The sequence below is a fragment of the Nycticebus coucang genome, chromosome 1 (assembly GCF_027406575.1).
Source record: "Nycticebus coucang isolate mNycCou1 chromosome 1, mNycCou1.pri, whole genome shotgun sequence".
In the NCBI taxonomy this organism is placed as follows: Eukaryota; Metazoa; Chordata; class Mammalia; order Primates; family Lorisidae; genus Nycticebus; species Nycticebus coucang.
In genome coordinates, this window is record NC_069780.1 from 121369547 (window position 1) to 121513725 (window position 144179).

The 144179-nt window shown below is 37.6% G+C and overlaps 1 pseudogene; it reads right to left on the reverse strand.

Annotated features, from left to right (window-relative positions):
- Positions 1-17566: 17566 nt before the first annotated feature.
- LOC128589154 (bifunctional phosphoribosylaminoimidazole carboxylase/phosphoribosylaminoimidazole succinocarboxamide synthetase-like) lies at positions 17567-18883 on the reverse strand (annotated as a pseudogene).
- Between the last annotated feature and the right edge of the window lie 125296 nt (positions 18884-144179).

Sequence of the window (144179 nt, forward strand, 5' to 3'; positions counted from 1 at the left end):
TGAACGTAATTGTCAGACCTTGTATGTCCTTTGATTTTAACCCTGAGTCGTATCAGACACCATTGGTGAATTTGGGGCACAAGACTGACACACAAAAACGAGCATGTTTTTCTTCCTTCTTTGTGATGCTCGTTTCAAAATTAGACGTCAGAGCTGTGGCTATTCTACAAATTTGTCAAGACCAGATCTCGTGTTGTACACATATTTAGGCAAAAGTCAAACAGCGGTATCATCCAGGATTTTCTCAACTTTCTTATATCCATAAATAACCTCAAAGAGGTATGTTTAGAATACCTCCTTAGAATTTGCAAAATTTCAGATGCGTCACCAATTTCCAGGCAAATCAGAAGATAGTGGAATTATCACTGAAAGAAGATCTTACAAGTCCACATAAATGGGCAGAAAAGAAGCAGAGAAACTTGAATCCTGATGTGCTAAAATACACCTAAATCACACTTATAGGACAATGTCCTTTGAGGGAAACATCCTCCAAATGTGTAAGAATGGCCACTGTGCAACTGTTTCTCAGATATGAGTACTGTATAATTACAACTAATTTAACTGAAATTTGGCCACACATCCTTCTTCCATTACCACCCACTACAGCCCCCACACGTCTGTGGTCATTTTTATGATCACCCTTTTCCAGCAAATTGTTAGGGAACAGACATCTGGAAATAAACCTATGTCAGCTTAGCATGTTCTTTTAGTTCTATAAACCATCCTGTCTCTCTCCAGAAATCATGATCCCAGTCCAATTCCTGGATTGTTTGAAGGAAAACAACATTAATAATAGGAACTTCCAGGTTCAAAGGCAACAGTAAATTCACTGTGGATTTATAGTGAATAAAGACTTTTAAGAGATATAGTCTTAGTGAGCAATATTTAGTATTAATGTACATTGATAATAAATAAAAGTCATAACATTCCTTTTCAGCTCTGTAGAAAGAGAGCAATGAACCTCTCAATCTTTTAAAAATGAAATTTAAATATACACAATATGTGTTTATTGATTTAATTTAAGCATAATTCTAGCACTCCAAATCACTCATCATTGACATTTTGGTATATTTCCTTTGTGTTCAGTCTTTTTGTCTTGACTTTTCTTTTTGACGATATTGACAACATCCTATGTACAATTTATATATGCTTATAACTTTCCCTTGCTGTTATACTTAACATAATGTCAAAACATTCTCTTTGCTTTATGAACTCATCAAAATATAGTTTTAGAGTAATATTTCTAAAATATTGCATGATCATGAACCCCACTGCTAAAATCCTTCACTAGCTCCCTGTCACGTCCTGTCCCTCATAATCTTTAGGGAAGGATTTTGGGATAGGTCATGTTTTGTCCCTAAGTGGTGTTTTTGTTTTGTTTTGTTTTTTGGCTTTTTCTCTAATTTGCCAATCATACCTTACCCATCAGCAATTAGGGATTAATTACTGTTTTTTAGTCAATGACATTATCTCATTTTTTTGAATAATTTTACTCTTCTTAATGCTTTTACTATCATCACTTGGTACATTACTAACATTCATCTTTAAAGCCCAAAGTTTTTAAGTTTGCTTTTCTGGGCAGGTGTTCTTGACACACCTTCCCCAAATCCCACCTGTTGCATTATTTGGGTCTTTCTCCTCTGAGACCCACAGCACTGTTTAGTCATAACAAAACCCAGTTTCTTTCTCTGCACCTATGTGCAGAGGCTATGTGAGGAGACAGTGTCTTTTTCATATTGTATTAACATTTCTTAGCATAATTCCTGACACATAGGAGGTATTAGTTTAAAACATGTTGAACAAATTAATAAAAGCCCATAAATAAATTCTCTTCTTTTATGTATCTCGTTACCAAAGGCTTATCTTCACTAATTTAAAAAACTTATCTTCTAAATTCTAAGCTCTTCTTATCCACTGCCAATTTACAATTTACTCATTAACTTGATCATTTTGGGTTGTAGGACTTAAGAGTCTTTTGTCTCTATTTCAAATGCTAAATTCTATTATTAAAGGAAAAACTTGTTAAGAACAACTATGAATCTGAAAATTTTAAGGATGTAAGATTGCACGTATGACAAACATTCATACGTGAATGATGGTATCCATCTCTAACGTCAATACAGCCACAGACTGGGTGGGAGTTGTGTAGTTGTCTAGTTTTGTTTCTACCAGATGAGGATTTTTGTTAATATTTAACTGCATTCTGTTATGAATATTGTAATTATCCTGCTCTGAAACCTTTGTTTTATGGTAACTTTTCTTTTGCTCTTAATGAATCAGGAGAAGATAGACTTTACATGGATGTGTGTTTAGCTTTAGATTCATGAGCTTGGGAAAGTTGTTTAACCTGAGATTCAACTCTATCATCTGTAAAATGGACAGATTAATAATATCTGAGCCATAGACTTTGAGAATTAAGTATGTAACTTCACAGAAGAACTCTGTTGAGTATTGGGCTTGCAGTGATTCATGTTTTGTGACTGGGTCTGTGTGTCTGACCAGTTGTTTGAGTCTAACCTTTACCAGCTAAACTCCTTCATCTTGTCATCTGAAGAAAGCCAAATTCTTTTTTTTTGGAAGATATCAAACCATCTTTACTCAGAGATGACAAGACTGGTAACAGAAATTCTAAAAGAATCTACAAAGTAGTAGAAATAAGGGAGTGTAGCAAGATGGCTGAATATAAGGTCAGTATGTAAAATCAACAGTGTCAATACACTTGCAACAAACGAAAATATGAAAAATTTTAAATGCCATTCGTCATCACGTTAAAAAACAACAAATGCCCAATAACAAATCTAATAAAAGATGTACGTGACTTCTCCAATGTAATCTACAAAATATTGCAAGGAGAAATCAAAGATCACTTAAATGGCAGGTGGAAATGATTCTCGTGGATTGAAAGGCTCAATATATATCTATACATACAACACAAGCCTAATAAAAATCCCAGTACGTTTTTGAAACCGACAAGCTAATTCTAAAATTCGTCTGGAAACAAAAAAGGATTTAGAACAGCCAAGGCAATCTTGAATAACAGAACTACAGGACTACACTAATCGAGGCAGAGTGGTACTGCTATAAGGTTAGACAAACCACTCCTTCCCACTCCGCCCCCCATCCTCCACTCCCATCCCTGGAATTTGCTGGAAGCTTCCCTTATCTGATCTGTATAGGTCAGAAGGTGCTGGGGGGAGAATCTGACCAAATAAGTTGGGAAACAAAGCAACACTGAAACATTAAGCAGCCTTCCTTCCCTCAGTGCCTTCGATTGGAAATAGCTTTTCTTTTCTGTCTGGGAAAGTGAATAGGAAGAGAACCTGGGATGTGTCCTTCTGCAGAACCCAACAGTACAACAGCAGCGGGCACCTCCACCCGGAACCGGAAGGTTTCTTCCTCTCTGACCTCTGTGAAGACAGAACGACTTCCGGTGACTTCGGGAAACCATCACCGGAATCAACCAGCCATTCGGGACTCGGCTCCAACTGTGCAGTTTCACTTCTTCGTCCTCAAGGATCCTTCACGAATCAGCGTGGCGAAGGGGAGTGAACCAGAGTGGAATTGGTGGGGACTGAGGAAAATACAGCACAAGAGAAGACACGGAAACAAAGGATGGGACCCGGAGGAGTAACTGAGCTGGTGGCTACAGCCAGCCCATATTCTTTTTTTAAATAATTATTCCAATTTTCTTCTAATTCCTGTTTTCCCAAATCTATGATCTAGGTGAATTCATCCTGTTTCATGATCCACACAAAAAATCCTTTCTTTCTTCCTAATCAGATATCTGAGGGCTCTTAGAATTATGGCCAACTGGTTGTCATTAGTCTAAATTGAAGGCAGGAGAGAGGCTCTTTCTTACTCTTTTTTTAATAAATTAAATCATAGCTGTGTACATTAATGCAATCATGAGGCACCATACACTGGTTTTATATTCCATATGACACATTTTCATCACACTGGTTAACATAGCCTTCCTGGCATTTTCTTAGTTATTGTGTTAAGACATTTACATTCTACATTTACTAAGTTTCACACATACCCTTGTAAGTCCCACCAATCGCTTACTTTTAAACAGTTAAGTAGTTACCTATACATACATGGAGGGATGGCTACTTATACACTTTCACCAACACTTAAATATTGCCCATTAACTTACAAATACTTTTCATAAACATCAATTTTCCATTTGTAACACATGTTAGAAAAAATTTCAGGAGCATTCTTTATGCGTGAATTCTTCTATGTATTTTGGTAGATTTTCATTTCAATAGTCTTAAATTTACTAGAAAAATAAGTATTTTCTAAGATATTTGAACATTTAAAATGTGTAAAGTCTGTATTTATGTGCTTAAAATAATGCAAACATAACTAAGGATTTTTTGTTTTCAAATTGCTTAAGTCTAGTAAAAATATAGACATGTGAATATCTAACTATATCATAACATCACTTTAATCTTTTTAAGACTTCTAAATAGGATCAATAAGACTATAACTTTATTTCGATTTTTATATTTGTCAAAGGTCAAAATATTGAAACCTTTATTTTGAAATGTAAACCACTTTAACAAAATAAACCTTGCTATGAGGTAGTGGAAAGGCAGAGTGCAGCTGCTATTTATAAAAATTATAGGGATATTTGTTGAAATCTACCAGATTTATTAGGTTGAATGTGGGTAAGAGCTTCATTTTTTTTTTTTTTTTTTGTAGCGACAGGGTCTCACTTTATCACCCTCAGTCGAGTGCTGTGCTGTCACAGCTCACAGCAACCTCCAACTCCTGGGCTTAGGCGATTCTCTTACCTCAGCCTCCAGAGTAGCTGGGACTACAGGTGCCTGTCACAATGCCTGGCTATTTTTTTGCTGCAGTTCGGGTGGGACTGGGTTTGAACCTGCCACCCTCGGTATATAGGGCCAGTGTCCTACTCACTGAGCCACAGGTGCCGCCCTAAGAGCTTCATTTTTAAAAAGTCTGCTTATCTGGCTTGGCGCCTGTGGCTCAAGTGGCTAAGGCGCAAGCCATATACACCTCAGTTTGTGGGTGGGCCCTGTAGTCCCAGCTACTTGAGAAGCGGTGGCAGGAGAATCACTTCAGCCCAGGAGTTGGAGGTTGCTGTGAGCTGTGATGCTACAGCACTCTACCCAGGACCACAGCTTGAGGCTCTGTCTCAAAAACAAACAAACAAACAAAAAAAGTCTGCTTTTCTGGGTAGTAGCACATACTAATATTGTGGGTAATTTACAGCCTCCCATAGTTTTTTTTTTTTTGTAGAGACAGAGTCTTACTTTACTACCCTCAGTAGAGTGCTGTGTGGCGTCACACGGCTCACAGCAACCTCCAGCTCTTGGGTTTATGTGATTCTCTTGCCTCAGCCTCCCGAGCAGCTGGGACTACAGGCGCCTGCCACAAAGCCCGGCTATTTTTTTGTTGTTGCAGTTTGGCAGGGGCTGATCACATTAAAAATTTCTAATCAAGGCGGGGCCTGTGGCTCAGTGAGTAAGTAGGGCGCTGGCCCCATATACCGAGGGTGGCGGGTTTGAACCCAGCTGCGGCCAAAACTGCAAAACAACAGAAGGCCGGGTGTTGTGGTGGGCGCCTGTAGTACCAGCTACTTAGGAGGCTGAGGCAAAAGAATCGGCTAAGCCTAAGAGCTGGAGGTTGCTGTGAGCTGTGATGTGAAGGGCAACAGAGTGAGACCCTGTCTCTTAAAAAAGAAAAAGAAAAAATTCTAATCCAATATACCCCAAACCTTGGGTCCCAGAAGACTTTAATCTCTAGAGCTTGGTAGGAATTCTTTCTAGACTCTTCGCTTATTCCCTCCTCACTTGGCCAGGAAAGCGTGGGCTGTGCAGTGGCAGGAAAGATGAGGTTTCTGGATAGAGAAATGGATGCTGACAGGAGAGCTGAGAAGTCCATTGACATATGAAGGTGTCTGGGGTTGGTTGATCTGGGACTCATGAGAAAGTTTTTATCCTCTCTCCTAACCTCCTTTAATGTTTCCCCTTCTCTACTCTAATGAAGACTCAAACGCCAACAGCTTGAGCACAAGTGAGATCCCGTTTCTACTAAAACTAGAAAAATTATCCGGGTGTTGTAGTGGGTCCCTATAGTCCAGCCTACTCAAGAAGCTGAGACCGGAAGGTCGCTTGAGCCCAGGGGTTTGAGGTTGCTGTGAGCTAAGTTGATGACACCACGTGCTCTAGCCTGGGGCTACCGACTGAGACTCTGCCTAAAAAAATAAAAAAACAAAACCCCAACAATTCTTTTCCTAGAATAAATACAAGCCCTTTCCCTCCCCTCATTGCCCCCAGGACCATGGGAGAAACTATAGCGTCAATGTGATTGAGAAGGAACTGGAAAAGAAGCATTAAAAATTATGGACATGGTAATAAATCTCTCAATAAAAGGTATTCTTGATATTCACTGACAACTGAATGGAACCAGGCTTTGGTTTTTGCCTAGAGTCAACTTTTATGCCTAATATTCTCTTGCAGAATTTTAGTTGCTAAAATTTTCCTATGAGGACATCCTAAAATATGCATCTTGATATTCTAAGAATAAGGGAACATTGCAACATATAGATCCAATCAAGTTCCTGTACTTCTTTTTTCCATCCTCTTATTCCTCACACAAGGAAATACCTGGAATGTGTTTCAGTTTGGGGCCTGCAGTCAGAAGAGCATGATTATGAGTATGGGTTTGGATGTGCCAGACTCCTTACCGGTAACATAGCCTTAAGCAACCTTTTGAAAGCCTATCACAAGAGAAGTTTTTAATGCATGTATTCATATATTATCTCAACCACATCCTCTTCCTTTACTGTCTTGCTATCTTTTCGGCTTCTTTCCCTTTCTTCATCACCATTACTGATGCTGCAGGCACCCAGACTTTGTGGCATGAAGTAGGAAGCTGGGTGTGGAGTATTCCAGACAGCAGGGTCTACAACCAGGGACTCCTCCCCCATACCAGGACTGCCTTGTATGACCATATAACAGCCATTAGGGACGGACTAATAAGAGAAATTGCAGCCATATTTTTTTCATTGTAAGCTTTTAATGAACTTCCACTCCAAGTGGACAATTTACCAGAGTGGTTTGTAGTAAAGAATATGAGAGAACTCTTCAATACATTCCCTTTTATGAAACTCACTGACTATTGAATTTGTCTAAACTTGGAACTTCTCTGTTATAAACTGAGCTTGACAAATAGTCACATGTGCATTTTTGTTTTAAATGTTTATTAAGACCTTATATGATAGAGTCTCCTATTTTCAAGTGTTACAATGCAGCAATCTCTTTTGAGACAAGAAAAGAAATATTTAAATTAAATTTTAAAATTAAAATTTATGTGAACTGATAGGTTATAACTTGGAATTAAATGGTAATTTGGACAGAGCAAGAATTGTTGGGTAAATTTGCTATTTTATTATGTAAGTAATTAATCCTTTCTAAATAAATCAGTACAATATAGGAAAGGGTTTGAAAAAGACCCTTTGAAAAAGACTAAATGTCCTGAGCACAATTTGTGTATTTTTTTCTGGCCTTTGTTTTGACATATATTTATAAAACTTGGATTATATTGACTATTTAAAAACTTTTCTCTTTTAACTTATTATTCATTTTTGTTTAAAAACAATATTCTTAATGATGGCTTAATAGCAAATGTACAATAATTTATCGATTTCTGTAAGTAGAGGCATTTATCTTCTTGTCAGATGGACATTACCTTTATTTCTAGTCCTTTACTATCATAAATAAAGTGATATTTAACATCCTTGTACCTAATTATTTATCTTTATTGGGGGGTTGTCTTTTTTAATTTTTATTTATTTTTTAAATTTAGTTATTATTAAATCATAGCTGTGTACATTAGTGCAATCATGGGGCAACATACACTGGTTTTATATTCCATTTGACATATTTTCATCACACTGGTTAACATAGCCTTCCTGGCATTTTCCTAGTTACTGTGTTAAGACTTTGATATTCTACATTTAGTAAGTTTCACATGTACCCTTGTAAGACGCACCATAGTAGGTGTGGTCCCACCAATTACCCTCGGGGGGTGTGTGTGTGTGTGTGTCTTTGATGAAAAGAATGGTTTTTAAAGATAATTTTTATTGTATTAATTAATGTATATAATTGTATTAATTAAAAGATAATTTTTATTGTATTCACTAATTTTTTTTAGAATTCAAGGAGAAAAATGTATAGTTTGAAATAAAGGGGAAAAGAACCTGCTTTAGAAGATATGGCCAGTAACACAGCTACAGCCTCAGAAAATTAACTAAACTGAAGCAAAGATTTAGCTGAGAAAAAAGCAGAAAGAATATAGCTGAGTGTTGTGGTGGGCACCTGCAGTCCCAGCTAGTTGGGAGGTTGAGGCAAGAGAATCCCTTAAGCCCAAGAGTTTGAGGTTGCTGTGAGCTGTGACACCATGGCACTCCACCGAGGGTGACATAGTGAGACTCTATCTAAAAAAAAAAAAAAGGCTGTAGAAAGAAGTAACAGTTTATTATTTGAAGTAAGGAAAAGACCTAGAAGCAGGAATCAATATGTCTTTAAGATTCTAAATTAGTTCAAAAATAATCATGCCACAAATTTCTCCTAGAAGAGATAAGAAACTGTTTATATCACATAACATATTAAATTTTAAGAAATAATTAGACATTCAGTTACGTATATTTATATGAGTGATGCTGAATTCTGGGAAGAGTTAAGAAAAAATTAAATTAAGACTATCATTTTGCTGATGGTGATTCAAATAATGAGACTGATGGAATCATTTAGCACACATCCATATGGCACCTACTGTATAGAAGGTGATGTGCTGAGCTTTCAGAAGAACATGAAAACTTGCCCTCAAGGGAAATTTATGAGACAGTGGGTAAATGTAAATATTTGTACCAGAAAAATGATTACATTTAAACTACACGTTGACATGCTTGGATTTCAGTCACAGCTAGAAAGCAAAACCTGTGAGAATAGGAAATCTATGGCCAGTCACCTCTTGTAATAATTAAGGAACCAGAGTGACCACGAGGTGGTGCTCTTCAACAAGAAATCAGACATCATTTCCCTGTTTCTTCTGGCTTGCTCGTTCTGTTGACAGGCGCACGGAAACCGTTAAATCTTAAGGAAACAAACACTGGCAATTTAGAGGGGAAAATTACTCACTGCTCCATCTACCTCATTTCCTTAGGCCATTTGAATTTTTTAAAAATATTGCCAATAAATGAATCTATGGTTTTTTAGATTTGGAGCAAGGGAGATTTGGAGACTTGAAGACATTCAGACAGGACACTTCCTGCCTTGGATCAGTGCCTGGGTGAGGCTGTGCGCAGGCTGGAAGGCAGAACGCAGGGAACAAGAGAACAGAGGACCTTCTATTTTCTCCAGTTAACATTCATCAGTTTCTGCAGCAGGCAAGGCACTGCCATGTGTTTGGCAGACAATGGTTTGGGACTAAGCAGCGTGGAATCTTTTCTCAGGCAAGCACTGGGTGATTATATTCATGTAAAAGCAAGGGTTTAAAAAATAGAAAATGAAGCAGTAACACTAAAAAAAGTTCTCTACTTTAGTAGCTAATACTCATTTATTTTGAGCCATTTGAAAATAAACATCAGATGTGCTATATATGTATTAAAATATACATATTTAGAAACAAGCTTTTTGGCACATCCTCCTCATCCTCCCATTAGGGAGCCTCCTCTCCTCCTCCGAAGTTATCAAGCTTTTGTCTGATTCAAAATATGCAAATATCGAAGATGGCAGCCGAGTAACAGCTTCCTTGCATCTGGGCACTGTGAGTCTGGGGATATAGGACTCCAGGCATCTCTGGCTGGTGGGATCTGCCTATCATCACCCCTGAAGGGATACAGGGAGTCAGCGAGAGACTTCTGGACCCCAAGAGGAGGACTAAAACAGTGGAAAACTGGCAAGTGGTCGCGTGTGTTCAATCCGTCTAAACCCGCCCGCAACTTCCACAGGCACGAGAACTTAAAGAGCAAGAGGAAGTGAAAGGAAAATTAGGGCAAGGAAACAGATAAAAGAAATCACTCATGAGGAAGAATCAGCAGAAAACTCCAGGCAACATGAAGAACCAGTCCAGAACAACCCCGCCAAGGGACCATGAGGTAGCTACTGCAGAGGATTCCACCTATACAGAAATGTTAGGAATGACAGAAAGGGAATTTAGAATACACATGTTGAAAACAATGAAAGAAATGATGGAAATAATGAAGGAAACTGCTAATAAAGCGGAAAATAACCAAAAGGAAATCCAAAAACAGAATCAAATAAGAGATGAACGATATGAAGAATATAAAAAGGATATAGCAGAGCTGAAGGAAATGAAACAGTCAATCAGGGAACTTAAAGATGCAATGGAAAGTATCAGCAAACAGGTTAGACCATGCAGAAGAAAGAATTTCAGAGGTAGAAGACAAAGTTCTTGAGATAACTCAGATAGTAAAAGAGGCAGAAAAGAAGAGAGAGAAAGCAGAACGTTCACTGTCAGAATTATGGGACTTTATGAAGCGTTCCAACATACGAGTTATAGGAATTCCAGAAGGGGAAGAAGAATGCCCCAGAGGAATGGAAGCCATACTAGAGAATATTATAAAAGAAAATTTCCCAAATATCACCAAAGATTCTGACACACTGCTTTCAGAGGGATATCGGACCCCAGGTCGCCTCAACTCTAACCGAGCTTCTCCAAGACACATTGTGATGAACCTATCCAAAGTCAAGACAAAAGAAAAGATTCTGCAAGCTGCCAGGAGTAAGTGCCAGTTGACCTACAGGGGCAAATCCATCAGATTGACCGCAGACTTCTCTAATGAAACTTTCCAAGCAAGAAGACAATGGTCATCTACCTTTAATCTACTTAAACAGAACAATTTTCAGCCCAGAATACTGTACCCTGCTAAGCTAAGCTTCAAAATTGACGGAGAAATCAAATCATTTATGGATATACAAACATTGAGGAAATTCGCCACAACAAGACCAGCTCTACAGGAAATACTTCAACCTGTTCTGCACACTGACCACCACAATGGATCAGCAGCAAAGTAAGAACTCAGAAATTAAAGGACAGAACCAAACCTCCACACCGATGCAAAGGATAAAACTAAGCAATGAACTCTCACAAAATAAGATGAATAGAATACTACCACACTTATCAATGATCTCAATAAATGTTAATGGCTTGAATTCCCCACTGAAGAGACATAGATTGGCTGACTGGATTAAAAAACACAAGCCATCCATTTGCTGTCTGCAAGAAACACACCTGGCTTCAAAAGACAAATTAAAGCTCCGAGTCAAGGGTTGGAAGACAATTTTTCAGGCAAATGGCATTCAGAAGAAAAGAGGAGTTGCAATCTTATTTTCAGATACATGTGGATTTAAAGCAACTAAAGTCAAAAAAGACAAAGATGGTCACTTTATATTGGTCAAGGGAAAAATACAACAAGAAGACATTTCAATTCTAAATATCTATGCATCCAATTTAAATGCTCCCAGATTCTTGAAACAGACCTTACTCAGTCTGAGCAATATGATATCTGATAATACCATAATAACAGGGGACCTTAACACTCCTCTTACAGAGCTGGACAGATCCTCTAAACAGAAATTAAACAAGGATGTAAGAGACTTAAATGAGACCCTAGAACAACTGTGCTTGATAGACGCATATAGAACACTCCATCCCAAAGATAAAGAATATACATTCTTCTCATCACCCCATGGAACATTCTCCAAAATTGATCATATCCTGGGACACAAAACAAATATCAACAGAATCAAAAGAATTGAAATTTTACCTTGTATCTTCTCAGACCATAAGGCACTAAAGGTGGAACTCAACTCTAACAAAAATGCTTGACCCCATCCAAAGGCATGGAAACTAAACAATCTTCTGTTGAATAACAGATGGGTGAAGGAAGAAATAAAACAGGAAATCATTAACTTCCTTGAGCATAACAACAATGAAGACACAAGCTACCAAAACCTGTGGGATACTGCAAAAGCAGTTTTGAGAGGAAAATTCTTCTCTTTAGATGCCTACATTCGAAAAACAGAAAGAGAGCACAAAAACAATCTCACAAGAGATCTTATGGAATTGGAAAAAGAAGAACAATCTAAGCCTAAACTCAGTAGAAGAAAAGAAATATCCAAAATCAAATCAGAGATCAATGAAATTGAAAACAAAAGAATCATTCAGAAAATTAATGAAAAAAGGAGTTGGTTTTTTGATTAATAAATAAAATAGATAAACCATTGGCCAGACTAACGAGGAATAGAAAAGTAAAATCTCTAGTAACCTCAATCAGAAATGATAAAGGGGAAATAACAACTGATCCCACAGAGATACAAGAGATCATCTCTGAATACTACCAGAAACTCTATGCCCAGAAATTTGACAATGTGAAAGAAATGGATCAATATTTGGAATCACACCCTCTCCCTAGACTCAGCCAGGAAGAAATAGAGCTCCTGAACAGACCAATTTCAAGCACTGAGATCAAAGAAACAATAAAAAAGCTTCCAACCAAAAAATGCCCTGGTCCAGATGGCTTCACTCCAGAATTCTATCAAACCTTCAAGGAAGAGCTTATTCCTGTACTGCAGAAATTATTCCAAAAAATTGAGGAAGAAGGAATCTTCCCCAACACATTCTATGAAGCAAACATCACCCTGATACCAAAACCAGGAAAAGACCCAAACAAAAAGGAGAATTTCAGACCAATCTCACTCATGAACATAGACGCAAAAATTCTCAACAAAATCCTAGCCAATAGATTACAGCTTATCATCAAAAAAGTCATTCATCATGATCAAGTAGGCTTCATCCCAGGGATGCAAGGCTGGTTTAACATACGCAAGTCTATAAATGTTATCCACCATATTAACAGAGGCAAAAATAAAGATCACATGATCCTCTCAATAGATGCAGAAAAAGCATTTGATAAAATCCAGCATCCTTTTCTAATTAGAGCACTGAAGAGTATAGGCATAGGTGGCACATTTCTAAAACTGATTGAAGCTATCTATGACAAACCTACAGCCAATATTTTACTGAATGGAGTAAAACTGAAAGCTTTTCCTCTTAGAACTGGAACCAGACAAGGTTGTCCTCTGTCACCTTTACTATTCAACGTAGTGCTGGAAGTTCTAGCCAATACAATTAGGCAAGACAAGGAAATAGAGGGAATCCAAATGGGAGCAGAGGAGGTCAAACTCTCCCTCTTTGCTGACGACATGATCTTATACTTAGAGAACCCCAAAGACTCAACCACAAGACTCCTAGAAGTCATCAAAAAATACAGTAATGTTTCAGGATATAAAATCAATGTCCACAAGTCAGTAGCCTTTGTGTATACCAATAACAGTCAAGATGAGAAGCTAATTTTGGACACAACTCCCTTCACCATAGTCTCAAAGAAAATGAAATACCTAGGAATATACCTAACGAAGGGGGTGAAGAACCTCTAGAAAGAAAACTATGAAATCCTCAGAAAGGAAATAGCAGAGGATATTAACAAATGGAAGAACATACCATGCTCATGGATGGGAAGAATCAACATTGTTAAAATGTCTATACTTCCCAAAGCAATCTAGCTATTCAATGCCATTCCTATCAAAATACCAACATCGTACTTTCAAGATTTGGAAAAAATGATTCTGCGTTTTGTATGGAACCAGAAAAAAACCCGTATAGCTAAGGCAGTTCTCTGTAACAAAAATAAAGCTGGGGGCATCAGCATACCAGATTTTAGTCTGTACTACAAAGCCATATTGGTCAAGACAGCATGGTACTGGCACAAAAGCAGAGACATAGAAGACACTTGGAATCGAATTGAACACCAAGAAATGAAACTAACATTTTACAACCACCTAATCTTTGATAAACCAAACAAGAACATACCTTGGGGGAAAGACTCCCTATTCAATAAACGGTGTTGGGGGAACTGGATGTCTACATGTAAAAGACTGAAACTGGACCCACACCTTTCCCCACTCACAAAAATTGATTCTAGATGGATAAAGGACTTAAACTTAAGGCATGAAACAATAAAAATCCTCCATGAAAGCATAGGAAAAACACTGGAGGATATTGGCCTGGGGAAAGACTTCATGAAGAAGACTGCCATGGCAATTGCAACAACAACAAAAATAAACAAATGGGACTTCATTAAACTGAAAAGCTTCTGTACAGCTAAGGAGACAATAACCAAAGCAAAGAGACAACCTACACAATGGGAAAGGATATTTGCATATTTTCAATCAGACAAAAGCTTGATAACTAGGATCTATAGAGAACTCAAATTAATCCACATGAAAAAAGCCAACAATCCCACATATCAATGGGCAAGAGACATGAATAGAACTTTCTCTAAAGACGACAGACGAATGGCTAACAAACACATGAAAAAATGTTCATCATCTCTATATATGAGAAATGCAAATCAAAACAACCCTGAGATATCATCTAACCCCAGTGAGAATGGCCCACATCACAAAATCTCAAAACTGCAGATGCTGGCGTGGATGTGGAGAGAAGGGAACACTTTTATACTGCTGGTGGGACTGCAAACTAGTACAACCTTTCTGGAAGGAAGTATGGAGAAACCTCAAAGCACTCAAGCTAGACCTCCCATTTGATCCTGCAATCCCATTACTGGGCATCTTCCCAGAAGGAAAGAAATACTTTTATCGTAAGGACACTTGTACTAGACTGTTTATTGCAGCTCACTTTACAATCGCCAAAACGTGGAAACAGCCTAAATGCCCACCAACCCAGGAATGGATTAACAAGCTGTGGTATATGTATACCATGGAATACTATTCAGCCATTAAAAAAAAATGGAGACTTTACATCCTTCGTATTAACCTGGATGGACGTGGAAGACATTATTCTTAGTAAAGCATCACAAGAATGGAGAAGCATGAATCCTATGTACTCAATTTTGATATGAGGACAATTAATGACAATTTTTGGTTATGGGGGGGAAACAGAAAGAGGGAAGGAGGGAGGTGGGTGGGGCCTTGGTGTGTGTCACACTTTATGGGGGCAAGACATGATTGCAAGAGGGACTTTACCTAACAATTGCAATCAGTGTAACCTGGCTTATTGTACCCTCAATGAATCCCCAACAATAAAAAAAAAAAAAAAGAAACAAGCTTTTCTTTTTTTAAACAAACTTGCTTATAAATGATATTAACTATGTCCTTCATGAGACTTATGAGACTGAGTATGGGCTAAACTGGTATTTAAGTTCCACTCTTTCCCTCCTGGATAATTCTTTTCAAAAGACGTGCAGTGTTTAGAGTTAAACCAATTTGGTCTTTTAAAAGGAGATTATATATGGAAATGGGGGCTGGGGAAGAAAGAAAAGCTCCACAAAATGTTTCTTATCTCAATTAAAAAGTTCATGATGGCATTTGGGGTTTTCAAAACTTTTAGGAAATACTTAATAGAAGGAAAGAGGCCAATAAAAGTAGTTGAAAATAGGCTTGGTGCCTGTAGAACAGTGGTTACAGCGCCAGCCACATACACCAAAGTTGGCAGGTTTGAACCTGACTTGGGCCAGGTGAACAACAGTGACAACTGCAACAACAACAAAAATATCTGGCGTTGTGGTGGGTGCCTGTGTTCCCAGCTACTTGGGAGGCTGAGGCACGAGAAACGCTTAAGCCCAAGCATTTGAGGTTGCTGTGAGCTGTGACACTACAGCACTCTACCAGGGTGATAGAGTGAGACTCTGTCTCAAAAAAAGTAGTTGGAAATGAAAGTGTCGAGAGGCAAAAACAAGTCAAAATAAGAAAAACGTAGTTTAGGCTCAGGGCATGTGTGGGTGATGAATTTTGTGAAGTTTAGTAACTTTTGAATTCTAGAGGAAAGCTGCTATTTGGATATAATGGAAAAATATAATTTCCTCAGTATTAGGCACGTCTGCGTCCTCTCAGTCCCCATCCTCAGACCTGTCCTGGCTGCTGAGTATGCTTAGTGCCGGGGGAGTATTGCTTTTTCTTCTCCAGACCTCAGAAAGGAGAACTAATGAGAATCTGAAAAATGTACAGAGAGTCAAGAAAGATGAAAAATAAACAGCGAGGAGTCAGAATCAAAGATTCTGCTACTCTCTGGTCAGCTCACCCAGAGGCAGAGCATTTTCTCGCTTCTGGTACCTTCTCGAGCTGCAAACTCATCTTGCACGTTCTTTCATGGTCAATGGCTAGTGAAGTGACACTTTCCCTTGACCACTGTTTTTTCCTGTCTCTGTCATCTGGTTTCCCCGTTCATTATGCTGCAATAGGTCATCATGTGTCTCCAAATCTCGTTTGGTCCAATGATAATTTTTTTTCAGCTGTCTTATTTGGCACCTGACTCAATTATTCATTAAACTTTGGCTTCCTTTGGTTTCTATAGGAAGTTCTTCCCTCTCTCCTGAGTTCTTACCCGAGTATTCTTCTCCATCTCCTCTTCAATTCCTGCTACTTGAATGTCCGCATCTCTAGAGTTTAATTCAGGCCATTTTAACCTCCCACTTTTCTAGGATGAGCTGCTGCTTCTTGCTTGTCTTCTAATTCTTTACTGATAAATCTCACGTCCATACTCAGCATAAGCCTTTCCCAGAGTTGCAGACCTTGATATCCAATTGTCTAGATGATTGATGAGTATCTTCATAAAAATGTCTGCCGTTTCTTCAAACTCGGTAGGGAACAAACTAGTCAGCAGTGTGGGTGCCCCTTCCAGTGAAGGAGGCGACTGGCATCCCTGTAGACCTTCAGACACAGTACACAAGCCAAGGCCACCTGACTCCTGCCTCAACCAGGTCACTTATCACTGGTCTTTACCTTACAGAAGCTTATTCTGCTGATTCAATTCACACTTTCTCCTACACTAACTTTATCGTAAAGTCTCCCAAATTGAAAGCAGCTGCTTTCTCTCCCTCTCTCACTCCCTTCTCATAAAAACTGCTTTATTGAGGTATAATTGAACATAACAAAGTACATATTTAATGTTTAAAACTTGATGAGTTTCGACATATGCATAGTTGTGAAAAAATCACCACAATCAAGGTAATAAACATATCCATAACCTCCAAAAGTTTCCTTGTGCATCTTTTTTTGTTGTAAAAACACTGGACATGAGACCTACACTCTTCAATTTTTAAGTGTACACAGTATCAGTAACCATGGGCACTACATTTTGCAATGTATTCCTAGAACTACTTAATGTTGTATAATTAAAACTTTATACGTCATTGAAAAACATACCCTTCTCCCTACCCCCAGCCCTTTGTAGCTACGATTCTATTTTCTGCTTCTGTGAGTTTGACTATATTAGGTAACTCATATAAGTGGAATCTTAAAATATTTGGGGGTTCTGTCACTTAGCACAGCAGTTCTCAACCTGTGGTTCATGACCCCTTTGTAATAATGAAAATACATCCTGCATATCAGATAGTTACATTACAATTCATAACAGTAGCAAAATTGCAGTTATGTAGTAGCAACGAAAATAATTGTTTCCCATTAATCTACAGAAGCATTTATTTATGAATACATTTTGTTTTCTGATTAAAAATCATCTTTTCATTTTTTCTAAAGCTAAACTAGAAATATGTAGTTTTCCCCTAAAAAATGCAATGCCATCTTTTCTTATAAATCCTGTTCCCTGACTTTTCTTGTCAGCTAGCTTCAAGGAAATCCATGCGTTCAAGATGCTTGCTCGCAGCTTGCACCCTACCAAGTGGTTGTTTAATCCAAATATCTGAGCAGCAAACTGAACTGATCCCTCTGGAGAAAGTATGGTTGAACAGGCCAGACCACTGGGTAGTGGAAAAGAAGACCACACACCCTGAGCTCCCCAGTCCACAGTGAGGGGAGGACAGGTGATAACTGGATATGCAGTGTTCGCAGACAGCACTGGTCCCAAACCGTTGCTTCTGCCTGCCACTGCCACAAATACAGTAGGAATTCCATCCCCTTCGTATTCAGATTTAATCCTCAGAGTTTCATGTGGCCCTTTATGGGCAGATGTTATCCGAAGTTCACACGGAATGCCGAAACTTCCACAGGCCTTCTTGATTTTCTCACAGTGACCGAGATCAGATGTAGAGCCCATCAATACTACAACCCTGCGCTGACTTTCTGGTGTCAAAAGCAGCTCTACTCTTTCTGCAATCCATTCAAAGTTTTTCTTCACCATTTGGAGCCCTTCAGGAGTTACTTCTTTGAGGTCCTGGTAACACTGTTTGTCTTTCTGTTGGCGTTGATCTCCTGATGGCCAGAGTCTCCAGAAATCATTATCAATAACATCAGCAAGAACAATTTCTTTGGTGGTTACATCAACACCAAATTCAATCTTCATATCAACCAGTGTACAGCTCTGGGGCGACCAGGATTTCTCCAGTATTTCGAAGATAGCCTGTGTAGCGTGACTCATGATGTCCACTTCAGTCTGGCCTGTGACAAGTCCAGCAAAGCAAAACTTAGCAGCAATTAGCTAGTCTTCAGACCACAGGGGGTCATTATTGGCATCATCCTTGAACCAGTTGCTATTCTTCTGCAAAACCATTCAGTTGGAGTCATTTCACACTGGGGCGCAATGAAAGCTATCTCCCCATATTTCTTGGAGAAAGCAGTTTTGATACCTGCCTCTTGCAACAACTGAAAAATACAACAGGTAATTTTATTTGAAATTGCAGCTTTTCCTTCCAGGTGATTCTTTCTAGTGCATTGCCTGCTGTAATCTGGTCCTTGGACTACAGGAGGACTTTTTCTGGACTGTCCAACAATTCATAGACTTCTTTTGTTTTACCCTCATACAGCTTTTTACCAATGTTCAATACCTGAGCTGTCACCATTAGTCTGACTGGGCTTGAAAATAATTTTATGGTTGGGGGTCACCACAACAAGAGGAACCATATTTAACGGTTGCGGCATTAGGAAGGTTGAGAACCACTGACTTAACATAATGTCCTCTAAGTTAATCCATATTGTTTCAAAGGCAGAATTTTCTCCTGTTTTGAGGTTGAATAATATTCCAGTATGTGAATAGACCTCATTTTCTTTATCTTTTCATCTCTTGGTGGACATTTGGGGTGTTTTCATATTTTGGGTACTGAGGATAGTGCTATAAGTAAGGGTACAGATATCACCTCAAGACTCTGATTTCAATTACTTTGGCTATATATCCATAAGTTGGATTGTTGGATCATATTATGATTCTACTTTTAATTTTTTAAGGAACCTCCATATTGTCTTCCATAATGGCTGTGCCATTCTCCATTCTGGCCAGTGTACAGTGTTCCAATTTCTTCACATTTTTACCAACATACCATCCTGAATATGCAGGAAAATTACAATAGGCCTACAAAATTTCAAGTGATATATAACATACATCAGTTACATAGTGTAACAAAATTACCACCCATACAAATGTCTCTATGCCAAATATAGATCTCAATTCTTATTCATAAGTATTAGACTTCTTAATTTTCCATTAAAGAAAGTTTGTTCTGCTTGTATATCAGATTGTCAACAAGTTGATAAGTCAGTAATAATTAAAAAATTTCAGCATCGTGGGTGGCGCCTGTGGCTCAGTCGGTAGGGCACCGGCTCCATGTGCCAAGGGTGGTGGGTTCAAGCCTGGCCCCAGCTGAACTGCAACCAAAAAATAGCTGGGCATTGTGGCGGGCTCCTGTAGTCCCAGCTACTCGGGAGGCTGAGGCAAGATAATTGCTTAAGCCCAGGAGTTGGAGGTTCTGTGAGCTGTGTGATGCCATGGCACTCTACCGAGGGCCATAAAGTGAGACTCTGTCTCTACAAAAAAAAAAAAAAATTTCAGCATCCTGGTTAGCCTCTTATTTCTCCAGTCCAAATTTCAAGTAACTCTTAGGTCCAGGTGTAATGGGCACAGCATGGTGTGGAAAGAGTTGGACAGCCCAACTTTCCCATTTCTTGGCCATGTGACCTTGAAATAAATTAACCTCTATCAGTCTATATTTCCTCATCTACAAAAGAAAGAAGAAAGCATGAAATGAAGTTACATGTGTAAAGTGTTGAGCCCAGTATCACATCATAAAAGGCATTCAGTAGATGTGAAGTATTTTCTTGTTGCTTGAACTTAGAGTTGGAAGCTGAAAGAAAGAAGAAACAGTAGGTTAATTCCCTGATACCTCCAACACCACCTGCCTGTCCTGCATAGAGACAGTCCAAGGCAAACAGCAAAGGATGGGAGAGATAGAGCTGGGAGTAGGAGAGGCAGTGACCATAGTTGCAATTTCTCATATAAAAGAAAACACTCAAGCTTCTCCAGGGAAAACCTGGATTTGTCAGAGGAAATTGCCTGTGTTGATTTTACCTAAGAGAGAACCCTGCTGAGAAGTGAACCCAAACTTAATTTTGCCATTCTATCCAATGTCAATAGTTCTAGGACTTCTAATCATTTATATCTTTAACCTTCTGATACCTAGAATCAAAATAGGTGAATCGTAGTAATAAATTCAGAGTGTGAATGAATTCTAAATCTGTTTTTGCATAGCTTCATTGACTTCCATTAAAATTTCTTTAAAATGATAAATGTAGATGGCTAAAAGAGATTATTTTTATTTAACTATATCAATTCTCTTACTGGAGGAAGGAGAAAAATGAGGCAGTTAGAGAACACTTTGTCATTTTTGATAATTAGGATATGAGATAGATTTTGGCATCAGAAAGGACAAAAGGGTGGCATTCCACTTTCCTTGTGTAAAATAAATCAGTTTGCTAATTAGGAGACAGATTCTGTTGCTGAACAGTGGAAGAAAACATTTCCTCTAAAGAAATGGGATTTCCTATAACTCTAGTAAGTACTTGAGTAGCCACTTTATGCAATTCTTTAAATTTTGAAGATAAATCCTGGTAATGCTTTAAAATATTTAAGCAAGTATCACATTTTATGGCAATGGTCATGGGGGGCAGAAGCAATAAAAAATTACATAATTTGCTAAGTCTCAGTTTTGAATAGAAAAAGAAACAAGGCAGCAAGATGTGTCACTTTATGTAACCCAATTCAGTCATTGTCAAACACATCTTGAGGTCCCTGTCAATTTTTATAACAAAACCTGTTCTCTCAGTCAATATTTTCTTACTTCTTCAACTTATCAAACATCTTCTGACTTTTATCACTTTATAACATTTTGAAGACTCCCTTTTTCTTTTGAACAAGATGTCACTGATGATTTGTTGGCAGAAGTTCTTACCCTCTAAAATATGTGCTTCAGTCTGAAATGCCTTTACCCTAGTTCTGCGCTAACCAATACCCAGTGCTCTTTGAAAATACTGATTATAAATGTCATTAGCATTAGTGACTCATCTTCAGTTTCTAATGCTTAAGGGATGGATCATTAACTTATTTTAAAAATTTCCCCAAAAGGTTGGTTCTGCCTACTTGTCCTTCATTTAATTACCACTTGCAAAAGGGAAGGAACAGAAACTCTACTAAATGACATCTTAGTTCAGAAAAAAGAATCAGGTTGCCAGCAGAGCATATTTAAAAGAATGATTAATCTTTCTGAATTTGATAGTCAAAACATTTTGACACTAACTGGCAGTTTTAATGATCACTATAATTTAACTGATAGGCTCATTAGTAAAATTCCAGGACTACTTTATAACATTTAACACTGTGATCACTACCATTAAGGTTACAGAGAACAAAGAAGCAATTCCTTAGGACCTGTATAACATGCTCTCAGTAATCTGAGCAGGAAACTGTACCTAATGATTTCCAGCAAACAAGCAACCAGAAAGTTATCTTCTTTGGTAGCAGTAACCCATGATCTTGTCTTACAGGTGAAATGTCATATAGCTTTTCCAAATGATACACTTATCAAGAGTTTACTCTATAAATTTTAGTTTCTTGGAAAGCAAATAAAAGATATAAGAATTATTAAATCAATAAAACTCCAGGCAACAAACACAATAGGTTCTGTATGTTTGTTCTGAAGTTGAATTTGTATATAAGTTGGAGCAGGTATATTTACTTATTACTTGTAATAGCCTCTATTTATTTGTAAGTGTGAGCCATATGCCAGTTAAATGTTTGTAACTTGGAAACTATCTGTAAACTTTTAGAGTCCATTAAAATCGGGACCCTATAATGTTGGTTTTGGTACAATAGTATAGAATAGTGTGGTCAATCATTTGGGGAGTAAAGATCAAGAAGCTTCTGTGAGATGGAAGTTTCAACTGTGAGTCTTGGCGACTTGGTTGGTTATGATTGAGTTCATCTCTCTCAAGTGAAAAACTAGGTCATAACACAAAATAACATGTAATAAAGTCAACCAGTACTACTTCAGTGATTCTCTGATGATGTTAGACGCCTTTCAGACTGTCAGTTGACCATTAAGAATTTAGTCACTATTACTGTATCAGTGTTGGAGTACAGTTCATGTAATCATCAGGGCCTGATGAAGGCTGCATTAGCCAATATAGCTAGCAAGTCATTTGAGCAGAAGCAGCCCCTCTGCCTGGACATGGGAGAACTGACAAATGATGTAGAAGCAGATGGGAATAACAATAATAGCAAACATTTGCTGAGTGATGTCAGTATACTAATTGCCTTATATATAACATCTTGGAGAAGGCCTAAAATACAATGATTCAAAAACAAAGGGCTGATACATCGGTCCGTATCCACTTTCCCTCCTGTTACAACAGAATTTTAAGCTAGACATTTGACATACCAGAATAAAGATTACATTTCCTGGCTTCCTTTCGGCCAGAGAACATGGCTATGAGGTGCAAGTAGAAGTGTTATTTGGCATCTTTTAGAAGTCGTCCTTAAGAGAGAGAGCATGTATAATCTTTGTGCCTTGCTCCTTACTTTCATTTCATCTTGCTTCTTGGAATATACATTTCCCTTTTAGACCATGAGGATGAGGCTCTGTGTGACTGAGCAACAAGACTGGAGGATGTCTGTGCCCTGGCACTGTGACATGCTGTCAGTATAGGATTACCTGCCTGGACTTTTGAAAGAGAAAGGAATAGACTTAAAAATTGTTTATACCACAACTATTATGAAATTTTCATAGATAAACCTAATCCTTACCCACTTCAGGAATAGGGGCCAATTCCATATCTGTGCTTAATACATCCTTATTCTATTTGACACTTCATCAGTAGCAGCAAGTTCTATGTATGATTTTTACTTTTTACTTCTGACTTACATCCTGCTCACTGCATCCTATTCTTCCCCACTCTTCATTCTCTATCCAAAGAACGAGAAAGACCATTTCCATTTTCTTCTTATCCAACAACATCCAATAAATTTTCATCTTCTATTGCTTTTCTAGCTGTTTTGTTATATATTGAGATTACTGATGAAAAGGACACTGTAAACTCATAGTGCGTTCTAATAGATGCTTTAGTAGAAGTGCGTCTTTTGGCTTTCCAACATGTGCCCAGCAGAATAGCTCCTGCAAAGAAGGGTGGCGAAAAGAAGGGGGGCTGTTCTGCCATCAACGAGGTGGTGGCTGAGAATACACCATCAACATTCACAAGTATATCTATGGAGTGGGCTTTAAGAAATGCACCCCTCAGGCACTCAAAGAGATCTGGAAATTTGCCATAAAGGAGATGGGGGCTCCAGATGTGTGCATTGATACCAGGCTCAATAAAGCTGTCTGGGCCATACCATACCACGTGAACTTGTCCAGAAAACATAATGAAGATGAAGATTCACCAAGCGAGCTTTATACTTTGGTTACCTGTGTACCTGTTGCCACTTTCAAAAATCTATAGACAATGTGGATGAGAACTAACTGGTGATTGACAGATACATCAATAAAGTTATAAAACCACCATCAAAAAAAAAAAAGTATGTCATTTGGACAGTGTTATAACAGACAAAGCAGTGACTGACTCTGCCTGTTGCACTTTGGAAAGGACGCTTTGGAATAAACGCCGAGGAGGTGTTATTAGAATGGAGTCTTAAAGGTTGAGTATAAACAGGGGCAGAATATTTTGAGCAGCATTGCCTGTAGAAAGGAAGAGCATAACAAAATCTGATGACATGTTTTTTGAAAAGGGAGAAGTTTAGATTATGAAAGAGTGGAGAAAGATGATCCTACCTGTGTGACAATTCCCTAAGGATTTTTTGTTCTGCTGGGGTCCTAAGATTGAATCTTTGGGACACTGTAAGAGACTTTAGATATGGAATTCCATGACTACTTTTGTACTCTAGAAGTATTATAAAATAAGTAATGAGAGGGAGTAAAATAAGATGAGGGGAGACAATTAGGATAGTAGCAGAATGTTCATTCAGTGAAATAGGGCTCATACATGAGGAGATGGATTCCAAAATTTGGTGAGAGACATAGTGATGATTATGGGGGTAGGGAAAGGTCAGTATAGAGATCTGGGGAAAAGAGAATTTTTGGAATTTCTCAAATAGGTAATACAAATCAGGTACATGGAATCAGCATGTAAGTAAAAGTTGAAGTCATGAGGTATGCCAAATCCCTCAGAGAAAGTGTATAAAGTGACAGGATAAAAAAGTTGGGAGCTAGATCAGATCTCAGTAATGTATTTTTGGTGTTGCTTAAGTTGCCCAGGGGGTCCTCCTCATAAAGTATTCTCCCAGGCCAATTTATTCAAGTGTTTCCTCTGAACGCTCTCCAAGTATCTTTATAGTTTCATGTCTTAAGTTTAAATCTTTTATCCAGTGAGAGTCAACTTTTGTTAATGGTGAAAGGTATGGGTCCAGTTTCAATCTTCTACAAGTTGCCAGTCAATTCACTCAACACCACTTATTATATAGGGAATCTTTTCCCCAATTTCTGTTTTTGATAGACTTATCAAAGATCAAATGATGATAAGTGTCTGGGTTCATCTCTTGGTTCTCTATTCTGTTTCATACATCTACCTCTCTGTTTTTGTACCAGTACCATGCTGTTTTGATTACTGTAGATTTATAGTATAGTCTGAAGTCTAGTAGCATGATTCCTCCTGATCTGTTTTTATTTCTGAGTAATGTCTTGGCTATTTGAGTTTTTTCATATTCCTTATAAAACGAGTACTGTTTTTTCCAGATAAAGTATGACAGTGGTGCTTTAATAGGGATTGCATTAAGTTTGTATATTGCTTTGGGTACTATGGACATTTTAACAATATTGATTCTTCCCAGCCATGAGCATGATATGTCTTTCCATTTGTTAACATCTTTAGTCATTTCTTTTGTCAGAGTTTCATAGTTCTCTTTATAGAGATCTTTCACATCCTTTGTTAGGTAAATTCCCAAATATTTCATCTTCTTTGGCACTACTGTAAAAGCAATAGAGTCCTTGACTGTTTTTTCAGCTTGACTATTGTTGGTATATACAAAAGTTACTGATTTGTGAGTATTGATTTTGTATCCTAAGATGCTGCTATATTCCTTGATCACTTCTAAGAGTTTTGTAGTTGAGTCCCTGGGGGTTTTGAGGTATAAAATCATATCATCTGTGAAGAGTGAAAGTTTGATATCCTCTGACCTTATTTGGATACCTTGATTACTTTCTTTTGCCTGATTGCCATGGCTAAGACTTCCATTACAATGTTAAATAGCAGTGGAGACAATGAGTATCCTTGCCTTGATCCTCATCTGAGTGGAAATGTTCTCAATTTTACTCCATTCAATATGATATTGGCTGTGGGTTTGCTGTAGATGGCTCCTATCAGTTTAAGAAAAGTCCCTTCTATACCTATTTTCTTAAGTGTTCTGATCATGAAAGTATGCTGGATATTATCAAAAGCTTTTTCTACATCAATTGAGAGAATCATATGGTCTTTGTTTTTCATTTTGTTTATCTGATGTATTATATTTATAAATTTATGTATATTGAACCAATCTTGAGACCCTGGGATAAAAACAACTTGGTCGTGGTTTGTTTGTTTGTTTTATGTGTTGCTGGATTCTATTTGCTAGGATCTTATTGAATATTTTTGTTAGAAAGCTTCTGCACAGCCAAGAACACAGTAAGTAAAGCAAGCAGACAGCCCTCAGAATGGGAGAAGCTATTTGCAGGTTGTGTTTCTGACAAAGGTTTGATAACCAGAATCCACAGAGAACTCAAACTTATTAATAAGAAAAGAACAAGTGATCTTATTTCATTGTGGACAAGAGACTTGAACAGAAGCTTCTCTGAAGAAGACAGGTGCATGGCCAGCAGACACATGAAAAAATGCTTATCACTTTTAATCATCAGAGAAATGCAAATTAAAACCACTTTGAGATCTAACTCCAGTAAGAGTAGCCCACATAACATAACTACAAAACTACAGATGTTGACGTGAATGTGGAGAAAAGGGAACACTTCTGCACTGCTGGTGGGATTGCAAGCTTATATGTTCCTTTTGGAAAGAAGTTTAGAGAACACTCAGCCATTCAATCCTGAAATTACTCTACTAGGTATATATCCAGAAGACCAAATATCACTTTACAACAAAGGTATTTGCACCAGAATATTTATTATAGCCCAATTCATAATTGCCAAGTCATGGAAGAAGCCCAAGTGCCCATTGACCCGTGAATGGATTAATAAATTGTGGTATATGTATAACATAGAAGATTATGCAGCCTTAACAAAAGATGGAGACTTTACCTCTTTTATGTTTACAGGAATGGAGCTGGAACATGTTCTTCTTAGTAAAGTAACTCAAGAATGGAAGAAAAAGTATCTAATGCACTCAGTACTATTATGAAACAAATATATAATCACCCACACTTTCATATGAAAGATAAAACACAAGTATAGCTCAGGATGAAGGGGGAAGAGAAGGCGCAAGAGGAGGATGTTGGACCGAGGGAGGGTAAGTGGTGGGACCCCATCTATGGTGCATATTGCAAAGGTACATGTGAAATCTATTAAGTGCAGAGTATGAATGTCTTAACCCAATAATCAAGTAAGTGAGGTGAAGGCTATGTTAAGCAGTTTGATATAAGAATTCCAAATTGTATATAAAATCAGCACATTGTACCCCATAAATGCATTAATGTATACAGTTATGATTTAACAATAATAAAAAAAAGATTGGGAGCAAAACTGTCAGACATAAATAGGGGGGAAAAAGAGCTTGTAAAGGAGTGTTGGGAGTAGCCGAGAAATTAAGAAAGGGTACTCAGAAAAGCCACATAAAAGGAGATGGTGGGATAGGATGATAAATGATTAGCGTTTTATGATTATTTGTTTTTTTTTCAAGGTCTAAATCCTTTAATTCATTAGTGCTTTCTAATTCTATCTCAGAGCTGCTATTATTTCTTTTTCCTTTACTTGCTGCACTGTTTTTATTTTCACTTTTTAAATTAATATTAAATCATAGCTGTGTACATCAATGCGAGCATGGGGCGCCATGATTATTTGATTAAAGTCTGCTTTCTCTACCAGACCATAGACTGGTTATTTTCACCATTTTATCTTCAGCTTCTAACTGAAGTTCAGTATAGTTGCTTATTAAATATGTGTTGAATAAATACGTTCCCATTTAGAGATTAATTTAAGCTTAGAAAGGGCAAAGTGTTAAAGTTTTAAGCACAACCCAATGTAAAAAACAAACAAACAAAAAAAGCCAAAGACTAAAGTGTTATATCTACACCTGACTTCAGGCTTATGGAGGGAGTGGTTCAACTACATTTGAGGTTTCCATTTAGAGTGAACGCAGACTTTGTGCCGTTATCAGAGCACTTATAATTAATGCATTCTCAATTTGTCAAATTATGTGTCTAATTGTTTGTTCAAAAACCATGATCACCTTACCCACAGGGGCAGATTTCTGAAGGAAAAAGAATGTTTGGCTACTATAGTAAGGCAGAATACCTTGATGAAGAGACTGTTAAGAAATATCATGTTTAGGCTTGGCGTCCGTAGCATAGTGGTTATGGCACCAGCCACATACACTGAGGGTGGCAGGTTCAAACCCGGCCCGGACCAGCTGAACAACAAGGACAACTGCAACAAAAAAATAGCCAGGTATTGTGGCAGGCACCTGTAGTCCCAGCTAGTTGTGAGGCTGAGGCAAGAGAATTGCTTAAGCCCAAGAGTTGGAGGTTGCTGTGGGTGACTCCATAGCACTCTAATGAGGGCGACATAGTGAGACTCTGTCTCAAAAAAAAAAAAAAAGAAAAGAAAAGAACTATCATGTTTAATCTGCAAAATTCAGTTAAGGTAACAGAAAATAGTAAATGTAAAAAATCAAACAAACTAACAAAACTAAAATATTGTATCTGGATGAAGTATTATAAGAAGATTTATGCCCTGGAGTCTAGAAATATAGTTCCATGAAAACATCAGTGCCGAGAAGAACAGAAAGAGAACTCAGTGAAGGAAATGCTAATAAGGGCTCATGTAGAGATATCATAGAAACCAAAATAACAAGAACATGATTACAGATGATGGGCAAAAGGGAAGAGAGATAGGAGAGAAGTGGATCAGAGGAAAGCAGGTATGCGTTCAGACAGCAGAAGCAACACCAGGAATCTCCCTTCTGTTGCAAAATGCGACAGCATGAGGCCTGATGTTTTCAAACAGAGAAAGTGTCTTGCTGGAGTTTCACCCCTCCCCCAGTGCAACTCGGCTCAGAGGTCACTGAGTACTGAGAGACAAGGCTCGCTGCCCTCTCAGGGAGACGCCTGCATTTGGAGAGATAGGAAAATAGCTAGGGGGATGTTGAACTGGCTAGGGACATGGCAGGGCGCTAAACCTTGTCAAGAGAGGAAAAGTCTCTCAGGAAGACAAAGAGGAAAGTATTTCCTTTCTCTGTCATCTTGGTATTGGCAGCAATGCCAGCTTGGTTGCCCACAAGTCTTCTCAGGGGCTTGATCACCACTCCTGAGATTCATGTGCATGGTCTGATTGGGGTCTGCTTTGAATCCTGCTCCTGGACTATGTTCCCTGTCCCATGCTCTGTAAGATCATAAATAACTTAGATAATAAAAGTAAGAGGTAAATCAATCTAATTAAGGTAGTTAGTAAAACAAATAGTTTGGTTAGAAAATGCCAGCCCAGCAAGAACCATGATGTAAGGGGTTAACCTTTCCCATTAGATTGATGATTAAACAGTGATGTATATAATAAAAATAGAGCTAGCCTGGAACTAGGGGCTTTTTGCTTGTCCTATGTTTGGAGGTGAAAACCCCTCTGGACAGCTTTCTAAAATCTTCTTCTTGTGTCTTCAAATCTTCATTCTTCCCTCATCCTCTCATCTCTGCCAGTCACTGGGAAAGAACTCATGGTGTAATTTGGGGCTGGTCCCCTAACCATATCTTATTTACACTATACTTAGCTGAGATTTTAAACTGTAGATTTTAGATTTGATGCTGGAATGAGTTAAGACTTTTAGAGCTATCGAGATGTAGTGAATGTCTTTTGCATGCAAGAAGAACATGACTTTTGGTGGGCCAGGGCAGAATATGGCAGACTGAACTGTGTTTTCCCTAAATGTATACATTGAAGCCTGAAGCCCTAACCCCTCAGCCTAAAATGTGATGGCATTTGGAGATGGGACCTTTGGGAGGTCATGAGGGTGAGGCCGTCATGATGGGATTAGTGCTCTTATAAGAGACAACTGAAATGTGTAAAGGAAGGAGCCCAGAGACCAGGTGGCAGTGGAGAAGTTTAGGCCAGATTTATTGAAAGGAAGGGTAACCCATTTGAGCAGTGCAAAGATGGCATTAGATGATGTTAGAGATCCCTTCTTCATGGGGCTGTGGAGGGTGGGCACATTCCATAGCTTGTTTGGAGAGTTAAGAGTCTTTTGGTGTGAACTTCTCAGGGAGTGAGACTAGCTAGACCCTGTGTGTCTTTGTCTTTGGAGGAATGAAGGAGAAGAGGGAGAGGAACAGATTTGTGTGTGGCTGCATTAGGCCCCCTAAGAACAACAGAAAGCTTGCCCTCTCGCTATACCATGGGAGGGTATAGTGAGAAGTCTGTAAGCCAGAAATCTGTAAGCCTGATCACCAGGTGCCTTGATCTTGGGCTTCCCAAATTCTGTAACTGTGAGAAATAAATTCCTTTTGTTTAAGCTCCCCTGTCTATGGCATCCTGTATTTTCAGAACAGGGAGATACAGTCCCAAATCTTAGGCAATTAGCAGGAGTTTAAAGTAGAACTTCCATCTTTGGATGGAAGCCCTACTCCACCATCAGAGACATCTTGCTCTGTCCTAATGATGTTGTCTCTTCATGTTGACTTGACTTCACAGGCCAGTAAAGGTTATTGGCAATCTTCCTATAATGATACAATATTTCTCCACATCCATCCATCCTCTCTACCTGCCCTGCTCATCTTCCACTCCCTGAGGTGCTGTAAGGACGTGTCCCACCAGTTGCTCTTTTCCAGTGTTCTTTGCCCTCCTCCCTAGCTCAGATAAACCTGTATTCTGATTTTGTGTATATGCACTTAGTCTGTTTCTTCACTATTCTTTGCTATGTTCAACTATAAACTCTGTGCCCTATTTCCTTCAGGTCTTCCTTCTTCATCGACTCCTTCTTGCTCTTTTCATTCATACTCTAAAAATCCTACTTCTGTTGGCGAATACTGGCAATTTTGACACATTGGTGGAAAAATCTTACATAAGAAAGTGAGAAAAAACAAATACAGAGATTAGTATTTCGGCTTTGCGCTCATAGCACAGTGGTTATGGTGCCAGCCACATGCACTGATGGTGGTGGGTTTGAACCCAGCCCAGGCCAACTAAACAAGTGCAACAAAAAAACTAGCTGGGCATTGTGGCAGGCTCCTATAGTCCCAGCTAGTTGGGAGGCTGAGGCAAGAGAATCGCTTAAGCCCAAGAGTTTGAGATTGCTGTGAGCTGTGATGCCATAGCACTCTACCGAGGGTAACATAGTGGGACTCTGTCTCAAAAAAAAAAAAGAAAGATTAATATTTCAAGATACCTCCCTGCAAAGCAAAGGGCAATATTGACATTTCATATATAAACAAGACTTGATCAAACAGATTTTAGATATAGAGTCTGCATATAAGATGAACATGAAGAGTGAGCACTGTGTATAGTCTCTCTCTCCTCATAAATATTGTCATAATCTACACATATCTGTATCTATCCGCCAAAAGGCTCAGCCTCTTTTTTCACACTTTTAAACTCTTGAAATGGAAATCTTGTTTAATTTCTGTTTTTAAGTCAGATTGTAAAAGTCATAATTTCTGGCCAGCTGTGGACAATTTACCTTGGATTGGGTTCTTGATAGAGTTTAATTAAGTTGTGAAGTGACACAGTATAAAAGGTGGCAACTTCAGTGGGAGCTGTGAATCTCTCAATAACCAACATCTCTGATGCAACATTTCTCATTCTAATCCAAGTTGTTTTATTTTGATTATTCACAGACTGATCTATGACCTTTGTATCTCCTTGTGATTAAGGCCATAGTCTATTAATTGAGCTCTTTGTTTTTGATCTTGTTCTGTTTCATACATCTAGAACATTGCCATAAGATTTTATCTTGATCAACTCTATTTTTCTCTTGTATTTTCCAGTCTAAACATTTCCTTAGAGATATTTATATGCTGACATGTATTATAATGCTTTCAGAGGGAGATATATTAATAATATGTAGTATTTTTCAAACTTATTTAAAGGAACCATTTTTTCATGGATCACTAAGTATTACAGAGTATATTTTGTCAAAACCTTGTCCAACAGAATAAAATAAAAACGTATTACCTGGTCTATGTGTATTTTGGTCTTTTATAATCGATATTGTTAAAATTATATCCTTTATATGAACTTTTTCTTTAGCTATATAGAATTTTCTACTCAAACTCTTTGAAAAACTTGAAGTAGAGGAAATACTTCCAAACTCATGCTATAAGGCCAGCGTTATCTTAACACCCAAACAAGACAAAGACATAACAAAACAGCAATAAAATAAAACCATAGGCAAATATCTCTGATGAACATAGATGTAAAAATTTTCAAAAAACTAAAGTAAACAACATGTTAAAAAGATCATTCATTCGTCATGAGCAAATGGAGCTCATCCCAGGATTTCAAGGATGTGCACACACAGATAACGTGTGTGATGCACATTTATAGAAGCAAGAACAAAAACCACATGATCATTTCAATAGATCCTGAAAAATAATTCAATAAAATTTAACATTACTTAATGATGAAAACTCTCAAAAAACTCAGTACAAAAAGAACCTGCCTCAAAAACAATGAAGACCATATACAACACACCCACAGCTAGCGTTATAATGAAGGGGAAAAATGGACAGCCTTTCCTCTAAGATCTAGAAGAAAACAAGGATGTCACTTCCATTGCTTTTATTCAGCACAGTACTGGAAGTCCTAGGCAGAGTGATTTTATGAGAAAAAAAAAAATAAAGGACACGCAAATTGGAAAAGAAGAAGTTAAATTGTCTTGCGGATGCCACGATATTATATTCAGGAAAATGTATTCCAAGTGAAAAAGCTGCTAGAATTGATAAATGAATTCAGTAAAATTGCAGGATGGGAAAATCAACACACATCACCAACACAGGAATGGATTAACAAGTTGTGGTGTATGTATACCATGAAATACTACACATACATTAAAAGGAAGTAGACTTTATATCTTTTGTATTAACCCAGATTGAGTTAATATAAAAGAAAATATTCTTTTCAGTAAAGTATCACAAGAATGGATAAACAAGAATCCAATGTACTCAATTCTAATATGAAGCCAGTAGAAGATCTAATACATACCTCCATAAGAGAAAAACTCAAATCAAATCAAGGTCAGGGGGAGGGGAATGAGGGAGTAGAGAGGTGGAGGAGGTAGGTAGGTAGGGGGTTACTGTGTATGGCACACCTCTTTGGGGTGGGACACAATTATAAGAGGGTCTTGACCTAACAAATGCAATCAGTGTAATCTAATTCTTTGTACCTTCTATGAACCCCAAACAATAAAAATAGAAAAAGAAATAAAGTAAATAAAAAGAAACCATTACAAAAGGAAAATCAACACAAAAATTAGTAGCATTTTTATATGCCAATAGCAAATGACCTGAAAAAGAAATTAAGAAAGCAATCCAACTTATAATAGCTACCAAATAAAATAAAATCAAATAAAATACCTAGGGATATTCTTAGCCAAAGAAGTATAATATCTCTACAATAAAAAATATTAAAAACTGGTAAAAAAAAACTTAAGAGGACATCAAAAATAGAAAGCTATCCCATGTTCATCGGTTAGAAGAATTACTATCACTAAAATGTTCACAATATCCAAAATGATCTTCACATTCCTCATAAAATTATCAATGGCATTCTTCATAGAAATAAAAAATTTTAAAATTCATAAGGAACCAAGGAACCACAAAAGGTCTGAAATAGCCAAAATAATCCTAAGCAAAAAGAAGAAGTTGGGAGCATGATGTTACCTGACTTCAAAATTAATAAAAACAATGGAGCAGAATAAAGAACTCAGAAACAAAATCACACAATTACAGCCAACTCTTTTTTTTTTTTTTTTTTGCCAAAGTTCCAAGAACATATATTGGGAAAGGGATAATCTCCTGAATAAATGGTACTGGAAAAATTGGGCATCCAAATGCAGAAGAATGAAAGTAGGTCCCTATCACTCACTGTCCATAAAATCCACTCAAAGTGGACTTAAATCTTAGCTCTAAAACTATGAAAATACTACCAGAAAGTATTGGGAAAGTGCTTCAGTACTGGTATAATCACAGATTTCTTGGGTAAGACCTCAAAAGCACAGACAACCAAAGCAAAAATTGTTAAATGAAATTACGTCAAGCTTAAGCGCTTCAGCAAATGATCATCAATGTGAAGGAGACAATCTAGAGAACAGGAAAAATATTTGCAAGTTATCTATCCCATGAAGGATTAATAATCAGAATATCCAAAATTTTAAACAACTCAATAGCAAAATATGAAACACTTCAATTAAAAAATAGGTAAGTTGTGTGCAGTGGGATGCACATGGAATCCCAGCTACTTGGGAGGATGAAGCAGAAGGATTGCTTGAGCTCAGGAATTTCAGGCTGTAATGTGCTATGATCATGCCTATAAATAGCTGCTGCACTTCAGCCTGGGCAAAATAGCGAGGTCACATCTCTAAAGAAATATGCAAAAGATCTGAATAGACATTTTCAAAAGACATACAAATAGCCAACATGTATGTGGAAAAATGTTCAACCTCACTAATCATCAGGGAAATGCAAGCCAAAACCACAATGAGCTGTTATCTCACCCTAATTAGAATGGCTATTGTTAAAAAAGAAATGTTGGTGAGGATGAAGACAGCAAGGAATACTAATACACTGTTGGAAGGAATGAAGAGTTGTACAGCCGTTATGGAAAAGAGTATGGTGGATTCTCAAAAAACTAAACATTGAACTACCCTATAATCTAGCAATTCCACTGCTGGGCATATACTCAAAAGAATGAAAATCAGTATATTGAAGAGATATGTGCATCCCCAGGCTTATTGCAGCACTGTTCCCAGTAGCTAAGATATGAAATCAGGGTAAGTGTCCATCGTGCGTGAATGGATAAAGAGAATGTGGTATGTATACACAATAGAATACTATTCAGCCATAACAAGAATGAAATCCTGTCATTGACAGCAACATGGATGGAACTGAAGGTCATTATGTTAAGTAAAATGCCAGGCACAGAAAGACAAATACCACATATTCTTACTCATGTGGGAGCTAAAGAGTGGATCCCATGGAGGGAGAGAATGATGAGGGGAGGAGACATGAAAAGGGGTTGGATAATGAGTACCAACATACATTTAGATAGAAGATACGCTTTCAAATGTTGGACAGCAGAGTGGGGTGACTACAGTTAACAATATTTCAAAATAGCTAGAAGAGAAGATTTGAAATGTTTCCAACACAAGAAATGATAAATGTTTGAGTTGACATCTTACTTACCCAGATTTGATAATTACACATTGGATGCCTTTTGAAATATCACACATACTCCACAAATATGTACAACTACTAATGCCTATAAAGACTGTCATTTCATTTTTGAGACGGAGTCTCTACTCTGGGTAGAGTGCTATGGTGGTGTTAATCACAACAACCTCAAACTCTTGGGCTCAAGTGATCCTCTTGCCTCAGCCTCTTGAGTAGCTGGGGTTGTATATAGGAGGCTGCCACAATGCCCAGCTATTTTTTTGTTTTTTTAAGTAGAGATGAGGTCTCACTCTTACTCAGGCTGGTCTTGAACTCCTGAGCTCAGGCCATCCACCTGCCTCATCCTCCCAGAGTGCTGAGATTACAGGCCTGAACCACTGTGCCCAGCCCCATAAAAACTTTTAAAAACTATCCTTATTTTTAATTATTATGGACACATAATAATTGTATACATTTATAGGTGTGTATTAATCAAATCAGGGTAATTGGAGTATCCATCACCTCAGGCATTTATCATTTCTTTGTGCTGGGAACCCTCCAATTCTACTCTTTTAGTTACTTTAAAGTACGCCCTACCTTATTGTTAATATAGTCACTTTATTGTGCTATCAAACATTGTTCATTCTATCTAACACATTTTTTTAAGCCCCAAATTCATGTGTTGAAATGTAATGGCAAATGCAATAGTATTAAGAGGTGGCTCATTTGAAAGGTGATTAGCCATGAGGGCTCCTTTCTTGAAAAGAGGATTAAAGTCCTTGTTACAGAGGCCTCAAGTAGCATTCACATTCAGTCTTTTCTTTTCTGCCATGCAAGGACACAGTGTTTCTCTTCTGAGGAATTTGCAAGAAGGCACCATCTTGGAAGTGGAGACTGGGCTCTCACCAGTTTATGGACCTGATAGCACCTTGATTTGGACTCCCAGCCTGTAGAACTGTGATAAATACATTTCTCTTATTTATAAGAGAATAAATTTCTTTCTTTATTCTGTTTCAGCAGCACAAAAAGACAAAGATACTTTCCCAAACCCTCCCGCCCCCTTCTTTATACCGCTGCAATAGGAACTATGAATTTTGGGGAGTCACATCCAGACCACAGTAATCAATGAACAGAATTCTTAGTGAAAGAAGCCATAATCTATAGGTTTTGGTATTGATTAAAATAATTGATGCATCAAATCTTCCCAGTAAACTTTAAAAGAATAATAATGGTCCCAGTTAAAATATTTTAGGATATTTTAAAGATCTTGAAAAAACATTACTTCGTTTTATATGGAATCAGAAAAAACCTCGAATAGCCAAGACATTACTCAGAAATAAAAACAAAACAGGAGGAATCACACTACCAGACCTCAGACTTTACTACAAATCGATAGTGATCAAAACAGCATGGTATTGGCACAAAAACAGAGAAGTAGATATCTGGAACAGAATAGAGAACCAAGAGATGAATCCAGCTACTTACCGCTATTTGATTTTTGACAAGCCAATTAAAAACATTCAGTGGGGAAAAGATTCCCTATTTAACAAATGGTGCTGGGTGAACTGGCTGGCAACCTGCAGAAGACTGAAATTGGACCCACACCTTTCACCATTAACTAAGATAGACTCTCATTGGATTAAAGATTTAAACTTAAGACATGAAACTATAAAAATACTAGAGGAGAATGCAGGGAAAACCCTTGAAGAAATTGGTCTGGGTGAGTATTTCATGAGGAGAACCCCCCGGGCAATTGAAGCAGCTTCAAAAATACACTACTGGGACTTGATCAAACTAAAAAGCTTCTGCACAGCTAAGAACACAGTAAGCAGAGCAAGCAGACAGCCCTCAGAATGGGAGAAGATATTTGCAGGGTATAACTCTGACAAAGGTTTAATAACCAGAATCCACAGAGAACTCAAACGCATCAGCAAGAAAAAAACAAGGGATCCCATCGCAGGCTGGGCAAGGGATTTGAAGAGAAACTTCTCTGAAGAAGACAGGCGCAAGGCCTTCAGACATATGAAAAAATGCTCATCATCTTTAATCATCAGAGAAATGCAAATCAAAACTACTTTGAGATATCATCTAACTCCAATGAGACTAGCCTATATCACAAAATCTCAAGACCAGGGATGCTGGCGTGGATGCGGAGAAAAGGGAACACTTCTGCACTGCTGGTGGGAATGCAAATTAATACATTCCTTTTGGAAAGATATATGGAGAACACTCAGAGATCTAAAAATAGATCTGCCATTCAATCCTGTAATTCCTCTGCTGGGCATATACCCAGAAGACCAAAAATCACAACATAACAAAGATATTTGTACCAGAATGTTTATTGCAGCCCAATTCATAATAGCTAAGTCATGGAAAAAGCCCAAGTGTCCATCGATCCACGAATGGATTAATAAATTGTGGTATATGTATACCATGGAATACTATGCAGCCTTAAAGAAAGATGGAGACTTTACCTCTTTCATGTTTACATGGATGGAGCTGGAACATATTCTTCTTAGTAAAGTATCCCAAGAATGGAAGAAAAAATACCCAATGTACATAGCCCTACTATGAAACTAATTTGGGACTCTCACATGAAAGCTATAACCCAGCTACAACTTAACAATAGGGGGAAGTGGGAAAGGGTGGGGGGTGGGTAGAGGGAGGGGAATCGGTGGGATCACACCTGTGGTGCATATTATAGGGGTATTTGCGAAACTTGGTAAATGTAGAACGTAAATGTTTTGGCACAGTAACTGAGATAACGCCGGAAAGGCTATGTTAACCACTGTGATAAAAATGTGTCAAATGGTTTATGAAGTGAGTGTATGATGCCCCATAATCATATCATTGTATACAGTTATGATTTAATAAAAAAAATTAAAAAAAAAAAATAAAATATTTTAGGAAATAAAAATGGAAAAAATAAAATATTTCAACTATTGTTTGAATGTTAACCAAAAATTTAATTGACTTAATAAAATACTCAGGAACATATTTTTTGCTTGAAAAATTACAAGTGTTTTCATACGTATGATTAAAATGCTTGTATGCTGAATATCCTTTAAAATTTAAATTAAATGTGTATCGGGTCAACAGAGCAATAATAAGTATAGGGTGGAAATATCAAGATAAAAAAGTCTTGCCCCGTTTACTCACTCTTAATTCACTAACATGTGGCCATAAGCTGTTCATATGGTAGAGATATTTTCCTTCTAATTTTACACATGACCTATTTTCTACCCATCCCTAAGGACCCCTTCTTATCAAACTTTCTGTGGTTACTTTAGTCTACCTTAAAATCCTTAAAAAGTATGATGCCAATGGGACATCTATATCAATTACATGTATGACATTTTCCTAAGAGTGCAGTTTGAGATATGCTGTATACATGGTGTGTGTGCGTGTCTGAATATTACTAGCTACTGTTGTAGTTTTTAGATGGGTATTATATCATGGTTTGATTATACCAGTAAAAAATTAGAAGTATCAAGAGAATAGAACAGTTGATATAGATAATTTTCAATGTGACTTTTTCAGCCAAAGGATCACTGGCTAGTTGGAATAATGATCAAAATTAATTAATTCTGTTAGTGCAAAGAAAATTCTTCAATCAACAGGCAACTCCTATGCAATTGTTAATAGACTAATTAAAAGAAACAAATGTCACAAAATGTTTATTACCTATTAAAGATATGATATCAAATCTTAATTTGAATTCCAGGAAGCATAGGAAGCATGACTACTGTGAGTTTAATTAGCTTAGGTTGATAAATTGCATCTTAAAAGTAAAGATTATATACCACCCAAATGAATTCTTTCACATAAGTTTAAAATTTATTAGTGAGGCATTTACAGACTAATTACTAAAGTTGTTAGGTTATGAATATAAAAAGAAGAAAGAATAGAAAATTCATACATCTTGCCAAAGAGATTTTAATTCCTTTTATGTTCTCAGTCTCTGGAGCAAATGGAAAGGCCACAATACTTCAGGAAAGAGGATATTTATTGGTGTTATGTTCTTGCCTATTTCATCTACTAGAACTTGCCACCTTGTCTCCAAATGTATTTTCTCTCCTACTTACATAGCAGTTTAGTCTCTCTAAACTGCACTCTTTTTTTTTTTATTAAACATGTATTGCTTTATCTTTTTCTTTATTAAGTTCTATGCTGTTTGAGTATTAAGAAATGAAATATTTTAGAAAATAGGAAGAAAAAAATTCTGTTGCAATTTTTATTAATTAATGAAATGATTATTACTCACATGTTGAACATTTGTCTCAATTATAGATTTTTTATGACTACAACACAAAATGTGAAGCATTTTTATAGATAAGTCAATCTTTTTGAGAAAAATGGGTTTTTAAGAAAGTATTATTTTTGTCTTTCAAGTTAGTTCATTTCGAGTTGACATTCCAACAAAAAGCAATGGCCTTGGTAGTCATACCATTGTATGTTTATACTCCTTTTTTAAAAATGAAAATGGTTAAATTTAACTCTTTTCTTTATTCATGATATGTTTTGTCCTGTTGGACATATTTTCATTTCATGACAGCTTGTTTCCCTTAATAGCTTCATTTCATCATTGTGATGACACCTTTATTGATGTAAGCCTCGATAGAAAGAACCCTGGCTTTCCATAGGCAGAAAACAGGCTGGAAGAGATACCAAGCTATAAACGGGGTTCCTTCTGTCTTCATTTTAAATTTCGGGTTAATATGAACATTTATATGGTTAGGTTACATTATCTGTGTTTGTAAGGTAAAGTCCAAAGTGGTCATTTCTTATGGAAAAGGAAGGATAACTCAAAAGGTGAACCATGAATTCAGGGGGTTCGTGGCTCTCCAACTGAGAGCTTGGAGAATCATTTCTTGGGAGCAGTTTGTGCCCTTGTGCACAAATCAAGTACGTGATGACACCTGTCCAGCTGGAGTTCAGAACTGCAGGGAACCAGTGACTGGTCTGTGCCTCCCATTCCTTTTCTTTCTTTTTATTTTCTTTGGTCAATTTGGATTTATTTCTAATTTCAAAATGTTAAGGGGATACAAATATTTCTGTTATGCCTTTTATAATGCTTAAGTTGGGGCTTTTAGTATGCCTATTGCCCAAATAGCATTCCTTGTACACAGTAGGTAGGTTTTTACCCCTCTCCCTATCTTATTGTGTCCTTAGCTGTACAGAAGCTTTTCAGTTTAATGAAGTCCCATTTGTTTATTTTTGATGTTGTTGCAATTGCCATGGCAGTCTTCTTCATGAAGTCTTCCCCCAGGCCAATATCTTCCAGTGTTTTTCCTATGCTTTCTTTGAGGATTTTTATTGTTTCATGCCTTAAATTTAAGTCCTTTATCCATCTTGAATCAATTTTTGTGAGTGGGGAAAGGTGTGGGTCCAGTTTCAGTCTTTTACATGTAGACATCCAGTTCTCCCAACACCATTTATTGAATAGGGAGTCTTTCCCCCAAGGTAAGTTCTTGTTTGGTTTATCAAAGATTAGGTGGTTGTAAGATGTTAGTTTCATTTCTTGGTGTTCAATTCGATTCCAAGTGTCTATGTCTCTGTTTTTGTGCCAGTACCATGCTGTCTTGAGCACTATGGCTTTGTAGTACAGACTAAAATCTGGTATGCTGACGCCCCAGCTTTATTTTTGTTACTAAGAACTGCCTTAGCTATACGGGGTTTTTTCCGGTTCCATAAAAAACGCAGAATCATTTTTTCCAAATCTTGAAAGTACGATGTAGGTACTTTGATAGGAATGGCATTGAATAGGTAGATAGCTTTGGGAAGTATAGACATTTTAACAATGTTGATTCTTCCCATCCATGAGCATGGTATGTTCTTCCATTTGTTAATATCCTCTGCTATTTCCTTTCTGAGGATTTCATAGTTTTCTTTATAGAGGTCCTTCACCTCCTTCGTTAGGTATATTCCTAGGTATTTCATTTTCTTTGAAACTATGGTGAAGGGAGTTGTGTCCTTAATTAGCTTCTCATCTTGACTGTTATTGGTGTATACAAAGGCTACTGACTTGTGGACATTGATTTTATATCCTGAAACATTACTGTATTTTTTGATGACTTCTAGGAGTCTTGTGGTTGAGTCTTTGGGGTTCTCTAAGTATAAGATCATGTCGTCAGCAAAGAGGGAGAGTTTGACCTCCTCTGCTCCCATTTGGATTCCCTTTATTTCCTTGTCTTGCCTAATTGTATTGGCTAGAACTTCCAGCACTACGTTGAATAGTAAAGGTGACAGAGGACAACCTTGTCTGGTTCCAGTTCTAAGAGGAAAAGCTTTCAGTTTTACTCCATTCAGTAAAATATTGGCTGTGGGTTTGTCATAGATAGCTTCAATCAGTTTTAGAAATGTGCCACCTATGCCTATACTCCTCAGAGTTCTAATTAGAAAAGGATGCTGGATTTTATCAAATGCTTTTTCTGCATCTATTGAGAGGATCATGTGATCTTTGTTTTTGCCTCTGTTAATATGGTGGATAACGTTTATAGACTTGCGTATGTTAAACCAGCCTTGCATCCCTGGGATGAAGCCTTCTTGATCATGATGAATGACTTTTTTGATGATAAGCTGTAATCTATTGGCTAGGATTTTGTTGAGAATTTTTCCATCTATATTCATGAGTGAGATTGGTCTGAAATTCTCCTTTTTGTTTGGGTCTTTTCCTGGTTTTGGTATCAGGGTGATGTTTGCTTCATAGAATGTGTTGGGGAAGATTCCTTCTTCCTCAGTTTTTTGGAATAATTTCTGCAGTACAGGAATAAGCTCTTCCTTGAAGGTTTGATAGAATTCTGGAGTGAAGCCATCTGGACGAGGGCATTTTTTGGTTGGAAGCTTTTTTATTGTTTCTTTGATCTCAGTGCTTGAAATTGGTCTGTTCAGGAGGTCTAGTTCTTCCTGGCTAAGTCTAGGGAGAGGGTGTGATTCCAAATATTGATCCATTTCCTTCACATTGTCAAATTTCTGGGCATAGAGTTTCTGGTAGTATTCAGAGATGATCTCTTGTATCTCTGTGGGATCAGTTGTTATTTCCCCTTTATCGTTTCTGATTGAGGTTATTAGAGATTTTACTTTTGTATTTCTAGTTAGTCTGGCTAATGGTTTATCTATTTTATTTATTTTTTCAAAAAACCAACTCCTTGTTTCATTAATTTTCTGAATGATTCTTTTGTTTTCAATTTCATTGATCTCTGATTTGATTTTGGATATTTCTTTTCTTCTACTGAGTTTAGGCTTAGATTGTTCTTCTTTTTCCAATTCCATAAGATCTCTTGTGAGATTGTTGATGTGCTCTCTTTCTGTTTTTCGAATGTAGGCATCTAAAGCGATGAATTTTCCTCTCAAAACTGCTTTTGCAGTATCCCACAGGTTTTGGTAGCTTGTGTCTTCATTGTTGTTATGCTCAAGGAAGTTAATGATTTCCTGTTTTATTTCTTCCTGCACCCATCTGTTATTCAACAGAAGATTGTTTAATTTCCATGCCTTTGGGTGGGGTCGAGCATTTTTGTTAGAGTTGAGTTCCACCTTTAGTGCCTTATGGTCTGAAAAGATACAAGGTAAAATTTCAATTCTTCTGATTCTGTTGATATTTGTTTTGTGTCCCAGGATATGATCAATTTTGGAGAATGTTCCATGGGGTGATGAGAAGAATGTATATTCTTTATCTTTGGGGTGGAGTGTTCTATATGCGTCTATCAAGCATAGTTGTTCTAGGGTCTCATTTAAATCTCTTACATCTTTGTTTAATTTCTGTTTAGAGGATCTGTCCAGCTCTGTAAGAGGTGTGTTAAAGTCCCCTGTTATGATGGTATTATCAGATATCATATTGCTCAGACTAAGGTCTGCTTCAAGAATCTGGGAGCATTTAAATTGGGTGCATAAATATTTAGAATTGAAATGTCTTCTTGTTGTAGTTTTCCCTTGACCAATATAAAGTGACCATCTTTGTCTTTTTTGACTTTAGTTGCTTTAAATCCACATGTATCTGAAAATAAGATTGCAACTCCTCTTTTCTTCTGAATTCCGTTTGCCTGAAAAATTGTCTTCCAACCCTTGACTCGGAGCTTTAATTTGTCTTTTGAGGCCAGGTGTGTTTCTTGCAGACAGCAAATGGATGGCTTGTGTTTTTTAATCCAGTCAGGCAATCTATGTCTCTTCAGTGGGGAATTCAAGCCATTAACATTTATGGAGATAATTGATAAGTGTGGTAGTATTCTATTCGTCTTATTTGGTGAGAGTCCATTGCTTAGTTTTATCTTTTGCATCAGTGTGGAGGTTAGGTTTTGTCCTTTGATTTCTGAGTTCTTACTTTGCTGCTGATCCATTGTGGTGGTCAGTGTGCAGAACAGGTTGAAGTATTTCCTGTAGAGCTGGTCTTGTTGTGGCGAATTTCCTCAATGTTTGTATATCCGTAAATGATTTGATTTCTCCGTCAATTTTGAAGCTTAGCTTAGCAGGGTACAGAATTCTGGGCTGAAAATTGTTCTGTTTAAGTAGGTTAAAGGTAGATGACCATTGTCTTCTTGCTTGGAAAGTTTCATTAGAGAAGTCTGCGGTAACTCTGATGGATTTGCCCCTGTAGGTCAACTGGCGCTTACTCCTGGCAGCTTGCAGAATCTTTTCTTTTGTCTTGACTTTGGACAGGTTCATCACAATGTGTCTTGGAGAAGCTCGGTTAGAGTTGAGGCGACCTGGGGTCCGATATCCCTCTGAAAGCAGTGTGTCAGACTCTTTGGTGATGTTTGGGAAATTTTCTTTTATAATATTCTCTAGTATGGCTTCCATTCCTCTGGGGCATTCTTCTTCCCCTTCTGGAATTCCTATAACTCGTATGTTGGAACGCTTCATAAAATCCCATAATTCTGACAGTGAACGTTCTGCTTTCTGTCTCTTCTTTTCTGCCTCTTTTACTGTCTGAGTTATCTCAAGAACTTTGTCTTCTACCTCTGAAATTCTTTCTTCTGCATGGTCTAACCTGTTGCTGATACTTTCCATTGTATCTTTAAGTTCCCTAATTGACTGTTTCAGTTCCTTCAGGTCTGCTATATCCTTTTTATATTCTTCATATCGTTCATCTCTGATTTGATTCTGTTTTTGGATTTCCTTTTGGTTATTTTCCACTTTATTAGCAATTTCCTTCATTGTTTCCATCATTTCTTTCATTGTTTTCAACATGTGTATTCTAAATTCCCTTTCTTTCATTCCTAACATTTCTATACTGGTGGAATCATCTGCAGTAGCTACCTCATGGTCCCTTGGTGGGGTTGTTCTAGACTGGTTCTTCATGTTGCGTGGAGTTTTCTGCTGATTCTTCCTCATGAGTGATTTCTTTTATCTTTTTCCTTGCCCTAATTTTCCTTTCACTTCCTCTTGCTCTTTAAATTCTTGTGCCTGTGGACTAAGGGTTACAGGACCAGAAGGGTGAGAAGGTTGAAGAGCAAAAAAAGGGGATGAAAGAAAGGAGGACCGAGTGATAAGAAAAAAAGAAAGATAGAGAAAGGAGAGGGGGTGGGTATAAGGAATATTGACAAAAAGAAGAGAGGCACAGAAAGAGGGAGACAGGGCAATATAGGTGTACAGTAGGGTACTTTGACACAACCTTAAAAAACCCCACCTTCTGGGGGTGCCCAGTTGCGTGGTTCCCTTGAGGTCAGCAGCTCTTTGCTAACCTGATCAGACACAGTACCCCACCTCCACCAAGTAGAGAGGAAAGACAAAAATGCTATAAATCAAACCAAAAGAAGCAAACAGAAAACTTTACGGGGATAAAATTGGGTGAAAAACCAAATTATATCGGTAGAAACACTAGCAAAAATGAAGTTGAAGTTATTAAAAAAGGCAGCAATGGGAAATTATAATTAAACTAGGAAAATTGAGAAAGAAAAAGGGATCTGTGTGGAAAAGATTGAAATTAAAAAAACAAAAGAACATCAGCAACGTCAAAATAAACAAACAAAAAAAACAACCAAACCAAAAAAAAAAAGAAGAAAAAAATACACAACCAAAAACAAAGCAGTTTGTATATGTTATTGAATATTGTGTCTGGGCAACACGTGGTCTTCTGGGGTATGAGATGTTAGTCACAGTTCAGATACGACTGGAGGCTGCTGATTTCTCAAACCCCAGCAGGTAGACACCCTAAATCTCTCTTCAGCCTACTTAAAAGGCACTTTGAACTTGTAAACTTGCTGAGCAGAAGCTTTCCCAGCTTTCTCGCTGGAATCGCTGCTGAAGTGGCTATCCACTTACTCAGTGGGCCAAAACCGGTCTCACTCTGCCCCTGAGGGTTAGGGCTGCAAGGCGGCTCAGACCCCACCCTTAGGCTACTTGGTTGCTGGGTTACCAGCTCCCACCCGTTTCTAGCTCTGCGACCCTGAGGGCGGAGCTAGCCGGGGCAGATCACTGACAATGGATCCGTGTGACCCACCGCCAAACACTATTAGCTCCGTCTGGCTCAGCGGCTCAGACTGGGGCCCTAGACAACGGCCAAAGTTCTCCACACTCCCGCTCAGGCCTTCCCCAAGGCAGTTCAACTCAGTGCCAAGTCCAAGGACATCAAAACAGTTCACAGGTAAGGCCTTTCTGGTTTGCAGTCTCGCTGCTACTGAACTTACAGTTGTGGGCGGGTTTAGACGGCTTGAACACACGCGACCACTTGCCGGTTTTCCACTGTTTTAGTCCTCCTCTTGGGGTCCAGAAGTCTCTCGCTGACTCCCTGTATCTTCATAGGAGTGATGATAGGCAGTTCCCACCAGCCAGAGATGCCTGGAGTCCTATCTCCCCAGACTCACGGTGCCCAGATGCAAGGAAGCTGTTACTCGGCTGCCATCTTGCTCCGCCTCATCCCTCTCCCTATCTTGATTTCCAATGACCTTTACACCTCTCTGGGCCCATGTGTGCCTATTGGTCAGTTCCCAGTTATTAGAGAGTGCATGTGATGTTTGTTTCCATTCCTGTGATACTTCACTGAGGATAATGTCTCCAGTTCCATCCAACTTGGTACGAAAGACATTATTCCTTTCCTTTTTATGGCTTAATAGTACTCCAGGTAAAATCTGGTAGATTTTATAGATTTTATATACCAATTATAAAAGATATGCCAGATTATATACCAATCCACTAGTGAATTGATAGGCAGTTAGGCTGATTTTACATCTTTGCAATTGTGCTGCAATAAACATTCAAGAGAAGGTGTCTTTTTAATAAAATGACCTCTATTTCTTTGGGTAGATATCCACCGTGGGATTGCTAGGTTGAATGGTCAGTGTACATTTATTTCTGTAAGGAATCTTCATATTGTTTTTAATAAGGGTTGTACTAATTTGGAGTCCCACCAACACTGTACAAGTACTTCTTTCTCTCTGTATTCACACCAGAATCTGTTTTTCTGACTTTTCATTAATGGCTGTTCTGACAGGGGGGAAGTGATATTTCATTACAGTTTTAGTTTGCATTTCCCTGATGATTAGTGATGTTAAGCATTTCTTCATTTGTTTGTTGGCCATTCATCTTCTTTTGAAAAACTTCTGTTCATATCTTTTGCCCACTTTTTAATGGGGTTGTTTTTTTCTTGCTGATTTGAGTTCTTTGTAGATTCTGGATGTTAGCCCTTTATTGAATGTATAGTTTGTGAATATCTTCTCCCATTCTGTAAGTTGTTTATTCAGTTCATTATTTCCTTTGCTGTGCAGAAGCTTTTTAATTTAATCAAGTCCTATTTATTTATTTTTATACATGTCTGTCTATTTGCCATTGGGGTCTTTGTCATAAATTCGGTGCTTAGGCCAATGTCTGAAAGATTTTTTACTATATTTCCTTCTAGAATTTTTATTTATTTATTTATTTATTTATTTTTATTAAATCATAACTGTATACATTGATATGATCATGGGGTATCATACACTGGCTTCATAAACCATTTGACACATTTTTATCACAGTGGTTAACATAGCCTTTCCGGCGTTATCTCAGTTACTGTGCCAAAACATTTACATTCTACCTTTACCAAGTTTCGCAAATACCCCTGTAATATGCACCACAGGTGTGATCCCACCGATCCCCCTCCCTCTACCCACCCCCCTCCCTTTCCCACTTCCCCCTATTGTTAAGTTGTAGCTGGGTTATAGCTTTCATGTGAGAGTCCCAAATTAGTTTCATAGTAGGGCTGTGTACATTGGGTACTTTTTCTTCCATTCTTGAGATACTTTACTAAGAAGAATATGTTCCAGCTCCATCCATGTAAACATGAAAGAGGTAAAGTCTCCATCTTTCTTTAAGGCTGCATAGTATTCCATGGTATACATATACCACAATTTATTAATCCATTCGTGGATCGATGGGCACTTGGGCTTTTTCCATGACTTAGCTATTATGAATTGGGCTGCAATAAACATTCTGGTACAAATATCTTTGTTATGTTGTGATTTTTGGTCTTCTGGGTATATGCCCAGCAGAGGAATTACAGGATTGAATGGCAGATCTATTTTTAGATCTCTGAGTGTTCTCCATATATCTTTCCAAAAGGAATGCATTAATTTGCATTCCCACCAGCAGTGCAGAAGTGTTCCCTTTTCTCCGCATCCACGCCAACATCTCTGGTCTTGAGATTTTGTGATATAGGCTAGTCTCATTGGAGTTAGATGATATCTCAAAGTAGTTTTGATTTGCATTTCTCTGATGATTAAAGATGATGAGCATTTTTTGATATGTCTGAAGGCCTTGCGCCTGTCTTCTTCAGAGAAGTTTCTCTTCAAATCCCTTGCCCAGCCTGCGATGGGATCCCTTGTTTTTTTCTTGCTGATGCGTTTGAGTTCTCTGTGGATTCTGGTTATTAAACCTTTGTCAGAGATATACCCTGCAAATATCTTCTCCCATTCTGAGGGCTGTCTGCTTGCTTTGCTTACTGTGTTCTTAGCTGTGCAGAAGCTTTTTAGTTTGATCAAGTCCCAGTAGTGTATTTTTGAAGCTGCTTCAATTGCCCGGGGGGTTCTCCTCATGAAATACTCACCCAGACCAATTTCTTCAAGGGTTTTCCCTGCATTCTCCTCTAGTATTTTTATAGTTTCTTGTCTGAAGTTTAAATCTTTAATCCAATGAGAGTCTATCTTAGTTAATGGTGAAAGGTGTGGGTCCAATTTCAGTCTTCTGCAGGTTGCCAGCCAGTTCACCCAGCACCATTTGTTAAATAGGGAATCTTTTCCCCACTGAATGTTTTTAATTGGCTTGTCAAAAATCAAATAGCGGTAAGTAGCTGGATTCATCTCTTGGTTCTCTATTCTGTTCCAGATAACTACTTCTCTGTTTTTGTGCCAATACCATGCTGTTTTGATCACTATCGATTTGTAGTAAAGTCTGAGGTCTGGTAGTGTGATTCCTCCTGTTTTGTTTTTATTTCTGAGTAATGTCTTGGCTATTCGAGGTTTTTTCTGATTCCATATAAAACGAAGTAATGTTTTTTCAAGATCTTTAAAATATGACAGTGGAGCTTTAATAGGGAGTGCGTTGAAATTATATATTGCTTTGGGTAGTATGGACATTTTGATAATGTTGATTCTTCGCAGCCATGAGCATGGTATGTTTTTCCATTTGTTAACATTTTCAGCTATTTCTTTTCTTAGAGTTTCATAGTTCTCTTTATCTCTATAGTTCTCTTTATCTTTCACGTCTTTTGTTAGGTAAATTCCCAAATATTTCATCTTCTTTGGTACTACTGTGAATGGGATAAAGTCCTTAACTGCTTTTTCAATTTAACTGTTGTTGGTGTATATAAAGGCTACCGATTTATGAATGTTGATTTTGTAACCTGAGACGCTGCTGTATTCCTTGATCACTTCTAGGAGTTTTGTAGTAGAGTCCCTAGTGTTTTCCAGATACACAATCATATCATCTGCGAAGAGCGAAAGTTTGATCTCTTCTGACCCTATATGGATACCCTTGATCGCCTTTTCTTCCCTAATTGTGGTGGCTAAAACTTCCATTACAATGTTGAAAAGCAATGGAGACAATGGGCAGCCTTGTCTGGTTCCTGATCTGAGTGGAAATGATTCCAATTTAACTCCATTCAATGTGATATTGGCTGTGGTTTTGCTGTAGATAGCCTCTATCAGTTTAAGAAAAGTCCCTTCTAGACCAATTTTCTTGAGTGTTCTGATCATGAAGCGATGCTGGATATTATCAAAAGCTTTTTCTGCATCAATTGAGAGAATCATAAGGTCTTTGTTTTTTAATTTGTTTATGTGCTGAATTAAATTTATAGATTTACGTATATTGAACCAGCCTTGAGACCCTGGGATAAAACGAACTTGGTCATGATGTATAATTTGTTTGATGTGTTGCTGGATTCTGTTTGTTAGGATCTTGTTGAATATTTTTGCATCTATATTCATTAGTGATATTGGTCTATAATTTTCTTTTCTTGTTGGGTCTTTTCCTGGTTTGGGGATCAGGGTGATGTTTGCTTCATAGAACGTGTTGGGTAGTCTTCCTTCTTTTTCTACATTTTGGAACAGGTTGAGTAATATAGGTACTAATTCCTCTTTAAATCTAAATATTGGATGGTTAGGTTTAAATCTAAGATTTCTTTGCTCAGCTTCTTTCTGGAGGATCGATCCAACACTGCCAAGGGAGTGTTGAAATCTCCGACGATTATGGAGCTGGAGGAAATCAAGTTGCTCATGTCTGTTAGAGTTTCTCTTATAAATTGAGGTGCATTCTGGTTGGGTGCATAGATAATAATAATTGAGATCTCATCATATTGAGTATTACCCTTAACAAATATGAAGTGACCATTCTTGTCCTTCCTTACTTTTGATGGTTTAAAGCCTACTGTATCTGCAAATAAAATTGCAACACCTGCTTTTTTCTGATTACCATTTGCCTGAAATATGGATGACCATCCTTTCACCCTGAGTCTGTATTTGTCTTTTAAGTTGAGATGTGACTCTTGTATGCAACAAATATCTGGCTTGAGTTTTTGTATCCAGTCAGCTAACCTATGCCTCTTTAGAGGACAGTTTAAACCATTCACATTGATGGAGAGTATTGATAAGTCTGGTGGAATTTTGGGTGTCGAGTTTTTCAAAGGTCCAGTGGACATTTTTAATCCTTTCGCCAGTGTGGAAGTTGGAGTTTGATCCAAAGTTTCTGAGTGAGTTTACTTTTGTGGTATAGGATTGGGTTGGTCATTGTGGAGGATAGGTCTGAGAATATCCTGAAGAGCTGGTTTACTTATGGCAATTTTTTTCAACCTATGAATGTCATTGAAGTATTTAATTTCTCCATCATAGATGTAACTCAGTTTAGCTGGATACAAGATCCTGGGTTGAAAGTTTTTTTGCTTTAGGAGATTAAAAGTTGATGACCAGCCTCTTCTGGCTTGAAAAGTTTCAGCAGAGAGATCTGCAGTTATTCTAATATTCTTACCTTTGTACGTTATAGTTTTCTTTCGTCGGGCTGCTTTGAGAATCTTCTCTTTCATGTTAACTTTAGTGAAACTAATTATGATATGTCTGGGGGATGACTTATTGGAGTTGAATCGTGCTGGGGTTCTGAAGCTGTCTGCTATCTGAATTTCAGATTCTCTAGGCATGTCTGGAAAATTTTCTTTCATAATTTCATGTAGAAGGGCCTCTGTGCCCTTGGAGGCCACATCATCGTTCTCAGAAATTCCTATAATCCTTATGTTGCTTTTTTTCGAATTATCTGAGAGTTCTCTGAGTGAGTGATCCGTTTTTGCTCTCCATTTCTCTTCCTCTTTGAGAGATTGGGAGCGTTCGAAGACTTTATCTTCAATGTCAGAAATCCTTTCTTCTGCTTGCTTCATTCTGTTACTAAGGGATTCTATATTTTTCATATCTTTGAGGGCTGTAAGTTCTTGTTTCAGTGTGTCTAAGTCTTTGGTGGTTTTGTCTTTAAATTCGTTAAATTCTTGAGACAATTTTTGAATTTCTCCTCGGATTCCTAATTCCATTTTATTAATCTTGTCTGCCATCCAAATTCTGAATTCGATTTCTGACATCTCAGCCAGTTGTTTATGAATGGGATCTTCAATCACATCTGCCGTATCTTTTCTTGGGGGGGGGGGTTGATCTATTCTGGTTATTCATGTTACCAGAGTTTTTCCGCTGATTCCGCCCCATGGTTATTTTACTCCCTTTGGTTTTTCCCCTGGGGTTTTATCGAGGGCCTGTACACTGTTGTGGCCTGAGAAACTGGGGCCCTGTCTGGTGTCGTGGAGCAAAGTGGTTCTGTCTTATTTTCAGCTGGTTTCTGTTCGATCCTATTGCAACTTCTACTCTGGCTTGAAGTCTCAGCTGTGTGGAAAAATCAGCAATTAAGTCACCCCGCCTGCCCACCTCTGGCCCCAGTTGGAAAAGGAGAATCAACCTTCCTACAACCATACACCCAGGGCACTGCCTGAAAAGTCCTCAGTCTATTAGCCCAGTTCAAAAGGTCCGAATCTACTGTCTCAATTGGCACTTGTCTCGGGTGAGAGAGTTCAAGAGGTCTCTGGGAACTGGATCACAGGGGCCTGGTGACTCCTCTGACACGGCTCACCCCAGTGCAGCGTGGAGTCAGGAGGAGCCACCCAGCAAACAGAGCAGTCTAGGAAGGTTGATGTCTCCTTCCCCACTTTGCCCCTCCATTGGACCCAGTCACTGGTATCTCTGCAGATGGCTAACCCAGTTGCCTGCAGTGAACAGACACTCCAGGGGTTTGCACCTGCCTGAATCGCAAGGAAGTCTGCCAGGCCCCTGCAGACTGCCGCTATCTATCAGGAGGAGATGGGACCTGACATCTATGAGTGTTTGATGCAGGTGATGGGAGGGAGGTGTTCACTCAGGCTTAGCCCCGTCCCTGATGGATGCTGCTAACAGAACAGAACAGAACAGAACAGAACAGACAACTTTGCGGGGTTCTGTCTCTGTTCCTGTCGAAATCGCCTACAGAAGACGAGCTGTTTTGAGTTCAAACGTCTTTGGTGTTGGAGGTTTGAGTCGGATCACCTCTCTGGGTCGGCCCCGCCCTGGAAACTTCCCGGGTTTGTGAGCAGTGTCAGGAAATCCCCCGCTCACCGGTGGCCTCCTCTGGTTGCCCAGGGAGACGGGGGTGTGGCCTCAGAATATCCAGAAGTGAGCGTTCTGCCGTTAAGGAAAAAACGGCTGTTAATCTACCTCCAGGGAACTGCTGCTCTGGTGTGGGCACTCAGGCGACCCTTTTCTCTTCTGTCTCGCGCCCCAGAGTCAGCACTGAGCGGCCGCAGTTTGTGCTGGGTCCACACCCCTCAAGAGATCCCCCAAGAATCAGAACTCTTGGGGGATAGGCCCCCAGACCCCGAATGGGAGTGGGGGGGGCGGAAGCTAGAGTTTCATTCAGTTTTAGGCAACAATACGGCCCGGGGAGGGCTCCTGCACTGCACCGCATGGAAGTGCCGCCAAGGCTTGATTTCCCCTCAGCAGAGTGCCCTCTCCTCGCTCACGTGTCCCAGAGTCGGCGCTGACCTGACACAGCTCAGGCACTGTGCACTCCTCTCGAGAAATCACCCAAGGATCCGAACTCCTGGGGGATAGGCCCTCAGACCCCGAGTGAGAGTAGGGGCTCTCAGCTCTCAGCGGAGAAGCTAGAGTCTTATTCAGTCTTGTGCCCGGGGAGGGTTGCTGCACTGCACTGCAGGGAAGTGCCGCGAGGCGTGACTCCCCCTCAGCTCGGTGCCCTCTCCTCACTCGCGCGCCTCAGAGTCAATGCTGACGAGTCGCAACTCGGGGACTGTCCACTCCCCTTGAGAAATCACCCAAGGATCCGAACTCCTGGGGGACAGGCCTCCAGACCTCAGTGGGCGGGAGGGGAGCAGCGGGAGGGTTGCCGGCGAAGGATTCCCAAAGTTTTATTCCGTTTTATGCCTGGCAGGAGAACGCCACGGCACCCCAGTAGGGGGGGTAGGTCCAGTTTTTAGAAGGTCTCTCCCTGGAGTGTAGTGGGAGGGCCTTTAATTTCTGCCCGCTTGTTTAATTGTGGGGCTCTTGAGCCGGTCCCATGGGGGAGGGGGACTCCCGCCCGCTTGGTGGTGGATTTTGTACCTTTTGTTTGCGTCCTTGTGATCGCAGCTTGCCTCAGCGGTGTTGATGTGCATTCTTCAACCTTCTCTCTTGGTGAGGCTCAAGTCCACCAGGATACTTACTAAATTCCTGTCCCTTAATTCTCCTTCTGGACGGGAGCCTCTGTTGAAAGCTGGCTTCAGTCCGCCATCTTGTCTCTCTCCCTCCCTTCTAGAATTTTTATAGTTTCATACCTTACATTTGAGTATTTGATCCATCTTGAATTATTTTTTGTATATGACAAGAGATAGGGATCCTGTTTCACTCTTCTGCATGTGGCTGTCCATTTTCCCCTTCATCATTATTGAATAGAGCTTACTTTCCCCAGTGTATTTTGTTGTCTTCTTGTCAAAATCATTCATAGATTGATGGTTTTTTGTCTGGAAGCATCACATTACCAGGCTTTAATTTATACAAGGCTATAGTAGCCTTACTAACGTATTACTGGTATAAAAGTATAAGTGGATCAATGGAATAGACAAGAGAATCTTTCCCTTTTTTGTGTGGGACTGTATATTGTGGTCATTGTCTCTGGTTCTACTTTTTATGGGGGGTGTATGTGCACCCCTTAAATCTCTCAGGAGTAGATTCACGGGACTACCCATTCTCGAGGATTTAGAACCACAAAAGAAATCTAACCTGAGAAGCCTCATCTACACCTGGATCTCATTTAGCTATGGAGTATCTGGATATCAAGCCTGAATCTCCCATTGACATTGATGAAGCCAAGCCATTCACTTTTTGAACCTCAGTTTCTTCATCTGTAAAGTGAGAATTAAACTAGATCATTTCTAAGGTTCTTTCACATCCTTTTTGTGATTATATTACCTGCAGTTTTTCATTATTTGTATTACTTTACCATCTTGGCTGAATCAAGGGTCAACTATACTATCTTTTTGGTGTTTTGTACTTAAACTGGTCTTTCTACATAGCAGACTCCAGAGAGCAATGATTATAGTCTGTATTCTCTAAAATCTCCAGAGTGCTTATTTTAGAACCAAGTATTCATTAAACGCTCAACAAATATTAAATGATGAACACGACCATGTTAACATGTGTTGTCCCAGGCTTACAGTGCTGCTGCTGACGTTTCTTTTGCTTATTAAAACCATCAACAATAGCAGTGTGTGCTCTCTACTGCTGGAACATGGCAGGTGAAGGAGCTTACAGCTGTGGCCTATTTCAGGGCTTCTCAAGTGATTGGAAATTGACTCAGGATGGAATTAAAGAATTATTTACACAACATGAACGACTCTATGGTTAATGTTAACTGTCCTTGGCTGATATTTCTCATCAGGTCACTGTCACAAAACAGGCTATCTTCTTGGAATATTTGGTATATATTTTAACAAGATTACTTTTGTTTCCAAGGGATAACTTGATGAAGAATAAAAAGACCATTCAGCACCTAAATGAAATGCTTAATTAAGAGAAATAAAAGCTGCATTTCATAGAGGAAAAAGGCTTAGTGAACTAATTGGGGTGAGCCTATCCTATGTTGCATATTTAAGAACTGTGTTTTGTTGTCATCCGTGGTTCATTTAAATGAAACTAGAACTTCCAAAATTAATTTAAAATAGAAGTCTCATAATAGTCACTTTATTTTCAACTTGAGACCTCTATATTGACTAAGGTGAATGATGACAAACTATAAATTTCTTGAAGTCCTTTTTGAAATCTTTCTGATTTTTTCCAGTATCTCGTAAAGGATATTACTTACTGAGTCTTTGGCCCTATGACCTGAAGTACTATTGGAGATTTAAGTGATGACTTCAATAATCAAAAGAAAATCAACTCTTGAGACTTCTTTAGAAATTATGCCTATAGAAAGAACCACTGGGGTATTCAAAATTGGACCAGTTTTTCCTCAGTATCACAGAAACTGATTACATGGCGTAAAAAGAATGATTCATCAATTGTCTAGTTAATATAATTGCTAATAGGAGCAAATGTGACATTTTACCATATGCATTTCTTGTTTTTGTTTCCCTTACATCAGTGAATTATATAGACCCAGCTTCTGAAACTGAAGATCAGTTTTAGAGTGGAAAATGAAGTGTCTTAGTTAATTCAAAAGTCAGTACAAAAATCTCTCTTTCTCTCTCTCTCTCTCTCTCTCACACACACACATTCATACCTCCATATATCTACCACTAAGCCTATTGCAAAAATCTCTGGTGGAATTAAAATATAAAGAGATTTTGGGACCCAGGTCAAAGTCATCTAAAAACACATTTCTTAGTATCAGGAAGGACTATTTTGACAGTACTACTATTATTATTACTTCCATCACTACTAACAAAGATGCTCTCCATGAACAAACTCTTAGTCAGCAACTAGGTCCTGATTTTTGGACTTCCATATTCATCTCCCCATTGTCCAATTTTAGCACCAATCCTGCTAAGTCATTTTAGGCAGAATACCTCATTACTGATAACCAACCACCCTGGCTGTCTGGTAAAAAGCTCCTTATCCCTCCGCCCCTCCCCCTGACTCTACCTCTTGCCCACGTGATGTTTAATCACCCTTGGCCTGCTTCAGCAGGAATCCTGTTAGATAGCTTTAGCCAGAACTCTCCCTTACCTGCCATGTTTCCTTTTTGTAATTTTCCATCCTTGGACCGCCTCTCTAATACTTTGACTGTGAGGTTCCCCAACTTTCCTGCACTCAGAGCTGAGCCCAATCTCCTTCACCTACTACAAAACTCCACTGCAGTAGTCCACCTGTTTGTCTCAACAGTGTCCCTTGAATAAAATTTTCCTTACCATCTTTAGTAAGTGTCATGAATGTTTTTTCTGTAACTTTACCATCTGTTATTTGGAAATTCTAAGAGAAGAAAGAAAAGCACTTTCTGACACACCTTGATTCTTTGCTTTTCAGAATATTTCTTCAGCCATAGTAATTCAAATATATTTCCATGACAAAGCTTAAATGGAAGATCCGGTCTTCTGTAGTCCATTGAATTTGTGATGCTTCCTATAGGAAGGATAGTAATTTTATAAAGTTGAAGCCTTTGCGTCCTACCTCACTGAGTAGACTTCTGCCTGATTGCTGAGCCAAGGAAAGCCAGGCTAGCCCTATTGGCAATAACGAGAAATTCCAGAATTGCTTCTTGCCTTAACAAAACCGCATGTGGAAATATTTCTGGTAAAGTCTATCCTTAGGCTCTGTCACGGTAGGGAGGTGCCACAAGAAGAAATGACATACCAGGGATAGTACTCGCCTGCAGTGGGAATCTGTGTCAGTCTGATGAATGAAGGCTTTTTGTGATAATTATCCTAAGACTTAAAAAATTCACTTACATCTTTTTGGTAATGTTAGAGAGTTCATTGGAGTCATGGGCCTGTTGTCTCTATCATTTTGATCATTTGCTAGTAGGCTGAGCAGCCTGAGTGTGCCATGCTGGCAGCTGAACAGGAATCCCACCCTAGGGATTTCTTGCCTGACTTGGATTTTCTCCCTGTCAGATGGGGATGTTAAAGAAGGGTGTCAAATCACTCTCAGAACTCTTTCATCTGAAAATTGTACTAAGCAAGATGGTGGCGATGATTTTCAATTAATACTCTACAGTTAACATCTTTCCAAAATCTTTCTTATTTTGAAATAAATAATAAGTAAATTTTTAGTAGAATTTAGAGCAATTATACATTTCTGCTACTGCTTTTGGCTGTTATCTCAGGAAGGTCAAGATATGAAACATTTCCTTTACAACAAAGATTTGTTTTCTTTTTAGTAGTTTTCTTTAAATCAACTCATTTTCTGATAATAAGATTAATTTTCAGAGAGCCTTTCTGAGAACATTCATGTTAAATTTCTCATCTTTTTTCTTCAATAACTTTCCAAATCTATTGATAGAGGGCACAATACCTAATCTTACTATTTAGTAGATTAGACATGGAAGGACAATACATATGACATTCAGATGCTATTTAAACCTGGGGGAAAATATTTTTGTTTATACTCATTTGCTAAAGTGTTCTTTAAATTTGATTTTCATATCACTTCCCTGAACTCCTGTCAAAACAAGAAATCACGGGTTTTGAAATCATACCAACCTGGGTTCAGTTACTAGTCTTGTCACTTTAGCATCGTGTGATTTTAGATTAATTATCCTGTGTAGCAGGCAATCAGGGAATGTTGACTTCCTTTCTCAGGTCTTCCTGTTTTGCCTTTAACATCATTTATTGGCCATAGTAACATTTCTCTTTCTTTCCATTTTAAAGCTCATTTCCTTACGCATATAAAGCAATAGATTCACTATTCAGTTTCCCAAAATACAATATACATGAGAGGTATATTGTACAAAGGTACTTGGAATATACTTTGGCTTCCTTGTGGCTCAATTTGTATCACATTTAAAGAAACGCAGCCCATAAATATGTGCACCCCATTTCCAGAGCTCTGTTTCCTCTTTACTCCATTTCCAGAGCTGTGTTTCTCAAACAATGCGATAGTACCTCCTTGGGGATATTTGCAAATGTGTGGGAATGGTTGAATTGTTATGTGAGGCTTTTTCTGGCTTTTAGTAGGTGGCACCAGAGATGCTAATGATCTTGCAATATGCGGAATGGTCCATTGAAGATCGAAGAACTGTCATGATAAACTGATTCCAGAGGAAACTCTAGAAAGAGGAGAACATTAATAATGCATAATCTCTATAATCCTTCTCTCTGTTATTTGTTTCTACCAAATCCCTCACTATCATAGTCTCTGACAATCTCAGTGCTTTTCTCTCTCTTCTTTCTCCTCATTTCAGCCAATTATTTGTCTGATTTCTTGGTTACTTACACTTGGTTTCTTCCCCTTTTCTTTTATGAGAACTCTAGAGGTGGCTGGCAAGCAAGAACCTTTTGTTCCCCAGAAGCTTGAAGAAGGAAGAAGGGAAAATTGGAGGACTCAGCTGTTAATAAAGTTTATTTCGATTCAACCTGTAGAAGATCTGCTGGCACCTGAAGTCCTGAGGAGTGTAAGTGAGATAGTAGGGCAGGAGGTGGGTGGCACATCGCTCATGTCAGCACTTTCATGTAGGCTCCTTGAGGCCAAGGACATGGCCACCAATGGCAGCCGTCTCCTGAAGCTAACTTTGTCAATAGACACTTGGATATCAGTGTCCTCAGAAGTCTGGGGATTTATCTTTCTTCTGAGTTGGCATTTTATGTATGTGGTATATAAAATACACACACACACACATAAATAATGACTAGTGGCTCCAAATAGTAACTTGAAGAAGGACACACATTGTATAAATGGGGGCAAGTTCAAAAAGTAAGAGATGCTTCCCAAATGGCCATAACATTTGTTTAAAAATCCTCACATTAAATTGAAATTAAAAAAATAAAAACTTAAAAAAAAACTTTAAGGGCTTATAAATTAAATCTTACTAGTCATAGCTTACATTTGGAAAGAAAACAAAAAACACCATTTTTCTTATTTTTTCAGAGTGCATGACTTACACTTTTTGGACAGCCCTCGTAAACTATACATATGCACCATTTTATACATATATTATATTCATGGTAATGATTGCATTTTCCATGTCAATATTGCCTTTACTTATAAATGTAAGTGTCCATGGTACATAGATGTTTCATATCATTCATGTTTTCACAGTTTAAAATATTTGATAAAATAGGGACTTATCGTTATGAGGATTAAGTCTATCCCTGAATATGAATAAACTCATAACACTGTCACAAACTATTAAAGAATTTTTATTTTATAAAAAGAGAGAAAGTCAATGGTAAAAGAAAAGGGAGCATCTAATAACATCATTCTAACTGAGTAGCAGGAATCTTTGCAGTTGGGTATCTCAGTACGGTACTCATATCGTACCACATTGTACCATATGGTACTCTCAATGTAATTATACACAGAAAAGATAAATTTTTTTTTTTTTGAGACAGTCTCTGTTGCTCCAGGCTAGAGCACCCTGGCACCATAGCTCACAACAACCTTAAACTCATAGGCTTTAGCAAGCCTCTTACCTCAGCCTCTTGAATAGCTGGGACTACAGGCACCTGTCACCACACTTGGCTAATTTTTCTATGTTGAGTAGCGATGGGGTCTCGCTCTTGCTCAGGCTGGTCTCCAACTCTTGAGCTCAAACAATCCACCCACCTCAGCTTCCCAGAGTGCTAGGAACACTGGCAGGAGCCACTGTGCCTAGCCAAGAAAATAAGAACTTTGTATTTCAAGAGAGTTCCAAAAAAATCAAATATTCCTTGGTCCATTCATTCTGACCTTGACTAATGGTTCCAAAAAATAATTTGAAGAAGGGCACACATTGTCTAAGCGAGAGCAAGTTCAAAAAGTAGGACATACCACACAAATAGCCATAACTTTTGTTCAGAGACTTTTATGACTCATAAATTCAACCTTAATAGTCATAGCTTACATTGAAAAGAAAACAACAATTCTATTTCAAGTATAGGAATGTTAAATTATCTTAGCATAAGAAATATTATAATCATATCACATTCTTATTTTTATATGCTTTCTTGTAAAATAATTCATATAGAAAGAGAATAGAAATGATATTCATAGAACCGAAAACAATACACAGGAAATGAAGTAGCTCTGTTAAATATTGAAAAAACTACAGTGTCTTAGGTTTATAATTTATTGTTTTACTAAACAGTATTTCAAGGTGGGACAAAGTTCCTCCAGTTTGCAAAAGCACTGGATTTTTATTATAAAGCAGATTTTTGTGAGTCTGTTGGGATATTACTATAATTAAATGACCAGTGTTCATATAGGTGTTGGTTAAAGAAGAATAACAGAAATTCTATGTTAAGGAGAAGCTTCCTCTAAGCAGGTCAAGAATAATGTTCAAATCAATAGCTTTGAAATTATAAATATTTTAAATTGTTCTTTTAACAAGGGTGATTTATTCACCCTAGCCATTGTTTTCATAAAGACTGTGTTCCTAAAGAACCTAAGCATTTATTAAATATTTTATAATTATATTTCTTTCGGAGTATTTTCTGCATGAAGTCAAGATGAGGTGAACATTCATTTTATGAGAATGAACTTATTTATAATGTTTTGTTGACATTATATATGATAATTTTATCATCTCCTTCATTAATGAATCAAAAAATAATATATGCAGCCTATTTATATTGTTGAGTGGAAAATTATAGTAAATTGAATGAAAAATAGAAAAAGAATGGTTCTGAGTGCTTGATACTCCTGGAAAGAGCACGGGTTTCGGAGTTGTCACACTTGATTTGAGGCCTAGTTTAAGCTCTGTAACCTTGTGAAAGTCCCTTAACTCTGGTAGCTTCTTTATTTCTGAAATAAGGATGATATATTACCTCCTTGCCAGCTTTAATGGATGGTTATTAGCAGATTTGTCTTGTAAATCTCCAATTAAGCAACCTTCTATACAGCAACCCACTTCAGAAAAAGTTAGCTACCCCCTCCTTCTGTAGTATCTCTCATGCTGGTATGTGATTGCACATGAACTTTAAAAGGGAATTGTTTATTTACATGTTAATTCTTTCTTAAGCTATAAGATTCTTGAACTAAGTGGCCAGGTCTTATTAATCTTTTAATCTCTTGTACCTGGCATAAAAGTGGTATACAGTAAGACTTCAGGAAATTTATTTACTCTATACATAAACCATTTTAAACTCTAAAGGACTATAATTTTATGATGCTCAAAATTAAATTTTTCATCTCCATGTCACCTTTGAAAATTGCATGGTGTTTTCCTCTTTGCCTATCATATGGCCTGGTTTGAAACTTATTCTTTAAAATATGTTTTAATATAAATGCAAGCCGTTATTTGTCCATGTTAGATAGAAATGAAAGTATTCTGTTTAAATAACCATCCCTATTTTAACTGATGTCAATTTAGCTAGAAACTTTTAAAATTAATTTCTTTTTTTTTAATTGTTTCAGGTTAATTGAGGGTACAAAGAATTAGGTTACAATGTTTGCTTGTGTTATGTAAAGTCCCTTTGGTAATTATGTTCCCCCCAAGATGTGTGCCATACACCCTAATATTGTGCCCATGAAGTGGGAGCACACCCATCCCTACCTTCCTCCTCTCTTCCTGCTACCTTGTTGTCCTGCCCCCAACCTTGAATTGATTTGAGTTTTTTCTTAAGTGTTTTTACTGGCTTCATATTAGAATTGAGTACATTGGATTATTGCTTCTCTATTCTTGTGATATTTTACTAAGAAGAATGTGTTCATATTCTATCCAGGTTAATAATAAAGTCTCCATCCTTTTTAGTGGCTGGCTAGTATTTCATAGTGTGCGAACACCACAGCTTGTTAGTCCATTCCTGGGTTGGTGGGCATTTAGGCTGTTTCCACATTTTGGCAAAGGGAAATTGAGCTGCAATAAATAGTCTAGTGCAAATGTCCTTATGATAAAATAATTTTTTTCTTCTGGCTAGTAATGGAATTGCAGGATCAAATGGAAGGTTTAATTTGAGTTCTTGGAGGATGCTCCACACTTCCTTCCAAAAAGGTTGTATTAGTTTGCAGTCCCACCAGCAGTGTAAAAGTGTTCCCTTCTCTCCACATCCACGCCAGCATCTGCAGCTTTGAGACTTTGTGATGTGGGTTATTCTTACTGGGATTAGGGATATCTCAAGGTAGTTTTGATTTGCATTTCTCTGATGATCAGGAATGATGAGCATTTTTTCAAATGTTTGTTAGCCATTTGTCTGTCTTCATCAGAGAACGTTCTGTTCATATCTCTTGGTCAGTGGTAGATGAGATTGTTTACTCTTTTGTTGTTGTTGATTAATTTAAGTTCTCTGTAGATTCTAGTTATCAACCCTTTGTCAGATAATACCCTAAAATATCTTTTCCCATTCTGAAGGTTGTCTTTTTGCTTTAGTTGTTGTGTCCTTTGCTAAGCTTTTCAGCTTAATTAAGTCCCATTTGTTTATTTTTGTTGTTGTCATGGCTGCTAAAGTCTTTGTCATAAAATCTTTCCCCAGTCCAACATCATCAAGAGTTTTCCTCACACTTTATTCTAAGATTTTAATCATTTCATGTCTTAGATTTAAATCTTTCATCCATCTTGAGTCAATTTTTGTAATTGGGGAAAGGTGTGGATCAAGTTTCAGTCTTTTATATGTGGTTATCCAATTCTCCCAGCACATGTGTTGAATAGGGATTCTTTTCCCCACTGTATGCTTTTGTTTGGTTTATCAAAAATCAGATGGGAAGTAGAGACTGGTTTCATCTCTTCGTTTTCTATTCTGTTCCATATGTCTATGTCTCTATTTTTGTGTCAATACTATACTGTTTAGATTACTGTGGACTTGTAATCCAGCCTGAAGTCTGATAGGGTGATGCCTCTGGCTTGGTTTTTATTACTAAGAATAGCCTTGGCTATACGTTTTCTCTCTGGTTTCAAAAAGTAATTTCTAATTGTAAGACTACAGTAAAGGGACTCGATGTATGTACAGAATGCAAAATTAGTTAATTTTCCTTTCTGATAACTTATTGAGTATATTAGCATGGTCGTATGCCTTTGGGTCACAGAAAGGTAAGAAGGCAGGAAGGAAGAAGATAGAGAAAGAATGAAGCAAGGAGAAAAGGTAATTTTTTTTTCTAGCACTACATATGTTGAGAGAGGGTTACCTTAATTTTCATAGATGATATAAGTGAGCCTCAGGTAGATTAAGTAACTTGTTCAAGGCTGCATACTTGTCCACACAAGGCAGAGTGAAAGGATTTTTGCCTGCAACATGGTTTTACTTACAGCTAAAATGTATAGTTATAGAATGTATGTTTTGGCTTAATTTATTACAAATTTTCTTTTCAACAGAATTTAGTACTCCAAAAATTTGGTTACTTTGCACAAGATAGTTTATATTTTGTTAAAAAAGGAATAGAATAAAGCTAGAAAAAAATCTAATATTTTTTAGTCCTATATGTCCTGAGAGAGTGTTACTTTCAGATTCTATAGATAAAATAACTGAGACTCAGAAGATTAAGCAACTTGCTTAATATCATGTATCTTGGTTGGTAGCAAAGCTTCCAAAAATCAGTTTGATTAAAAAATTTTGTGATCTTTTTGCTGTGCCCTGTGATAGCCAGAGCACATATCTTTATTCTGAATCTTATTAACCTTTGATAGGCCTTTATCTAACATAAAAGATTTTGTTCTCTGGTTTTCTATTGCCATATTTTTTGTGTTAAGAAAGCAAGCTAATATTTGGGTATAAAATTAAAGTAATAATTTCAAGTCCCAGATTATTTTAACCCTGGTTTTATGAGCCCAATATGGGATTTATTCTCAACAAATTTCTTAGGCAATTGTAAGAGAAGCTTACAGAATATTCTGTTTATATAATTTTTCTAACATAATTAGAATAGCAATGTTTAAATCAGTTTCATTTGGAAGAGAAAGGTAAAGGGCAACAGACAAAACTTCATGGATTTTTCTTCTTTTACATGAAGTAATTGCAGGTATCCCTGTTCTTATTTTTGAGAAGTAACATATGTTATTTTTTCCACTTAACTCCAGTTATCTCATAAATATTTGAATAGATTTCTTTGGAAAGTGCTAAGATTTGAGGAAATAACTTCTGAAAAAAGCTCCCAAACATGGCTATTTTCATCACTACAATTTATAAATCCCCAACTGTTTCTTCACTGAAGGGCTTTTCAGAAACTATATGTATAGCATGACTCTGTACTAAGAATATTTAGAAGGAGTATGTTTCCAAATTATTTTTATTACTATTAATTTTAATAGTATTTGTAGTAATACAACTACTAACATGTCCTGAATGACAACTTTGGAATAGATGACATAGATATGTAACTTGGAACTATGAGCATGAGCATACAAGAACCCACACACCCGACCCTTACCTCCATCAAATGAACAAACTCCCTTTTAAATAAACTGATTTGTCTATAAGATAAAAAGCCAGAATAAAACTGTGATTATGGTAGGTATGTTAACAAAAATTACTTAAAATCAGTTTATCAATTGATTTTTTTTTGTCAGTTGATAATTTGTCAATTACTGAAAATCAGGTTATTATCAGCTTTTGCTAAGCTTATCATTGTCTGTAAAATGTTGTGTTGTATAACTTGGAGAATGTAGAGTTATGACATCTGGTTTTTGACTTCTAGAAGCTTAAACTACACAGGAAGATAGAGCAGAGAAGATACACATTCACACACACAAACAAAGCATAATAAAAAGTTGGTACAAAAGTGTCAGATACATACTATAGGGATCAGAGAGGGGATTGAGAAATTCTTGTGGGTTCAGGTAGCCAATAAAGCTTTACAGAAATCTAAGGTTCCAACTGGACTTTGAAGGATATGTAGAAATTGCATAGGTGGAAGAGAGAGTGGAATGTTTCAAACTGGAAAATGGCCCATCTCGGTGATGCAGTGATGACAATGTGAAAAGTCTGTTTGGAAGATGAGTGTGACTATACTGGAGGCTGTCTTTGAAAGTGTAGGAATGAGGTGGAAAGATATTATGTATCAAAACCAGTTTAGTGTTTAGACTTTATCCAAGTCAAGAAATATTTGAAAATATTTTAGGAAAGTTAACTTGAAATGTGGCAAGGATGGGGGAAAGAGAAAAAGGAAACAAAGGCAGGTGGTACAAAGTAAACCCCACCACTATGAGCACTCATGCGGGTTTTGTACTGAACATTTCTGGGATATTATTATATAATGACAACCTGTACATCTATATACAGCTGTACAACTGTATAGATTATAGATAAAAGGGAGATAAGGAGTGAATGGTGGCAAAATGGAGACCAGAGAGTGAAGAAATTTATGCAAGAAAAGGTTTGAATTAATGCAGCAAGTTAGGGCCCTGGTTAGCAAGGTCAAATTATTTTTTTTCAAAAAGAAAGAAAGAGAAAGAACTATGTGTGTTTGAAGTTTAAGAAGGCAATGGCAGAATGATTAAAAAGATGTACTTGAAAGAATTAGTTTCTGAAGAGATTAGGTAGAAATCCCAGATATAGGATCTGGTCTTTGATAACATTGGGAGACTTTTTCTTTGAACCTAGAAAGAAGAAGTAAAGAACATAGAACATTTCATTGTTATTTCCTCAAAGAACTACTACAAACAGATAGGGGTGACTAGCAAACCTGTGGGAAATAAATTGTAGAAAATTCAGGCATTTCTGACTCACCAACTGCTGTTATTTTTACACCTGGAAAGGTGAATAATGTTATCTTCAGATAATCCTGGGGCGAAGTTATTAGGTATTACAATGTTGAATTTAAATAGCTGATATTTTAAGGCCAATTAAAAAAAAACCTGTGTGTTCTCTAGCACATAAATCCATTTTTACAAAATCTTCAGAGGGGCAAAAATGTATTTTACTCAGCAAAGTACTCAAGAAAATTTTTTTTAGAATTTTAATATTCTTATTTCAAATATGAATTTGAAACCAAATTTATATTACGTTTCTAGGTCGGCTAACTTTTCGATATATTTAATTATACAACTTATACTTAATTTAGGTTATATTATAAATCAATACATATTTAACTAACATTTTATGATGACAAGGTATTGTGCTATAATATGGAGACCACATAGACTTGTAATGGTCTGATCATTATTTCAAGGAAAGATGACACACATATACATGTTTATGGAGGCACACACACAGATAGGTATAATGAAAAGCCAGTGTAAAGCACCAGATAGTTGCTAACACTATCATGAATTGTGGACATTCAGAGGAGATGGTAAATGGTCAATGAGGGGCAAGGTTTTAAAGATAAATTTGTCTCTCTTGTACCATGTTTGGCTTTCTTATACCCTGAAAGTTAAGTAGTAATATCTACTACACAGTTTAATTTAAATGTATGTTCTGGTTTAAACCAAAGAACCCAAATAATCTCCAGTATCATTTAGTATAATACATATTATATTCATGAGTTCTGTTTTATTCATAACTAAATTATCACTTTGGATTGTCATATACCTGCACAATAAAAACATTCTTATGGTAAGAAGCCCAGAAAATATAAAAAAAAATATAAATGTCATATAGATCAAATGTGACCTCACCAGAAATAAATGCCACCAGCATGTTACCTTATGTATTTCCTCTTACAAGGACATGGCAGGTTTTAATATTAGCATTTATCTGAATCTCTATTGTACTTTTTGACTAGATTCTTCCATTAGAATGTTTGCTACCTGGAAATTCACCTTCTTCTCCTCATGTATGATAAGAAATTGAAATGACTACTTCTTTTTCACAGTGGAGCAGTAAATTCTGCTCTTTTACAATTTAATTTTTCTGTAAATATGGGATTTTTTGGACACAATTTATTTTCAAAACAAAATTGGGGGAAAACTTTATAAATGTTGCTTACTGTCTTTAAAAGTCTTCTTAGGTCCACATGTAAGAGACTGAAACTGGACCCATGCCTTTCTCCACTCACAAAAATTGATTCAAGATGGATAAAAGACCTAAATCTAAGGCACAAAACAATTTAAAGGCTCAAAGAAAGTTTGGGGAAAACACTGGAAGCTATTGGCCCGGGGAAGGACTTTATGAGGAAGACTTCTGTGGCAATGACAAGAACAAAAACAAATGATTGGGACTTAATGAAACTGAAAAGCTTCTGTACAGCTAAGGTGACAATAACCAAAGCAAACAGACAACCTACACATTGGGGAAGGATATTTGCATATTTTGAATCAGACCAAAGCTTGGTAACTAGGATCTACAGAGAACTCAAACTAATAAACATAAAAGAGCCAATAATCCCTTAGATCACTGGGCAAGAGAGATGAATAGAACCTTTTCTAAAGAAGACAGACAATGGCTAACAAACATCTGAAGAAATGCTCAGCATCTCTAATTATTAGAGAAATGCAAATCAAAACCACCCCAGTGAGAATGACCTACATCAGTCTGAAAACTACAGATGCTGGTGTGGATGTGGAGAGAAGGGAACACTTTTACACTGTTAGTGGGACTGCAAACTAATACAACATTTTTGGAAGGCAGTATGGAGAACCCTCAAAGAACTCAAGCTAGACCTCCCATTTGATATTGCAATCCCATTGCTAGGCATCTACCCAGAAGAAAAAAATCCTTTTATCACAGGGACACTTGCACTTGACTATTTATTACAGCTCAATTTACAATTGCCAAAATGTGGAAACAGCCTAAATGCCCACCAACCCAGGAATGGATTAACAAGTTGTGGTATATGTATACCATGGAATACTGTTCAGCCTCTAAAAAAGATGGAGACTTTATATCTTTTGTATTAATCTGGATGGATGTGGAACACATTATTCTTTGTAAAGCATCACAATAATGGTTAAACAATTAATGTCCTAGTACACTGAGGGGGTGGGTGATGGGGAGAGCTGAGAAAGGGAAGGAGGGAGGGGGTGGGGAGACAAGGGGGTGTGGTACACCTTTTGGGGGGGCAGAACACAAGTATAAGAGGGTCCTTATCTAACAAAAGCAATCAGTGTAACCTGGTTCAGTGTACCCTCAAAAAATCCCCAACAATAAGAAAAAAAAGTCTTCTTAGGTATGAATTTTCCATCCTTATTATAAGTGGTGTTTAAAGTTTTTCTTTCTTTCTTTTTTTTTTGGTTATAAGTCTCATTTTCTCCATCCCATACCACATATGAAAAGTTCCTTTTCAGAGCTTTTAGTTTTCCGAGACACTAATTTATCCTGCAATTATTATTTACCCTAGAGTGGGAGGAAATTCTGAGAAATTGTTGACATCTTATTTCTATGGGAGGAAGTTTTTAATCAGGTTAAGCACAGAATGGCTTATTCTGGAATAAATGTCTGTGATTTTTGTTCCCACATTATTGCTTCTCTGAAAGTTCATGGGAACTGCTAGACAGCATTCTTTTAATCATGTTGAAGAGTAATAAACAGGATTTTGAAGATACATAGTTGGACTTGCCAGTAATTGAATATTTGCTTTGTCTGTGAGTCAATTTGCTCTGTTCTTCACGTTTTAGAAAAAAGAACTAAAAAATAATTGGTGTACCACTTGAAACGTTACCCAGTGGCTGAGGTTATGGGGACTTGCTAGTTCTATTAATAGAAACATCTTAAATCTATGCAAAGGATGGTTAGGGTCATAACTATTTATTCATTTAAATTTTACTTTTAGAATGTACTTAAAAACAGAATTTTTATTGAAGAAATATTTATACCTGGTAAAATTTCAAGTAGTTCCATAAAACTTCTTCCTAAAGAGTATGACAAGTTTCGTATATGTTCTTCCAGCAACATTATTTGCATATACATGTAAAGTCTTTTTCCACAGTTGGAGATAGAGCAGCCACACTATTTTGTAGTGCATGTCTTTTCATTTGTCTTCCATCTTACAAAAAAGTATTCACATTGTATATCTTAAAAATTATCTAGCATCTTTGCGTGTTGTTATATTTCATCACTACATACTATTTCATTAGATATACTACATTTTATACATTTATTTCTCTATAGATAAATATTAAAAATTTTCAGGGAACTTCATGTTTCAAACAATCTTCCAATAAGTAGCTTTCTACATTCTTATCTTTTCATGTATATACAATAATAGGAGAGTAAGACAAAAAGCCATGACTCTTTGATCTGGTGCCAAGGTAAGTATTTGAGTTTTATTCCCAGACCAAAGAAACCGAGTTTAATAAAACTAGTAATATCACTTGAACAAGCAGAAAATTTTGCTTGAAGGGAAAGAGCCAGTTGACTGATGCTTGAGTTGTAGGGCAAAAGGCCTCAGGGAAAAGGCTTTAGATGTACTAACGCTGCTGTGCATTGGGAGCTATCCAGAGTGCTGACGAGCCACACTGTGGGAACCAGTCTGTTCCAGCGGACCAGGACTCTCTTGATTTTATGTCTCTCCTGCCTTGAATTTTGCCCTTGGGATTTTTAAACGCTGCTACATGGAGCTATCATCACTCCTCAGCCTCTTCTTCCCCTATCCTCAACTCACCCCATCCTCCCATCTGTCTCAATTCAAGTCTATTATGCCTGTTTTCTTAAACAGGCCCATCTGTGATCTACCCTATTTGATGTTATGATTCTTCAAGAAATAATCTAAAAGCACAGGAGTGTCACTTGAATTTGACTGGTTTCTGATGTTGGCTTCAGTTTCCTTAGCCATGAACAAAACATATCAATAATACAGCAGATACAATTTTGTTTCATAGGAGAAAACTCATTATATTGGGCAGTTTTAAAGTACATCAGGAGTTAATTAGCCAAGTATCGTGAAAGCTTCTATTATGATTTCTGCTCTTTTTTCTAATGTAAAGACTTAATATAGTTGAACAACTTATCTATTCATGTAAATAGTAATTGTTTGCTTTTTTCTTTTAAAGCAGGGATCTTGATTGTTTTTTTCTCTTCTGAAGGCATGTCAATGAACCTTAAAAAAACCAACATAGTCTGTTCTGTTTATTTAGTTTGGTTTCTGAAACACTTAGTACATTGAAGATTTATGTGGAAACATCAGAATATCTAGAGCTTTTCAGTCAATAAAATGCTGGAGGAGATATTTTTTCTATATTTTAATCATATTCTTCAAAACATTTTCACTAAAGGATTTGGTTCCAGGAGAAAGGACAAAAGGAAAGCCTGGCATAGTTTGTTTCATGGAAAGATAGAAAGAAGGATATTGATCTTGATTCTAGATTACAAATATGAGAAAACACAGTCAAAATTTGCTTAAAATAAAGGAAGTTATTAATCTATGTGCCTGAACATTTTAATAATCCAAGTTTGATTCGGGGCCCTAGGTTCTTTCTCTATTTGTGGCTGTGCCTCATCTGTCTGCATTGACCTTAATCTCGAACATGTGACCTCCGGGTGAGAGTAATGTGAGTGCAGGAGCTTCAACCCTACATCCTCCCAAATTTAAATTCAATAAACTCCTCTCCCCACTCACTCTAGCAAAAGTCATAGATAAGCTATATTGTTTTGGTTAACTTTGTTTTTAATCATATTGTCTATCTTGAAATAATCATGGTAGCCAGAGGCATAGGATTTACTGAAAGTGTTAGACCAAGGCATGCTTCCACCTTGAAGATGGATTATCCCAATTACATAATGTCCTAGAAAATCTTATCAAAAGATAGAGGGCTAGGCAGCGCCTGTGGCTCAGTGGGTAGTGTGCCTGTCCCATATGCCAAGGGTGATGGGTTTGAACCTAGCCCGGGCCAGCTAAAACAGCAGTGGCAACTGCAACAAAGATGGCTGGGCACTGTGGCAGGCTTTGTGGTCCCAGCAACTTGGGAGGCTGAGGCAAGAGAATCGCCCCAGCCCAGGAGCTGGAGGTTGTTGTGAGCTGTAATGCCATGGCACTCTACTGAGGGCAAAAGGGTGAGACTATGTCTCAAAAAAAAAAAAAGAAAGATAGAGAGCCAATCACAAAAATAAAGGTAAAAATAAATAAAGAATCAAATATACATTACATAGTATGACCTGGGAAATACACTGAGATAGAAAACTAAGAAATAATAATTTATTAAGAATATTAATAACATTTATTTAATTGATAAATAACATTTGTTAATTAAAATGTGCACTGCATTAATTGATACTAATAAAAACCCTATATGATGGGCAATATTTCTCTTTTTACACAAATGTATGAATTATATGTTTGTTTTCAACTACCTTTCTCATCTGTCTAAAGTTTTATCTAAGTGGATAAACCTGCTATTTTTCTGTTCATAAAAATTTGTAAAGCTTTAGCTTGGGAGTTGACATTATACTGTCCACAATAGGTATGAACAACTATCCGAGCTTATCATACAGCTATTTCGGAGTTCACAGAATAGAACCAGTGATATTTCCCCCTCTAAAGAGGCCATACAAATGAAGTGGTTGGACAGTGGATCAGCACAATTCACAAATTATACCGTCTGCCTAAATTTGTCTATGACTGTATTTGATTATTAATGATGAAAGTATCAACCTATGTATAATTCATTTTTAGGACATGTAATATTTTGTTGTTCACAAAGACTTCCTTTCTTTCAAATTGATACTGGGAAACAACAACTATCAATGCCTGCATTTGATTCTGTAGTTGGTGCAAACAGTAAGTTGCTTGATATGACTTCTCTGTTTTACATTCTCAATTATTCTTACTGTTCTCTTCTGATTTTGTTCTTGATACAATCCTGCTAGTGACGATCTTTTTCTCATGTTGGTTTTATAACACATCTATCAGATACTTAGGTATGATGCTTCAGAGATTTCTTATCCTGGCTTTATATTATAATAGTTATATATTTAAGGTTGCTGATGGTTCAAAGTTTTCTTAATATATATTATCTGGCTTATTTTATGGTATAGTAATGCTTAGCATCTATTTAGCATCTATATGTCTTATTTATTTTATTTTTTTGTAGAGACAGAGTCTCACTTTATGGCCCTCAGTAGAGTGCCGTGGCCTCACATAGCTCACAGCAACCTCCAACTCCTGGGCTTAAGTGATTCTTTTGCCTCAGCCTCCCGAGTAGCTGGGACTACAGGCGCCCGCCACAACGCCTGGCTATTTTTTGGCTGGGGCCGGGTTTGAACCCGCCACCCTTGGTATATGGGGCCGACTGAGCCACAGGTGTCGCCCTTATAAGTCTTTTTTTTTATCAGCTTTCAAATTAAGTAACTATTGTATCCATAAGAAACTCAAAACACTGATTTTTTTAATCTACTTGGGAAAATAAAAGCGTAAAACTTGTGCTTTTGAATTATATTTTTAAACAACAGAATGTATCTGGAGGACTATCAGTATATGGATACATTGTCTTTTTGAGGTAGGTTTCTCAGACATGTGCAAAGACACCCATGGAAGATTCTAAGTGGTAATTTTAAAATTGTGTCTATAGCTTAAAATAAGTCAGAGGAGAATGTGGATTTCTAAGTAATTCACACTAAAGTGATAGTGCAAATACAGTATAAGAATGGATGAGATCACCAAATTGTAGATAATAAGTCTGAAAGGGAAAAAATCTTATGACTTCTACTAAGGTGTAACTGGAGAAGTAGAAAAGGTTATGTGATGTACCTTGTTATTCTTTAATAATTGTATTAATCTTGAATTCCTCACTATATTACAATTTCTTTGAGTGTCAAGACCATGGCATGTATCCTTTTGAGATTTGATAGGATCTTTCTTGCAAAATAGAGATCACATTGAATGAATTTTCAAGATTGAGACTAGAAATATAGCCAAACTAAAAGAAATATAAAATAACTACGTATGTCCACGTAGCAATAACAGTCCAATAACAGTCCTGTCCTTAGCAACTGAAGTTATTTCTATGATTGTCACAGCATAAAATCTATTAATGTCCTCCCTTATCTGAATCTCAAAAGAGAATCCTGTATCTTCTGTCTTCACCTAAGCCTCAGCTCCCATGGGGCCACTGTGCTTCTGTCAGACACATTCCTGTAGTTTTTGAACTTTCAGAGAAGAGGACTGGAAAAGGAAGGCAGCAGAGTAGGCGGTTAAAAGCATGGGCTCTGGTTTTAGACTCCTGGGTTAGCGTTGAGGTGTGTCATTAGCTGTATAAACTTGGGCAACTTAACTCCTCACTGCTTTAAACTAGGGATTATATGAAGTTTATATTATAGTGTTGTCTTGAGACTGAAATGGGTTAATATAGTAAATTGTACATATCAAGTAGGGCCTGACATGTGTTAAACATTCAATGAGGGTAAGCAGTAATAATAGGTCAGGCAAAAAAGAAAGGCTTGGAAAGAAGTTACCATAATCCACAAAATAAATAGTGGAGAGAGCAAGGTAAAGAGGCAAAGGATAAAGAGGAAATTTGGTAAGACATCTTGGTGCTTGATGGAATCTATAGAATGTGGGGTTCTCCAGAGCATGAATGGAGATAAAGGAGGGAAAAGAGGATGCAAAATTTGGATGAATCATAAATTATATTCTCTTTAATATATTCACAGAGCCATGAATAAAGAATGAGGCTGCTGTTTTAGATTTATGGCAAGAAAGGGAGAAAATTTGTGTAAATTGGATGCTATTTTAGGACTAAGCCATATAAATCTTTGCTTTCACAAGTATTATTTATGTGTTCTTTGTCTTTTCTGCCAAGACTTTCTGATCATCAAGATAGAGCCATGTCATCAGGTAGGTATGAGTGAGGACAGAAATTCAGATCTTAGTCTTCTCATAAGCTCATAGCATTGTACAGAGGGAATTAATGGCTAGGTTATGCCAGGATCATTTTCATTAGAGCAAAGATTTTAGACCCATCTGAATCTAAAGATGCCCCCTGCTGATTTTTAAATTATGTCAGATACTCATTACCATAGTTAGTAAAGGAGAACATTTTCAAAAAGCAGTATAGCTTTCATACAATGCTTGTGAGAATGTGAGGTTTTATGGCATTGGGGAAGTAAAATGGTAACATACACTTTAAAATTACAAGTTTACATATAATTTTACCCAGTGATTCTATGTTAGGAATCAATTCTAGAAAAATATCACATTTATAATAACATGAATATTATACACACAAATAAATTAGAACTATGTTTACTGATTCGAAAAGAGATTCATGATATATCATCAGTAGAAGAAAATTAATAGGCACATGTGTCATGCTATTTTTATAAATATAAAAAGGATAAGTAAGGGGAAGACAAAAAATGAAACTCATAGCAAAACCCAGAAATATGATAGGTGGGTCATTATGAACGTTCAAACATAGTGATCTATGTAGTAAGAGAAAATATAGAAAACGAAATGTAATCCATAATGTTACAGGCTGAACATCCCTAATTAAAAAATCTGAGATTCGGGAGGCGCCTGTGGCTCAAAGGAGTAGGGTGCTGGCCGCATATGCCAGACGCGGCAGTTTCAAACCCAGCCCTGGACAAAAAAAAAAAAAAAAAAAAACGCCAAAAAAAAAAAAAAAATCTGAGATTCAAAATGCTCCACGCACTAACATGACATCACAAGTGAAAAATTGTACATCTGTGAAATTGCTTATCTGGGTATGAAAATAGGACATTTCAAGTTTTTATCATAAGTTATTCATCCTTTCATAAACTTTATGTTGTATAATTTGAACCCCCTCAGATGAATAATTGTAGTAAAAACTTTGTTTCATACACAAAATTATTGAAAATATTGCATAAAATTACCTCCAGGCTTTGTGTACAAGGTATATATGAAACATAAGTGAATTTTATGTTTATGGTTTTGTCCCGTCATGACGATATCTCATTATGTATATGAAAATATTCCGATATTTAAAAAACTTCAAAATCTGAAACACTTTTGGTCCCAGTCATTTCAGATAAAGGATACTCAAACTGTATTGTTAATGTATTAAAAATGAATACGCATTTAAAAGATTGACAAATTGGGCAAGAAAAACAAACAGGGATGCGATTAGCTATTGAAGCTATGTCTTATTGGATTTTAATTGTTTTGATACAGCTTTTGCAACAGATATTAAAAAGGTTAGTAAAAAATGTAAGAATTTAGAGTAAGGCAAATCCGAGTTTTCATGTCAGATTTGCCAGTCAAAGACAGCAGGATATTGGAGCAATTGCTTTAATTCTGCGGTCCTTAAATCCCTCATCTTTAAATTTAAATTTTCATCCCTTATTTCTCAACAAAGATGTAAGGGTTAAATAAGACAATTAAATGCAGTTTTTTTTGCTTATTAAGACTCAGGGCTTCTAAATTTACAATTTAATCACAGAAAGCTTAGAGAAAGGATTCTAAAATAAGGTCTAAATAATTTGCTGAAAGAAAATTGATGAGTTGCAAGTATTGTCATGAAATCATTTGTTTTATTGTTTTTGTATCTTTTTATTTTTTGAGACAAAGTCTCATTTCTTGCCCCTGGTAGAGTGCCCCATCGTTATTGCTCACAGCAACCTCAAACTCTTGGGCTTAAGCAATTCTTTTGCCTCAGCCTCTCAAGTAGCTGGGACTACAGATGCCCACCACAATACCCAGCTATTTTTTTTTGTTGCAGTTGTCATTGTTTAGCTGGCCTTGACTGGTTTCAAACCTGTCAGCCTGGGTGTATGTGGCTGGCACCCTACCCCCTGAGCCATGGGCGCCACCAAATCATTTGTTTTTTATTCACTGGCTTAAGGAAACTTTTAAGTGGTGCTCATGAAAACTGTAATTGCTGTTTGACTAGGCCAGAAAGTTGAAATAATAAATCCAAATGTAGTTGGGCTATAGCAATCAAACCACATTTTTATGTTGTGTAAAGGACAATCAAATTATTATTACATTTTAGCTATGCTTATGAATGCACAATTTGCTTTCTTTTAAAAATCCTTTCCCATGGACTTTAAACAAATTTTATGATAGTACAAATATTTTCGCTTTCATGGATCATTTGTGTAATGCTTAAGTCATGGTTACAAGAAATACAAAATAACATCTCTGAATACTATGAAAATCTCTATGCACATGAACTAAAAAATGTATGGGAAATAGAAAAATTCCTGGAAACACACCAGGACACCAGGATCTCCAAAGACTCAATTAGGAAGAAATAGAATTCCCAAACAGATTATTAATAAGCAATAAGATAGAAGCAGCAATAAAAAGTCTTCTAACAATAAAAGCTCCATACAAGATGGATTTATATCAATTTTTACCAGACTTACAAAAAAGAGTTGGTACCCATACTGCAGAAATTATTTTGTATCATAGAGAAGGAGGGAACCCTCCCTAATTCATTCTACAAAGCCAGTATTGCCTAAATGCCAAATCCAGGAAAGGGCAAAATGAAAAAGAAAACTACAGACCAATATTCTTTATGAATACAGGTGCAAGAATCCTCCATAAAATACTAGCAAACTGAATTCAACAGCACATTAAAATACTAATCCACTATAAGCAAGTGTGGTTTATCCCAGAGATGCAAGGATGGTTTAATAAATGTGAATCACCACATAATGAGAAGCAAAAACAAAAAATTCAGCACCCTTTCATGATAAACACCCTCAACACAGAAGAAACATATCTCAACATTATAGAAAGCATCAGGACAAACCCACAACCAACATCATACTGAATGTGCAAAAGCTGAGTGCATCCCCATGAAGCAATGGAACAAAACAAGATGTCCATTGTCACCACTTCTATTCAATATGGTACTGGAAGTCATACCCAGAGCAATTAGGCAAGAGAAAGAAATTAAGTTTATCTAAACCAGGAACGAGGAGGTCAGATAATTGCTTTTGGCAGACAATATGACCTTATATCTAAGAAACCTCAAAGATTCCACCAAGAGACCCCTGAAATTGAGAAATAAATTCTTCAAGGATTAAACTATGCAAGTGGATAAAAGTTGGTATTGCTCTGATTTCTTCTACAGAAAAGTATTATTATTATTTAGCTTTTGGTGATAGTTCAGTTTTAAAGATATTATCCTATTTAACATTAAAGATTCAATATTACATTAAAAAAATAAGTTATTTCAGAGAAGCTTTCCATTTACAGCAAAATTGAGCAGACTGGGTAAAGGTTTTCTGTACACCTTCTGTCCTTATATGTGCTCATGTATGTCCAACCTCTCCCCATGTCAATGTTTTACATGTAAGTGGTACTGTTGTTTAAATTATTGACCCTTACTGACACATAATTACCATCTAAATTCCATTGCTTCTATTAGGGTTCATTCTTGTATTGTACATTCTGTGGCTTTTGAAAATATATAATGACATGTAACCATCTTCATAGTACCATAAAGAATAGTTCACTGCCGTAAAATTCCTCTGTGCCTATTCATCCTTCTCTCTCCACCAACTGCCCTGGCAACCACTGGTCTTTTTGCTGTTTTCATGATTTTGTCTTTTCCAGAATACCATCTAGTGGAAATCATTCAGTATGTAGCCATTTCAGACTGCTTGTTTCACCTAGTAACATGAATTTAAGATTCCTCCATGTCCGTTTCATGGCTTGAAAACTCACTTTATTATTATTATTATTATTATTAAATCATAGCTGTGTACTATGCAATCATGGGGCACCAGACACTGGTTTTATAGACCATTTGACATATTTTCATCACATTGTTAACATAGCCTTCTTGGCATTTTCTTAGTTATTGTGTTAAGACATTTGTATTCTACGTTTACTAAGTTTCACATGTACCTTTGTAAGATGCACCATAGGTATGGTCCCACCAATTACCCTCCCTCCACCCATCCTTCTCCCTCCCCTCCCCTCCCTTTCCCCTTTCCCCATATTCTTAGGTTATAATTGGTTTATAGCTTTCATATGAAAGCTATAAATTAGTTTCATAGTAGGGCTGAGTACATTGAATACTTTTTCTTCCATTCTTGAGATATTTTACTAAGAAGAATATGTTCCAGCTCCATCCATGTAAACACGAAAGAGGTAAAGTCTCCATCTTTCTTTAAGGCTGCATAATATTCAATGGTGTACATATACCACAATTTATTAATCCATTCATGGATTGATGGGCTCTTGGCCTTCTTCCATGACTTAGCAATTATGAATTGGGCTGCAATAAACATTCAGGTACAAATATCTTTGTTATAGTGTGATTTTTGGTCTTCTGTGTATATACCTAGTAGAGGAATTATAGGATCGAATGGCAGGTCTATTTTTAGATCTCTAAATATTCTCCAAACATCTTTCCAAAAAGAACGTATTAGTTTGCATTCCCACCAGCATAACTCACTTTTTTTTAGTGCTGAAAAATATTCCATTGTATGGCTGTATCACAATTTATTTCTCAATTTACCCACTAACTGACATCTTGATAGCTTCCAAGTTTGACAATTATGAATAAAGGCTGCTATAAACATCAATGTTTAGGTTTTATGTGAACTTAGGTTTTCATACATGTGGAATAGTAGCATACTTTACATCTAAAGAAAAACTACACTTAGTATTATTTATTTGATATAATTTTTTATAAAAGTTTTTTTTTTTTTTATAAAAGCCAGTACCATTTTGAGACTAAAAGGGGAAGATGTTAATAATTCTGGATATTGCAACTTTGGACTATTCTAACCAAACAAAAGCACACCTTCATCTTGCACCTAAAGCTGCATGAATATTTAAACCTTATACAATTATTAGGACCACTAAGCTTTAGTATCTATAAGGATTTTCAGAGAATCGATAAATTTGAGATTTATATATCATCAAGTTGAATTTCCATTTATAGTAGAATATTCTATGGCTCACATAAGAAAAATGAGTTGCCCATGTTCACACAATTTGTTGGCACTAGAATGATTTATAGAGCCCAGGCAATTGACTTTGTTTGCACTGTGCTTTCTACTATAACAATTGTATAAGTGGTACAAACACCATAAAAGTACTAGCATCTTCTCATCCAGTATCATAATCTCTTGCTTTTGAGACAAATGGCATTTCTACATTAGGGATCAAGTGTAATGTTTTCATCAGCAAGTTAAAAAACACAACTCAGAACAAGTTTGATTGTATATCTGCGCGTGAAAATAGGACACCTGAGTTTTTATCATAAGTTATTTATCTTTTCATCAAGTTTACATTCTACAATTTTCACATGAAGATTAAGTAGTGGTTCAACAGTTCAATCTGAAAAGGGCAAGTAGTAGGACCACACAGTTCCTGCACAAAGAGATAAAATGTGATTATGATACAATATTCTCAAAATATCACAGGATGTATAGGCCAGATGTCATGGAGACTTGAAGCTCTTCTGAACACGTTGACTGTAACTCACTCAGGATCATCCAAAGAAAGCTTCCAAACAGAAGGGTGAGGCTTGAGCTTCCCAGACTTCGAATGTTTTATTCTGAATACCAAAAGTTCAGAGTAAGAAATAAAAAATTTTAGTGGCTAGGAAGTATGTTCATTGGTGTAGGCCTCATGAGAAGGTCATGTTGTAGTAGAATGAGATAGAGGATACAAGATAAAGGAGAGGATGAAGAGGATTTCCTAAGTTTTAACATTTTATTTTGTGGCTAATAGTGTGGATTATAGAACTGGATTGCCTGGGTTTGCAATCTGGATTCACTGCTTATTGACTGAATACTTTTGGAAGCATTACTAAACCTTCATGCCTTGTTGTCCTCATCCATGAAGTGGTGGTAATAATTGTCTTACCTTTAAAAGTTGTATAAATGAGATGATGCTTAAAGTGTGCTATTGTCTTTAATATAGTCCCAGGACAAGCCATATGCCAAGGACCAAGCTGGCGTTTTGGCTGCTTTCTGAATCTAATAGTTCTCAACCCACACCATTTCCACTCCTGTTTTGGATAGTGGGAACACACCACCTAAATAAGGTCAATGGCTGTTGCCTCCTCCTTCTTCTAAATTTCTAACAGTTTGCTTAAATGGAAGACAAAATCCTTTTTCCCCATTGTATTTGCCACCCATTGGTTAGGGACCCCACAAAGGAAAGTGTTTATTTATCCAAGGATATTCTTGTGACACAGCTACTCTTAGAAATGACACATTCCTTGATGTCTGAATTCAAGTTATCTTGGTATCTGCAGAGCAGCCAGCATAATTCCTTGCTCAGAGTTACAGATTTATATATAAATGTCAACTAATTTAATCATTAAAAGATTATAAATAAGGGAAGAATAGAAAGAAACTGAGCGTTGAGAAAACAAAACTAAACAAGAAACAAGGCTTGCAAAGATGATTTGGGTTAATTTAAAAAGCACATTGAGATAAATGGAAATTATCACCACGAGAAAGTGGAACCATCTGGAAAAAAGGAAGTGAGAGACATTAGCAGTGAGGAAGGGATGAAGTAGAAATATAGAGAGACAACAGAACGGAAAGAAGCAAGATAAGATAAGAAGATGGAAAGCAGGTGTAAGAGGCAGTCACAGAGTTGTATAGGAAGATAAAAACAGTAGTTTGAAACAACCAGGATTTTGGCAACTAGAAAGCAGTCTCAGATATTAACAGGCACAGTGAGTATGAAGCTGCAGGGAATGTCTGTTCAAGACTGTGATGCACTGATGCAGCTATTTCACAAGGGATTTGAATAAACATCTGAGAGAAAATTGAGGATATTGTGCACACAGGACTTTTTATGGTTCATCATGATTATTTACTTTTCGCTGTAACATATAAAAGTATTCTAAACTGTGGCAATAATGTTCTTTCAAATTTTTGTGTAATTTTTTTTTTATATATAAAAAGCACATCAGATCAGAAACATGTGGAAAGGATGCTTCTCAGCATTCATTTTATATCCCTGAAGCTAATTCTACTTCCACGCCAAGTGGATGTTGGAACTTTTCCATTGACTATTACACAAATTTCAAAAGCCAAACCATTGAGTCAGAGGATGATAGTTTATGGCTCATTAACAATACATTGGCTTCTCAGAACTGTAAACACGGCCTTATGGATCTTAATGTAATTGTTTAGGAAGAGTGTGTTGGCAAGAACTGTTGGAGTCTGTTAACACAGTCTGGAAAGCAACGTGTTTTAAGCAAATCTGCAAAATGTTACCAACTCATTAAGCTAAGAGCTTTATGGCTCAGTGTTCTGAAGCAATTCTGTAAGATACTTCTGAACAAGACTGTGTATCCATTCCTGGTTCTGCCATGATTGATGTGTATATAAAGGGGCTGACTACATACCTCTTTACATTATGCTGGTGATGTGTCATCAAGTTGTTGATTTTTTCCTAAACATTCTTCTTATATTCTGTTACATAACTAAATCATGCAGAGGTGAATTTTTACACATTCTATGGAAAATATTTTGCTGAGTTTAAATAAAGTATGGAAAATGTGAAGGTGGTCCCAAAGCTATCTTTTATGGATGCAGTATTAATGTCAATAGATTCCTACTCTTCTGAGTTTTTCTTTAAAATTCAGTATTTACCATAGACACTTGGAATTAGAAGGAACTTTCAGTATCATATAGTTCCAAACTTCTAACCACTGAAGCAAAACCATCTATAGCATCCCTGCTGGATAGACTAAAATTCTGTACATTTCAAGTGAGGTAGACTCCATTCAGTTAAAAATAAAAGAAATGGCTGGGTGTGGTGGCTCACGCCTATAATCCTAGCACTCTGGGAAGCTGAGGCAGTTGGATTAGTTGAGCTTAGGAGTTGGAGATGAGCCTGAGCAAGAGTGAGACTCCCCCCCACTTAACATAGAAAAATTAGCTGGGTGTAGTGGCAAGCACCTGTAGTACCAGCTACTTGGGAGGCTGAGGCAGGAGGATTGCTTGAACTTAGGAGTTTGAGGTTGCTGTGAGCTATGATGCTACAGAACTCTACCAAGGGCAACAGAGTAAGACCATCTCAAAAGGGGGGGGGAGAGAGAAAGAGAGAGAGAGAGAGAGAAAGAGAGAGAGAGAGAAAGAGAAAAAAAGGAAGCAGGAGGAGGAGGAGGACGGAAGGAAGAAGGAAAGAAAGAAAAACTCAAACAAGAGAAATGGCTCTCAAGACTGGAAAATTCAGCAATGTTTCTCATTTGCAGCATGGGTGGTTTGAAAGTTACTATCTCTCTTTACCTCATAATTCTGTTTTTTTTGTTTGTTTTCCAGATGAATTTCTTCCCAATCTGCTTTCTCTTGGTGGCTCCATTCAGGGTTTCAATGTTACAGCCTAACATCTCATTGATAAGCACAAAAAGAAATTTGGTTTTTAACAGTTTGAGCCAAAGTTGCAGAGTTGGGTATGATGGACTGACTTGCATCACGAATCTACTTCTAAACCAAATGCTAGGGCAAAAGAAGAAAGAATATATGGAATGTGCAAGTCGTGTCATATGTTGTATATCCACACAGAGGTGGCCCTCATACCTTTAATTAACTCCTTTCTCTCACCCTCAACAACACATTGAGACACAACTTTTCTCCTATCCCTCGGTCAATTCCTTCTCCTCTAATGACAGCAATGCTGCCTTAATTCAAATATTTGACATTAAAGCATTGCCTAAGATAGCAGCTAGAGACATCTCATTGTTATCTTCTAATACATTGCAATGTTATCTGCTTTAATTACATAGTCTGTCTTTACATAGGTCTTAGATGCCTGCGTCTTCTACTAGATTGTATCTAGAAGGTATGAACTGCATTTACAAAATGTACTGAATATGACATCTTGTCCCAGATAAGCTTCCAAGAAATGTTAGCCAAACTTAAAATACCAGAGTGCTGAATTATCCAGGGTAAACAGTAAGTATCTTAAGAATATACTCTTGGCCAAAGTACTCAAGGAAAGACAAATATACCACTATTTAAGATATCATAACTCCATTAAGTTGAAGGCTTAGGTAGGTCTCTGTGTCTGGTCAATATTAGGAGACAATTTTCCCCAAGTCTCTTGCATTTCTTTAAAACTTGCAAGTGAGACACTGACTACTTTTATTGTGATCTGTCATTTCAAGGATATTTCCACTGAAAACATATATCCTTAGAAAACTGAGACAATGTGTCCCTTGGAGTAAAACATGTCTTTGCTAATGGTCCATCCTAAGAGGTCCATGTTTCTTTTCTGCAGTGCACGTGTCATGTGACTCCATTCTCTTCACAGCATGTGGTGAGAACAGGACTTAGGCAACTAATGTGAAGAAATATTAATACTCTGGTTACTGCTGTTGTGGAGAGAAATAAAGACTTATTTTCCTCTGAAGCAGTCATCTCATGTCTTCTGCCAGCATTCATGAAACCGGCAGGCCAACTTCTTAGCTTTAAAGTACCTTCATAGTTCCTTACAGAAAAAACACATTTCTTTGTGTTTCTCAATGTCTGTACCACAGATAATTTGTAGAGTTTATACATACATATTAACCTATGGAACTTTGGGTTTTGCAATGATATATAACATGTCAAGTTATAGATAGAACTCTAGTCTTGTTCCTGTAAAACCCCACTGGATATTTTAAATATATAGGATGATAGAGTTAATATTTTGCTAGTAAAATTCATGAAAGTATAGAATCAGAAAATTGACAAAATAATAGCTACTTTATGGATCACCTATTATGTGCCAAGTACAGTAAATGAATTACTACATTAAACTCTTTGTTCCTTGTATCAGTGACTAATGTTACCACCCACACAGCTGTATAAGCAAAAAACCTGGGTCTCTTATTGTCTCTCTGCCTTTCTCTCTACCTAATTAGATTTTCATTTCTAGACATCTACAAATTTTTGACTCCTTCTGCTTTTTTCCCATATGCACTACTTCTACCATAATAACTTCCAGTTAATGAAGCAATCCAGATTTTCTACTATCTTCCTGTCTTTTTTTTTTTAAATGAAGTCAAATACACATAAATCATGAATACATTTATGCATATGTGGGGTACAATGTGTTGATTTTTTTTTTTATATTATCTGACGTGGTTACATCAAACCATTCAACGTAGCTTTCTTATCTTCCTGTCTTATGACCCTGCTATTGGTTTTGTAAACTGAACCAAAAGCGAGCTTTCAAAACATTATGGAAATCTGACCAAATTGTTTTCTGAAAAAACTATTATTGACTCCCATTGCTCTCTGAATACAGCCTATTCTCCTAAATTACAGTTGCTTTTAACAGAGGAGACCCTACACGATAGTGGGCTAAACAAGGCAGATATGTATTTCACTTTCAGATGACATTTTGGGGGTATATCATCAAGGATGGTGTGATGGTTCGGGCCACTGATGGTAGTAAGAATTCTGGGATCCTCATACCTTATTGATCCACCATCCCTAATGTCTCTCATTCACAACATCCAAGATGGTTTGCAGCATGACTGTGTTCTAGGAAGCAGGGTGGAAGAAGGGGAAGGGATGGGCATGCCTTTCTCTATGGTTACATGTACATAACTAGATATTTGTTCATTTCCAGCCTGCTGATATTCTATTGGTCATAACTCAGTCATACAGTCATATTTGGCAACAAGGGTGGCTGGAAAATATTGTTTGTCTTGAGGAAGCTCATATGCCCATCTTGAAATTGAGGGTTTAATTACTGTAGAGTGATGGGAGAATGGAGGACAAGTGACAGTCGCAGCTTCTGTCACCCTTGACTATCAAGGCCATTCATGAAGTGACTCCTGGAGCTTTCTTGTCTTGCTTTGCCAGGTAACACCACACCCTGTGAAAACACTTTTGGATCTAATGTTGGACAAAAAAACACTTCAGTTATTTTATGTAACCTAAAGTAGGTGATAAAGTTATCGGGTAGTTCATATTTATGTTTTTCTCTCGTAAAACTGTAGGATAATTACAAGTGATCTGCCAATGTCTTTCCTCCCTCAAATAAATAAAAGCTGAGGAGTATTAGGGTGGCATAAAAAAATTGGAGTATATTTCTAATTGTATTGTTATTTTTTTAACATCCAGCTGCCTCAACTGGAGTATGAGCTCCTTGTAGATAACTACAAATGTATCTTGCATACTCAGATACCAACATCTAATAAAATACTTTCATGTAATAGTTGAATAAAAATAATTGAATTTCATGTTCATAACAATACTACAATTGCGAACATTAATATCCTCATTTCACATATGAAATTTCAGCTCATGAGATTAGATAACTTCACCACCTTGGAGATGAGCAACTAAGAATTGAAATTTATGCCTGTCTGACTCTAACATCTAGGTTCCTTTTACTGAGCTCCACTGATACCGCTTTTATTTGTATAAGAATTCAAAAAAATTTTTTTTAATAAATAAATCTCACTTTATTATATGCTTTTATGACATTCCACTGCACATTATAATTATAATAATTTCTATTGATATCCCTTATTTTTTCCCAAAGAGCTTTCCATAGAATACTCAAATTCAGTGTTCTTTCATTCACTTACATTTTCTTTTCTTTTCTTTTATTTATTAAATCATAGCTGTGTACATTGATATGATCATGGGGCATAATTCACTAGCTTCACAGACCGTTTACCAAGTTTCACATATACCCTTGTAAGATGCACCGCTGGTGTAATCCCACCAATCCCCTTCCCTCTACCCACCTCCCCCTTCCCTCCCCTCCCTTTCCCCCTTCCCCCTATTCTTAGGTTGTAACTGGGTTATAGCTTTCATGAGAAAACCCTAAATTAGTCTCATAGTAGGGCTGAGTACATTGGGTACTTTCTCTTCCATTCTTGAGATACTTTACTAAGAAGAATATGTTCCAGCTCCATCCATGTAAACATGAAAGAGGTAAAGTCTCCATCTTTCTTTAAGGCTGCATAATATTCCATGGTGTACATATACCACAATTTATTAATCCATTCGTGGATCGATGGGCACCTGGGCTTCTTCCATGACTTAGCAATTATGAATTGGGCTGCAATAAACATTCTGGTACAAATATCTTTGTTATGACGTGATTTATTGGTCTTCTGGGTATATGCCCAGTAGAGGAATTACAGTATTGAATGGCAGATCTATTTTTAGATCTCTAAGTGTTCTCCATATCTCTTTCCAAAAGGAATGTATTAATTTGCATTCCCACCAGCAATGCAAAAGTGTTCCCTTTTCTCCACATCCGCGCCAACATCTCTGGTCTTGGGATTTTGTGATATAGGCTAGTCTCACTGGAGTTAGATGGTATCTCAAAGTAGTTTTGATTTGCATTTCTCTGATGATTAAAGATGATGAGCATTTTTTCATATGTCTGAAGGCCTCACGCCTTTCTTCTTCAGAGAAGTTTCTCTTCAAATCCCTTGCCCAGCCTGTGATAGATCCCTTGTTCTATTCTTGCTAATGCGTTTGAGTTCTCTGTGGATTTTGGTTATTAAACCTTTGTCGGAGACATAACCTGCAAATATCTTTTCCCATTCTGAGGGCTGTTTGCTTGCTTTACTTACTGTGTTCTTGGCTGTGCGGAAGCTTTTTAGTTTGATCAAGTCCCAGTAGTATATTTTTGAAGCTGCTTCAATTGCCCAGGGGGTCCTTCTCATAAAATACTCGCCCAGACTGATTTCTTCAAGGGTTTTCCCTGCACTCTCCTCTAGTATTTTTATAGTTTCATGTCTTAAGTTTAAATCTTTGATCCAGTGAGAGTCTATCTTAGCTAATGGTGAAAGGCGTGGGCCCACTTTCAGTCTTTTACAGGTTGCCAGCCAGTTCACCCAGCACCATTTGTTAAATAGGGAATCTTCCCCACTGAATGTTTTTAATTGGCTTGTCAAAGATTAAATAACGGTAAGTAGCTGGATTCATCTCTTGATTCTCTATTCTATTCCAGACATCTACCTCTCTGTTTTTGTGCCAATACCATGCTGTTTTGATCACTATTGATTTGTAATATAGTCTGAGGTCTGGTAGCGTAATTCCTCCTGCTTTGTTTTTATTTCTGAGTAATGTCTTGGCTATTCGAGGTTTTTTCTGATTCCATATAAAACGAAGTATCGTTTTTTCCAGATCTCTAAAATATGACAGTGGAGCTTTAATAGGGATTGCATTGGAATTATATACTGGTTTGGGTAGTATAGACATTTGAACTATGTTGATTCTTCCCAGCCATGAGCATGGTATGTTTTTCATTTTGTTAATATTTTCAGCTATTTCTTTTCTTAGAGTTTCATAGTTCTCTTTATAGAAATCTTTCATGTCCTTTGTTAGATAAATTCCCAAATATTTCATCTTCTTTGGCACTACTGTGAATGGGATAGAATCCTTAACTGTTTTTTCAACTTGACTGTTGTTGGTATATATAAAGGCTACCGATTTATGCTTATTTCTTTTTCTTTTTTTTATTGTTGGGGATTCATTGAGGGTACAATAAGCCAGGTTACACTGATTGCAATTGTTAGGTAAAGTCCCTCTTGTAATCATGTCTCGCCCCCATAAAGTGTGACACACACCAAGACCTCACCCCCCTCCCTCCTTCCCTCTTTCTGTTCCCCCCCCATAACCATGATTGTCATTAATTGTCCTCATATCAAAATTGAGTACATAGGATTCATGCTTCTCCATTCTTGTGATGCTTTACTAAGAATAATGTCTTCCACGTCCATCCAGGTTAATACGAAGGATGTAAAGTCTCCATTTTTTTTAATGGCTGAATAGTATTCCATGGTATATATATACCACAGCTTGTTAATCCATTCCTGGGTTGGTGGGCATTTAGGCTGTTTCCACATTTTGGCGATTGTCAAGTGAGCTGAAATAAACAGTCTAGTACAAGTGTCTTTATGATAAAAGGATTTCTTTCCTTCTGGGAAGATGCCCAGTAATGGGATTGCAGGATCAAATGGGAGGTCTAGCTTGAGTGCTTTGAGGTTTCTCCATACTTCCTTCCAGAAAGGTTGTACTAGTTTGCAGTCCCACCAGCAGTGTAAAAGTGTTCCCTTCTCTCCACATCCATGCCAGCATCTGCAGTTTTGAGATTTTGTGATGTGGGCCATTCTCAGTGGGGTTAGATGATATCTCAGGGTTGTTTTGATTTGCATTTCTCTAATATATAGAGATGATGAACATTTTTTCATGTGTTTGTTAGCCATTCGTCTGTCATCTTTAGAGAAAGTTCTATTCATGTTTCTTGCCCATTGATATAAGGGATTGTTGGCTTTTTTCATGTGGATTAATTTGAGTTCTCTATAGGTCCCAGTTATCAAGATTTTGTCTGATTGAAAATATGCAAATATCCTTTCCCATTGTGTAGGTTGTCTCTTTGCTTTGGTTATTGTCTCCTTAGCTGTACAGAAGCTTTTCAGTTTAATGAAGTCCCATTTGTTTATTTTTGTTGTTGTTGCAATTGCCATGGCAGTCTTCTTCATGAAGTCTTTCCCCAGGCCAATATCTTCCAGTGTTTTTCCTATGTTTTCTTAGAGGATTTTTATTGTTTCATGCCTTAAATTTAAGTCCTTTATCCATCTTGAATCAATTTTTGTGAGTGGGGAAAGGTGTGGGTCCAGTTTCAGTCTTTTACATGTAGACATCCAGTTCTCCCAACACCATTTATTGAATAGGGAGTCTTTCCCCCAAGGTATGTTCTTGTTTGGTTTATTGAAGATTAGGTGGTTCTAAAATGTTATTTTCATTTCTTAGTTTTCAATTCAATTCCAAGTGTCTATGTCTCTGTTTTTGTGCCAGTACCATGCTGTCTTGACCACTATGGCTTTGTAGTACAGACTAAACTCTGGTATGCTGATGCCCCAGCTTTATTTTTGTTACAGAGAACTGCCTTAGCTATACGGGTTTTTTTCCGGTTCCATACGAAACGCAGAATCATTTTTTCCAAATCTTGAAAGTACGATGTTGGTATTTTGATAGGAATGGCATTGAATAGGTAGATTGCTTTGGGAAGTATAGACATTTTAACAATGTTGATTCTTCCCATCCATGAGCATGGTATGTTCTTCCATTTGTTAATATCCTCTGCTATTTCCTTTCTGAGGATTTCATAGTTTTCTTTATAGAGGTCCTTCACCTCCTTCGTTAGGTATATTCCTAGGTATTTCATTTTCTTTGAAACTATGGTGAAGGGAGTTGTGTCCTTAATTAGCTTCTCATCTTGACTGTTATTGGTGTATACAAAGGCTACGGACTTGTGGACATTGATTTTATATCCTGAAACATTACTGTATTTTTTAATGACTTCTAGGAGTCTTGTGGTTGAGTCTTTGGGGTTCTCTAAGTAGGATCATGTCGTCAGCAAAGAGGGAGAGTTTGACCTCCTCTGCTCCCATTTGGATTCCCTTTATTTCCTTGTCTTGCCTAATTGTATTGGCTAGAACTTCCAGCACTACGTTGAACAGTAAAGGTGACAGAGGACAACCTTGTCTGGTTCCAGTTCTAAGAGGAAAAGCTTTCAGTTTTACTCCATTCAGTAAAATATTGGCTGTGGGTTTGTCATAGATAGCTTCAATCAGTTTTAGAAATGTGCCACCTATGCCTATACTCTTCAGTGTTCTAATTAGAAAAGGATGCTGGATTTTATCAAATGCTTTTTCTGCATCTATTGAGAGGATCATGTGATCTTTATTTTTGCCTCTGTTAATATGGTGGATAACGTTTATGGACTTGCATATGTTAAACCAGCCTTGCATCCCTGGGATGAAGCCTACTTGATCATGATAAATGACTTTTTTGATGATAAGCTGTAATCTATTGGCTAGGATTTTGTTGAGAATTTTTACATTTTATATTCATGAGTGAGATTGGTCTGAAATTCTCCGTTTTGTTTGGGTCTTTTCCTGGTTTTGGTATCAGGGTGATGTTTGCTTCATAGAATGTGTTGGGGAAGATTCCTTCTTCCTCAATTTTTTGGAATAATTTCTGCAGTACAGGAATAAGCTCTTCCTTGAAGGTTTGATAGAATTCTGGAGTGAAGCCATCTGGACCAGGGCATTTTTTGGTTGGAAGCTTTTTTATTGTTTCTTTGATCTCAGTGCTTGAAATTGGTCTGTTCAGGAGCTCTATTTCTTCCTGGCTGAGTCTAGGGAGAAGGTGTGATTCCAAATATTGATCCATTTCTTTCACATTGTCAAATTTCTGGGCATAGAGTTTCTGGTAGTATTCAGAGATGATCTCTTGTATCTCTGTGGGATCAGTTGTTATTTCCCCTTTATCATTTCTGATTGAAGTTACTAGAGATTTTACTTTTCTATTCCTCGTTAGTCTGGCCTATGGTTTATCTATTTTATTTATTTTTTCAAAAAACCAACTCCTTGTTTCATTAATTTTCTGAATGATTGTTTTGTTTTCAATTTCATTGATCTCTGATTTGATTTTGGATATTTCTTTTCTTCTACTGAGTTTAGGCTTAGATTGTTCTTCTTTTTCCAATTCCATAAGATCTCTTGTGAGATTGTTGATGTGCTCTCTTTCTGTTTTTCGAATGTAGGCATCTAAAGAGATGAATTTTCCTCTCAAAACTGCTTTTGCAGTATCCCACAGGTTTTGGTAGCTTGTGTCTTCATTGTTGTTATGCTCAAGGAAGTTAATGATTTCCTGTTTTATTTCTTCCTGCACCCATCTGTTATTCAACAGAAGATTGTTTAATTTCCATGTCTTTGGGTGGGGTCGAGCATTTTTGTTAGAGTTGAGTTCCACCTTTAGTGCCTTATGGTCTGAGAAGATACAAGGTAAAATTTCAATTCTTTTGATTCTGTTGATATTTGTTTTGTGTCCCAGGATATGATCAATTTTGGAGAATGTTCCATGGGGTGATGAGAAGAATGTATATTCTTTATCTTTGGGATGGAGTGTTCTATATGTGTCTATCAAGCGCAGTTGTTCTACGGTCTCATGTAAGTCTCTTATATCCTTGTTTAATTTCTGTTTAGAGGATCTGTCCAGCTCTGTAAGAGGAGTATTAAGGTCCCCTGTTATTATGGTATTATCAGATATCATATTGCTCAGACTGACTAAGGTCTGTTTCACGAATCTGAGAGCATTTAAATTGGGGGCATAAATATTTAGAATTGAAATGTCTTCTTGTTGTATTTTTCCCTTGACCAATATAAAGTGACTATCTTTGTCTTTTTTGACTTTAGTTGCTTTAAATCCACATGTATCTGAAAATAAGATTGCAACTCCTCTTTTCTTCTGAATTCCATTTGCCTGAAAAATTGCCTTCCAACCCTTGACTCGGAGCTTTAATTTGTCTTTTGAAGCCAGGTGTGTTTCTTGCAGACAGCAAATGGATGGCTTGTGTTTTTTAATCCAGTCAGCCAATCTATGTCTCTTCAGTGGGGAATTCAAGCCATTAACATTTATTGAGATAATTGATAAGTGTGGTAGTATTCTATTCATCTCATTTTGTGAGAGTCCATTGCTTAGTTTTATCTTTTGCATCGGTGTGGAGGTTTGGTTCTGTCCTTTACTTTCTGAGTTCTTACTTTGCTGCTGTTCCATTGTGGTGGTCAGTGTGCAGAACAGGTTGAAGTATTTCCTGTAGAGCTGGTCTTGTTGTGGTGAATTTCCTCAATGTTTGTATATCCGTAAATGATTTGATTTCTCCGTCAATTTTGAAGCTTACCTTAGCAGGGTACAGAATTCTGGGCTGGAAATTGTTCTGTTTAAGTAGATTAAAGGTAGATGACCATTGTCTTCTTGCTTGGAAAGTTTCATTAGAGAAGTCTGTGGTCACTCTGATGGATTTGCCCCTGTAGGTCAACTGGCGCTTACTCCTGGCAGCTTGCAGAATCTTTTCTTTTGTCTTGACTTTGGACAGGTTCATCACAATGTGTCTTGGGGAAGCTCGGTTAGAGTTGAGGCGACCTGGTGTCCGATAGTCCTCTGAAAGCAGTGTGTCAGAGTCTTTGGTGATATTTGGGAAATTTTCTTTTATAATATTCTCTAGTATGGCTTCCATTCCTCTGGGGCATTCTTCTTCCCCTTCTGGAATTCCTATAACTCGTATGTTGGAATGCTTGATAAAGTCCCATAGTTCTGATAGTGAATGTTCTGCTTTCTCTCTCTTCTTTTCTGCCTCTTTTACTATCTGAGTTATCTCAAGAACTTTGTCTTCTACCTCTGAAATTCTTTCTTCTGCATGGTCTAACCTGTTGCTGATACTTTCCATTGCATCTTTAAGTTCCCTCATTGACTGTTTCAGTTCCTTCAGCTCTACTATATCCTTTTTACATTCTTCATATCCTTCATCTCTTATTTGATTCTGTTTTTTGATTTCCTTTTGGTTAATTTCCACTTTATTAGCAGTTTCCTTCATTGTTTCCATCATTTCTTTCATTGTTTTCAACATGTGTATTCTAAGTTCCCTTTCTGTCTTTCCTAACATTTCTTTATAGGTGGAATCCTCTGCAGTAGCTACCTCATGGTCCCTTGGCAGGGTTGTTCTGGACTGGTTCTTCATGTTGCCTGGAGTTTTCTGCTGATTCTTCCTCAGGAGTGATTTCTTCTATCTGTTTCCTTGCCCCAATTTTCCTTTCTCTTCCTCTTGCTCTTTAAGTTCTCATGCCTGTGGAAGTTGCGGGCGGGTTTAGACAGATTGAACACACGCGACCACTTGCCGGTTTTCCACTGTTTTAGTCCTCCTCTTGTGGTCCAGAAGTGTCTCGCTGACTCCCTGTATCCTCTCAGGGGTGATGATAGGCAGATCCCACCAGCCAGAGATGCCTGGAGTCCTATCTCCCCAGACTCACAGTGCCCAGATGCAAGGAAGCTGTTACTTGGCTGCCATCTTGCTCCGCCCCTCAGGCTACCGTTTTATGAATGTTGATTTTGTAACCTGAGATGCTGCTGTATTCCTTGATCACTTCTAAGAGTTTTGTAGTAGAGTCCCTAGTGTTTTCCAGATATACTATCATATCATCTGCGAAGAGTGAAAGTTTTATCTCTTCTGACCCTATATGGATACCCTTGATCGCCTTTTCTTTCCTAATTGCAGTGGCTAAAACTTCCATTACAATGTTAAAAAGCAATGGAGACAATGGGCAGCCTTGTCTGGTTCCTGATCTGAGTGGAAATGATTCCAATTTAACTCCATTCAATATGATATTGGCTGTGGTTTTGCTGTAGATGGTCTCTATCAGTTTAAGAAATGTCCCTTCTATACCGATTTTCTTAAGTGTTCCGATCATGAAGGGATGCTGGATATTATCAAAAGCTTTTTCTGCATCGATTGAAAGAATCATATGGTATATGTTTTTTTATTTGTTTATGTGCTGGATTACATTTATAGATTTACGTATATTGAACCAGCCTTGAGATCCTGGGATAAAACTGACTTGCTCATGATATATAATTAGTTTGATGTGTTGCTGGATTCTGTTTGTTAGGATCTTGTTGAATATTTTCGCATCTATATTCATTAGTGATATCGGTCTATAATTTTCTTTTCTTGTTGGGTCTTTTCCTGGTTTGGGGATCAGGGTGATGTTTGCTTCATAGAACGTGTTGGGTAGTCTTCCTTCTTTTTCTACTTTTTGGAACAGGTTAAGTAATATAGGTACTAATTCCTCTTTAAAGGTTTGGTAGAATTCAGACGTGAAACCATCTGGTCCTGGGCTTTTCTTTTTAGGGAGGTTTTGTATGGTTGATTCTATTTCTGAACTTGATATGGGCCTGTTCAACATTTCCACTTGATTCTGGCTAAGTCTTGGAAGGTGACGTGCTTCCAAGTATTGGTCAATTTCCTTCAGATTTTCATATTTCTGAGAATAAAGTTTCTTGTAATATTCATTAAGGATTTTTTGGATTTCTGAGGAGTCTGTTGTTATTTCGTCTTTGTTGTTTCTGATTGATGAGATTAGAGATTTTACTCTTTTTTTCCTGATTAGGTTGGCCAAAGGTTTATCTATTTTATTGACCTTTTCGTAAAACCAGCTTTTTGATTTATTGATCTGTTGTATTCTTTTGTTTTCAATTTCATTTAATTCTGCTCTAATTTTGGTTATTTCTTTTCTTCTATTGGGTTTGGGGTTTGAATGTTCTTCCTTTTCCAGTTGCTTGAGATGTCCCATTAAGTTGTTAACTTCCTCTCTTTCCGTTCTCTTGAGGAAGGCTTGCAAACTATACATTTCCCTCTTAGAACTGCCTTTGCCGTGTCCGAGAGGTTCTGATAGTTCGTGTCTTCATTGTTGTTTTGTTCCAAAAAATTGGCGATTTCTTTCTTAATCTCATCTCTGACCCAGCTATCATTCAGCATAAGGTTATGTAACTTCCATGTTTTTGTATGAGTATGCAGATTCCTGTTTTTACTCAGCTCAAGTTTTATTCCATGGTGGTCCAAGAAGATGCATGGAATAATTTCTATTCCTTTAAATTTACTGAGGTTAGACTTGTAACCTAAGATGTGATCGATTTTGGAGTAAGTTCCATGGGCTGATGAGAAGTATGTGTATTCAGTTTTGTTGGGATGAAATGTTCTGTAGATATCTGCTAAGTCCAAATGTTGGATGGTTAGGTTTAAATCTAAGATTTCTTTGCTCAGCTTCTTGTTGGAGGATGGATCCAAGACTGCCAAAGGAGTGTTGAAATCTCCAATGATTATGGAGCTGGAGGAAATCAAGTTACTCACGTCTGTTAGAGTTTCTCTTATACATTGAGGCGCATTCTGGTTGGGTGCATAGATATTAATAATTGAGATCTCATCATAGTGAGTATACCCTAAACAAATATGAAGCGACCGTTCTTGTCCTTCCTTACTTTTGTTGGTTTAAAGCCTATTGTATCTGCAAATAAAATTGCAACACCTGGTTTTTTCTGATTACCATTTGCCTGAAATATGGACGACCATCCTTTCACCCTGAGTCTGTATTTGTCTTTTAGGTTAAGATGTGACTCTTGTATGCAACAGATATCTGGCCTGAGTTTTTGTATCCAGTCAGCTAACCTATGCCTCTTTAGAGGACAGTTTAAGCCGTTCACATTAATGGAGAACATTGATAAGTCTGGTGAAGTTTTGGTTATCGAGTTTTTCAAAAGTCCAGTGGCCATTTTTAATCCTTTCGCCAGTGTGGAAATTGGAGTTTGATCCGAAGTTTCTGAGTGAGTTTACTTTTGTGGTATAGGATTGGGTTGGTCATTATGGAGGATAGGTCTGAGAATATCCTGAAGAGCTGGTTTGGTTATGGCAAATTTCTTCAACATATGAATGTCATTAAAGTATTTAATTTCTCCATCATAAATGAAACTCAGTTTAGCTGGATACAAGATCCGGGGTTGAAAGTTATTTTGCTTTAGGAGATTAAAAGTCGGTGACCACCCTCTTCTGGCTTGAAAAGTTTCAGCAGAGAGATCTGCAGTCATTCTAATATTCTTGCCTTTGAAGGTAATGGTTTTCTTTCTCCTGGCAGCTTTGAGGATTTTCTCCTTCATATTAACTTTAGTGAAGTTAATTATGATATGCCTTGGGGATGTCTTATTGGGGTTGAGTTGTGCTGTGGTTCTGAAGCTGTCTGCTATCTGAATTTCAGAATCTCTAGGCATGTCTGGAAAATTCTCTTTCATAATTTCATGCAGAAGGGCCTCTGTGCCCAGAGAGGACACTTCATCTGTTTCTGGAACTCCTATGATTCGGATATTCGCCTTCTTCGAATTATCCCAGAGCTCTCTGAGTGAGTGATCCATTTTTGCTCTCCATTTCTCTTCCTCTTTGAGAGTTTGGGAGCGTTCAAAGGCTTTATCTTCGATGTCAGAAATCCTTTCTTCTGCTTGCTCCATTCTGTTACTGAGGGATTTTTCACATCCCCCAGTATGTATTTTTCATATACATACTGTATTTTTCATATCTTTGAGGGCTGCAAATTCTTGCTTCAGTGTGTCTAAGTCTTTGGTGGTTTTGTCTTTAAATTCGTTAAATTCTTGAGACAACTTTTGAATTTCTCCTCGAATTCCTAATTCCACTTTGTTAATCTTGTCTGCAATCCAAATTCTGAATTCGATTTCTGACATCTCAGCCAGTTGTTTATGAATGGGATCTTCAATTGCATCTGCCATATCTTTCCTTGGGGGGGGGGGTTTCTATTCTGGTTATTCATGTTACCAGAGTTTTTCCGCTGATTCCGCCCCATGGTTGTTTTACTCCCTCTGATTTTTTCCCCTGGGGCTTTGTCGAGGGCCTGTACAGTGTTGTGGCCTGAGAAACTGGGACCATGTCTGGTTTGGTGGGGCTAAATGGTTCTGCTTTGTTTTGAGCTGGTTTCTGTTCCACCCTAGTGAAATAGATACTTTGGATTAAAGTCTCAGCTGTGGAGAAATATCAGCAATTAAGTCACCCCGACGCCACCGGCAAACAATTGGAAAAGAAAAATCAAACCTTCCTACCACTGTGCACCTAGGGCACCACCTGATTTGTCCTCAGGTGATTGATTCAGTTCAAAAATGTCCAAATCAATTGTCTCAGTCTGCACCTGACTCGGGTGAGAGAGTTTAAGAGGTCTCAGGGAACTGGATCACAGGGGTCTGGTGACTACTCTGGTGTGGCTTGCTCCAGTGCTGCGTGGAGTCAGGAGGAGCCACCCAGCCTATAAATCAGTCTGGGAAGGTTGCTGCCTCCTTCCCCACCTTGCACCACTTCACACCCAGTCACTGATAGCCCTGCAGTTGGCTGACCCAGTTGCCTGTAGTGAATCGGTACTCCAGGAGTTTGTACCTGCCTGAATCACAAGGAAGTCTGCCAGACTGCTGCACTCTGCCTCTCTCCAGTAGGAGGAGGTGAGGCCTGACAACCTCAGGCGCTAGATGAAGGTTGAGGGGTTTTCACTCAGGTCTGGTCTCACCCCTGATTAATGTTACTGACAGAACAGAACAGAACAACTCTGCGTTTCCCCTGCAGAAGAGAAGCTGAATTGAGTTCCAAATCAGCTTGTCTTTGCTCTTGTATTGTCTATAGGCTGACGATCCCCTGAGGGCCAGGTGCGTCTTAGGTTTAGTAAAGCGCACCTCTGGGTCAGCCCCGCCCTGGGAGTTTCCCTGGTTTGCAAGTTTATGTTGCCTCAGGCAAACTCAGAGTCTCTGGTTGCCCAGGGAGACAGGGGGTGTGGCTTCTGAATATTCTGTAGTGAGCCGTATTGCTAGCAAAAGAGGGCTGCTGCCTTATGGCTCAGGCAACCGTTGCTCCGGTGTAGCTCCCCTCTGGCCAATCGTCCTCTCTCTGCTCCATACCCGAGAGTCTGCACCGACAGGCTGCAGCCCAGCACTACATCCCTCGAGCAATCACCCAAGAGTCTGGACCCCTGGGGGACAGGCCTCCAGACCTTGGAGCAAGAGCAGAGGGGAGCGCGGGGAGCGCTGGAAGCCTGGGGTTGCGGGCAGAGAACACAGACAGCTTTACACAGTTTTATGCCTGGCCGTATTATCACCAAAATACGGCTGTCACACTGTGCCTCAGGGAACTGCCACTCTGGTGCAGTCCCCTCTCTGCCAACCGACTGGGACTGGCCTCCAGACCCCAGTGTGAGTGAAGGAGAGTGCTGGGAGCTCAGAATTCCAGGTAGAGACCATATACAGTTTATACAGTTTTATGCCTGGCAGGAGGACGCTGTGGCACCCCAGTAGGGGAGGTAGGTCCAGTTTTTAGAGGGTCTCTCCCGTGGAGTGTAGTGAGAGGACCTTTGAACTCTGCCCGGTTGTTTGTGGGGCACTCTGAGCCGTTCTCATGGGGGAGGGGACTCCTGTCCACTTGGTGATGGATTTTGTACCTTTTGTTTGTATCCTTGTGGTTGCAGCTCACCTCAGCGGGGTTGACGTGCGTTCTACAACCTTCTGTCTTAGTGCAGCTCAAATCCACCAGGTTACTTGCTGAATTTTTGTCCTTTAACTCTCCTTCTGAACGGGAGCCTCTGTGGAAAGCTGGTTCAGTCAGCCATCTTGTCTCCTCCAGAATTCAAAAAAATTTAAAAATAATTATGATTTATAATTCCAGACATATTAGGTTTTTTTTGTTTGTTTGTTTTTGAGCCTGAGTCTCAAGCTGTCACCCTGGGTAGACTGCCATGGCATCACAGCTCACAGAAACCTCAAACTCTTGGGCTTAAGCAATTCTCTTGCCTCAGCCTACCAAGTAGCTAGCACTGCAATGCCCAGCTATTTTTTGGTTGCAGATGTCATTGTTGCTTAGCAGGCCCAGGCTGGGTTCAAACCTGCCACCCGTGGTGTATGTGGCTGGCGTCCTGCCAACTGAGCTACGGGCGCCACCAGATATACTAGTTTTTTTTTTTTTTTTTTTTCTGGTTTTCCCCCTCCCATGAAAATAGAATGGAGGGCTTTTGATATCTTCTCTAGTCCTGGATTTCTCAGATTGTGGAAAGATAAACATGTGAAAATGTAATTAAAATGGTAACAGTGCTTTACAAGGAACTGGACACATCTGTTTCTTTATGCCTTTAACCAGTTTTATTTCTTAATTAACATTTTATAATCTTTTCCATACTTACTCTTCTCTATATTATTTGTGAGGGCAGAGAGAGTATAAAACATTTTCTGAAATATTTTTAGGAAGACTTTTGCAGGGCGTATTCTTAAATGGGTGATATCAAGGGGCTTTTCTAATATTTGCTGATAACTTATGTACTCAGAAATAATTCTTGATACATTTGTGTAAAAAATCAAAGAAATCTTGTATTTTTAAAATAAATACTTAGACTGATGAAAACTGGTGGCAGAAAGAGAGCCTTGAGCACAAAAGAAATCCTTGACATTCCATTAGTTTTATATTAAACATGTGTCAGTGAATATATCCACTGTCCACTTGTTTTCTCTCTCATCTCTGTAGGAACATGAAATCAGATATTGAAATTCTATCCACATTAATCAAAATACACACACGCATGCACACACACACACACACACACAAAATTGGATGTATGAAGCTCAGAGATGAAAAGATCAATGAAATTTCCTATCTTTAAAAAGAAACTTGGACCTTATTAAACTTTCAAGAAAATGTCTCAGGTGAAGGAGGATGCTTGTTTGTTTACATTGGTCTTGCCATTATAGAGAAAATTATCCCTTTCTTTTATACATGTTCAGGTGATAGCGAAGATTACCCCAGGGCACATTATATATTGTCTTTTGGCAGCTTGCATACATCTAGCCTTGCCAATACAGTTGTTTGGAATTAAATTGACTTCTTTGAAATATTTAATTGGAATTCTCAAATTGCTCAGCAGACTTCAGTCTATTGATTGTTTCCCAAAGGGCACCATTTAGGTACAGACCTCCAGAGTGTTAATTACTTTACTGACTGCCTGGAGCTCTGAGGACCAAAAGGTTGTAAATTGACTTGATACCTGACTCAGTTATTCATTACAATATATTTACATTGTATGATATTGCACAACAATCTCAGATGCCCTTATATTCAATCCAGAATGTCTGCCATAATTAATTATTCCCAGTATTTATTTTAAGGTGAAATGAGTTTTGTTTCCCAAAGCCTTTGAAATCTGGAAAGGAAGGGGTAATTAAGGTAATAAAGATAATGGTGTATGTTGAGTGTAAGGTGCAGGACTAATGCTGACAAGGTTTTTGTGAGAATTTGGGAGCTGTTTGAATTTCTTTCCCTTTTAGACATCCCAGCAGAATGCAACATAATGCACACTCAGCTTTAAAAATTGACCATAATTCTGATCCTTGGAACAAGATGTTGAGCTTTACATCATTGAAAGAAGGCTACTTATGGAGATATGATAATTAAGTTTATGAACTCATGCTAGAAAAAGTGCTACATACTTCACTGCTGAATACCACTGTGGCTACCTTCAAAGTACTCCCCTTGGGAAGCTGGGCACCAAAACCAGTACCTAGTCCATTCTTTAAAGCAATTTTAGAACTCTTTTTCCAGAATGATCATCAGCGCTGTTGTTGTACAAGGTCTGACAAGGAAGTTCATGAACTTGCCACCATGTGCTTAGGTGGGCTGCCGTGTACAATCAACTTGGTAAGGTTTCATAACCTTGGTATGTCAGTGTCTCACAGCTGTGTCTGTGTTGACATGTGGCTATGTTTTGTTGAGTGGCAACACTATTTTTGAGTGTTTTTGTATGCCATATGGTGATAGCTCTGATGGCCATTCCATAAAAAGAGTTCTGAAATTGCTTTGAAGGGTGAACTAGGGCATAGACCTTGGTGTACAGCTTCTCAAGACAAAATCTTTGAGGGTGACATTCGTGATGTTTAGCAATGAGGTATTTAGCTTTTTTTTCTAGGACAAGTTCACAAATTTGTCAGACCTCATATATGTTTATTTATTAAAAGTGAATAAAGTGCAGAAATAGCCTCCACCATAACATTTCTAATAAAAAGAAAAGTATGTATTATCAACCATCTCACAAATGAAAAAATAATGCATAGAAACCACCTATCCATGGGTTTTTATTTATTTCCTATTTCTTTAATTTTTTTTTTTGGCTGGGGCTGGGTTTGAACCCGCCACCTCCGGCATATGGGACCAGCGCCCTACTCCTTGAGCCACAGGCACCGCCCTATCCATGGGTTTTTAAATTATACCAGTTAGAAATACGATTTTCTCCCTGTCTTAAGGAAAAAAGATGGGTAAAATAGACATCTACTTTTATTTTTACTATCTACCAATCTCAAAGGAAGTAGAAGCCAGTAAGATGATAAAGACACACATTTGAGGCATGACAGCTTTTTACGACTAGTTTATCACTTTAAGCACATAATCTCCATATATTTTACATTACTCCATTTTTTGGCTTATCAATCACAAACAGAGAATCAGCTTTATTTCATTTTTCAATGTTTAGTATAAAAGAAAATTACTGAACAAATTCCAAATACCTAAACTGCAAATTGGAGGCTCTCCCTCTGCCCTCACCTTATACCCCTTTTGTTACTTTGTTGTGCTCTCTGACATAACCGAACAGAACCACTCACTCATCTGGGGACACCCGCTCATGCTTCCCTGCTTTCATATCTTTGCTAATGCTCATCTGTTGTGTTGGAAAACATTTTTTTCACCCAAGTTTCAACAGCCAAAATTAAGCTATCTTCCAAGACTCCTTCAGAGCCTCTTCTAACTTCATCACAGGTCTGTATGGGGTAAGGAGACTGATGCAAGTAATTTTGAAGAACATTTTATTCTTCCTGTTGTGTAAAAAGGGTAGTAGAAGGAGAACAGTTACAAACAAGGTGGTTGCACCATTTAAGGGGGAGACAATGCTAACCTGGCCCAGAGTGATTCAGTGGAAAAGGAGGAAAGTGGATGGAATCTTTATAGACTTTCTGGAAAGTCTGGAAATATCATAGACTTGCTCATGAATTATGCTTAGTAGGCCTTATGAATTGGATGTAGGCATGAGTAAAAGAGAGGAAACAGGGATATTTCATTTTTTCTCTGTGTGTTTTCAGTTTTGGTTTTGTTTGAGCCAAATAAAGAAGGCCCAGGAAAAAGATGAGACTTTCAGAAAAAGTCAAAAGATCATTTTAGGCCATATTAACTCTTAACTGTTTATTAGAGATCCAAATTGGTGTTGCAGGAGGACAATTGGCTATGAGTGTGGAACTCAGAGGAAATTCAAGGCTGGAATTACGAGTATGGGAATCAACAGCACATAAATACTTAAAAAGGCCATGTGAATCAATAAAATCACCTAGAAAGATACAGAAGTATAGAGAGGAAAGGGGAGGGCTCCGAAAAAGCAGTAAGGTAAAAAAGAAAGAAGAGCTTGGCTTTGCAGAAGGAGGAGGGACTATTAAATAGTGTCTGATGCTGCTGAGAACCTAATGTTGGGACTCAGAAAGAAAACCCCCCATATGAAGGCCTCAGAAGAAGCTTCAAATTTTTCCCTGACTTTCTTCTGCCCTCCTGTTTCTCAGTATCATTCTCTGCCAAAGCTAGCCAAAAAAATTAGAATCCTTTTTCTCCAAGATGGGTCATAGAAACCTAAACCTGGTTTTTCCCCAAAGCCAGACATAAAACAGAAAAGTATTACTTTAACTTTCTTTCTGCCTTTCTATGAAAAATCAGGCCATAAAGGAATTATCTGGCCTGCTTTAAGTATAGGTCATGAGAATTCCGTTCCAGGGAGAGTCCTGCACCAGGCCAAGAAGAATGGCCAAGGAGAAACTAGGCAGACCAGCCTTGCTGAGTTTCCCTACTCTGTCTGTTAGCATTAGATTATACCCATTTTGTCTAATCATATTTCCACATGGCCATTGTCCATATTTTGTTAACATATACATGAAAATGTACAATTTCCCCTGTACCTTTATATCTTTATTCTGAAGTCTCCTATATATGCATTAAATAAATCTGCATTCCTATTTCCCTATTAATCTGCCTCTTGTCTGTGATTTTCAGCAAACCTTCAGAAGGCAAAGAGGAAGCTTTCCCTTGGCCCCTACTAAGAACATGTGGAAAAGTATTCACTGATTTTGGCAACATGGAAGTCAGCTGATACTTTGACAAGGACATTGATTAGGAAGTGGTAGGAATAAAAGAAAGATTGTCATGAGTAGAGTTATAAATTAAAGGTCAGGAAGTGGAGGGAAAAATAATTGTAGAAAAAAGATAAGAAACAAGGGAGAAATTAGACAATGTGGTATGGAGGGAGATTTCTCTTTTTAATTTGGAAGAACATGATGTATATTAGTGGGGATTATCCACTAAGGAAGGGAAGATCAATGATGCAAGAAGGAAGGAAAAGTCAAGCCGGCACAGATTGCAGAAAGACACTAAGGATTAGATCCAGAGGACAAGTGAGAAAGGATTAGCCTTAGGTAAGAGGAGAGGTGCCCTCCATTTTATTAGGAGGAAGAGAAATCTGTGCAGGTGCGGACAGAGTGTAAATTTGGTGGTGGGAATGGGAGGGATCTGGAATCTTATTGCTGTAGCTTTATCACTGGAGTGGTAGGTGGGGCCTTCCAGTGTGGGAGGTGTAGGAAGTAGGTCTAAAGACCAGAGGAAAGAGAAGTTTTAAGAGTGTTGCCTCCAAGAATGGAAAAGAGAGTTTCCTACAGAAACAGATCATTTCCTGGGGCACTAGTGTGTGCCCAGTTGAGATCTGAAATGGAAATTTCTCAATTTGATTCTGTGATTTCCTTCATTTGTATTCAAATGTATCTGGAAAGACGCTGACAAAATCAGGTTATTTTTTACTTTGAATTATAGCTAATTATTTACATATTCTATTTTCTCCATATAATAAAACAGTAAAGGAACAAAGAGCAAAACAACATACAAAAACAATAAAGATTCACGCCTGAATTCCCCACAGCATCTAGCACTTTGTAATATCTTAATAAATGTATCAATACGTTTGGGAACAAATGAACATTTTCTTTGCTTTGTAAATTGGGTAGGAATGTAAAATGCCACTACTAATAATAAGAAAATGAATGTGAAATGGGAGTATTTTTTTTATCAGACTTAAAATAATGCAAGGTACTGTGGAGTTGTTTTTTTTTTTTTGCAGACTTTTGCATTTTACAAAATGCTTAAAGAATATATCATATTGTATATTTCAAGGTAATATCCCAAAATGGAGAAGCTCAGGAATGGCTGAGAAGACTAAATAAAGATGCTGAATATTTCAGCAGGTAGCCTTGGTTAGACTTTAATTGCCAAGGCACTAGATAGTAAATGCTGAGTGGCCAGTTAAGTTTCTTTAAGGACATGCCAAACTCAATTGTAAAACAGCTGAATTTGTAATGCCTGCTCCAAAAGCTGGCCTGGAATTAATCTCAATGTGGAAAGCTTGTTTGCATGTTAGCAGATTTTTTTGTTTGTTTGTTTGTTTTTGAGACAGTCTCACTATGTCACCCTGGGTAGAGTGCCATGGCATCACAGCTCACAGGAACCTCAAACTCTTGGATATAAGCAACTCTCTTGCGTCAGCCTCCCAGGTAGCTGAGCCTACAGGCGTTTGCCTCAAAGCCCAGCTATTTTTTGGTTGTAGTTGTCATGTCGTTTGGCAGGCCCAGGCTGGATTTGAATCTGCCAGCTCCAGTGTATATGGCTGGAGGCCTAGCCTCTGTGCTACAGGCGCCGAGCCAGTTAGCAGATATTTTAACATTTAAAAACCTTTTCTGAAATTCTTACTATGAAATATCAAATTGGTTTTCAAATTATGAATTAAGAGCATAATTCACAGTAAGCGTAATGGACCTTGGAAAATATGTGTTCTAGACTTAATACTTGCAATCTAATATGTGTGTGTGTGTGTGTCTCTCTCTGTGTGTTTTTCTAGGAAACAACACAGAATCATGACCTGCCACTTTGAGAAAGAAAAGTTGACAATTGTTACTGTTTTCCTTTTAATTGGCCTTGACACAATCCAGGTGAGTGATAGTCTTCTCAAAGACTCATTTATCTGACATCTTGCCCTTATGTGAAGAAAAAGAAGGTAAAATAAATAAGTCAAAATAAAAATGAACAACAGAAAAAATGTAGAGAAGTCTTTGGGGGAATAACTTGGATTTTCTTTCTTTTTTCTTCATGCTTATAAAAAAATAAAATATATTAACCAATTAATTTTGATGGTGTTAAAGAAAACTTTCAAAAAAGATATTTTTTTGCTTATGAAAGTAAATTATGGTTTTATTACAGCATGTTGCTTATGTATTTTTCAACTGAGTTCTTGTGCATGGATAACATCATTCATTCAATTTAGATTTGAGTACTTATTACAGGAGTTGGAATATTCTAGAGATAAAGCTGCCAACAAGAGATTAAAGGTGGGCGGTGCCTGTGGCTCAGTCGGTAAGGCGCCGGCCCCATATACCGAGGGTGGCGGGTTCAAACCCGGCCCTGGCTGAACTGCAACCAAAAAATAGCCAGGTGTTGTGGCCGGTGCCTGTAGTCCCAGCTACTCGGGAGGCTGAGGCAAGAGAATCGCTTAAGCCCAGGAGTTGGAGGTTGCTGTGAGCTGTGTGATGCCATGGAACTCTACCGAGGGCCATAAAGTGAGACTGTCTCTACAAAAAAAAAAAAAAAAAAAAGAGAGAGATTAAAGGTGACACAAAAAGGGTAACTGATAATATTTAGAATGTGTGATCAGGGAAGGCCTTACTGCTGAGGTGGTATTTGAATGATGCAAAAGAAAGTCCATGAAAAGGCTTTGTGGAGGTTGTTTCAGTTGCTTCAGAATTTTTATATACAAAGACCTCAGGAATCCATTCTTTAGGGGTGAATACCAGGGAAAGTTCCCGAAAGGTATCATTTTATAACAACTACCCCCTTTTAAAATTCAATTATATATTCATTATTTGGACTAGATGGTGAAAAGGATTAATGGAAAATATGATGTTAAATCCTTCATCCAGAAAGGGGGAAACAAGATGATTGACCAGAAACATCAGATCATGTCAGAAAATAGGAAAGGTTTTAGATGAAAGGGAAAAACAAACAAACATATAATAGGTCTGGTGTTTCCTGTAGTAAAAGTGCCAGAACCTACCAGAGATTTATCTCACGGGAAGAAGTTACATAGCAAAACAAGGAGCAAGATAATCACAGAGGCTTGGAGCCTGGCAGAAAGGTAGGTGGGGGTGGGAGTTGTTTCTCCTTTCTTCACATCTCTGGCAATCAGCAGGCTCCCTTCTGCCATGGCAGTAACTGAGAACTTTTTGAGGACAAAGTACCAGGCTGCTGTCCCCATAGTGTCACTTCCTGTCACCATAGACCTGAACCAAAATGGCAGGCACCATATTTGCTTCGATGATGCACCTTTGTCCTCCCCAGAGAGCTTCAGCCTGTCAGTTGTCATCTCTCTTGTTCCCACATAAACATTTTCCTATGTCAGCTCAGACTGCAGGAGTTACAGGGGCCCAGGGCTCTGTGTGACCTGAGAGTCTGAATGTTCTGGGTGGTCTGCCATCCAGAGATAGATAGAGATGACCGGAGTGCTAGACTTCCTCCCTTCAGACTCTTCCTCTGGTTCTTTCTGGAAAGTGCCACAGAATGACAGGGAGGTCAACTTACAAAACGTTTACTGACTCAACCATAGAAGGTACAGTTGATTCTTACTGTCTTAGAGATTAAACGGGGCATGCCAGTACAATTCATACTGTTATCACCTGAACTTGAAGTTTTATTTCAGCATATTTCACAACTGCAAAGATGTTGGATCAACCCAAATGTTCATCATTTAAGGAATGGATTAACAAAATGTTGTATATGTATATCATGGAGTCTTACTTATCCATTAAAAAAGGATGAATTAATGTCTTTTGCAACAATTGATTGAACTATTATCCTAAGTGAAGTATCTAAAGCAGGGGTCCTCAAACTGCGGCCCGTGGGGCACATGAGGCGGTGTGATTGTATTTGTTCCCATTTTGTTTTTTTACTTCAAAATAAGATATGTGCAGTGTGCATAGGAATTTGTTCATAGTTTTTTCTTTTTTAAACTATAGTCTGGCTCTCCAATGGTCTGAGGGACAGTGAACTGGCCCCCTGTTTAAAAAGTTTGAGGATGCCTGCTCTAAAGAATAGAAAAAGAAAACCCCACGTGTACTGACTGTTAAATTGGAAATGACTGATAAGCACACATGTGTACAGAGGGAAGTAAAATCAAGCAGTGGGGAGGGTGAGGAGGGAATGGATGAATACCTACCTAATGGCTACAGTGAATGCTTTTTGGGCACACTTAGAGCCCTGGCTCAAGTACTATAAAAGCAATCCATGTAACCAGAAACATTTGTGCCCCTGTAATATTTTGAAAAGAAAAATAAAATCCTCATCTGACATTGAGTCAATAAAACTCCTTCACACCACTCTCTAGGCATGAATGAATAGCAAGTGTATGATTCAAAGGCAGGACTACACCAGTGTGACCAGCTTTTAGGAAGAAGGATAGGAGTGGGGTAAAACAAAATTATGTCAAGAAGGAGGAAGCCTCAGACCGTGTACAGGGTGATGGCTGGGTCACATTTAGGAATTTGCCTTTTTTCTGAGTTCCCTGAATAAAACAGAGGAGTAATATGATTTTATTTATATTCACTAATTTTGTTCTGTGGAGAACCGATGAATGAAGAGCCTAAAAAGAAAGCAAAGAGGTCAATTGGGAGACCTTTGCAGCGGTCTGGGTGGGCGATGATAGTGGTTTAAATAGCTTGGAGGCAGTGGAGACTGGCAGTGTGGACTGAGGCAGAAAGTGGAGCAGAAAAGACTTTAAAAGGGTTGGATCTAGAGGGTGGCTATAAGTGAAAGGGACAGCCTCATTGTTCATTGACAGCAGGAAAAATGTGTCTGTATGTATGTGGGTGTGTGTTGATTATTTGTGTGCTGTATACCTGGCTAAATTCTTACCAAGTTGCATTGTGTCTTAGTTATAACAATTTTGAGGGCGAAATATAATCTTGGCATACTCAACTGAATTATTTTTTTTGATTTGTTAGTGATTCTAGTAAAGAATAAATATTGACCATGATTAAGGAAGAACAGAATTAAATTAAATCAAATGTATTAAAAGTATAATTAAAGTGATTTCTGACTTTTTTTAAGACTCATGTGTGTCATTAACTATGATATACTTTAAAAATTTATGAACCTTGGGAAGTGTGACAATTGTTGAAGGTGTAGAGATCTTAAATTTAAAATATGAAGCAATAATGTAAGATTTGTATGTCATACAAGTAGGCATCACATAAATAAATCCTTTAAAATATTACTTCATATTCACACAGGTGGCAGTTTGCAAAGCCTTTCTTCATTATTTGTACTGTTTTCTTTTTATAAGTGAAATGTGAAATGTTGGGGCTGCTGTTATTATTTATAGACCATTGGGGACACCAAAGACTTATATTAAATGACTTGCTCAAAATTGAACAGATAATAATTGAAGAGTCTGACCTAAATCCCAGATTTCCCCCTTCAAATAAAGTTGCTTTTCAAGTACAGGGATTAAACAAATTCACATACACAAGTACAAAAATAGGTTTTGTACTCATCTGTTATTATTTTGGGGGGATTTAGGATTTCTGCAAAAACTAAAATCCAAGTATATTAAGTGCTTTATATAAAATGATGTACTATGTGTTTTTTTTTTATTAAATCATAGCTGTGTACATTAATGCGATCATGGGGCACCATTTTTTATAGACCATTTGACACATTTTCATTACACTGGTTAACATAGACTTTCTGGCATTTTCTTAGTTATTGTGTTAAGACATTTATATTCTACATTCACTAAGTTTCACATGTATCCTTGTAAGATGCACTGTAGGTGTAATCCCACCAATCACCCTCCCTCTGCCCATGCAACCCACTCCCTCCCCTCCTTCTCCCCCTTCCCCATATTCTTAGGTTATAACTGGGTTATAGTTTTCATGTGAAAGCCAAAAATTAGTTTCATAGTAGAGCTGACTACATTGGATACTTTTTCTTCCATTCTTGAGATACTTTACTAAGAACAATATGTTCCAGCTCCATCCATGTAAACATGAAAGAGGTAAAGTCTCCATCTTTCTTGGCTGTATAATATTCCATGGTGTACATATACCACAATTTATTAATCCATTCATGGATCGATGGGCACTAGGGCTTTTTCCATGACTTAGCAATTGTGAATAGGGCTGCAATGAATATTCTGGTACAAATATCTTTGTTATGATGCAATTTTTGGTCTTCTGGGTAGATGCCCAGTAGAGGAATTACAGGATTGAATGGCAGATCTATTTTTTAGATCTCTAAGTGTTCTCCATATATCTCTCCAAAAGGAATGTATTAATTTGCACTCCCACGAGCAGTGCAAAAGTGTTCCCTTTTCTCCACATCCTTGCCAACATCTCTGGTCTTGGGATTTTGTGATATGGCCAGTCTCACTGGAGTTAGATGATATCTCAAAGTAGTTTTGATTTGCATTTCTCTGATGATTAAAGATGATGAGCATTTTTTCATATGTCTGTAGGCCATGCGCCTGTCTTCTTCAGAGAAGTTTCTCTTCAAGTCCTTTGCCCAGCCTGTGATGGGATCACTTGTTCTTTTCTTGCTTATACGTTTGAGTTCTCTGTGGATTCTGGTTATTAAACCTTTGTCGGAGATGTAACCTACAAATACCTTCTCTCATTCTGAGGGCTGTTTACTTGCTTTACTTACTGTGTTCTTGGCTGTGCAGAAGCTTTTTAGTTTGATCAGGTCCCAGTAGTGTATTTTTGAAGCTGCTTCAATTGCCTGGTTTTTGGAACAAAACAACAATGAAGACACGAATTATCAGAACCTCTGGGATACCAAAAAGGCAGTCCTAAGAGGGAAATTTACAGCACTGCAAACCTTTCTCAAGAGAATGAAAAGAGAGGAAGTTAACAACTTAATGGGTCATCTCAAGAAACTGGAAAAGGGGAGGAAAGCAAGATGGCGGCCAAGTAACAGCTTCCTTGCATCTGGGCACCGTGAGTCCGGGGAGATAGGACTCCAGGCATCTCTGGCTGGTGGGATCTGCCTATCATCACCCCTGTGAGGATACAGAGAGTTGGCAAGAGACTTCTGGACCCCAAGAGGAGGACTAAAACAGTGGAAAACCGGCAAGTGGTTGCGGGTGTTCAATCGGTCTAAACCCGCCCACAACTGTAAGTTCAGTAGCAACGAGACTGCAAACCGGAAAGGCCTTACCTGTGAACTGTTTTGGTGTCTTTGGACTTGGCACTCAGTTGAACTGCCTTGGGGAGAGCCTGAGCGGGAATGAGGAGAACTTTGGCCATTGTCTAGGGCCGCAGTCTGAGCCGCTGAGCCAGACGGAGCTTATAGTGTTTGGCTGTGGGCCACAGGGAGCCATTGTGAGTGATCTGCCCGGCAAGCTCTGCCCACAGGGTCACAGAGCTAGAATCGGGTGGGAGCTGACAACCCAGTGACCGAGTAGCCTAAGGGTGGGGTCTGAGCCGCCTTAAAGTTCTAACCCTCAGGGGCAGAGTGAGACCGGTTTTGGCACACTGGGTAAGTGGATAGTCACTTCAGCAGTGATTCCAGCGACAAGCACTTTCCTGGGAAAGCTTCTGCTCAGCAAGTTTACAAGTTAAAAGTGCCTTTTAAGTGGGCTGAAGAAAGATGTAGGGTGTCTACCTGCTGGGGTTTGAGAAATCAGCAGCCTCTAGTTGTATCAGAACTGTGATTACCATCTCATACCCCAGAAGACCACGTGTTGCCCAGACAATATTCAACAAAATATACGTACTGCTTTGTTTTTGGTTGTGTTTTGTTTTTTCTGTTTTTTTTTTGTTGTTGTTGTTTTGTTTATTTTGATGTTGTTGATGTTGTTTTGTTTTTTAATTTCAACTTTTCCATACAGATCTTTTTACTTTCTCAATTTTTCTAGTTTAATTATAATTTCCCATTGCTGCCTTTTTTAATAACTAGAACTTCATTTTTGCTAGTGTTTCTACTGATGTTATTTGGTTTTTTCACCCAATTTTATCCCGTAAAGTTTTCTGTTTGCTTGTTTTAGTTTGATTTATAGCATTTTTGTCTTTCCTCTCTACTTGGTGGAGGTGGGGTACTGTGTCTGATCAGGTTAGCAAAGAGCTGCTGACCTCAAGGGAACCACCCAACTGGGCACCCCCAGAAGGTGGTTTTTCTTTAAGGTTGTGTCAAAGTACCCTATTGAACACCTATATTGCTCTGTCTCCCTCTTTCTGTGCCTCTCTTCTTTTTGTCAATATTCCTTTTACCCACCCCCTCTCCTTTCTCTATTTTTTTTTTTCTTTTCACTCGGTCCTCCTTTCTTTCATCCCTTTCTTGCTCTTCAACCTTCTCACCCTTCTGGTCCTGTATCAAAAGGACTCATCGAACCCTTAGTCCACAGGCACAAGAACTTAAAGAGCAAGAGGAAGTGAAAGGAAAATTAGGGCAAGGAAACAGATAAAAGAAATCACTCATGAAGAAGAATCAGCAGAAAACTCCAGGCAACATGAAGAACCAGTGCAGAACAACCCCACCAAGGGACCATGAGGTAGCTACTTCAGAGGATTCCACCTATAAAGAAATGTTAGGAATTACAGAAAGAGAATTTAGAATACACATTATGAAAACAATGAAAGAAATGATGGAAACAATGAAGGAAACTGCTAATAAAGTGGAAAATAACCAAAAGGAAATCAAAAACAGAATCAAATAAGAGATGAACGATATGAAGAACATAAAAAGGATATAGTAGAGCTGAAGGAACTGAAACAGTCAATTAGGGAACTTAAAGATGCAATGGAAAGTATCAGCAGTAGGTTATACCATGCAGAAGAAAGAATTTCAGAGGTAGAAGACAAAGTTCTTGAGATAACTCAGATAGTAAAAGAGGCAGAAAAGAAGAGAGAGAAAGCAGAACGTTCACTGTCAGAATTATGGGACTTTATGAAGCGTTCCAACATATGAGTTATAGGAATCCCAGATGAGGAAGAAGAATGTCCTAGAGGAATGGAAGCCATACTAGAGAATATTATAAAAGAAAATTTCCCAAATATCACCAAAGATTCTGACACACTGCTTTCAGAGGGCTATCGGACCCCAGGTCGCCTCAACTCTAACTGAGCCTTTCCAAGACACATTGTGATGAACCCATCCAAAGTCAAGACAAAAGAAAAGATTCTGCAAGCTGCCAGGAGTAAGCGCCAGTTGACCTACAGGGGAAAATCCATCAGAGTGACCACAGACTTCTCTAATGAAACTTTTCAAGCAAGAAGACCATGGTCATCTACCTTTAATCTACTTAAACAGAACAATTTCCAGCCCAGAATTCTGTACCCTGCTAAGGTAAGCTTCAAAATTGACGGAGAAATCAAATCACTTATGGATATATAAACATTGAGGAAATTTGCCACAACAAGACCAGCTCTACAGGAAATATTTCAACCTGTTCTGCACACTGACCACCACAAAGGATCAGCAGCAAAGTAAGAACTCAGAAATTAAAGGACAGAACCTAACCTCTACACTGATGCAAAAGATAAAACTAAGCAATGGACTCTTACAAAATAAGATGAATAGAATACTACCACACTTATCAATTATCTCCATAAATGTTAATGGCTTGAATTCCCCACTGAAGAGACATAGATTTGCTGACTGGATTAAAAAACACAAGCCATCCATTTGCTGTCTGCAAGAAACACACCTGGCTTCAAAAGACAAATTAAAGCTCCGAGTCAAGGGTTGGAAGACAATTTTTCAGGCAAATGGAATTCAGAAGAAAAGAGGAGTTGCAATCTTATTTTCAGATACATGTGGATTTAAAGCAACTAAAATCAAAAAAGACAAAGATGGTCACTTTATATTGGTCAAGGGAAAAATACAACAAGGAGATGCTTCAATTCTAAATATTTATGCACCCCAATTTAAATGATCCCAGATTCTTGAAGCAGACCTTACTCAGTCTGAGCAATATGATATCTGAAAATACCATAATAACAGGGGACTTTAACACTCCTCTTACAGAACTGGACAGAGCCTCTAAACAGAAATTAAACAAAGATGTAAGAGATTTAAAGGAGACCCTAGAACAACTATGCTTGATAGATGCATATAGAACACTCCACCCCAAAGATAAAGAATATACATTCTTCTCATCACCCCATGGAACATTCTCCAAAATTCATCATATCCTGGGACACAAAACAAATATCAACAGAATCAAAAGAATTGAAATTTTACCTTGTATCTTCTCAGACCATAAGGCACTAAAGGTGGAACTCAACTCTAGCAAAAACGCTCGACCCCACCCAAAGGCATGGAAATTAAACAATCTTCTGGTGAATGACAGATGGGTGAAGGAAGAAATAAAACAGGAAATCATTAACTTCCTTGAGCATAACAACAATGAAGACACAAGCTACCAAAACCTGTGGGATACTGCAAAAGCAGTTTTGAGAGGAAAATTTATCGCTTTAAATGCCTACATTCGAAAAACACAAAGAGAGCGCATCAACAATCTCACAAGCCATCTTATTGAGTTGGAAAAAGAACAGTCTAAGCCTAATGTCAGTAGAAGAAAAGAAATCTCCAAAATCAAATCAGAGATCAATGAAATTGAAAACAAAAGAATCATTCAGAAAATTAATGAAACAAGGAGTTGGTTTTTTGAAAAAATAAACAAAATAGATAAACAATTGGCCAGACTAACGAGAAATAGAAAAGTAAAATCTCTAGTAACCTCAATCAGAAATGATAAAGGGGAAATAACAACTGATCCCACAGAGATACAAGAGATCATCTCTGAATACTACCAGAAACTCTATGCCCAGAAATTTGACAATGTGAAGGAAATGGATCAATATTTGGAATCACACCCTCTCCCTAGACTTACCCAGGAAGAAATAGAGCTCCTAAATAGACCAATTTCAAGCACTGAGATCAAAGAAACAATAAAAAATCTTCAACCAAAAAATGCCCTGGTCCTGCTTCACACCAGAATTCTATCAAACCTTCAAGGAAGAGCTTATTCCTGTACTGCAGAAATTATTCCAAAAAATTGAGGAAGAAGGAATCCTCCCCAACACATTCTATGAAGCAAACATCACCCTGATACCAAAACCAGGAAAGGACCCAAACAAAAAGGAGAATTTCAGACCAATCTCACTCATGAATATAGATGCAAAAATTCTCAACAAAATCCTAGCCAGTAGATTACAGCTTATCATTAAAAAAGTCATTCATCATGATCAAGTAGGCTTCATCCCAGGGATGCAAGGCTGGTTTAACATACGCAAGTCCATAAACGTTATCCACCATATTAACAGAGGCAAAACTAAAGATCACATGATCCTCTCAATAGATGCAGAAAAAGCATTTGATAAAATCCAGCATCCTTTTCTAATTAGAACACTGAAGAGTATAGGCATAGGTGGCACATTTCTAAAACTGATTGAAGCTATCTATGACAAACCCACAGCTAATACTTTACTGAATGGAGTAAAACTCAAAGCTTTCCCTCTTAGAACTGGAACCAGACAAGGTTGTCCTCTGTCACCTTTACTATTCAACATAGTGCTGGAAGTTCTAGCCAATACAATTAGGCAAGACAAGGAAATAAAGGGAATCCAAATGGGAGCTGAGGAGGTCAAACTCTCCCTCTTTGCTGACAACATGATCTTACACTTAGAGAACCCCAAAGACTCAACCACAAGACTCCTAGAAGTCATCAAAAAATACAGTAATGTTTCAGGATATAAAATCAATGTCCACAAGTCAGTAGCCTTTGTATACACCAATAACAGACAAGATGAGAAGGTAATTAAGGACACAACTCCCTTCACTATAGTTTCAAAAAAATGGAATTCCTAGGAATATATCTAACGAAGGAGGTGAAGGACCTCTATAAAGAAAATTATGAAATCCTCAGAAAGGAAAAAGCAGAGGTTATTAACAAATGGAAAAACATACCATGCTCCTGGATGGCAAGAATCAACATTGTTAAAATGTCTATACTTCCCAAAGGAATCTACCTATTCAATGCCATTCCTATCAAAATACCAACATCGTACTTTCAAGATTTGGAGAAAATGATTCTGCATTTTGTATGGAACCAGAAAAAGCCCCCTACAGCTAAGGCAGTTCTTAGTAATAAAAATAAAGCTGGGGGCATTAGCATACCAGATTTTAGTCTGTACTACAAATCCATAGTGGTCAAGACAGCATGGTACTGGCACAAAAACAGAGACATAGACCCTTGGAATTGAATTGAAAACCAAGAAATGAAAATAACATCTTACAACCACCTAATCTTCAATAAACCAAACAAGAACATATCTTGGGGGAAAGACTCCCTATTCAATAAATGGTGTTGGGAGAACTGGATGTCTACATGTAAAAGACTGAAACTGGACCCACACCTTTCCCCACTCACAAAAATTGATTCAAAATGGATAAAGGACTTAAATTTAAGGCATGAAACAATAAAAGTCCTCAAAAAAAGCATAGGAAAAACACTGGAAGATATTGGCCTGGGGAACGACTTCATGAAGAAGACTGCCATGGCAATTGCAACAACAACAAAAATAAACAAATGGGACTTCATTAAACTGAAAAGCTTCTGTACAGCTAAGGAGACAATAACCAAAGCAAAGAGACAACCTACACAATGGGAAAGGATATTTGCATATTTTCAATCAGACAAAAGCTTGATAACTAGGATCTATAGAGAACTCAAATGAATCCACATGAAAAAAGTCAACAATCCCATATATCAATGGGCAAGAGACATGAATAGAACCTTCTCTAAAGATGACAGATGAATGGCTAACAAACACATGAAAAAATGTTCATCGTCTCTGTATATTAGAGAAATGCAAATCAAAACAACCCTGAGATATCATCTAACCCCAGTGAGAATGGCCCACATCACAAAATCTCAAAACTGCAGATGCTGGCATGGATGTGGCGAGAAGGGAACACTTTTACACTGCTGGTGGGACTGCAAACTAGTACAACCTTTCTGGAAGGATGTATGGAGAAACCTCAAAGCACTCAAACTAGACCTCCCATTCGATCCTGCAATCCCATTACTGGGCATCTACCCAGAGGAAAAAAATCCTTTTATCATAAGGACACTTGTACTAGACTGTTTATTGCAGCTCAATTTACAATCACCAAAATGTGGAAACAGCCTAAATACCCAGCAACCCAGGAATGGATTAACAAGCTGTGGTATATGTATACCATGGAATACTATTCAGCTATTAAAAAAAATGGAGACTTTACATCCTTCGTATTAACTGGATGGAAGTGGAAGACATTATTCTTAGTAAAGCATCACAAGAATGGAGAAGCATAAATCCTATGTACTCAATTTTGATATGAGGACAATTAATGACAATTAAGGTTATGGGGGGGGAGGAAAAGCAGAAAGAGTGACGGAGGGAGGGAGGTGGGGTCTTGGTGTGTGTCACACTTTATGGGGGCAAGACATGATTGCAAGAGGGACTTTGCCTAACAATTGCAATCAGTGTAACCTTGCTTATTGTACCCTCAGTGAATCCCCAACAATAAAAAAAAAAAAAAAAAGAAACTGGAAAAGGAAGAATATTCCAACCCCAAACCCTGTAGAAGAAAAGAAATAATCAAAATTAGAGCAGAATTAAATGAAATTGAAAACAAAAGAATTATACAACAGATCAATAAATCAAAAAGTTGATTTTTTGAAAAGGTCAATAAAATAGATAAACCTTTTGCGAACCTAACCAGGAAAAAAATAGTAAAATCTCTAATCTCATCAATCAGTAATGACACAGACGAAATAACAACAGACTCCTCAGAAATTCAAAAAACCCTTATTAAATATTACAAGAAACTTTATTCGCAGAAATATGAAAATCTGAAGGAAATTGACCAATACTTGGAAGCACGTCACCTTCCAAGACTTAGCCAGAATCAAGTAGAAATGTTGAACAGGCCAATATCAAGTTCTGAAATAGCATCAACCATACAAAATCTCCCTAAAAAGAAAAGCGCAGGAGCAGATGGCTTCACATCAGAATTCTACCAAACCTTTAAAGAGGAACTAGTATTTATATTACTCAACCTGTTCCAAAATGTAGAAAAAGAAGGAAGACTACCAACACGTTCTATGAAGAAAACATCACCCTGATCCCCAAACCAGGAAAAGACTCAACAAAGAGAAAATTATAGACCAATATAACTAATGAATATAGATGCAAAAATATTCAAGAAGATCCTAACAAACAGAATCCAGCAACACATCAAACAAATTATACATCATGACCAAGTCAGTTTTATCCCAGGGTCTCAAGGCTCATTCAATATATGTAAATCTGTAAGTATAATTCAGCACGTAAACAAATTAAAAAACAAAGACCATATGATTCTCTCAATTGATGCAGAAAAAGCTTTTGATAATATACAACATCCCTTCATGATCAGAACATTTAAGACAATTAGTATAGAAGGGACATTTCTTAAACTGATAGAGGCCATCCACAGCAAACCCACAGCCAATATCGTATTGAATGGAGTTAAATTGAAATCATTTCCACTCAGATCAGGAACCAGGCAAGGCTACCCATTGTCTCCACTGGTCTTTAACACTGTAATGAAAGTTTTAGCCATCGCAATTAGGAAAGAAAAGGCGATCAAGGGTATCCATATAGGGTCAGAAGAGATCAAACTTTCACGCTTCGCAGATGATATGATTGTATATCTGGAAAACACCAGGGATTCTACTACAAAACTTTTAGAAGTGATCAAGGAATATAGCAGCGTCTCAGGTTCCAAAATCAACATTCATAAATTGGTATCTTTATATATACCAACAATAGTCAAGCTGAAAAAACAGTTAAGGACTCTATTCCATTTACAGTGCCAAAAGAAGATGAAATATTTGGGAGTTTATCTAACAAAGGACGTGAAAGATTTCTATAAAAACAACTATGTAACTCTAAGAAAATAAATAGGTGAAAATGTTAAGAAATGGAAAAACATACCATGCTCATGGCTGGGAGTAATCAACATTGTTCAAATATCCGTATTACCCAAAGCAATATACAATTTTAATGCAATCCCTATTAAAGCTCCACTGTCATACTTTAAAGATCTTGAAAAAATAATGCTTTGTTTTGTGTGGAATCAGAAAAAACCTCAAATAGCCAAGACATTACTCAGAAATAAAAACAAAGCAGGGGGAATCACACTACTGGACCTCAGACTATACTATAAATTGATAGCGATCAAAACTGCATGGTGCTGGCACAAAAACAGAGAGTTAGATGTATGGAACACAATAGAGAACCAAGAGATGAATCCAGCTACTTACCGTTATTTGATTTTTGACAAGCCAATTAAGGGAAAAGATTCTCTATTTAACAAATGGTGCTGGGTGAACTGGCTGGCAACCTGTAGAAGACTGAAACTGGACCCACACCTTTCACCATTAAGGTAGACTCTCCCTGGATTAAAGATTTAAACTTAAGACAAGAAACTATAAAAATACTTGAATAGAGTGCAGGGAAAACTCTTGAAGAAATCGGTCTGGGCGAGTATTTTATGAGGCGGACCCTCAGGGCAATTGAAGCAGCTTCAAAAATACGCTACTGGGACCTGATCAAACTTAATAGCTTCTGCACAGCCAAAACAGTAAGTAAAGCAAGCAGACATCCCTCAGAATGGGAGAAGATATTTGTAGGTTATGTCCCCGACAAAGGTTTAATAACCAGAATCCACAGAGAACTCAAACGTATAAGCAAGAAAAGAACAAGTGATCCCATCGCAGGCTGGGCAAGGAACTTGAAGAAAAACTTCTCTGAAGAAGATAGGCGCACGGCCTACAGACATATGAAAAAATGCTCATCATCTTTAATCATGGGAGAAATGCAAATCAAAACTACTTTGAGATATCATCTAACTCCAGTAAGATTAGCCCCTACCACAAAATCCCAAGACCAGAGATGTTGGTGTGGATGTGGAGAAAAGGGAACACTTCTACATTGCTGGTGGGAATGCAAAATAAAACATTCCTTTTGGAAAGATGTTTGGAGAATACTTAGAGATCTAAAAATAGATCTGCCATTCAATTCTATAATTCGTGTATTAGGTATATACCCAGAAAACCAAAAATCACATTATAACAAAGATATTTGTACCAGAATGTTTATTGCAGCCCAATTCATAATTGCTAGGTCATGGAAAAAGCCCAAGTGCCCATCGATCCACGAATGGGTTAATAAATTTTGGTATATGTACACTATTGAATATTATGAAGCCTTAAAAAAGATGGAGACTTTACCTCTTTTATGTTTACATGGATGGAGCTGGAACATATTCTTGTTAGTAAAGTATCTCAAGAATGGAAGAAAAAGTATCCAATGTACTCAGCCCTACTATGAAACTAATTTATTGCTTTCACATGAAAGCTATAACCCAGTTATAACCTAAGAAAATGGGGAAGGGGGAGAGGGAAGGGAAAGTAGGGGAGGATGGGTGGAGGGAGGGTGATTGGTGGGATTACACCTGTGGTGCATCTTACAAGGGTACATGTGAAACTTAGTAAATGTAGAGTATAAATGTCTTAACACAAAAACTAAGAAAATGCCAGGAAGGCTATGTTAACCAGTGTGATGAAAATATGTCAAATGTTCTATAAATCCAGTATATGGTGACTCATTATCACATTAATGTACATAGCTATGATTTAACAATTAAAAAAAAAGTTCAGCCCTTGGGGAGTGATGTTAGTGATTAGTCCATTCTTCAAAGCAATCTTCAACTCTTTTTTTCTGGAATGGCCATCAGGGCTCTCATTGTATAACACTTGATGTCCTGAATGTCATCAAGATATCTTCCTTTCAAGATTTCTTTTATTTTCAGGTAAAGAAAAAATCCATTGGTGGTCAGATCAAGTGAACAGGGAGAATGTTCAAAATAGTTATTTGTTTATTGGCTGAATAATCCCTCACAGACAGTGCCACATGAGCTGATGCATTGTCATGATGCAAGCGGTAGCTTGTGTTTGTCTAACTTATTCATGTAGCCTTATATATGCAGCCTTTTCAACACTTCTAAATTGTAAACTTGGTTAACTGTTTAAAAATACATAATAAACAATTTCCGATATCAGAAAAGGTTAGTAAGATTGTTTTGACTCTTGATTTGTACTGACAGAACATTTTTGGTCATGGAAGAGTGGCTGAATTTCATTATGCACTTTGAAACTTTGTTTCAGGGTTATTTTGGTACACCCATGCTTCACCAGTGATAAGACAATCCAAAGCATCATCTTTCCTCTCCAAAATATCTTGGCAAATTTGACTCTCCTTTGCTTTTGTTATCAGTGAGCTCCTTTGGGGCCAATTTTTTTCCTAAATGCACTTTTTTTTTTTTATTGTTTGGGATTCATTGAAGGTACAAAGAATTAGGTTACACTGATTGCATTTGTTAGGTAAAGTTCTCTTATAATTGTGTCCCGGCCCCAACTGGTGTGCCATACACAGTGATCCCTCATTCCCTCTCTCCCCCCGACTTGCTCATTTCCCTACCCTCCCCCTGCCATGTTAGCTCATCTAGTGCCTTCATTTTAGAATTGAGTATATTGGATTCTTGCTTCTCCAGTCTTGTGATACTTTACTAAGGAGAATGTTTCCCAACTCCATCCTGGTTAATACAAAAGATATAAAATCTCTATCTTTTTAAATGGCTGAATAGTATTCCATGGTTACTGTGGTATGTACCAAACATATGCCACAGCTTGTTAATCTATTCCAGGGTTGGTGGGCATTTAGGTTTTTTTCACATTTCGGCAATTGTAAATTGAGTCGCTATAAACAGTCTAGTGCAAATGTCCTTATGATAAAATGATTTTTGTTTTCTGGGCATCTGCCTAGTAATGAGATTTCAGGATCAAATGGGAGATCTAATTTGAGTTCTTTGAGGATTCTCCATATTTCCTTCCAAAAAGGTTGTATTAGTTTGCAGTCCCACCAGCAGTGCAAAAGTGTTCCCTTCTCTCCACATCCACGTCAGCGTCTGCAGCTTTGAGACTTTATGATGTGGGCTATTCTCACTGGGTATAGGTGATATTTCAGTTTAACATACACAAATCTATAAATGTAATACATCCTATCAATAGAAGCAAAAACAAAGACCATATGATTCTCTCAATAAATGCAGGAAAGGCATTTGACAAAATTCAGCATCCTTTTATAATAAGAACCCTTAATATAATAGGCATAGATGGCACATTTCTTAAGCTGATTGAAGCCGTATATGACAAACCCACAGTTAACATACTGAATGGGGTAAAACTGAAAGCTTTTCCACTTTGAACTGGAACCAGATAGAGATGTCCACTATTGCCACTATTATTTAACATTGTGCTGTAAGTTCTAGCCAATGTAGCCAAGCAAGAGGAGGACATAAAGGACATCCAAATGGGGGTGGAGGAGGTCAAATTCTCACTTTTTTTTTTTTGGTGGAGACAGAGTCTCACTTTACTGCCTTCAGTAGAGTGCCATGATGTCACAGGACTCATAGCAATCTCTAGCTCTTGGGCTTCCGCAATCCTCCTGCCTCAGCCTCCCGAGGAGCTGGGACTACAGGCACCCGCCACAACGCCCAGCTATTTTTTGGTTGCAGTTCAGCCGGGGCTGGGTTTGAACCCGCCACCCTCACCACCCCAAATTCTCACTTTTTGATGATGATATGATCTTATACTTAGAAAACCCCAGAGAATCAATCACAAAATTTCTAGAAGTGATCAGGAAATGGAGTAATGTCTCAAGGTACAAAATCAATGTCCACAACTCAGTATCCAATAACAGCCAAATTGAGACGCAAATCAAGGACACAATTCCCTTTACAGTAACTTCAAAGAAAATGAGATATTTAGGAATATGCCTAACAAAAGCGGTGAAAGATCTTTTCAAAGAGAATTATGAAACCCTAAGAAAAGAAATCGAAGAAGACACCAACAAATGGAAGAACATACCATGCTCTTGTCTGGGAAAAATCAACATTCTCAAAATGTCTATTCTACCCAAAGCAATTTAAAGATTCAATGCAATCTCCATTAAAATTCCAACATCATATTTTAAAGAACTGAAAAAAATAGTAGTTCATTTTGTATGGAATCAGAAAAAAGCCCTAACAGACTTCAGCCTATACTACAAGTCCACAGTAATCAAAACAGCATGGTATTAGCACAAAAAATAGAGTCATAGACATATGGAACAGAATAAGAAACCAAGAGGTGGAACCAGTCTCTTCTTCCCATCTGATCTTTGACAAACCAAACAAAAGCATGCAGTGGGAAAAAGACTCCTTCAAGAAATGGTTCTGGGAGAACTGGATAACTACATGTAAAAGACTGAAAATGGACCCACAGTTTTCACCACTTACAAAAATTGACTCAAGATGTATAAAAGACTTAAATCTAAGACATGAAATGATACAAAAAAATCTTAGAATGAAGTGTGAGGAAAACTCCTGGGGATGTTAGACTAGGGAATGATTTTATGACAAAGACTTCAGTGGCCATCACAACAATAATAAAAATTAACCCATGGGACTTAATTAAGCTGAAAAGTTTCTGCACAGGTAAAGACACAACAAATAAGGCAAAAAGACAACTTTCAGAATGGGAAAAGATATTTGCAGGATATGAATCTGACAAAGATAACTAGAATCTATAGAAAATTCAAATTAAAAAAAGATTAAACAACCCCATCTATCACTGGGCAAGAGATATGAACAGAACCTTCTCTGATGAAGACAGACAAATGGCTAACAAACATTTGAAAATATGCTCATCATCCCTGATCATCAGAGAAATGCAAATCATTATCCTTTTTTTTTTTTTTTTTTTTTGTAGAGACAGAGTCTCACTGTACCGCCCTCGGGTAGAGTGCCGTGGCGTCACACGGCTCACAGCAACCTCTAACTCTTGGGCTTACACGATTCTCTTGTCTCAGCCTCCCAAGCAGCTGGGACTACAGGCGCCCGCCACAATGCCTGGCTATTTTTTTGTTGCAGTTTGGCCGGGGCTGGGTTTGAACCCGCCACCCTCGGCATATGGGGCTGGCGCCCTACTCACTGAGCCACAGGCACCGCCCGAGAAATGCAAATCAAAACCACCCTTTGGGACCATTTTTTCACACACCTTTCTCATGCCCAGATTTTCAATTTTTCTGTTGATGTTTACTTGGTCTATTGTGCTTCTCACAGTCAGCCAATGATGTTGACACACAATTTGATAAATTTTTGCAACATTTTTGTCAGTTCTGCTTGTTACTACTCACCCTGACCTCTCTTCATGGCACTTTGCCTCCACTCAGAAAAATGTTTAATCAATTTGTACACTGCTGTTTTCTTTATGGTATTATCCCCATACACTTGGACTAACATGTTCTTAATTTCACTTCCATTCTTGGCAAACTTTCTTTTACAGGTTAATTTCAGGATAATATGAGGGCACAAATTATTAGATCACCTTGTTTGTGTTTGTTAGGTATAGTCCAAGTTGTAGTTCAGTCCTTCACCCAAGAGTTGTGCCATATACTCATATATTATGCCTGTTAGGTAATTGCACACCAATCCCCTCCCTCTTCCCTTCTCTCCATCTCTCTTCCCCATCCCCACTTGAATTTAATATTTTTTTCTCTTGTATGGGCATATAGTTATTCATCTACTAGTTTCATATTAGTGTTGAGTACATTGGATACTTGGTTTTTCATTCTTGCCAAGTTTAACAAGCTAGATAGGTGATATCTCAGTTTAACATACACAAATCCATAAATGTAATTAATACATCTCATCAATAGAAGCAAAAACAATGGCCATATGATCCTCTCAAAAGATGCAGAAAAAGCATTTGAAAAAGTTCAATATCCTTTTCTAATAAGTACACTTAAGAAAACAGGCATAGGTGGCTTATATCTATTTTTTGTTTGTTGGTCTAATTCAAGCTCTGGCATGCAGAAACATGCTACAACAATAATGAACACCACTCAGAAATACACTGCCACACTTTAACATGAACACAACTGTGAGACACTGATATACCAAGGTTATGAAACTTTACTGAGGTTTCACAGCACTGCCAATGTAATCATACAATGGCAAGTTAATGAACTTAATTGTGGTACCTTGTAAGATGGAGAAAGAGATGTGTGAAAGAAACATTTGTTGTTACAGAGTGATTATAATGATGAAAATGAGCTCTAAATCGGGCATACAGAGAAGTGAGGACATGACAATGTGGAGGATAGTGCTCAACGGTAAAAGGTGGCATAATGCTATATGAAAAATCTTACACTTTAGGGGTAGACAGGCATATAAATATTAACTATAAAACAATGTGATATATGCTATTGTCTTGCAAGTTTAGAATCTCATGGGAATAATTAATTTTGCCCGGGGGCAAGGATTGGGGAATATATCTAGTATACTTACTGCTCTCTAAGAATTATGCTGAATCTCTAGAGCAGAGTTGAGCCTTTTACTACCTAAGCTGTAAATAACCTTTAGTATTTGGAGAGCCAGTCACAGGCTGTTAAGAGCTTCAACATATTTTTCTACAATCTTCCTTTATATTAGAAACAGAGATATCAGTTAGTAAGCTATTATTGTAATCTTGGCACAACAAAATGCACTTAAAGCTTACCAGCTCTCAAGTGACAATTTGCAGTGAAGAAATTAGGTCCTGTTGAACATTAGATCTAGGGAACAAAAACAGGGAAGCACTAAAGATGAGGTTTACGAAGGCTGGGAGAAATAGCAACACTACTGGTAGGAATGGAGAGCCTGTCTGGAAGAAAAATGGTTGACACTGGAAATAAGAGATATGGGATGATAATAAGCATGTTGCAGGAACAGGTGGAAATATAGAGTTGATTGCCAGGACTAGGAATGAAGTCTGGGAGCCTCCAGAATAGAAGCAATAGCAGAATGCCACATTCATCAAGATGCTTGTCTGCCAGAGAACCTGTAATGTTTACCTGTGGTATCAATTTTAACGTTGTCATAATCGGTTCCATTCTGGCATCAAACTTTCCCCCTCATTTACTTAATCTATCAACCCAGACTGCTCCTCATCCTCAGATATCCATACCTGCTCCTAGCCTCTGCCTGTGCTTGTTTTCTTTCCTTCATCTGGAATGTTTTTCCACTTTCCTCAGCGTATATCTTACCCATCTTAAAACCTACCTTTTCCATAAAGCCTTACTCTAAGACCCAAATTATAAAATATATATCAGACATAATAATTTCTTTTCACACTTATTGTTGGCATTTGCTGCTGTGTTAGCCTTTAATTTTTCTATGTGTCTGGTTTCATCTCCTCAGATGGATTTATTGGCAGTAACAGAGTAGTTGAAAGAGCACTGGACTCCGAATCTCAAGTTCTGACCTCAAATCATATTCAGCTACTTATTAGCTTCATGGTACTGTGAAAGACATTTTTTTGACTTTTTAAAATATATGAAATAAGCACTATAGTCCTTAACCTACAGATTTATTAGGAGAATTATATAAAATGATATGATAGCGATTTTCACATGAATAACACAATCCACTCTAACTGGTTATAAGAGTTTATGTGTCAAATCAACTAGGCCATGATACCCAGATATTTGGCCAAATATTCTAAACATTCCTATGAAAGTATTTTTTAGATGAGGGTAATATTTAAATCAGCAGACTTTGAGTAAAGTCGGTGCTCTTTGTAATGTGGGTGGGCCTCATCTAATCTGTGAGCTGAAGGCCTCAAGAGAAAGACTGAGCTCCCTGGACAAAAAGGGAATTTTGCTAGCTGACTGTCTTTGATTCAGCTGGAACTCTTTCTTGGGTCTCCAGCCTGCTGACTTACCAAGAAGATTTTGGACTTGACAGTTTCCATAATTGTCTGAGCCAATTCTTTAAACTCAATCTCTCTTCCTCTCTTTCTCCCCACCTCTCCAAATGTACATGTGTGCATGTGCACGCACACACACTTGTGGTTCTGTTTCTCTGAATAATGAGCTAGTTTAAGTAGATAGAGATTTCATTATAGAGAATTAGATAGACTAAAGAAGATCCAAGCCAGGTGCGGTAGCTCACACCTGTCATCCTAGCACTCTGGGAGGCGGAGGCAGGTTGATTGCTTGAACTCATGAGTTTAAGACTAGCTTTAGCCTGAGCAAGAGCGGGATCCCATCTTCACTAAAAATAGAAAAACTAGCCAGGCACTGTGGCAGGTACCGGTATTCCCAGCTACTCAGGAGGCTGAGACAAGGCGATTCCTTAAGCCCAAGTGTTTGAGGTTGCTGTGGGCTATTATGCCATGGTACTCTACCCTGGGTGATAAAGTGAGACTCTGTCTCAAAAAAAAAAAAAAAAAGTTCCAGGGAGTCAAGTGAGCTGATTTACTGATTTTAAACAACAGTCAGGAACAAAGTAGCCAGAAGAAACTCCTAGCTATACTACCTACAGATTCCAAACTGCAAGGAATCTGAAAATGTAGTTTTTAGCTTTCCTGTTTTTATTGTACAGCAAGATATGGTCACATATTATATATTATACACCATTGTACAATTCTTATGTGTACCAAACCTCCAAACCTACTGAAATTTAAAAAAAAATGTTAAGTGAGATGTGTCAGTTAGAAAAGAACACCAATTATATGATTCCATTATAGGAAATTTTCAGAATGGACATATTCATGGCAATGAAAAGTAGGTGGGCCCCGGCTAAAGATACAGGGAGGGGAAATCCACTCATTCTCCCCCTTCTTAGTTCCCAACGTCCATGACACCACTTTATGACCATATATACCTGTTGGTAGCTCCTATTTACAAGTGACATGTGGTATTCGTTTTTTCATTCTTGAGACACTTCACTTTGCATAATGATCTCCAATTCCATCCAAGTTACTGTAAAGAACATTCTCTCATTTCTTTTTATGACTCAGTAGTGTCACAAAAAAAGCGTGTGTGTGTGCACATACCACATTTTCTTAATGTATAATTATTAATTATATAAGGGCACATATGTGTGCCTTCCACACATGCCATCTGGAGCAGACACTGCAGACTGCACACTCAACCCTGTGACAGCCACCTGTGACCATATGTTAAAAAGTAACACCTCAATTGAGATAAAATTTGCACACCATACGTGCATGCTTTTAAAGTGTACAATTGAAATGAATTTTAGTTTATTTACAGAGTTGTACAACAATCACCACTACTAAGATTGTAGAACATTTCAGCATGTCCAAAGAAAGCCTGCACCCATTAGCAGTTACTTGGTAGTTTCCCCTCCCTGTGTCTTCAGCTGGGGTCCACCTACTTTTCATTGCCATGAATATATCCATTCTGAAAATTTCCTATAATGGAATGATGTAATATGTGTTCTTTTCTAACTGACACATCGCACTTAACATTTTTTTTAAAATTTCAGTAGGTCTGGGGGTTTGTTACACATATGAATTGTATAAATGGTGAAGTCAGGCTTTTTGTGTACCTGTCATCACAACAGTATACATTGTACCCAGTAGATAATTTTTGTCCCTCATCCCCTGCTCATTCTCCCCCTTCTTAGCTCCCAATGTCCATGACACCACTTTATGATTATATATACTTGTTGTTTAGCTCCTACTTACAAGTGACATGTAGTATTTGCCTTTCCATTCTTGAGATACTTCACTTTGCATAATGATCTCCAATTCCATCCAAGTTACTGTAAAGAACATTCTTTCATTTCTTTTTATGACTAAGTAGTGTCATAAAAAAGTGTGCATGTGCCTACCACATTTTCTTAATCCACTCATGACACTCATGAATTGATAGATACTTAGGCTGATTCCTCATCTTTCCAATTTTGAATAGCAGTGTGGGAAACGTTCGGGTGCAAGTGTCTTTTGGATATAATGAATTATTTTCCTTTGGGTGGATGCCTGGTAGTGGATTGGTGGATTGAGCTTTTTTTTTTTTTAGCTCTTTGACAAATCTCCTTATTGTTTTCTATAGAGTTTGTACCACTTTACATTCCCATCACCAGTGTGTAAGTGTTCTCTTTTAACCACATCCACACCAAAATCTATTACTTATTGACTTATTAATGATGGCCATTCTGACAGGGTTAAAGTGTATTACATTGTAGTTTTAATTTATGCTTCCCTGATAATTGATGAAGTTGAGAATTTTTTTCATATCTTTGTTGGCAGTTTATCTATGTTATTTAGAAAAATATTTGTTCATGATTTTGCTTATTTTTTGATGGGGTTATTTGTCTTTTTTTTTCTTACTGATTGATTTTGTTCTTTTGATTCTAGATATTAGTCCTTTATCAAATAAACAGTGCAAACATTTTCTTCCATTCTGTAGGTTGTCTATTTACTCTGTTGATTATTTCCTTTGATGTACTGAAACTTTTTAGTTTAATTATGTCTCATTTGTTTATTTTTTGTTGTATTTGTTTGGGGGGTCTTAGTCATCAATTCTTTGCCTAGGGTAATATCTAGAGAGCTTTTCCTACATTTTCCTTGCAAAATTTTATGATTTTCAGATGTTCCTTTTAAGTCTTTAATCCATCTGGAGTTAATTTTCATATATGGTGAGAGATAGGCATCTAGTTTCATTCTTCTGCAAGTGGCTCCATTCTTCTCCTAATTTTCCCAGTAACAGTTACTGGATAGAGCATCCTTTGCCTAATGAATGTTTTTGTCTACTTTGTCAAAAATCAGTTGTTTGTAGCTGGTTTTTCCCCCTTGAGTTTTCTATTCTACTCCACTGATCTATATGTTTACCTTTATTCCAGTTTTACGCTATTTTAGTTCCTATCACCTTGCAGCGTAATTAGAAGTTTGATAACATGATGCTTCCAGATTTTTCTTTTTTTGCTTAGGATTGCTTTAGTTTTTCAGGTTCCTTTGTGAATCCATGTGAAACTTAAAGCTTTTATTTCTAGTTCTGTGAAAAATGGCATTGGTATTTTGATAGAAATTACACTGAATCTGTAAGTCACTTTGGGCTGTATAGACATTTTAACGAGATTAATTCTTCCAATCCAGGAGAATCGGAAGTTTCCCATTTGTTTGTGTCATCTGTGATGTTTTATTTTTTTCCATCAGTGGAGATCTTTCACCTACTTGATTAAATATATTCCTAAGTTTTTTATTTTCTTTGTAGCTATTGCAAAGAGAATTGAGTCTTTGATTTGACTCTCAACTGTTACTTGCGTATAGGAATGCTACTTATTTGTGTATATTGGTTTTGTAACCTAAGACTTTGCTAAATTTATTTATCACTTTCAGGAATCTTTTGGTGGAAACTTTGGGGTTTTCTAAATATAAGATCATATCATCAGCTAAGAGAGATAGTTTGACTTCCCATTTCCCAAGTTGGTTATCCTTTATTTCTTTCTCTTTTTTGATTTCTCTCACAGCCATTGATGGGAATGCTTTCTGCTTTTCCCCATTCAGTATAGGGGGATATTCCTTCTATGCCTAATTTATTGAGGGCTTTTAATCATGAAGAAGTGCTGGATTTCCGAAAATGCTTTTTCTGCATCTGTTAAGATGATCATATGGTTTTTCCTTTCTATTTTGCTTATGTGGTGAATCATACTTACTGATTTGTGCATGTTGAACCCTCTTCACATCACTGGGATGAAACCCACTTAATCATGGTGAATTAATTTTTTGATATGCTGCTGAATTTATTTTTCTGGTATTTTTGTTGAGGATTTTTGCATCTATGTTTGGGGGGAATATTGGTTTGTCATTTTCTTTTTTGGTCATGTTCTTCCCTGGCTTTGGTATCAGGTGACACTGACTTTATAGAATGAGTTCTGGAGTATTTATTCCTTCTCAATGTTAAGGAACAGTTTAAGTGGGATAGGTGCCAGTTCTTTATAGGTCTGGGAGAACTCAGCTGTGAATTAGTCTGGTTCTGTGCTGTTTTATTTTGCAGCTATTTTAATTTCTGCTTCAAACTTGTACTAATTACCAGTCTGTTCAGGATTTCTATTTCTTCCTAATTCAACCTTGTAAGGATGTGTGTTTCGGGCGGTGCCTGTGGCTCTGTCGGTAGGGCGCCGGCCCCATATACCGAGGGTGGTGGGTTCAAACCCGGCCCCGGCTGAACTGCAACCAAAAAATAGCTGGGCATTGTGGTGGGTGCCTGTAGTCCCAGCTACTTGGGAGGCTGAGGCAAGAGAATCGCTTAAGCCCAGGAGTTGGAGGTTGCTGTGAGCTGTGTGATGCCACGGCACTCTACTGAGGGCCATAAAGTGAGACTCTGTCTCTACCAAAAAAAAAAAAAAAAAAGATGTGTGTTTCTAGGAATTTATTCATTTCCTCAATGTTATCAAGTTTATGTGCATAGAGATTTTTATGGTATTCACAGATGATACTTTGTATTTCTGTGGAATCAATTTAATGTAATCCTTTCACTTCTGATTGAGTTTATTTGAATCCTTTTTCTTCTAATTCTTATTTAATCTACCTAGTGGCCTATAGATTTTATCTTTTCAAGTACAAATTTTTCATTTTGTTAATTCCTTGCACGTGTATTGTTTTTATGGTTTCAATTTCACTTAGCTCTGCTCTGGCCTTTGTTATTTCTTTTCTTCTATTAGCGTTGGGGTTTGTTTGTTCTTCTCTTTCTATTTCATTGAAATGTGAAATTCGGTTTGTTAATTTGTGATCCGTCATTTAATGCTATAAACTGCCCTCTTAGCACTGCTTTTCCTAATTTCATAGAATGTTTAACGTTTATTACTCAACTTGAAAAAAAAGTTTTTTTTGTTGACTTTGTCATCGATGCAAGTATCATTCAGCAGCAGGGTGTTTAATTTCCATGTGTATAGTTTTGAGAGATCCTCTTGGGATTGATTTCTAGTTTTATTCCACTGTGGTCTTCAATTCTTTAAATTTGCTAAGACTTGTTTTGTGGGTGACATGTAACTTATCTTGGAAAGCATTTTGTGTGCTGACGAGAAGAATGTATATTCTGCAGTTTATGGGCATAATAATCTGCAAATTCCTGTTCAGTCCATTTGTTCTGGAATTCCATGGAAGTCTAGTATTTGGACTTTGTTGACTTTCTGCCTTGATGTAGTCCTATCAGTGGAGTGTTGAAGTTACCGGCCATTATTATGTTGCGATATATTTCCTTCTCTGTCTAGGAGTATTACTCTGTGGTACATGCATATATATTTAGAATTATTATATATTTTTGTTAAATTGATTCATTTATTGTTATGTAATGACCATTTTTGTCTTTTTAAACTGTTGTTGATTTAAAATCTATTATATCTGATATGAGAATGGCTACTCCTGCTTGGTTTTGTTTTCCATTTGTATGGAATACTTTTTTCAACCTTTTACCTTGAGTCTATTAGCATCTTTACAAGCTAATGGGTCTGTTGTAGACAGCAGATTTATTATTATTATTAATTAATTATTTATTTTTTTGTAGAGACAGAGTCTCACTTTACGGACTTCAGTAGAGTGCCGTGGCCTCACACAGCTCACAGCAACCTCCAACTCCTGGGCTTAAGCGATTCTCCTGCCTCAGCCTCCCGAGCAGCTGGGTACAGCAGATTTTTTTGACATGTTTTATTTCACTCATTCCACCAATTTATGCCTTTTTAGACATTTACATTGAATGTTAATATTGGTATGTGAAATACTATCCCAGCCATCATGTTAATTGCTACCTAACTGCTTTGTTTTCTCCTTGTGTTTCTATAAGAGCTATGGGATTTTACTTTTGAATGTTTTTATACTGGTTGGTATTGTTATTTTCAATGTATAGGACTCTTTTAATTTCTTACAGGGCAGGTTTACTAGTGACAAATTCCTTTCACATTTGCTTATTTGGGAAAGATTTTATTTCTCCTTCATTTATGCAAATTAGTTCTGTAGTATACAGATTCCTTGGCTGACAGTTATTCTGTTTAAGAAAACTAAGAATAGGACCCTGTTCCCTTCTGGCTTGTAAGATTTCCTCTGAGAAGTCTGCTATTAGTCTGATGGGTTTTCCCTTGTAAATTACTTGATGCCTTAGTCACACAGCTTGTAGTGTTTTCTCCTGCAGTTTGACTTTTGCCAGTCTGATAACTATGTGCCCTGGAGATTTCCTAATTTCAATGAATATTCCACAAGTTCAAAGACCTTCTTGTATCTGGATGTCTTAATCTCTACCTCCATTATTCCCTCAAGTAGATTTTTCCATGGTTTTTCTTTTTCTTCTCCTTTCTCAGAGATACCTATAGTTCTTATGTTTGCTTGTTACCCACAGTCCCATAATTCTCCAAGAGTTTGTTAATTCTTTTGGCCCTTTTTATTCATGTTTGACTGACGGAGTAAGTTCAAAAACCTTGTCTTCAAGCTCTGAAAATCTTTTTTTTTTTGCTTGGTCTCATCTGTTGTTAAAATTTTCTACTCTATTTTGTAATTTCTGAAATGATTCTTTGATTTCTGGAAGTTATGTGATATTTTATTTAAAACTATCTCTTTAGTTAATTTTTCATTTATATTCTGAATTACTTTTTTTGTTTCTTTGCATTAGTTTTCACTTTTTCATAGATCCCATAGAGCTTACTTGAAATCTGTATTGTGAATTCCATATCTGATATTTCTTTTCTTAATTTTTTTTTTATTGTTGGGGATTCACAAGAAACCAGGTTACACTGAATGCATTTGTTAGGAAAAGTCCCTCTTACAATTGTGTCCTGCCCCCAAAAAGGTGTGTCACACTCTGAGACCCCTCATACCTCTTCCTCCTTCCCTCTCTCTCTGCTCTCCCTTTCCCCCCCGCACCCACCAAGTACTACCATGTTTCCCTGAAAATAAAACATCCTCCGAAAATAAGACCTACTTACAGGTTTCCTTCTGGGTGAAATATAAGGCATTCCCCCAAAAATAAGGCCCCCCCAGGCTCTGTCTTGGAATGAAAATTAATTTACCATAAACTGGTTGCTAGGGCTGCCCCAACTGGCATCTAGCAACCAGTGACGCAGAGTCCTGACATCACTGCTGTCAGGAGCGGAGGTCCTCACCGGAGCAGTGAGCCGGAGCGGAGGTCCCAGTGAGCGGTGAGCGCAGGGCGGGAGAGAGGAGGAGACTTTCGCAGATGCGTGTAGAAGAACAGGAGGATCAGAGCAGACAGGTCATGTACTGTATTCTTCTTCATGGAAAAATAAGACATCCCCTGAAAATAAGACCTAGCACATCTTTGGGAGCAAAAATTAATATAAGACACTGTCTTATTTTCGGGGAAACAGGGTAGGTCATTAACCGCCTTCATATCAAAATTGAGTACATAGTATTCATGCTTCTTCATTCTTGTGATGCTTTACTAAGAATAATGTGTTCCACTTCCATCCAGGTTAATACAAAGGATATAAAGTCTCCATCTTTTTAAATGGCTGAATAGTATTCCATGGTATGCATATATCACAGCTTGTTAATCCATTCCTGGGTTGGTGGGCATTTAGGCTGTTTACACATTTTGGTGATTGTAAATTGAGCTGTGAACAGTCTAGTACAAGTGTCTTTATAGTAGAAGAATTTTTTTCCTTCTGGGTAGATGCCCAGTAATGGGATTGCAGGATCAAACGGTAGGTCTAGCTTGAGTTCTTTAAGGATTTTCCATACTTCCTTCCAAATAGGTTGTATTAGTTTGCTGTCCCACTAGCAGTATGAAAGTATTCCTTTCCCTACATATCCATGCCAGCATTGGTAGTTTTGAGATTTTGTGATGTAGGCCATTCTCACTGGGGTTAGATGATATCTCAGGGTGCTTTTGATTTGCATTTCTCTATTAGGGATGATGAGCATTTTTTCATATGTTTGTTAGTCATTCATCTGTCTTTAATTTAGAGAAGGTTCTATTCATGTCTCTTGCCTATTGATATAGGGATTTGTTGGCTTTTTTCATGTGGATTAATTTGAGTTCTCTATATATCCTAGCTATCAAGCTATTGTCTGATTCAAAATATGCAAATATCTTTTCCCATTGTATAGGTTGTCTTTTTGCTTTGGTTGTTGTCTCCTCAGCTGTACAGAAGTTTTTCAGTGTAATTAAGTAAAATGTTTATTTTTGTTGTTGTTGCAATTGCCATGGCAGTCTTCTTCATGAAGTCTTTCCCTGGGCCGATATCTTCCAGTGTTTTTCCTATGCTTTCTTTGAGGATTATTTATTTTTTCGTGCCTTAAATTTAGGTCTTTTATCCATCTTGAATCAATTTTTGTGAATGGAGAAAGGTGCAGGTCCACTTTCAGTTTTTTACATGTGGATATCCAGTTCTCCCAACACCATTTATTGGATAGGGATTCTTTTTCCCAGCATATGTTCTTGTTTGGTTTATCGAAGATTATGTGGCTGTAAGATGTTAGTTTCATTTCCTGGCTTTCTATTCAATTACAAATGTCTATGTCTCTATTTTTGTGCCATTACCATGCTGTTTTGACCACCAGCTCTGTAGTAAAGCCTAAAGTCTGATAGGCTGATGCCCCTGGCTTTGTTTTTATTACTAAGAATTGTCTTAGCTATATAGGGTTTTTTCAGGTTTCATGCAAAATGAAGAATTATTTTTTCCAAGTTTTGAAAGTATGATGTTGGTATTTTAATAGGGATGACATTGAATCTGTAGATTGCTTTGGGAAGTATAGACATTTTGACAATGTGATTCTTCCCAGCCATGAGCATGGTATGTTCTTCCATTTATTAATATCCTCTGCTATTTCTTTTCTTAGGGTTTCATAATTTTCTTTGTAGAGGTCCTTCACCTCTTTTGTTAGGTATATTATTCCTAGGTATTTTATTTTCTTTGAAGTTATGGTGAAGGGATTTGTGTCCTTCATTGGCCTCTCATCTTGGCTGTTACTGGTGTATAAAAAGACTACTGACTTGTGCACACTGATTTTTATATTCTGAGACATTACTACTTTTTTTGATGACTTCCAGGAGTCTTGTGGTTGAGACTTTGGGGTTCTCTAAGTATAAGATCATATAGTCAGCAAAGAGGGAGAGTTTGACCTCCTTTGCTCCCATTTGGATGCTCCTTATTTCCTTCTCTTGCCTGATTGTATTAGGTAAAACTTCTAGCACTATGTTGAATAATAGTGATGATAGAGAACAACCTTGTCTGGTTCCAGTTCTAAGTGGTGAAGCTTTTAGTTTTACTCCATTCAATTAGGGGTAGGTTTGTCATAGATAGCTTTAATCAGTTTAAGAAATGTGCCACCTATGCCTATACTTTTTAGTGTTCTAATTAGAAAAGGATGCTGGATTTTATCAAATGTTTTTCTACATCTATTGAGAAGAGCATATGGCCTTTGTTTTTGCTTCTGTTGATATGGTGAATAACGTTTATGGACTTGCATATGTTAAGCCAGCCTTGTATCCCTGGGATGAAACCTACTTGATCATGATGTATAACTTTTTTGATGATAAGCTATAATCTATTGGCTAGGATTTTGCTGAGAATTTTTGCATCTATATTCATTAGTGAAATTGGTCTGAAGTTCTCCTTTTTAGTTGGGTCTTTTCCTGGTTTGGGTATTACAGTGATTTTTGCTTCATAGAACGTGTTGGGGAAGATTCCTTCCTCCTCAATTTTTTGGAATAATTTCTGCAGAATAAGAATAAGCTCTCTTTGAAGGTTTGATAGAATTCTGGTGTGAAGCCATGTGGATCAGAGCATTTGTTTGTTGGAAGATTTTTAATTGTTTCTTTGATCTCAGTGCTTGAAATGGTATTTTCAGGAGCTCTATTTCTTCCTGGCTAAATCTAGGGAGAGGGTGTGATTCCAAATATTGATCCATTTCCTACACATTGTCAAATTTCTCGTCATAGAGTGTCTTGTAGCATTCAGAGATAATCTCTTGTGTTTCTGTGGCATCAGTTCTTATTTCCCCATTATCATTTCTGATTGAGGTTACTAGAGATTTTACTTTTCTATTTCTAGTTAACCAAGGCAAAGAATATCTATTTTATTCATTTAAAAAAAAAAAACCCAAAAACACTTTGTTTCATTTATTTTCTGAATGATTCTTTTGTTTTCAATTTCATTAATCTCTGATTCAATTTTGGATATTTCTTTTCTTCTTCTGAGTTTAGGCTTAGATTGTTCTTCTTTTTCCAATTCCATAGATGGCTTGTGAGATTGTTGATGTGCTCTCTTTCTGTTTTTCAAATGTAGGTACCTAAAGAGATAAATTTTCCTTTCAGGACTGCTTTTGCTGTATCCCACATGTTTTGGTAGCTTGTATCTTCATTGTTGTTATGCTCAAGGAAGCTAATGATTTCCTCTTTTGTTTCTTCTTGCACCCAACTGTCATTCAGCATCAGATTGTTTAATTTCCATGCCTTTGTGTGGGGTTGAACATTTTTGTTGGAATTGAGTTCCACCTTTAGTGCCTGTGGTCAGAGAAGATACAAGGTAAAATTTCAATTCTTTTGATTCTGTAGAGGTTTGTTTTGTGTCCTAGGATATGGTCAATTTTGGAGAATGTTCCATGGGCCAATGAGAAGAATGCGTATTCTTTAGCTTTGGGATGGAGTGTTATATATACATCTATCAAGGACATTTATTCTAGGACATTGGTTCTCAACCTTCCTAATGCCACAATATATTTTCATTGTTAAAAAGGGGTCATGACTCACAGGTTGGGAACTGCTGTTCTAGGGTCTCATTTAAGTCCCTTATATATTTGTTTAATTTCTGTTTAGAGGATCTGAAAGAGGAGTGTTACAGTCTAGCCCTGCAGGAGGAGTGTTATGGTCCCCTATTATTATGGTGTTATGGAATATCATATTGCTCAGACTAATTAAGGTCTGTTTCAAGAACCTGGGAGCATTTAAGTTGGATGCATAAATATTTAAAATTGAAATGTCTTCTTGCTGTATTTTTCCCTTGACCAATATGAAATGTCCATCTTTGTCTTTTTTGACTTTAGTTGCTTTAACTCTACATTGTCTGAAAATAAGATTGCAAACCCTCCTTTCTTCTGAATTCCATTTGACTGAAAAATTGTCTTCCAACCCCTAACTCTGAATTTTAATTTGTCTTTTGAGGCTAGGTGTGTTTCCTGCAGACAGCAAATGGATGGCTTGTGCTTTTTAATCCAATCAGCCAATCTATGCCTCTTCAGTGGAGAATTCAAGCGATTAACATTTCTTGAGATCATTGGTAAGTGTGGTAGCGTTCTATTCATCTTAGTTTGTGAAAGTCCATTGCTTTGTTTTATCTTTTGCCACATTGTGGAAACTAGGCTCTGTCCTTTAATTTCTGGGTGCTTACTTTGCTGGTGGTCCAGTGTGATGGTCAGTGTGTAGAACAGGTTGAAGTATTTCCTGTCTTTTTTTTCCTGGTCTTGTTGTGCCAAATTTCCTCAATGTTTGCATATCAGTAAAAGATTTGATTTCTCTATCGATTTTAAAGCTTAGCTTAGTAGGATATAGAATACTGGAGTGGAAATTGTTTTGTTTAAGTAGATTAAAGGTAGATGACCATTGTCTTCTGGCTTGAAAAGTTTCATTAGAGAAGTCTGTAGTCACTCTGATGGATTTGCCCCTGTAGGTCAATTGGTGCTTAGTCCTGGAAGCTTGCAGAATCTTTTCTTTTCTCTCGACTTTAACAGATTCATCACAATGTGATCTATTTGAGTTGAGAAGACCTGGAGTCTAATATCCCTCTGAAAGGAGTGTGCCAGAATCTTTGGTAATATTTGGGAAATTTTTATTTATAATATTCTCTAGTATGGCTTCCATTCCTCTGGGGCATTCTTTTTCCCCTTCTGGGATACCTATAACTCATATGTTTGAGCACTTCATAAAGTCCCATAACTCTGTCAGTGAATATTCTGCTTTCTCTCTCTCTTTTTTTCTGCATCTTTAACTATCTGAATTACTGCAAGAGCTTTGTCCTCTACCTCTGAGATTCTTTCTTCTGCATGGTCTAATCTGTTGTTGATACTTTCTATTGCATCTTTAAGTTCCCTAATTGACTGCTTCAGTTCCTTCAGCTCTGTTATATCCTTTGTATATTCTTCATATCATTCATCTCTTATTTGATTCTGTTTTTTTGATTTCCTTTTAGTTATTTTCCACTTTCTCAGCAATTTCCTTCATTGTTTTTTGGTTATTTTTCACTTTCTCAGCAATTTATTTCATTGTTTTCATCATCTGTATTTTAAATTCACCTTCTGTCATTTCTAGCATTTCTGTATGGGTGGAATCCTCTGCAGTAGGTACCTCATGATCCCTGGGGGTGGAGGTGGGGAGTTGCTCTGGACTGGTTTTTCATGTTGCCAGGAATTTTCTGCCGATTCTTCCTCCTGAGTGTTTTCTTTTCTCTATTTCATTGCCCTAATTTTCCTTTCATTTCCTCTTGCTCTTTATGTTACTGTGCCTCTGGTTTAAGGTTTTGATGAGTCCTTTTGGTACAGGATTATAAGGATGAGAAGATTAAAGAACAAGAAGGGAAAAAAGATTTATAAAAAAGAAAAAGGAGAAAGGAGAGGGGGTGAGTAAAAGGGAATATTGACAAAAAGAAGAGAGGTACAGAAATTGGGAGACAGGAGTATTAAAGGTGTGCAGTAGGGTACTTAGACCCAGACCTTAAAACCCCACAACCTCTGGGGTGCTGGGTTGAGTGGTTCTCTTGAGGTCAGCAGCTTTTTGCCATTCTGAGAGATACAGTACCCCACCTCCACCAAATAGAGAGGCAATACAAAAATATTATAAATCAAACCAACAGATAACCTTACAGGATAAAATTGGGGAAAAACCAAATAACAGGGGCAGAAACACTAGGAAAAATGAAGTTTTTATTATTAAGGAAGGCAACAATGAGAAATTACATTGAAATTAGAAAAATGAAAGAAAAGAAAAAAAGAAAAGCAAAATCTAGGGGAGAAATTTTGAAATAAAAAAAAACACAAAGCAGTATATGTATCTTGGGGTATGAAATGCTAATCACAATTCTGATACAGCTGTATGAGATGGAGATTGGAGGCCTCTATTGACTTCTTTGCCTTCAAACCCTACAGGGTTGAGAACCTGAATCTCTTTAGTCTGCTTAAAAGACACTTTAAACTGTTAACCTTGGCTAAGTGGAAGCTTTCCCAGGAAAGCACTTGTCGCTGAGATCTCTCCTAATGTGGCTGCCTGCTTATCCAGTGTTTCAAAACTAGCCCCACTTTATGCCACTGAGGGCCAAGTCTGTAAGGCAGCCCTCCCACTGCCAAATACCAAAAGCTCCGTTCTTCCCTGGTGTCTCAGTCCCAGCCTTTGGTGCTGCTCACAGTCACTAGATCAATAGCGCAAGGTGTCCCAGCCTGAATTTTGCTCTGTGTCCCTGAGGGCAGAGCCTGCAGGGGCAGTTCTCTCTCAATGGCTGTGGGCAGCCCACAGCCGAACAATGTTAGCTCTGTTCAGGCCCAGAGGCTCAGTCCCAGACCCTGGACAACACTTAAAGTCACCCGCAGTCTCGCCCAAGTTCTCCCAAGGTAATTCAACCAAGTGCCCAAGTCCAAAAAAAGAAAACAACCCACAGGGAAGGCCTTCCCTATCTGCAATCTTGCTGCTGTTTTAGTTATAGCTATGGCAGCCTCAGACTGATCACAACAACTTGCCACTTCTCTACTGCTTTTGTCCTTCTCCTGGGGTACAGAAGTCTCTCAGCCCACAAACCAGAGATGCCTAGAGTTTTCTCTCCCTGATCTCACTGCTGCTGGTTGCAAAGTATCTGTTACTCAGCCAACATCTTGATCCTATATCTGACATTTCAACAATTTCCTTTTGGTTGGCGTCTCTTTCTGGAGAACTAGTGTGACTCTTTGGAGGTGTTATACTTCTTTTTTCCCATCCTGCCAGAATTCTTACATAGATTCCTTCTCATATGGAGAAGTCACCACTTCTCATTTTTCTTTACTTTTCTCTAGATGGGACTCCCCCTCCGTCTTTCAGGGCTTGACTGAAGCTGTTAGGTAAGGACCTTGGCTTTGCTTGAGAGTATTTTGAGATGACCAAGGGTCCGAATAAATTCCTCTGTAGTAGAAAGCTTAACGGGGTGGTTTTCTCAAATGTTCTTTAGGTTTTAGGCTGCAGTGGTAATGAACCAGATATGTGGCCAAGTCTTATATTTCCTGCTGAGAAAGAGAGATGGGAAGTCTCAGGAATCTTGCCTCTTTCACCTGCTCTGTGCTCTCCTAACAGCAAGAATTGTTTTGGGACATCCACCTTTCTCTCCAGACCAGTAGATGGCACTTGTGGTTAATATTTGGCCAAGCCCTGTGAAATTCAATCAGCAAATGATTAAATTGGGATGTACACCTTGACCTTCACTCCAATTGTTGTGCTTGCAGGAAACAGTTAGATGTTGTTTGTGGGAGTTATGCACAGCCCTAGTAATCAGAAGACTCACCTAAACTTCATAGGTTCTGGGCTGGGTCCTGGAACTTCCAGGGAGCCCTTGTGATCTGCCACCACCAAAGATGAAGCAGGGACAGAACCAAATTGGGCCACATGAGACAAGTTTGTACCCAGTCAAGAGGCTGAGAATTCACAGGCTTCTGGGTCTTCCTGGGGGGTGTGGAGATGCCTCCACCAGAAAGAACCTGCTGGTGGATCAGCGCAGTCCCAAATCCACAGTCTAGTAGATGGAAGTGGAGTTCTGGTTGTTTCCCTTCTGGCCATACCACATAAGCCACTCAGTGAACATCTGTGCTCAGGCAGCACAGTGGGACCAGACTGTGAACCTCTACAGTTAGGATAGTGAGCACAGCTGCCGTTTCTGGGGGCAAGAATATCCTGCTGTGGAGAATGCCACTCTCCATGAAGAAGCCAGGCTAGCAGCAATGAAATAAGCTAGCAGGCATGGAATTTCTGTTCCAAAAATCCCTGGCTTCCAGAGCAGCCTACAACCATAGTGCAATAAATCCACTCAGGAGTGCAGCTCTCCTAGGCTCCTGTCACCCTCCCTGGCCCAGCAGCAAGGTTACAGCTGATTTAGGGTTGGGCTCAGAGGATTGGGGGAAGGGCTACCAATGAATTCTGGACATCAGTATCTGGGGTTTGGAAACTTATAAAAACATGGAGTTCTCCACAGTGCTCTGGGTCCCAGGGGTATAAAGGAGTGCCTCTTCAATCAAAACTGAAAGTTGCTACCAAGTATCTTGGGGCACTGAAAGTCTCCTGCTTATCCTTTCCCTGGGGCCTGGTTAGGGGCTACTTGGGCACTCAAAAAATCTGACACAGGCGGTCCATCTTCCAGCTTCACCGTCAATGTCCCCTGTCACATCTCCATTGTCTTCACTCTTTTTCCCTTCAACAATCTATTCAAAATAATGGGTTTTGATGTATATCCCAGCTGTTCCCAGGAGAGGAAGTGTACACCTGCTTCATCCAGTTAGCCATCTGTGTCTCCTCTGTAGTCCCCTCCATTTTTGTTCCTTGTTTCTTCTATATTCCTTCAATACCCTGCTGTCTTTAATTCAACATTTATTTCCCTCCAGGATAGATGTCCTGTTTATTTCTAAAACCATATCTTAGCCACTGTCAAAATAGGGGGCTCTATTCCCTTTTTCTATAACATTTGTATCAATTTTTTTATTTATTTCTTTTTTATCTTTCAGAGGTCAATTGATTTAAAGTGTACAATAGACTGATGTAGTAATTTTCACAGCATGCTAAATCACAGAAACTAATATAGGTGAGTTTAGTAACTAAAGAAGAATAAAATAAAATAAATGTGTATTTTAAATAATAGCAAAGTTAATGAAGATTCAGGGAAGAGTATATGAGTTCTGTTTGAAAATTCTGAGTAAATTCAATAATCTCTTGTTTTTGATCAAAAACAAAAAAATTGATTTTCATGAAGAAATGGATTTTTTTTATATTCCTTTATGTGGTCCTTTTTGCTGGGCTTGCTAAGTTGGTTGGTCTATGAAATTATTATACCAGAAAGGGCTAAATACAGGCAAAATAATAGCAAAAAGTTAGCATGACTGACTCTTCTATTGCATGCTAGACCCTGATTTAAATATTTCACGTGTTTACTTGATTTTCATTCTCACCACAGATCTGAGTTAGGTAAATCCTCCCCACTTTATAGATAAGTAAACAAATATTTGGAAGTTAAGTAACCTGCCCAAGGGCATACAAGGGGTAGAGCAGAACTAGAACCCAGATATTAGTATCCAAAGTGAGATCTCTTAACTATCACATTCTGTCTTTATTTCTAACCAAACAGCATTATTATTAGAGGCCCAACACCCATGTGTATGGGTTTTCTTTGGTCAGCAAGACAAATAAGAATTGATGTAATATGGCTTCTGAAAGTTTCTATTTATTACCTATCTAGGAAAGTTGCTTGTCTGACCACTTTCATTTTATTTTTTAATCTTTCTTGCTATTCACTGTAATTTATTTTCATTTCTTCCTTTTCTATTGAAATATGAATATAAGATATGTTGTCCAGGAGAAGAGTCATTTGACTCTACCAGTTCCAGTGTTATAGAAACTGGGCGTGTACACCTTGATGGATGAAGCTGCAGAGTGTGATAATAATTGCAGGAAATTTATGAAAACTCAGCATGGAAGGCAAGCCAGGGATATTCCTATACATATCAAGTGATAATGAATGTTGGAAACAGGGGAGTGAAACAATCAGATAGATACATCAAAGCAGATTTATCAGATGATTGTAGGTTCCTCCTCAGTGTAGGAAGAACCTCATTTAAAAGTACTTTGATCTTGGAGGAATGTTCAAAAAAATTAAAGTTTTCTTAGAATATCATAAAGCTTCTTTGTTTAAGGAAAGAAAATTTAGAATGAAGATTAAGTCTGGATCTAAAAAGTATTAAATACATATGATATAGCTAGTCTTGTGTTAAGTAGTATGAAATCTATTAAAGACGTTTAAAGTCTCAACAATGATATAAACTTGAACAAAATTATAACAAAATGTATTCTTTTTTTCTCTGAAAGAGTATCACACATTCAGGTTCAAAGGTGTTGGGTTTCAAAAGGAAAGCCTATATAATTAAAAAAGGAGAAGAGATGCTATGTAAATTGTTCTTCCTTCTCTTTGTTCTGGGAGATTAATTATCTGTCATTTTCTTTAGCCGATCCTAACAGAAGCTGCTTAACAATGAGGGGAAAAGTCCTTCATGATGACACTACAGAATGAATCTCCATCTGCAAATTTTATGGTTGTTTGAATTAGTTGGCCACTCTTTGTGCTTTCTGAAAAGATGAATGAGAGTGAGGAAGAACAGCAATTCAAAACTATGAATCCAGCGCTTCTAATATTGCATGTAACCTGGAAATTGAAGTTTTGGAAATACATTATTGAGAGAGACTTGAATGCAGAATATGAAAGGAAAAAGAATCAATCTCCAAAGGGCAGCTCTCATCACTTAGTTGGCCTGCCGGAGTGGACTCAGATAATGGGCAGGTATGCTTAATGATATGTTGGGTGTTTGCCAATCTGTCAAGCTGAATTTTCTTACTTCTGGGCGAAAAAGTCTTTTGTGCATAGGCTTTTGTTCTTTGTGGCGCCCATAACCCTGTTTTATCTAGTATCTGTGCTTCAGCAGGAAGTATGCCTGTTAATTTCAGAATATGCGCAATGATAACATTGTGAGGAACATAGTACAAAGGAAGGAAAATTGAAGCGGAGTTTGTTTTTTTTGTTTTTTTTTAACAAAAATAATGTAATATTCTCAAATTCCTCTAGGAAGATTCCATATGTTCAGTATTATGATATTGAACTCCTACATAGTTCTTTAAAATGTATCAAATTTTATACTTCCAGGAAACACAGTAGGAAAGAAATAATTTGTAATATTTTAATTGTGAGAAAACCCAAGTAAAAACAGGTGACTTGCCAAAGCGCTAAATGAAATAAATCTAAATACTTTGGAACTTCTGGCTTGCTGATATTGATATAACTCTTTGTTTACCTACTTGTGCATCATGATACTTTAATTATAGTTAGGTACAATAGAGGTACCATACATGTCATCCACAGAAGGGCTCCTTTTCTAAACAAGCCTAATATGTTAGTAGGGGTGGCATTCTGAATGATCATCCGTAAAATGTAGCAAAAATAAGGTGTGTAAGTCAGTATAAAAATGATTGAGAGCCAGATGTTCCTTTAATGATTAAATCATGACACTCAGAGCAAGAAAACTAAAACTGCATTCTCTATTATTTCCTCTCCACACTTCTTCCCCAGTCTTTGCCAGGAAACATAGGACCTCATTTTGATACCTCTTTAATTTTAAGGGCTGCCTCCTGAGCTGTGTCACTCAGTGATCTGAAACCCTATCCAGATAACTTCCACCTTCTGGTCTTTATTCTTTCTCTCATCAAAACTGAGCTGCCTTCAGTCTACACCCTCAGGAAATTGCTGTGTAGCAGGTGGTCCAATCTGCTAAAGTGTAAAGGGGTTTTAATACTGCTCAAATCACACCACTTTCCCCATAGGCTTGTGTGTACCTTAACTACCCTGAGGTTACAGCTTTCTGTTACAGATGTCCAGACTGAATGATAATATTACTTCCCATCCCCTTTCTCACCCTGGGCCATGTCTATATTGGTTCCTCTAGGTGAAACAGAATGTTAAGGAAAAGGCAGAGTGAAATTTGCACAGAGGTTATATTGTGCAATACAACCACTTGATTGTACAACCATTTCTTGAGATTCTATTCTCTCCCTGATTAGGTAATAAATTCCAGGAAGTAGTATTCAATTTTCTTATTGCTTTTATTACAAATCATGTTATTTTTATGAACTGATGCAATTTTACCAAAACTCAAATTATGTAAAATTTAATACTGTTAAATTCACTTTATAATTTTGTTCCATATATATTTATATATATAATATTTACTTATGTATTTATAATTTTTTATTATTTTGAATGTTTTCCTATATAATTTGAGATATATGGGAATATTGTAAGGTAATACATACAGAAGCATATTCAGGACTTTTAATAATATGCACATAGCTAATTTTCAGTTAAAATATTTTGTTGGATAAATGTTACTTCAGGAGGCAGAAATATACCTCCACATTCACAGATTTTTGTGCCCTACTGGCATATTTATTGTCTATAAACACTGGCTAGGGTTTACCTGTTGGATGTAGGGAGTTACTAAGTTGTGGGGATACAGAAAAACAAGGTAGGGATGATTAGAAGAGCAATGATGTGCCTTAGAAAATATCAATCAGAGCTGAGTGTGGTGGCTCATACCTATAATTCCAGCACTTTGGGAGTCTGAGGCTAGAAGATCCCTGGAACTCAGGAGTTTGAGACCAGCTTGAGCAAGAGTAGATCCTATATCTACTGAAAATAGAGAAAAATCAGCCAGGCCTTGTGGTGAGTGCTATAGTCCTAGCTACTTGGGACTCTGAAGAAGGATCACTTGAACCCAGGAGTTTG